The sequence below is a fragment of the Nipponia nippon genome, unplaced genomic scaffold (genome assembly GCF_047370975.1).
Source record: "Nipponia nippon isolate SJK-2023a ecotype South Korea unplaced genomic scaffold, ASM4737097v1 scaffold_1, whole genome shotgun sequence".
In the NCBI taxonomy this organism is placed as follows: domain Eukaryota; kingdom Metazoa; phylum Chordata; class Aves; order Pelecaniformes; family Threskiornithidae; genus Nipponia; species Nipponia nippon.
The window spans coordinates 66,112,725-66,256,425 of record NW_028262290.1 but is presented as its reverse complement, the minus strand read 5'-3'; the positions used below and the strand labels follow the sequence as shown (position 1 = coordinate 66,256,425).

Below are 143,701 nucleotides of genomic sequence, written 5' to 3'. Positions count from 1 at the left end.
TGTGAAGTAAATGGTAATGAATGAGAACCTCTAATAAGCATAATTCCAAGGATGGATCTTTGGTGCTCTGGGAGTTTGGTATTGTGCCCCAAAGGCTCTTGTAAATCCAGCTGCAGTTCTTGCTCATCATTTAGAAGATTAGGGGCTGATAAGCGACAGTCAAGCCTTATTAGAACAGGCTAAGGCAACAGGAAACATTAATTGGGTAATTTAATGCACAAGGAGACAATAAATGCCTGCATTGTGGTTCAGATGCTGTTTCCTCTATTGATTCGTTCATGTCTTATTTTGCGAAATTCTCACGAATTCTTGGTGGAGAAACTGTAAGACAAAGTCTAAGTTTAAAAACACCAGAATACTTTTATTTCCTACGGCTCCCCTTCACCTCTTGTGTTACTAAGGGACCCATCAGTAGCCCTGCCCTTGGAAGCCAAAGAATGAAGACTACTCCCTTGCTCAAGGACTCTTCCAAGGTATAGCAGCTATCCGCAGTGAAATGGTGTCTCACCATCTAACTTGTGTTATGGTTTCATCCCAGCGCGTGCACACAGCAGGAGTGCCGTGACGCGGGGAGCAAGTCCAGTCTCTCTCACTTAACAAAGGCCTCTTTCACCCTTCTGAAGGAGATGTAGAAATAGTTGCCGGACAGATCTTCCTCTGAAAGTAAGGAAGATGAGAGGAAGCTCCTGACATGGGTGTTTCTTCTCTGCTTAATGCCAGAATTAATCTACTCGTGAGTGGATTCACTCAGTCCCCTCAGTGGTGGGTATTTGTGTCTAGAACACCAAAATCTCTCAGTTACATACCAGCTCCTCGTTTGGATCTCATTCTAAGATTTCCTTCCCTGAGGTATCTTTCCCAGAGCTGAACAGGAGGGAAAAGAGGTTTTCTTACAGTGGAAGAAATTAAACATGAGAAGGGGAGAGCCTTTCCTTTACCTAGCTGACCTAGGCACTCTTTCCCTCTCATTTTCTAGCACTGTAACTTGGAAGATGGGGGGTCATAATTCGTGGACACTTTATTTTAATAATTTACATTTGAAGCAATTTAAATATTAAAATGAAGTTTGGAGGCATGCAAGCATCATTAATTTCAAAAAAACGTTGTACATTATGCTCTGTTTAGCATCATCCAATCTCACTTTTTGTACCTTTATTCCACTTTCAAGCACAGCTTTTGAATCATTCTTTTCAAAGATTCCCAGGCACAGCCTCTCCCTTCCACCCAGCAGCTTGGGGCCGTTCCTGCTGCGAGCAAGACTCCCCGTGTCTGTGGCACTGGCTGGAAGGGTCACTCCTCATTGCCTGCTGCAGCAAAACTCACTGTGGGCAGAGCAACCCTACGCTTCAAGCTTCTTCAGGACTGTCACATTTGAAGTCGGTGTCCTCTTCACACCTCCCCATATTTAAGGAAGGAGGTAGCCTCTCTGACTCCATTTAGCATATGATGTGGTGCTGCAGGGTGCCTATTAACAGATCCCTAAACCCATGGAAGCCTTGGTAGAACAGGCAGGGTCCACCAACAGCCCAGCACAACATCCTCTCCACCACCACGTTAACCAGTGCTCTAGCTGCGCTCTTTGCATCTCCCCAAGGACCGACCAAATCACAACAATCTGAGAGTGTCCGCTAGACCAAAAATAGGAAACACGCACATCTTCTTGTTGATACAGTGCTTGCTTGTAGTTGCTCTGAATGCTATGCAAGACAGCCAGTGGTGGACTTATTTTGCTGGACACAGTGCAAGGATAAGTCAAGGCAGATCTCCACATCTCAGAATATCTGACAGTCTACCTGGAGCAAGACCAGCACACTCCTTTCAAACCAGCAACTAGGTACCCAGTAGCTGGGTTAAGCAGGTTAACCCGTTTCCTCTTCTGGAGAGAAGGAGACCCCAATGCTCTTTCTCTGGGCTTTCATTCCCCTGCAGTTCTGAGTGTCGGAACCATACTGAAAACCAACAAAATTGCGCAGGCTGCCCACAATGGCCCATTTCCTTAGGGCCTCACATATTAAAGAGGCACAATTAATAATTCCATTCAAATACACAGTAATACAAAAAATTGCAAGTACATTCCCTTATAAAAATATTCATCATTAATGATTACAGTAATTAAGTTCAAATAGTTCCCCATCCTTCTCTGTATCACTCTGGGGGAAAAGTGAGCACTGAAATATAATCTGGTTTAGTGCTCATCTAATACAAGCAATATTTTATCTAAGCTATCTTGGTTTTACTCATTGTTTAGTTTGTTGGGGTTTTTTTAAAGAATGCCTGAATGTGGAAATAAATAAATAAATAGATTTCCCTTAATGTCATAAAATTTCAGAGAAAATATTGTCCCTAAGGAAAAAAAGTGTATCGTACAAAACCAGTTCTTAAAATTCAGATGTTGCTTTTTTGCTGTCTTTTGCAATTGGAATTTCCACACAGCCAAGATTTTTACTGGCTAGTTTTAAGCTACCTCTGCAATTTATGTTTATACATAAACAGCTCTGATTTTAATTGCTATCAACTTCTTATACTTGATAGATGGTCTTAAACATTTTTTGCCTCCAGAGACTATTTACTTTGCCAAGTATTGACACACTTTCAAGATTTATACTTCTCTAAGGAACAAAGTTTACAATAAAATATAATGTATTCCGTGGCTGTGAATGGTAATGTTACTAAACAGTCCAAAGATATTTCACAACTGATAGTTATTTCCCTTTCACACCCAGCACGGCACTGTTTTACTCCTACTATAGCCTTAGGTTTTTAAAGAAAACTAAAATGGCTGATTTGCCTAATATAATGTTTCAGAGATCCAATATTACTTAATTTAGGTTTCCTTCCACTAGAGCCATTATTGGACTAATGATTACACTTTCATTTTTCCCAATAATTATTTCAAGAAGGTACCTCTTGTGGAAGGGATTCATTCACTTATGGGTTGGAATAACCCCTTACAGATAACCCCTTACAGACCTTGACTATCGCACTGCAGTCAGATACAGGACTTGTCACAAAAGTGTAAAATACAATATGTCAAATGTACGCGTAGTTGCTAATTACTAGACAGACGTAACTCAGTAGATGATTGAAGTCACATCTAGATCTAAATATCTGGATTGGATCCAGTTTGCTGTAGCAATCATGGGTCACATTGCCTCGAGAAACCCCAGAGGACAAGGAACGGTTCTTAGAAAAAAATACATCAAGTTGTACCATGTCCATGCAACTGCTGTTGCATTACTGCAGAAGTAGCATCATCAGGCTCTACCAGTAGCTCTTTTAAAATCAGCTGAAAAGATCTCCAGCACTGAAACAATCCATAGGTGCTACTTTAGTGACAAAGTGCAGCTCTTAGCCTTCTAAGGATATGCTTTCAAGGGAGTTTTTATTTACTTTTTTTTTTTTTTTCCAGCCATTTCAACTCTGTAATACAGCTTTCTATATTAATCTATTTTGTAAATAGGCCATATAATGTCACACAGCTCCAAGGAAAAGGAAAGACAGCTCTGGGTTGCTCTCTTTTTATCTTATTGTTACCACTTCTCAAAGATGAGCAGGCAGCCCAGCAATAAAAGGAAACACGCTCCATGTGTACCGTGACCCATCTTCCTCCCCGACTGGGGAATGGAAAGGATGGGATCCAAGAGGGTCTGTAATGTCCCTGGGCGAGGTGATGATGTAGCCTGTACAAGAGTAATTTGTTGTGAAGTTCTGAATTTAAACATCCCAGTGCCTGCTCGTGGTGAGACTACAATTCCAGGTTACTTGGCTTTTGCCCTGGAGATGGAGGAGACATTCCCTACAATTTCTATAAGAGATGCTAAAAATTCTAGGAACAAATTATTTTGTCAAGGTAATAATTTCTATAATTACTTATTGGAAGTCCTTGCCCTGGCCATCCTCCCTCTCCCACCCATTTTATAAGGATTTTCTAGAGCAAATAATAGTTTAAACTGCAGACAGAATAAAAACTGAAGAAAGCAGAACAACAGAAGTATAAAGAGACAGAAATGAGCAGTTGCTTAAATCTGTTAATAACCAGATATAGAAACAACAAATGAGAATGATCAGAAAATTGAAGAGACCAAAAAGGAAAATATTCTTGCAGATTTCATCCTTGTAGGAGAAAACAATAGAAATGGAGGCCTAATTCAGGTTATGGTTGAAAAAGCGGGTAAATGCTTACTTAAGCACTTATAAGTTTACTTAAGCATTTATACACAAATGCTTATGAAGCTCTTCATTTTCTGCCCTCATGAAGTTAGTTTTTACTTGGGCCTGGTATTTTGTATTGCAAAGATTTTTTGCAATATCACTAGTGAAATTCCAACAAAATTTTTATTAGGATGTAAATTAACTCTAGAAATCTATTTCAAGATATAAACCTAATAATTCTTCTGTAGTGCATTTTATTTATTCCTTTTGATGCAAAGATATAAATCTGACAGTAATTTTGTACCAGTCCAACGAAGGACTTATAAAAGACAGTGGATGAGATAATTTCTGATTATTCATGTTTATTTTATCTTTAGCATAAATAGATTATGAAAATAGTCTGTTCCATGGCTGGTGCTTTTCTGGTGAATTTTAAATTACATATGGAATATTCTTAAGAAGAAAGATACTGAAAATATAAATGTATTGTTATTTTGACTCCTGTTGGCTCCTGTGCTTAAAAATGGTATACACACAAAGAGGTTAACGGCATTATGATTTTCAGATAATCTTTTTTTAAACTGCTGACTCGGAAACTGTGAGATTAATAGCACTGAGAACATCGAAAGGTAACAGGATTACAATTTAATATTAACTAAGTGTTTCTTGGGGGTCTGCTGTAGCAGTGCCTCACCTCTGGCATACACTAGAGTAATTAGTCTGTAGTGGCATACAGCGGTGATGCATGGTAACTGCAGCTTTTTCCTCCTACAGTTCGGGCTTTCCATTCACTGGTAACTAGTTTTTATTTGTAACACCTGTCATAAACAGGCACAGAGCAAGCTTGCAATGCCCTTGCCTTAAGGTGATGCTGATCAGGGAGAAACCAGTTCTCAAAGGGTCCCATACTGATCCAAATCCACAAGGAAAGATTTGCTTGCTTTTCTCCCAGATAGCACAATTGCAAAAATCATCTGCTCTCACATCTGCTACACTCCAGGACTGGTGATACTGCACAGTGTCTTTAGGAGAGCCTGTTGTACCCGGGGTGGCCAGAGGCGGTGGGTGTTGTGCTGGCTGCAGGACCGGAGGACAAAGGGAGTGGCAGCTCCTGCTGTACTATCATCTACATCTCAAAATTTTTTCCTCCTCATTTTGCTAATTAAATGTATCCATGTGAAAGGAGTTGGCCTCCTCCATCCCATGTTGCCATTCCACCTGGGATGACAAGGTAATTCGGTTCTGCCGTCACGTATGATTGCCTGACCAAGCCACACCTGAAAGAGCAGGCACAGCTCATCAGGGCAGCAACCTGAGGGTTGTGGATACTTTCCTCCTGTTGTGGGAGTTTGCAACAGAAGCATTAAGATAGCATGATTGAAGTGCAAGTGGAAAAGGGCCTGAGGACACAGCAGAGCAAAATCTACAGGACCAGCTTTTATTTGTAAACAAGGGCACAGTCAACAGCAGGCAAGCTCATAAACATCGAAGAAGGTGTTGTTTACATCAAGATCAAAAGGCCTGTGCTTCAATAAGGCCAAAGTACAGCTAGGTCAGCAGAGGACCTAGATGGGAGGACAGCAAAAAGGCACTTTGTGCCTGGCATTGCTCCTCCTGCTCTTCCAATAGGGAGTTAACTATGCTTAATATTTACAGATTATCTCATACTAAACATTGGTCCTTAGAAGGTTAAACAGACCCATCCAACAAACCACTTCATGACAACCAGTCCCTGCCAGCCCCAGGAGTGCAGTGAGGACTCTGCAGCCAGAGCCCCTCGTCCTGCAGGTCACACAGAGGGACTTCTACCAGCATAGAATCATAGCATCATTAAGGTTGGAAAGCACCTCTGAGATCATCGAGTCCAACCGTTAGGTTACTAACTGCCAGGTCCACCTCTAAACCATGTCCCTAAGCACCACATCCACATGTTTTTTGAATACCTCCAGGGACTGTGATTGTGGACATGTGCATGTTGCCACTTGTATGCAGGCTTGAGTGAGTGAAAGCTAAGACAGCGTTGTATATTTGGTGAGCAAAATGAAAGCATTTAAGTTAGAAAAGTAAGCTAGCAAAAAAAAAAATCCCCCAAACCTTATACATCTTCATAATAATTTGAGGGGGAATATTTTAATAATCTCAGTTTGCAGGATGTCCTCACAAAACACAAAGCTTGAGAACTTGATGTACTTCAAGGACTGCTTCCCACAGAATGTTAGTGGGATTTAAATGCTGTTATTTGTGCATTTTACACTCTACCTTTCAGGTGGTGTGGAGTTTTGAACCAACAACTTCTGCATTTCACCTAGACAATTCAGATCCACAGAGGATCTCATGTACTGCATCAGCTTAAGAGTAGTGTTATGCTCAGTATTGATCCCCTCCATACCTTCATTCAGTTCAACTGTTCAGATTTCTAGTTATTTTTACACAGTAATTTTGACTCCTTTGCTTACTAGGGCATGTCTTTATACCAGTGGGAAACCAGTTAATGATATAAAAGGGATAATGACTCAAAGAGTGAAAACCAATAACAAACCCGTCAATGTAATACCTAGAAGACAGAAAAAAAGAACTGGGATCTAGTCGCAATTTCTCTCAATTTCAAGACCTCTACAGCTCGATGAACCCCATTAGGTCAGCAGATGTGAGCATACTTTATGCTCACGGTAGCCCTGCGGCAGTACCCTGAGGCAGAAAATGTTATCCGGGAGCAACTGAGGGCACAAGGAACCTAACGAAGCTGTCCATGGCCATCCAGCAGAGGAGGGAACCTGGGACTTCCTAGATAACACTGGTATGGACCTTTGTTTTTCCCCCTGATAGGGAGTCACAGAGGTTCAAAATACACCTTTTAAGTCCCTCACATGACGAGAGCCACTGACTATCCCCACTTCTTGACCCTCTGCTTCCCCAGTGGTGTATTCCAGGGTCCATATGTGATCCCTGCCAAAATCAGCTCTTAGCTGTGCTGCAGTTCCCTTCCACTCATACGTGGGCTTCCCTTGTTCAGAGGCCTCTGTCAGAAACTCGGCCCCACAGTGCCAGAGGCACGCAGGGGAAATGGAGGACAAATTGCCCAATATCAGTGAAACATACAGTAAAAATACGTGACCACCTGCAAACAAACACCAGTAGAATAAGGAGCAGAAGAGGTGAAAGGGAAGGTAGGATGCACATTTACAAGGGTAAAAGCAATGGCAGCGAACCTGTGGATTGAAGGGAAAAAAACCTAAGTAAGGAGCAGCCATAAGCATCTCTAGCTGAGAGGGTAAGGACAACACCTTAGCACACAGTTCTCCTTGTAACCACTTCTTAAAAACAGTGGGTCATAGAAATGCTGGCCAGAAGGGATCTCTGGAGGTCATCTCCCGCTCAAAGCGGGACTGTTGCCTGCACTAGATCATGTCAACTTTGTCCAGCTGAGCCTTGAAAACCTCAAAGGATGGAGGTATCTTGAAATGTTTTCATGCATGTCATTGCTGCTGATTTCAACAGAATTTGGAAATTTAAACATACAAAAATCTGTGTGTAAAACCATAAAACTACACAGTTCCTCCACTAGTGGTAAAAAAAGTCACTGCTTTTTGAACCTGTGATAATTAAATCTATGTAAGCTGTGTTATAGGAGTATCAGCGTATCTTGTACAGGCTAGCTTACTCCTTCTTCCCTCACTTCCCTTCATCCCTCCTCGATGTATCTACATCGAGAAGCTTCTGTAGGTGCACCTGTGCAACTGTCTTAGCCCTGTCTGTAGGCAGCAGCAGACTAGTGACAGGATCGCATCCATTGCAGGACTATAACAGTGTATCTGCGGTGCATAAAGAAGTGTTTAAATGGATCCCTTCTTTTTTGCAAAAGCAGGCAAGCAGTCGTTCACTACATATGGTGACGAGCTTAGCCCACCCAGGGGTTGTTTTAGACCCTTGCTACTGATCCTTTCCTGCAGTGAACTAGCTAGCAAAAGTATTAAACATTAATACACTTCAGTTGTGCCTATTGACTGTGCATTTTAAATAGACTCTGCTGTACTCTCCCAGTGGAAAGATTTATTTTACTTTAAGAATATATAGGGTTGTGCTTTCAGTACTTTTTCTTTGTTTAACAAGAAGCTCTCTTACTGAAAACCCAGTAGACCACAAAACCAGTCAGGGGCTTTTATCCAGGATGTCTGACCCATCGCCTGACAATAATTAGTTCAGGTTAATTACAGCAAATCTGTAGATTTGCAGCCTGAAATCATCTCATCCCCTAAGCTGAACCCTCCAGAGGTTTCTTTTATGAGCTCTGCATCCTAAGGGTGGACTTAAAGTAATGAATTTGTCTCTAATAAGATTCATAGGTTTGTTCCCTAAGCAATGGTGTCAATTACAGAATCTAACACTGATGGCTTATTTTGCTGAAAATAGAGAAATCGAGAGTTTTTAATGAAGCATGCAGGATTTTTAACATTTTTGTTTAACTCTTTGCATTGTCAAAAGGTATAAAAATACAATTATGCGAAACATCATACCACTTTCTATCTATTTCTGTGTGTGCCAATAGCTAGTTTCCTTCTGCTCTATAATGGAAAAGGTTAATGTAATGACTCTGAGATTTCATTTGGAAATGTTCCAGAAGAGTGTCTGAGTATTTGCCGCACTTAATGGCAGGAAGTAATAAGTGAGGTTATGTATTGGTGAAAAATGTTTCACGTACTGAGAAGATTAATACTGGAGAGAGGCACAGGGGACACAAGCCTGAGGTTTCCTCCTCAATTCTGACACAATATAATATGTCCGTACTTGATACGTGCCCTTCTGTAGTTAGTTCTTAATCATTAACAAAGCAGACAGTAAGTCTCTGGGGGACACGGTATTGGGAGAAGAGAAGGAACCAGCCGTAGGATTCTCCTTTCTCCTACAAATGAGTGGCAGGCACCTCCAACTGGGAACACTGGGCCAGATGGTACTGGTACCAGCAAGGTATCTACATAGCAAGATGATGCCGTAACACCCTTCAAGGGTTTGACTCTGCCCCAAGTATTTCAATGTCTATACTTAATTTTTGTCCATAGTTATTGTACGTAGGGTTTCTGGAAGATGAACCACCATGTCAAAGCTTTATTTCAGCATTTTATTTCAGATTAGTTGTATTACTTATGAAAGATTTAGCACTACTGCATAGGAAAGATGTAGTCCCTTCCTTTATTTCAAACCTCTCAAATTTACTTTTAATTCAGATCCCATTCCTGTTGTCTGAGTCAGTCCAAGTCACAAAACTAAGGTTTCAAGCTCATGAGAAATAGCTCCAGTCATTTATTTTACTCATTTTAATAATTAAATTATTATTTTGCTTTTAATTGCATTGAAGGAAGAGACAACGTTCCAGGACTCTTAACTCCACTGGAAAGAGATGGATGAGGTTGGACCTGGAAGAGGGTAAATGTGGCAGTAGCCATCACCAGAAGGGTGGATATGGCTATATCCACCAATGTTAGAAGCTCCTAACATTTAAAACACAATTTACCTGAGCAAGGTAAACCACTAACCCTCCACAAGAGCATGTTCTGCTCCCTGGCCAGGGGTGGCCCAGGCAGGTCAACACAAGCCACATTTTCAGAAAGACTTTTAGATCAGCTGTGGTCTCTCTGCACCTTCAGCTGAGGGGAGAAGGAAGCTGCCATGCTCCTTTGGTTCTTGGGTACTCAGCTGAGCACAGAAATCATCATCCCAAAAGGGGAGTTTGGGTCAACATGGGTACAGACTGTTGGGTTGAACTTAGAGGCAGGCATCAGACAGGACAAGCTGCCACGTTCACTGGTGGCCTAGCTCACACTGGGAGCGGGGACTGAGGGCTGTGTATCTCCTTGCCTACCCCAAGTCAATGAGTTCACTGAATTCTCACTTTTCACTGACTGTCATGTGTAACCTCCCAGTGACCTCTGCTCTGAAGTCTGCTTATCTAATGAAGTCTATTTTGATGCACATTTGAAGCAATAAAGGCATCCATTAGGAAGAATGATATTTAGAAAAAGGAAAAAAAATGCACCAGAGATGCAAGATTAAAAAGAAAACTCCCTTCTCTAGATTAAGCACTGATCAGATGTTCGCAGTGACACACGTTTTTAGCTGGAAAACACTGAAGTACTGTATTGGATTTACATGGCAAGGTTCTGGTAGCAGGAGGGCTGCAAGTTGGCTTCTGTGAGAAGACACCAGGAGCTGCCCCCATGTTGGACAGAGCCAGTTCCAGCTGGCTCCAAGACGGACCCAACGCTGGCCAAACTGAGCCCATCAGCCCATCACCACCACACTGGTGGTGCCTCTGTAATAACATATTTAAGAAAGGGTAAAAAATGCTGGGCAGCGGCTGTGCGAGAGGAGTGAGAATATGTGAGAGGAGCAGCCCTGCAGACCGCAAGGTCAGGGAATAAGGAGGGGGAAGACGTGATCCAGGTGCTGGAGCAGAGATTCCTCTGCAGCCCCTGGTGAAGACCATGGTGAGGCAGGCTGTGCCCTGCAGCCCGTGGAGGTTGGAGGACAACAGGGAGGACCCCATGTTGCAGCAGGTGGATGTGCCCTGAAGGAAGCTGCAGCTGGTGGAGAGTCCGTGCTGGAGCAGGCTCCTGGCAGCAGCTGCAGCCCATGGAGAGGAGCCCACGCAGGAGCACGTTTTCTGGCAGGAGCTGTGGCCCCATGGGGGACCCACACTGGAGCAGTCTGCAGGACTGTGATCCGTGGGAAGGACCCACGCTGGAGCTGTTCATGAAAAACTGCAGCCCGTGGGAAGGACCCACGTTGGAGCAGCGGAACAGCATGAGGAGGAAGGAGCGGCAGAGACAGAGTGTTACGGACTGATGGCAGCCCCCATTCCCCATCCCCTGAACTGCTTGGGGAGGGGAGGTATAGGAGTTGGGAGTGAAGCTGAGCCTGGGAAGAAGGGTGGGGGTGGGGAGATGGTGGGTTTAGTTTTGTTTTTACTTCTCGCTATCCTTCTCTGTTATTAATTGTCAATAAATTAAATTAATTCCCTCAAGTAAAGTCTGTTTTGCCTGAGACAGTAGTTGGTGAGTGATCTCCCTGTCCTTACCTTGACCCATGAGCTTTTCATCCTATTTTCTCCTGTCTTGCTGATGAGGGAGGGTGAGAGAGTGGCTTGATGGGCACCTGGCAGCCAGCCAAGGTCCGCCCACCACAAGTACCAAGACCTAAACCTTTAATGGAAAAATTACTTGATTTCATGTTTTCCCAGCAGGGTCCAGGGTTGTATTTCTGGAGAAGGAAACCCATACCTAAGAAAGCAAATGGATTGATAACTCGTCTCAGATGGCAAATGCTTCAGTATCAGCTGCTGTTTTCTCTGTTTTAGGGCAGGGATCTGAACCTACAAATTGGATGTTGTACATGGGTGTCCACTCTGCTTGAGAGAAGAGAGGGTCCACATCAGCCTACCTGTAAGTCCAGCTGCCCTCTTACTCGTTCATGCAAACAGGAACTGTTTCAAGACAAGCAACTGAAGACTGTACCTACGGCCTTGTCTTAAACACAACTTGGACCTGAGACTTATATTACTGGGGGGAGGCAAGGGTAGGAGGATCACATTAGAAAAGGCTCAATTTTCTTCTGATGTTGAATCAAATAAAAATTCTGCTCTCTCTCACATCTCTCATAAAACTAAAATATTGTTTTTCAGGTGGCCCTAGGGGCTGACAAGTGGTATTAATTACTTAGAAAACTATTTTGGCCACCTCTTTGAAAACATTTCCATTACAACGTTATCACGTGGAGGCTTAGTTAGGGGAGGCCATACTGCGCTGAGTTCTGTTAACCCTGTTAACTCAGCGCAACATATTTTGCCACATAACAACCTCTCCCCGTAGAAAGACCACAGCAAAGCTCAGGTGTACAGAATATCCATCTTTTAATCCTGTATTGCAGTCAGAACTCTCCTCACTCAGAACCTGTAACCTGTTAATTGCCTTACCCTCATTTATATGATGAGTGGTTCATTTCCTTTATTGTGATTGAATCCCCTCCCTATATTACAAGAAAACTGGAGCTGCAGAGAGTGCTTGATTGGATTTCATTGCTGTAGGCCATTTCTTAAACAGGTTACAGGTTGACAAACATAGAAGGGGGATCAATATCCATCCTTTGCCTCATTGACAAGCTAATCTTTTCAGTAAACATTTCATCAGTACCTGCCATTTGTATACATACCTGCCTCATGAGGATGGAGAAAGCTCTGCTTTATAAGGTTTAGGTAACTAATAAATGAAAAGACAAGAATATAAATGGGGCAAATCATCAAGATAGCATTTTTAGGAAAATAGCCTTTCATTGCCTGCAGAATATAACCAAGCACGTTTCCAACCATTCTTAATTTTAATTAGGTTGCATTACACTCAGACCTGGTGTCAGCTTCTGTTTCTGTAACTCGGCTTGTACTGCTCTCTCGGAAAGGTCTGCCCCTCAGCCCGAAATCTCCAGCCATGTTACAAATGCTTTTGAAGATCACACTTGCCAGAATTAGAGATATTAAATGAGCTCAGCAAATGTAACAGGGGAACTAAACTGCCCCTTTGCAATGCACGGGGCCTGCCCGCTTTTTGCCTGCTCTTTCACTCCAGTCTAGATGAGAAGGGCCACCGCGCTCAAGAAAGTGACATCCTCCTCTCTTATCAGAGGTAACAGGACTATTTTGAGTGGGGGTTTAACGAAGCCAAGGCTCCACTAATCACTTAAAACTGATGACTCATGCTCCAAAAGAAAGCAAGAGAGTTATGTTAAGCCTGTTTGGAGACATCTTTTTTTGTTTGCTTTTGTGTCACATGTTGAAGTCTCCTTCCCCCACAGCGACGTGGGCTAGAAACTGGCATTGTCTCTTACATAAATGAGGGCCAAGATGATTGCTATATTTAGGCTTCTCTTACAGTCCTGCCTTTTAGAATTGCATGGCTGAATGACAAATGCTGCAAAAACCGGCAATGCCGAATTTCAGTCTAACCTGAGGCAGCGCATGAAGACTTTCACTGCAGAGTCCGGGGTGAAGAAAAATGGACAGCAAACATGAAAATTTGAGTTCACAAGAAAAGAAAACAATTTTGCTGTTGATACTTTAGTAATAAGTTTATTACTGTCTATCTTCCTATCTTCAATATCAAACAAAAGTAGATACTAGTGATGCAAACAAGCTGTAAAGCATGACAGATAATCAGTTTCTTTTACAAGCCCTTCCTCTACTTCTAGGATCCAAAGCTCCTACTAGCCGTACTAGAGGACTGCGCTACTTCCTCTCGCACTCCTGAAATATAGCCAGCAGAAGGACGCACACGTGAAAACAGCTCCTTTCCACATGGACAAGTCTCCCTTCATTGCTCCAGCCTCAGCCTTTTCACTAAGGCTAATAGCAGCGGGCCGGCTGGTGCAAACTGGCCACTGGTGCAGATCCTGCTTTATCTAAGCTGCTTCTGATCACAGTTACAGGACTTGGCATTCCTCTAGCTTTAGGCAACATCAAGGCTTCTAGACCATCTTCATACAGAGCTGCCAGCTGGCCGCTGGGATGGGAGATACCGGTCCTATGCAGTCATATCAACACACCTAGGATGCTGTACCAACGCTGCTTACGGTGTATGTCCGTTTCTTTTAACACTCTTAATTTGCCATCTTGCCAAGTCCTACAAACCAGAAAAGTCCCCTGCAATAATTTTGGAGGCAAACTGTTTCTTCAGTTTCTCACTAACTTTCCTGTTTCCTGTCATCTGTGACGTAAAGAAGCTCTATTAAACCATACAGTAATATTTACCAGTCAGATAAATTTTGTAGACAGTAGAAAATGTTAGAGGTGAAGATTACCCCAGATGTAACTTCAATGACACCACTGAAGTAACGTTAGAAATATTTTGGTCCTGCATCTTGTTGGTGAAAATTGAGGTGATACAACTATTCAGTGCTTGAGGAATGAGAACAGAGAAAACGTGGGGTAGTGTAAACGTCAGGAGAACACATACACATTTCCTTTTCTTCCCAAGGGAGTCTTGCAATAAGTCTTTTAAAATAAACATTAACTCACTGCAACACACCTCAGATGTCTGTTCTATCATCTCTATAGTTTTAGGAAGAGCAAGTGGAAAGGAAGAGCTCAGTTAATGTTCAGCAGTCTAGGAGAGGATTTAATGTAACATATTTCCAGCATATTGGATACCCTCTTTCCTCATATCAAGCTGGTTCATGTAGGTCTGAGAACTTTTGTTTTCCAGCCTTTTCAATTAGCAAAAGCAGTGTTAGGAGGCGTCTTTTATCTGATGTGCAGACTAGAGTGTTCTCATAACCACAGGTTAATTGCTAGTAAATGTTGCTCAAGCAGTCTTGGGTATGTTGATTAACGGCCTCAGTGAGCAGCTGAAAAAAAGCTAGGCTGTTGGAAAGATCATTAGCAATTTTAACTCTTCAGCTGTTGTGATGGGCTTAGAGAAACAATTGCCAACATTTATAATACATTTCACTGAGTACAGTGGCATACTGAAACGCAAGTTACAGTGAGGTGGAAACAATCACTGAGTTTTTCTTGCATTCAATTTTATAGAAGTTTACAAGGCAGAGAGAGGCAAGAAATTTTTTCTTTCTTCTTAGTTTCTAAAGCTTTTGGATACATCCTTGATAAATGCATGGGAGATTTTATACATAAACACAGCTACTCAGTTCTGCTCATTAATCCTGTTCTTTGAAAGTGGTGAGGGACAGAGATGCTGTGTGAAAGATAGCATGCCAGCAAACAGACCTTGTTTTACCTCATAGAGGCACGGCAACATTAAGCTGTGCCTTGCGACAGCACGAAGCTTGCAGTCCAGGGGCTGAAGAAAGGAATGATGAGCTTTCAAGCTGTCTCTGATCTTTCAAAGCTCTGAATACCATAGCCTCCCTCAGAGCATCCAGGAGACCACGGTGCTTGTGGGAATTCATGACAACACCTCTTCTTACCCGGGCTGACTGCAGACCCTGCCAGTGCTACAGTGCGTAGTGCAGTTTCAGGGAGGGGATCTCTCAGCAGTCACAAGAGGGGATTTCAAAGCTGTTATGGACCACTGCAGGCCATTTACACCACATGAAACCAGGGCAAGAATCTCACTGTCAGCCTTCGGATAGCCACCCAGCTCCACAAACACGGTCATAAATTGCCTTTTTCTAGCCTAGTCTTCAGAAAAGAAGGAAAGCATCACCATCAGCCTGACTTTTGCTAGTGAGGCTTCTACAGGCTAGAGCACGGCCCCACAAACATCTGAAGCACTGCACCCAGGAGTGCAGAAGAATAAGCAGCTGGGCTCACTAAGAGAGAAGCCGATAGAAACGCACCTGCACACTCTGCAGTGAACACTGCTTCATTCAGGTATAAGGCAGACTCCAGAAAGTATGATCGTGTTCCCTGAAACGATGTACCTTTCAGCTGTCTGTGCCGTAGGCAGGGCGTATTGGTACACAGGTCTGCCAAAATCAACTCTGCATTGCTGAATGCTCTTTCTGGCCCTAAGCTGGAGTCCTCAACTCAGTTCAGGTACAGCTTGGCAATGTCCTCAGTCTGCTCAGACTGCACAGAATGATCCTTTGCAGGTTTGCTGATGTGTTTTTCAATCCTCCCATATTCTTTGGGCCACCATCCACCTTCAACCCTAGGAATTTCTCAATAACTTCTGTCTACCAAACCATCTCTTTACTGAGAGTAGCGTAAGGGTGGTACACACTCATGAATAGTCATCGCTGCCTCCTAGACCATCGCTTGGTAGGCCCTGGTCTAGAATATAAGCACTATATAAAGCCTTTATGAAGCATCCATAGTGCTCAGAGCCCTCCCTTCCTGCCCTCTCTTCCGTGCTAGCCCAGATGAACTTGTGCCACTTACTTACCTTCAGACCTATATGACCTATACTAGCATTCAAATCCCAGGAGGGGAAAATAAAACAATCCTGAACTGCAAGAGAAAAAGGATGGCAAGAAGCTGAAGGCTGTATCTGGCTGGTAATGAGACAAGTTCAGTTGTAGCCGGCTCCTGGAAAGCTCATCAAGAACAATCCCTCACATGGTTTCAGAAAATATGCAACAGGAAATTACAGCCTGAAGGCTGTGTGTTCGCTAGCAGTTCCCCACCAAGAAAGGGAGAGAGAGGATAAACCCAAATAATTGAATAAGGCTCTTTGAGCTTTGTATGCAAGCTCTGCACTTGCCAAGGGAAGCGGGCAAGCAGCCAAAGGGGACACAATATATCACTAATTATCGAATATAGGAGAGAAGTAGCCTGCTTGTTGGAGAAACAATTCATGTAAAGCTTTCTCTATACTTTTTAGTGTAGATGCTGTAACATTGGCAGCATTCAGCAAAAGCGCATTTTCCACAATGTAACTCTGAATGGAGTGAGGCATTTGGTGATGTACCTGTGATGGAAGGATAGGGCGAAAAATCCCCTCCTGTACTTCTTAAACTGGCATAGCTTTTGTATTGACACTTCTAAGAGGAGACGGCCTGTGCAGAAAGAATGCAAGGCACTGTAAGCTATTTGTTTCTTGGAAGAAACATACAGGATAGATAGCTGCGTGCAGTGATTTGCCACGATTATGAGGCACATGAACCCCTTCTCGGCAATACCCCACTGATAGCCAGCTCACTATTGTAGGGGATTTCTTCTTTATTCTGCAGAAAGACTAACTAAATGTGGGGGAATGAAGAAAAGCAGAGGCAGAAGGAGAGGGGCAGCCATCTACATCCCCTACCTGGCCAGGCAGGACATTGCTTCCTCTCAGATGGGAGCCAGCGCTACAGATCCGGAGCGCACCCAGCCGAGCCGCTCCGAAGCAGCCTTCCAGCCCCGATTCCCCCGGGAGCTGTGGCCACAGGTCTCCTCCGCGCTCTTCTTCCACCCCCAACGCGTCCCTGCACACCTTACGGCTACCCAGCACCTTCCCTCCGTGCCCAAGGCCAGCGAGGATATCTAACCGTTGAGTCAGTACTACAAAAAAACACTGAGAACCGTACCAGCTGGGACACTTTAATAAATGCAAGCTTTTCACATCATAAATTTCCTTGTTATTACTTTGTTTTCTGGAGTCAATGTTTACCGTGAGCTTTGGATGCAGGTACGGACAGAGCAGCAGCCCCGAAGCTGCAGTGTTTGAGGGGGCTCTGGGCTCACCAAAAAAAGGGCAGGACAGAATATAAATCCGCTCACTGTTCCCATCACTTTACCTGACTTTACATTTGCATGGGCTCAGCTAAATCCCTTCCAAATTACATTTTCAGTCGAAGTCATGCAGCAAAAATAACCCAACCCAGTCCATCTTTATTCCACTCGACGCTGTGATTATTTTTAATATATTTAACAATCGAGCCGTGGGATTAAGAACCTTAAAAATTACGCTTAGAGCAAAAGCTAAGGTGGCATAGAGAAGCTGGGGGGGTGGCGGTGTCCCTCACGGAGGCCGCGGGGCCGAGGCGTGTGGTGCCGGCCCCGCCGCCTCAGCGGGCGGGAAGCGCGGAGCGACGCTGCCACCTGCCGCCGCCGCCGGCTCTGCGCGGCAAAACCGCCGGGCCCCAAGCGGGCAGCCTGCCCATGGCTTGTAGGCAAGCCAGGGGCGGGGAGGGGGGTGAAAATCGTAAGCGGTTTTGGCAGGGAATCGTCAAAAAAGACAAATCAAGTCTCCTGACGAAACGTCGGGGGTGAAGCAGAAGTGGAGGAGAGGCCCTGACAGAAATCTGTCAGGGATCCCCCGTGCCTGGCAGCAGAGCGATCCCCGCTGCCCCGTCTCTGCCTGCATCTTTCCACACTCCCAGGTGATGGTGTAGCAACGCACTATTCTTCTTCTTTTCCAACACACACTGCACTAACCATATTTTACGGCTGTGCCAGCCTTAATGGAGAGACGGGGTATTTAATGCCTCGGCCACAAAATGATCAGAGGGCTGGAACAGCTCTCCTGTGAGGAGAGGCTGAAAGAGCTGGGGTTGTTCAGCCTGGAGAAGAGAAGGCCGCGGGGAGACCTGATTGCAGCCTTTTAGTACTTTAAGGGGGCCTACAAGCAAGATGGAGATAGTCTTTTTAGCAAGGCCTGCTGCAACAGAACAAGGGGTAATGGTTTTAAACTAAAGGAGGGTAGATTTAGACTAAAGATAAGAAAAAAATTTTCATGGTGAGGGTGGTGAAACACTGGAACGGGTTGCCCAGAGAGGTGGTAGATGCCCCATCCTTGGAAACATTCAAGGCCAGGTGGGATAGGGGTCTGAGCAACCTGATCTAGTGGAAGATGTCCCTGCCCATCGCAGGGGGGTTGGACTAGATGACCTTTAAAGGTCCCTTCCATCCCAAATTGTTCTGTGATTCTATGATGTATTGCTGTAAGCCTGCGACATCCTGCCCCTGGGCTTTACAGGCCTTCCTGGGCCTTGCAGCAGGACTAGAGACTGGCTTTCCCAAGTGCTCCAGCTCTCCCTGCAGCTAACCTGCTAACGTGACACCAGAGGGTGAGGAAGAAAGGGGAGACTGCAGCCCTACAGAGACAGCTGAGGGCAAAAAGGCCTTCATGATTGTGTCCAAAAAATGGACAGCCAGGTAGACTTCCTTCCCGACACATCAGTGAGCACCCCAGAGCTGATGGGTAGGGGAGAAGTTGGGCTGAAAGTTCACAGCCCCTCGGGATATGAACCCTAGTCTGGATTTTGCCCAGGCAGCTGCAGATTAGCAGGCTCTGCATCCTGGCCGTGCTTTAACATACTCTTGCTCTCCACAGACCTCTTTACAGCTTTTCCTAGGCTGCTGTTAAATAAGGTCTCAGATTCTAGTCTGCATGCTGTCCATGCAATACATGTCTGCTTTTTCTGTGTTATTTATTTACAGTTCACCTGGTATAACCAAAAACCAACTGCATTTCATTGCATTGATGACAAGATTCTTGCAAGCCTATGTCTTGCCAGCATCCTCCTAGACAGGAGAGCCAGAAGAATTCATTTTTGAGCAAAAGAAGAGAACTTAAGACTTCTTATTGGAGGATGTGGAGGACCCTGAGAGCACTGCTCAAGAAAGTAAACCAGCTCAGAAGAGGAACCTCGTCAGGTAGCTTTACAGTGGCCGCTAGGTCGTACAAGGGTAAAATCACCTAGAAGACCCTACTCTCTGTGAAGGAGCAGAGGAACTATGAAGTGTATGGGGAGCAGCACAGCAGAGAGGGGGTCGATTGGCCCCCAGACCGCTGTTTGGGGCATGTGGGCCTTCCCAGGAGGGTGGCAGGGGCACCCACCATCAGAGCATGCCTCCAGAGAGGGGGAAGAGAGAGGCTAAACCCAGGCACTGCTGGAGACTCTAAGTTCCTCCTTGACTTTCAGCATTTAATACATTTCACAAAAGTCTTCCTTAGCAGCTTAAAGAAGCAGATTATTTTCTGGCTTGTGACTTGCTTCAGGCTGATCGTATAGGAAAGCCCAGACCTAGTGCAACTCCTGTTCTGTGTTCCTGTCACAAGAAGTGGATTCTTTACCCACAGTCTGGTGTGCAGAGCTTTGGGGAGCAGAAATTAGCTTGTGATGTCCCCCAGAGAGGCAGAGAGAGAGCTGAAAGGCACTAAAAGTCGGTCCAGCTGTTTCCTTCTGCCATGATTTGGGAAAGGCGATATAAGGATGCAACAGCTCACTGTGGAGCTGGACATGCAGACAGATTTTTTGGTCTTTAGGTTGTGTGAAGGAGACAGAAATAATGATGTCATTTTCAAATTTCACTTTCCTACCATGCAATAACCAGAGCAGCCTAACCCCTGACTTTTTCCTGCATTCTCCCTAGAAATGCAGTTTCCTGGGATTTCTAGTGCCAGGTTCAACATGGGAGGGAGGTAGCTTTGGCTCACTGGCTTTCTTTGTGCCATCTCAAGCCCCTTTTCCACTCTGCTTGGGGTCAAACAGCCTCCAGTTGCCATCTTACACACAGCCCTTCCCTCACAAAGCCTCTGGGGGAGAGAAGACATGGCACTGGCATGTACCGTGACCACAAGGCCAGTGGCATTGGTGTTTGTAATCAACAGACCGGCATGGTCTTTGGCTTTGTTCACATTACCATGTTCTGGGCTTTCTAATACAGATCAAAACAACTATCACACCCTGGGGCAAATGAAATGCCAGTGAGCACTTTGCCTTCTTAAAAGCTTTATTTTCTTAAGCTTAAGATGTCCAATACCTCGGCTGAAGTCATACCTGGCTTTTTTGCAGTCAGCTGCTTGGATATCGTAGGAAGGTAAGAGAGCAGATGCTGAAAAGACAGCTCAAATTATCATTAAAACCAGTCACAAGGAAAAGTGCCTTTAAATATGGAATAAGACAGAGAAAAAAAAAAGGCTATCAAACTCAGAGATACCCACAAAAGCTAAAAACCTTCTTAGGGCACGCGTGACACTCTGCAAAAGCCTGCAGGTCAGCAGTCCGCCAATCTAACGTGACTTCTCTGCAGTCCACCCAACCAAGTCAACCACTTTGTTGGAGGCAAATCCACCTGAAAAATTAAAGCTGGAGACAGTAGAGTGGCTGAGCTCCGCAAAAGCAAAGCATTTCCAAGTACAATTTGCAAGACTTCTGCCAAGTGCTCACATATTTGTTGCCCATCGGCTTATTATTATTGTTCATGTGATGTGGCTTTCTGTCTGATCTGTGGTCTTCTAACAGTACTTCCACCACTTCTCAATGTCATCCTCCATTTTTTGGAGGAGGAATTGCCTGGGTTTTGTCCTATTGGGAAGATAAAGGAGGGGAGTTGGCAAATTAAAATGCGTTCATGCAGGCTTCCCTTTTTAGCACTTTTTAAAGACCAGTCCCAGTTCTTCTCTAAGTGTTTTGTTATCATTGAACCCAGAAGACTGGAAATGAAACCTCAGACCAGCTAGAATTCCTCCTCCTGCTGCTGCAAAAGAGACCTTGGAAACCATCTGTAGGCCTCTAAAGATAGGTATTTTTCTCTGGTATCAGAGCTGTCAGATCAGCTTTTTCTTTATTCCCAGGGCAAACGTGACTTCTATGTGTACAACCCTGGCTGAGGAAGCTCTTAGACGCCTTGTTCTGCTCTAACATGACACGAGTTAACCTTTCTTTGCCACCTCCCAATCTCCACAACTCTCCAAGATGTGGTGGGGAGTGGAGCAATACACCTACACTGAGTCTTTTAATACCGATGGCTGGTAAGTCAGGTTTCAGCGTACATTTCCCAAAAATCATACGGCTTCTGGGTGAGTCACATCAGCAATGTTACACTTCCCTTTGCATTTGGACTCCTACGTACGCCACGGTTTACTGTGCAGCCAGAGTTCATTTGCAGAAGGCATCAACATCACCATCTTGGGTCACGAAGAACTAAATTGGCAAGGGGTTTTTAATTGTTACAATCATACTTACCCACATGGATGCTCTGTGGAGTGCATGAAGTGTGCATTGGGTCTATCTGAGTGGCTTTGTGCTTCTTCCATGTCTGATTACTTCTCATGCCCCCTCAAAATCCTCTGTCTGAAGAGCTCTGGAAGTTCCCTTGCCACCATAATTTCAAATAAAAAGAACAACGTTTTATTTTTTTCTGTCCTCTCTTTACCTACCTTTTCAGTTCTCTCTGACATTAAAATAAAACATAGCCGGCGGCAGAGAAAAATTCTGACTTAACTCCCTCAACTAGAACATATACAGTTTTACACCACCCATTCAAGGAATTATAGGGCCAATAGCAGCAATGTCATGAGGACAAACCAGAGTATTTTAACGCCATTAATTTATTTAACATCAGCTTCTACCTTTATGTCAGTTGCAGCAAGCCTATTTTTTTTATAAAGTCCTGTTCTCAGGGATGATAATGCGCCGCACGTAAAAGATTAGCCTATTCGGAGGTGCAACATTTGTCAGCTGAGGGTTGAAGAGGGGAAGGCCCCAAGACTGCAGTTACTGAAACAGACGTCTGAGTGGGAGCGGAGTGGATATTCTTTACAGAGAACACATCAACCGAGAGAGGGAGCAGCAGAAATGAAATGTGATACAAAGCAGGAGTTCAGCAGAGGGAGAGGTACGCCTCGTCAGCTTTGGATTCAAGTGTTAGCTCAACCTTTGTATAAAGGGTATGATTTATCACTTCTTAGAAGGTCTCTTTATTCTTTCCTGGACTAGCATACTGGCTGCTTTTTTTGCTCCATGTTGCAAAAGTAATAATGTCCTATGTTAATGTCCTGGAAATAAAATTTGAAGATTATGCAACAAAGACTCGCGTAACAGCAAAGGCTTGAGTAATTCATATTCAAAAATATTTAATTTTCAGATGTTCATTATATGTGTTAAATTCTTGGTTACAGCAAAAAGATTGTAACGTACAGCATCACAGTGACATATAATCAAGCCGTAACAGTGCAGTTTATTACAACTGTGTAAACAAAAATAGGTATTTCTGTAATGGCACTCTTCATGAACCAAATTCTGGCACACAGAATCTCAGCAGAAGTCAAAAGAAACATTTACAAAGAAAAGAAAACCCCAAATTGAAGCACAGTACATGAACCTGGCCAAAATGGACCAATCCACATTTCACAAGAGAAAAAAGTGTCCTCAAAACTTTTGCTTGCTCGCTTTTAAGGAAATTCAATCTGAATTTTTTCAAGGCATCAATCCAGTACATGAAATATTTTTACTGTTGTTGAATGATATGAACAAAGAGTAAACATCTCTTAATGATGACCATGGGAATACCTCTTACTGTGACATTATTAAAGGAGACAAGAGATGATTTGGGAATGTTATTGTCTGTGTAGCATGACACCTGCAGAAGATATTCCCTAGGAAATAAGTTACTGAGAAATAACATCCAACGTGCTCCATGAAAGAAACTTTCTTTGTGCGTAAGTATCTAAGAGAAAAGGCAGTATCTTGCTTTCCCGTAACAGAAGTAAACGATTTGATTATAAGACAATGTACATACTGTAAACTGTAAAATGGGGGTTCAACTTGAAATACACTCGTCTCAAATAGGTTTTAAATATTAGCACCTAAAAGGTAACGCTAAGATTTAAAAATTTTTAGTAGCTTTCAGGTCCTGCATTACTTATAGCTTGCTTGACAGATACAATTTCGCTAGCAACATTTTAGTGTTCCGTGAGAGCCTCTTAATAAAAAGATATAGGTCTGAATGCCACTACATTTTACACATCTACCTTTCATACGGGAAGTTTTGCATATGTTCCATCTGCAGAGAGCAGGCCCCGCAGTAGCAGGAGGTATAGATAGAGCAAAGAAGTTACAGTTATTAAAACATACTGGAAAACTGGGAGTATGTGATATAATTACAAGCTGGTAACTTCAGTTTACAGAAAGCTATAAATTTACTTGTTTAAAAAGAGACATCCAACATGTGCTTACTCACATGCTGACACAGAGTTCATGCAAACTATTAAAAAAGAAAAACAACTTATAAATTTTACCCTTCAGAAATGCTGCAAATACTTCATCCTCAAATAAACTGAAGCCTCCTCAGAAACAACAGGGACCTAATGTGCAGATCGACTCAAGCAACACGTAATTGCTTCCTCTGTAACAAGAAGTGAACTGCAGTATCAAACAGGAAATTTCATTGCATCGTACTTCATTTCAAACACTGTTAAGTCCAAATCCAGGTTCACTTGTCATTAAGCAATAAGACTGCCTTTAAAAAAAAAAAAAAGTTATTTTCTTGGAGGAAGGACATTTTCTTCATAATAGCCTGGATTTACTACATTTCCAGCTGGATCATATCTAGCCACCACAAATGTTGAGCCATCACTAGCAGATGCTTTTCCGACACCCATCTTTTTTGTGTTCTTCCAAACCATTGCTGTGAAGTGACCTGAAGGAAAAGAGAGAAACATATGTATTCGTTTTAGGTGCTATACCTGTAACATCCCCTTTAACACGGGCGGACAGGGGGAGAAAGAACAGTACAAAACTGCTTCTTTCTTTAACAGGAGAACAAGCTAAGGACATGAAAAGAAAACTACATCTAGCGTTTTGTCTTGAAAAAGCCTGATCTGGTTCTACACTACTATTCCCATTTCCATGTCCTATATCCAAATAAGAATACCTAGTAAGAGAATCGCGAAAGAAGTAGTTTGATGAATATCTGATATAAAACTCGACAAAGAAATCATGGTCTTCACTCCCTGCAGTGTGAACAGCAGTTCTGACAGCGACAATTATTCATTTGCTTTGACCATCTCATACTCCCCCATGTGTCTGCATGTGCAGCTATTCAAAATAACATTGGTTTTGTGGCTTCTTCTGCCTAGTTGTAATAGTCGCCCCTGCATTGTGCTGCTCCATCAGTTGGACCCTCGATGCATAGACAGACCCCATGGAAGAAGAACATGATTTTCTCCATCTGAAACAAACTTGGGTTATCTCTTGCTTGAGCATTATTCAAGGAGCAATGTTCTTATGTTCATTCAACACCAGATATTGTCAATATGCAGCCAATGGCCTGTGGCTGATCTCCAAATTCTATCTGAAGTTATCTCTGTGGCTGGGGTGATATTACTTGGTAGAAGACACATGTCAATGTAAACAACAGCACAGTACATTTAGTAAGACACCTATATGATTCCAATTTAGTATTTTCTACAAATTAATTTCCGTTAAAAACGTGTTGCCTTTTAAAAACTTTGGAGTCTGAGGAAAAATACAATATTAAAAGAACCCACTAATTGTGCTTACTTCCTCATTTCCCAGTTTCCTTTTACCCTTTTGTGAGTTTCTAACATAAAACTTTGAGGAAATTCTAGTATTTTTTCCCTCTAATTTTTTTTCTAAGAAATAAAGGTAGTTTTTTGAAAAATACCAAAACAAGTTGGCTAGCCAATTTCTTAAAATAAAAGCTGTGTTGTGGAAGAAACAGTCCCCAGTCTGAACTTACCTGTCCCAGAAGAAAACCCGGGGTTTTGAAAGCTGTAATTTTTTATTTCACTGTACCATCTGTCAGCCACATCCTTTCCTGAAAGACAAAAGAAATCACGGCATAAACACAGAAGTGTAGCTCACTTACAGCCTGGCCAGCAAGATCTTCTCTTCATAGCTGGCCAGAACTTCTAGAAACATGGAGAAACAGTCTTTTTACTGAAAAGAGTTTTTGAAATGTAGGTCACATGTAACTTACCAAATATTTATTGTTTTGCAATAGCTGTTGCTACTCAATTACTAATTAGTCCGATGCTTTTTGTTAAGCATCTCACGCCATCAGTGCCATCAATGACTCGCGTTCTGCTCGACACAGACAGAGTCCGTCAGTTCCTCCGCTGGAGCCCCAGGGACCGTGTGGTCGGCACAGCCTGGCTCAAAGCCCGGGCAGGCAACCCACGAACCAGCTGTAGCACCAGGTAGAGTTCATCCCCTTCTGGGAAGATCTCTGCAGCAAGGTGCTCGTCTGGTAGGACAGAGCTGATGAAGAGCGCTATACTATCACCGACAGATCAGGAAATGGGACCGCCCACCAATTCTTGCCTGCAGTTAAAACTTTAAAACGCAGAAGTCAGAAGAAACTTTGGACAAGAGAGGTCTGTGTGGCACAGCATTTGGATTGAGTTGGGACAGAAATCCCTTGGGTCCGCAAAGAAACCATCTGGAAATTTAACACATTGAGTTTACATTTTTTTCTGCCCACAACCTTCTGTAACTTTCAGCCTAGAAGGTAGTGAAGACACATCTCCCCCACCTTGGATCAGTGCTCCTGTCATTAGGCTTCTACATGCAGCTTTCCGCAGTTCCTCCCTCTTGGAATGTGTTTGAAAAGACTCAAGGGAGCCGTGCCAGATTTTCTGAGCAAAGGGCACAGGGACCTTTTCTACAGGGAGGCCTCCCACCTGTAGATGCAGGTGTATGAAGATATCCCCTTACAGCTCCAAGCAAACCAAAGAAAAATGACACTTCTGACATCCTCTAGTCTTCCATGTTCTCGTCAGCATTTAATACTTCAAATTTCTGAATGCATTTATTTTTAGTGGTTCTTACTTAGCTCTTGAGCCATGGTGGATGTCCACTTTGAGGCATTCTAACTTGGGGTACTAGAGTCAGACACCTCAAATATATGTGCCAAGGAGCTGCCGCAAGGTGGAAGTCCTTGTGTCCAGCGCATTCATCACAGGCTTTCACTGACCACAGCTGTATAAGGACTATGACTATGGCCAGAGATGTAGCACTGCATGCCTGTGGGTCTCTCACGTTGATGTTTGCCAAAGAAATAATCCCTCCGTCTTTTCTGTTGAACAGTTAAGGAATCTGATAGAAAGGAGGAGATTCTGATAATCTGCAATGGATCCGGTGGAACAGGCAGCACAGAGGGCAGGAGCTCAGACCAGAACTTGCGGATGCTATGTACTCAGAAGTCAAATGTTACTTCTTTTCCATTACTGGTTGTTAGGAAATTCTTGTGTCAAACGTTGCGGGGGAAAAGGGGGCAGGTTTTTCCCTGAGCTACATCAATAATGAAATTTCTGCTTAGCATTCCAGGAAGTATAACGCAAGGCCAGTTGATTTTATAATCTGTGAAGCCTACGGTCATGAAGAATGCTGGTCCCTGGTGGACTGTTGGCTGCAGAACAGCAGTGACTCATGTTTTGCTATTTTGCAGCAAAAAGTCTTAAACTCGCCCTGTTCTAGAAGTCAGACACTGAGCTGTTAACTCCTTCAAACTTCCATTGCTTTATGAGTGCAGCCTGCTAAAAGGGTGGTGTCGTTAGCCTGGCAAGCTGGCTGTCAGAGCTGTCACTGAAAAGAAAATATTGAATGAACTGCCATCTCCTGAGAGGTCTGTGAACTGAAAGTACTATGAACTTATCTGTGCCACACTGCATGTTAGGAAGGGTGCTCTCTTAGGAGAGTCAATTTACATTTTCTACATAAAAAGGTAGCAAAACCTCTCTTACTTCCCAAAGTAAATGTGTCAGAAATAACAGTAGGTTGCTGCTTTCCCTGCTCTCCCTGCACCAAACAACAAACCCTGTAGACCTGCTTTATGGCTGAAGTCTGTAATGCAAATAAAATATCTGTTCATTTGTTACTCACACTAAAGCTAAAATGAAGACTGAAAAGCATGCAAAGAGCAGTCTTTATGCAATTCAAGAGAAAAAGAAAAAGCACATAGTAAAAAAAAAAAACCCAAATCAAAACATCATCCTGTCCCCCCCAGACTTCAAAGCTATGAAGGATTTAGGTGTGTTTGTGGCAAGCTGGGTGGAACAGAAGTACAGAATGTGACTGCAGACATGTCAGATCTTATGAAGCACATGTATGTCGTGTGTACAAGTGCTTAAGTGACTAAATTTTTACAGATGTAGGACTGCATTCCCACCGCTGCCAGCACTTCAATGTATCAGTGTGACATAGCATAAAGAGCAGTTCAAGAGAATGTCATCCCCACTCTGCCTACTGTAGCTTTAAGAAGCGTACCCAGGCTCCACGTGACATGAACTTAAAATCTCCATAATGGAAATGTTGCAAGACACGTGGAAGTTTTGACAAACACAGTATCTCTTCATAGTTGTTTGGTTTTTTTTTAATTAAAAAATACCATCATATGACAATTTCGTAACAGTTTAATTCAAGGGAGATGGCAATGGCATCAGGTAAGAATACCTCAATCCTGTAGAGGGAACACAACAGGCATAGTTGGGTAGCACAATCTATGATGTGTTAATTCCCAGCCCTCGGGGAAGAAAGCTTGCAACTTATTGCAGCCAGGCAGTGAAAGCCTAGAAGCTGATAGCTATGCTCCATTTATTCATGTGCAGGATCAGGTTATCATTATATGACATTGCTGTCATCCTCCCTGAATGAAAAGAGTCATTGCATCATAGGCTACGAGAAATTAAAGACTGACTTGTTCCCAGCAAAAAAGAAGGTGATCAAAGGACTAGGCAACTTTTGACAGACTCGGTCTTGAAATCATGTTGAAGAAGTGTCCTGGAAGTGAAAGGGATGAATTGTATCTGTCATAAGCTGCAGGACGTGAGGGGGCTCCTATGTGGAAGCTATTACCGCGCGAGAAGACGGGCAGCTACCTAGTGATTAAACACACTCTCTTTCCCTTGAAATACTTTTCTTCTGCTTCTTTGCCCCGTGGGGAGCAGTAAACAATGCAGTGGTGGGACACAAGCCAAACCAGTGTTGAAAGTGACAGCTGATACACGGGTGACTAAGGGAAAACTCTGTTTTGAGCCCAGTGAACCCCGGGCTTCCCAGGGCCTGCAGAAGTTGACCCCAGAGAGAACAGCAGAGGGGTCAGCAGAGCACGGAGCCCACCTGCTTTAGCAGCAACTTGCACGCTCAGACCTGCTGGTTCAGAAAACTCTCCACATTATTTTCATTTCAAATTATTACGGAATAAGTGGTGCAGTTATATTTAGTGTCCGTTTCCCTTGCATTTGAATGTTTCAGTGAAAACAGTTCCCATTTCCCCAAAAGCACACACCCCCCCAAAACAGGGGTTGGTTATTGTTCAAAGTGCATTTCAACCAGAAGGAAAGAAAAGAAGTCTTACTCCCACCCCTCATTTCCAATTATAGCAGAAATGATTGAAGTTTACTTCTATCGAAAAGCATGCAGACCTGTCCTACACTCAGCGCTGCAGCTTCTCTTCTGTTGCTCCCCTTGCAGAACCGATTAGTAGATTGCTATTTTTTTAAAATGTCCTTCCTGTTTGCATTGCTGTAAACCACATTCACAGTTTCAACACTTTCTCTATGGAAACATAGTTTGACTCCACCCTTCTCCTAGCGACGGCTGCCTGATGACCCGCTCTGTTAGACTTACTAGATGTTCATTTCGGAACGGGCTGAATCTTGCTCTAATGAGTTTCATCAGTACCACGGCTCTCCGGACATATCTACATTGCACAAAAACGTGGCAAAACAATCTTTGAATTAGTACCCAAATATAGTTCTGCCCAAGACTAGGTCCACAATCAGCATAGTGATTTTATTTTATTTACCTAAGCCATGAACTAGTAACGCGGCCACACTGACTGTGCCTCAAGCCGCCTTGTATGGTCAGAGGATTGACCATATGAGGGCAGTCCATACGTAGGACTAACAGTCCTGGTGTAAAGTTCTTCTGCTGATACCACTCTCAGAAGGGTAGAGAGATAAAACGGGGCCACTGCGTGTAAACAGGTGTCAGCATCTCATCAGTTGTCCTGGCATCTCATTAAATTTCATTTCTAACTGTTCTCCCGGGTGAGGAGCTCTATTCTGTGTGGATGGCGGGGGGGGAGGGGGGGCGGTTCTGAGTGCCAACAACTGATACAAGACCAAGGGTTGCAGGGACCTGGGTGTCTGTGGTGGCAGCAACTGGAGCAGTCGTGCAGGTGCAAGTGTGAGCACCAGCAAAGCGCAAGCTGGACTAGCTGGCGAGCAGGTGAAGTGGTCTGGAAGGAGTCGCCACAGAAGTGTATGGCCACCGCAGGGACAAGGGGGATCCTGGCTGGCGGCCAGGGAGCTGCGTGTGTGCGAGAGGCACTGTACCAGCAACTGGAGTGGAAATGCAGCCTCGGGGGTTTGTACGTCCAGGTGCCAGCAGCTGGGGAGACTGGGATACAGGGGCAGCCCCTGGGCAGACTGAGTGTCTGAGCCCAGCTGCTGCAGGGATCCACACTGGAATTTGACTTCTGTTACTGAAATATCTATACTAGATATATTATTTTATGTTATAAAAATGTATGTTTTATATATATGAATACATTACTGTAAAAATATGTTTTATATGTATATATTATTTTATTTATATATATTGCAATAACAGACTTCATCATGATCAGCCAGAAAGGGGAACAGGATGAGGCCGCTGGTGCTGTTTATGCGAATGCTAACTGCACCTGGCTGTGATGATCTGTGTGGCCACCTGCATACACACGCATGTGCGTGCTGTATATGTGAGTTTGTGTGTGCAAGCCTGGGGATACACTCTCAGCCTCACTACTGGGGGCACAGAACTGTGGCAGCCCTACTACCGTATTCAGCTCCCCATTAATATTTAATTTCTCTGGGCCCAGCCTTACTGTTTCTCCTCATACTAAAGAATCCTTAAATCTTCAAGTAATCCTACTGAGTGAGTTTCTAAAAACATTCTAATAAATCACACAGGACATATTTATGTGCGAGGATGGGCAGCACCATGGCAATCTACTTAAAAACTAGGTACCCCAAACTTCAGAATTTTCCTCGAACGTTTTTCTAGCTTTTGTTGTCACAACCTTCCTTCCACCAGTCTGAGGGGAAAGAAGGTAGAGGTAGATTTAAATTTGCCTCAGAAATAAAACATCTACCTAGACTGAAGTCATACTCATGGTTTTAGGAAGTAATCCTCTACTTCCAGCATTCCTCATGCAAGTCCTTATTTCATTTCACTTTATTTCATTTAACAGTACTGTATAAGCCTGGTGTTAGACAGCACGGGATGCACGAAGGCAGGGTCTCAGTCAGAGCATGCTCCTCCAGGGCCGGGGCAGAGGGTGTCTGTGCCGCTCTGCCCACGAGTCCCGACCTGTAGGCAGGTTCCTCCCATAACAGACTTGGGTGATAACACACAGTGAATTTCTCTTATGAACTCTCTAGAGTTATGAACTCTCTAGAGTTCCTGAGCTGCAGTGTTTTCACAGGCAACAGAGCACGTTCTTCACGACCACACCAGCCGTCCCAACCAGAATTTAGCCATCCAGTGCTTGCCTTCTGCCTTCCGCCTCCCGCCACGTGAGAAATGAGCCGAGGCATCTTGAGAAGCCTGACATACTACAGCTGCCAAGGCAGGCTGCGGTCTCGCGCATTAATGGCAGATGACGGCTCACTTATTTGAACACAGACAAAGAGAAGTCTGCCACAGAGCAGTTCCTGCAGGACTGGAGGGAGGAAACAGCTGACAACTATTTCTTGGATTACAGGGATAAACATATTTCCAGCGACAGCTTTAGGCTATGTAACTCTAAAATCCTGAATACAATTCAAGGTATTCTCATACCAGGAGAGGGGTCAAACTAGAAGGCTCTTATAGTTGAAAGCTTCAGTCTTCTCTGAAACAAAAAATACATCTTCTGGCATTATTACAGAACTCAGTAAGAGCCAAAATAAACAATAGCATCACTTTTTTAGAGAGAATACAGAGTATGCTGGAGGTTATTGAGTTTTGCTTTATCTGGGAAAGAAACCGGAAGAGACTGCCTGCCTTTGTTAAGCCCTTGAATGGATGCCTTAATACAAATTTCAGCCTCATTGAGCAGGGTACAAATTAGCTATCCAAAGGGAACTATATGAGAAAGAGAGGAAGAATGAACCAGCTCCACAGACATGAAGACTAAGCCCAGACAAGAGAATAACTTTCTTTGAAGAACGAGTTTTCTCATTCTGGTGCTTTGAATGAGAAGTGTTTTACAGAACAAAAGAGGACGTAGCTTAATTTTCTCAGCAAGACATTCAATCCTATGGAGAAAAAAAAAGCAACAAAATTGCTCGAATCTGGCAAGTTATGTATGGAAACAGTGCATTGAAGACAACAAATGGGATCCAGAAAAAGACAGGCATTCGTGTTTTGTTTCCAGCTCTCTAAATGGGAATTCTGTGACTTTAACCTTGGGGGAAGGAGCACAGGCCATTAACACAAACAAGAAGGAAGAAGTAAGCTCAGTCAGTGAGTCATAGCCACGAAGCAGACTTTGCTGTACATCTGTGTTTTCCCATGCTGCTCTGAACCCTTGCCTCAGACTCTTGCAATGGACAGAATGCCAAATATGAGCAAATCAAATTGTATTTTTCCACCCCGGGTTTCTTTTTCAACATTTAAAAGTACCCATTAGGAACTAGAGCTGGCCCTTGCAGAGGAACCGAGCAGTGTCCCTGGGTCTAAAACTCACTAAAATTTCCAGGTCCTTCAAACAGGGCCTCCAGCTTGCAGAAATGAGCTTCTGTCTCCCCGAGACTGTGCTGGAAATTCCAGGGGTAGATGGGAATAAAGAAAGCAAATGGTCACTTTTAATACATCCCACCTGCTGTCTCGGCAGGCTAAGGCATGAGCCCTGCCCGCTGGAGAAGGCAGGAGGGAAGAGCCTGCTGAACATCGCTCCGACTGAGGGCTCTGTGCTGGGTTTGGCTGGGATAGAGTTAATTGTCTTCACAGTAGCTAGTATGGGGCTGTGGTTTGGATTTGTGCTGGAAACAGTGTTGATGATAACACAGGGATGTTTGCATTACTGCTGAGCAGTGCTTACACAAGGTCAAGGCCTTTTCTGCTCCTCACCCCACCCCACCAGCGAGGAGGCTGGGGGTGCACAAGAAGCTGGGAGGGGACACGGCTGGGACAGCTGACCCCAGCTGACCAAAGGGACATCCCACACCGTATGATGTCATGCTCAGCATAGAAAGCTGGGGGAAGAAGAAGGAATAGGGGGGCGTTCGGAGTGATGGCGTTTGTAACTGTTACATGTGGTGGAGCCCTGCTTTCCTGGAGATGGCTGAACACCTGCCTGCCCATGGGAAGCAGTGAATTAATTCCTTGTTTTACTTTGCTTGTGTGCGTGGCTTTTCCTTTACCTATGAAACTGTCTTTATCCCAACCCATGAGTTTTCTCACTTTTACCCTTCCAATTCTCTCCCCCATCCCACCAGGGGGGAGCGAGCGAGTGGCTGCGTGGTGCTTAGTTGCTGGCTGGGATTAAACCACAACAGGCTCACTGCAGGCTGCCAGCATGGCCAAAATTCGGCTCCTCAGGCATCTAAACCGAAGGCTGCCAGTTACGTGTTACACTTATGATCAGAAAATATATGGAGTATTTTTGTCTTCAAAGTGAAGGCATGGAAAAGGGCTCAAAGCCTGTTTGCTGACAGAGCAGAAGAGATTAGATGTCTGACACATTAGCCTCTGTCCCTTTGGTGTCCGCCTCCCCCACTTTTGCCCCCACAAACAGGAACTGCTGTGCAGCATGCAATGGCCATTTTTACGCATTCCTCACCACAGGTGGCCTGTGGTCAGCCCTCTCTTTGGCTGGGACAAACTGAGGATAAAGGTGAGGTACAGGGCATTGACGGCGTCCTTCTCTCCACAAGTAGCACTCAAGACAGCTCCACAGCTGGGACATATGGAGCAGGCTAGCTGCCAAGTCCTACCTCCACAGGGACATAGCACACCACCACAGTCCCTTACCCTTTCTGTGTCTACACGTGCTCCTTGCTCTCAGTACACGTAGGTGACTGCAAACCACCATCCTGTCCCCATGGAGCCTGAGCTGGGCTGGGCTGTGGTGGACACATTTCTGAAGCAGAGAAAATGCCAGTACTCTTGCAACCAGACGCTCTGAGCCCAGAGTATGTGAGACAAGCCATTTATCCAGTGTCTGTGAGACGAGAGAAGAAAGCTTACCTGGTTGATCATAGGATGCCCATGCTAGGTTTTCTCCGCATTTTCCATTAGCAGACTCGGAGCTATGTTTGAGGACCCTCGTGGTAGCCAGTTCTTCTGCGTACCTAGCAAAGGAATCCACACGTTGAGTCACGGACCATGGCCACAGCGAGCAGAGAGGAGGAGGAGCAGGAGGAAGAGGAGGAGATGCAAGCAAGGAATTTTGCTGGAAGATGACGGTTTAAGCCAAGTTACTCAGCTGCAAAGCCCTGAAGCCAGGGATGCTTTAAACTTACATAGATCTAGGAGTCAGGCAAAGAGAAGGCCTAGAGGCCACTTCCCCTGTCTTTCATGAGCATCTGTGTCACTGCTGAGAAGGGCCTAGAAGAAATCAAAGGGCAGATGTCCCCCCACCATGTTTTGCCCAGCACCTGGGAATCCACCGGGCACCCTTAGATGCAGCTGCTGTGGGAAAGGGAAGTACCTGCAGCAATTGCTACCGGTGTCACCTTCTGACATTTCTAGGCCCCTCACGGGAGTAACTTAAATGTTCTCGGTGAGATGGAATAAACACCGAAGTGGGGACTCAGTCAAAGCAAGTGTAAAAAACGCTACATTTACAAATGAAAAAAAAAAAAAGCCAAATGCAAAACAAGAGCAATGTGCCAGGCAACAGTACAGAGGAGAAGGGGACCACACGGAGAACCTGAGGCAACAGCTGTGTATACCAACACAGGGATAAGCAGCACTGTTTCTATAGAACTCGACATGTGTGAGAGCGTGGGATGTATTTTATTGTCTTACGACAATAGGGTTAAGAAGAACATCATGTGTAAAACAATTACTCTCTTTATTCAACATTGGAGAGGCTTCAGTACAGAGACAGTGAAATTGGAAAGATGATTTGTTATTTCTCACGGCACAAGAAATAGGAGGCAACACACAAAATCATCAGGTCATGGATTTAAAAGTCAAGTAAGACAAAGCACTTTTTCCACACTGTGCAGCAGAAGTCATCACCACAGGACACTGCAGATACCACAGCACATGTGGGTTTGAAAAAGAGCTAGACAAATTTGCAGTGTGTGGGGAAAATCTCCAGGAGCTATTAAACAATGGCAACAAAAAATGAGGATACAACCTACTGCTTAGGAAAAACATAATTTCCAGGAGAAATCTGTAATTTCTGGGAGAAGATAATGGAGGAAGGATCATCACATTTGTTTTTTCCTGCTACTCCTTCCCTAACCATGAATTACTGGCATCTGCCAGACAGGAAATTTGTCCAGCTGAACATTTTGGCCCAAGCTAGTACTTCAGTCATTAGGTTCTCATTTCTTTCTGTCCTACTCCTCTCAAAAAAAAAAAAAAAAAAAAAAAAAAAAGGGCATTTAATTACCTCCATTAATTTAGAAATCACAAAAACTTATCAGTTGTCAGTCTGCTAGATCCTGAACTAGAAGATCTGTAGATTCTCTTTCATGCCCAACATGACTACAGTCCCGTAATTTTTCTCTTCAAGGATTCCCACATCCCAAGCAAGAGACAAGACTGGAACAAAGTACACGTTGCACACAGACAAAGTTGCCAAGGGTTTGAGACAAAGGGTGATTAATTCACTCTAGCTCAGGCAGTTGAAAGCATGAGATTTGCATCTGAGATCATCACCCTATGCTTCATTACAGTCAGAGATAAACAGACACCTGCTGAGGGTGAATCATCTCATGCTAAAGCAGGGATCCAACAGTGAGTTCACCTAACCTGTCGCAATTATTGGAACTGAAAATAGTAGGAAACAGACCATTTTCAACACAGATAGAGAAGCATGGAAAAGTACCCAGAGACAGACCAGGTATATAGCAACAAAGATGATAGACATACCTAAAGAAAAGGTGAAGTCCTTCTTTGAATTTAAGATTATGCAAATCCTGTCTTGACAAATAAGAAATTTCTTATATTTCACGTCTTCTATTCAAATCAAACCATTTCTGGTTCTTGCTATCAACCAGTTTCACCAGTCTCTGAACATGTGTCTTTTAATTCTTACAAGTTAAGTTACAGACCGCAACCAAAGGTTTCCTATTGTTATTCATCGCAGCGGGGAAAGTCAGCTGAGACCAGAGAGGACTGTGAGGAATTCCAGAAGGACCTAAAAATACCCAGCAAGGGTAACAGCACACTTAGAGATAAATGTGGAGCAATGCATATTTGACAGAATAATCTGAACTATTCATAGAAGTTGACTTGTTCAGACCAACTGTAGCACTTTGGAGACCCAACAAATGTTATTGGAAAGTCAATGAAATTTCTTTCTTGTTGTGAGGCATCATGTAAAGCAGAAACAAAGCAACCCTTTGAAGAACAGAAGGAAAACCCCAGAAGATTACAAAGGTATGTGGATGAGTCACTGGCATTCCATCTCTTAGAAATACTGTTTCCAGTTATCATGGTGTCTCAAGGAAAAAAAAAAAAATAAAGACAGAATCAGATTTTGCTTGTTGCCAGAGGGCACGTCCACACGCCACGTACATGGTGCATTGTACAGCACAACATCTGGCGGAGGTCTCTGGTCCAGGAGTGCGGGAGCTGATGCATCTGTGTGACAGCGTGGCACCATGCTGGGGCAGTAAATCAGGTTCTGGAAAGGCTACAGCCTCGCTGGCTCCCAGCCAGCCGGCATGGAGAAGTCTGCATGGTTATGGTAGAAAGCCTAACGGGAGATGAGATCTCATGTCTGCAGGGGTCAAACTGGCCACTATTTAGCCGTTATGGAAAGACATTTATTTTCTGAATAGTTTAATCAGCATCTACTCCTTCAGGTATCTCCTTTGTACTGTGAGGATCAGCCTGAAAAAACTGAAGATTTTCAAATCTACTTTGAAAAAGGTTGCTGTAAAGGAAAAGGAAATAATCTGGTTGTCGTGTCTACAGCAAAGAGGACAAGCAGTATTGGACTCAAATTTCTGTAAGGAAGACTTAAATCAGACAGCAGGAAGATGGATCCACTGTACGTTAGACTGACAAGAAGCTGTGCAGTCTTCAGCACTGGAGAAGAGGTAAGATGTGTCCCTCCTGACAGACCAGAGAACAACATATACTGATTTTGCTTTTGGAGCAGGGAGATAGAAAACTTGATCTGAAATTACTTCCTTCTGATTCCATTGATCTTAGACCAGTCATCACTTCCTACCATAAAAAAGTTCTTTTCTCACTATTTCAGCAGCAGTGGATATTCTCCTGCAGATGACAATCCATCATCTGACAGAGGTGGTGGCGAAGCATGTTTTAGGTAACAACCCTCTGCAGAGGAGACGTACCAGTGTAGACAGAGGCAGCCCACATCTGGAAAAGGGGGCAAGAAAGATTTATACAGTTGTGACGACAGAAGTCTCCATGTGACCAGCTGGTGCTATGTGATAGAGAAAGAAGGGACGAAAAGGGTTGGGTAGGGAGACAGAAAGAGCAGAGTCCCTTACTTTCCACCCAGTAAGTCTTCACTTAATATCAGCACATCAAAAGGCAAATATTTTTGCAGTATGCACAGTCAAACCTAACGGATAAAAGTGTCACAAATCTCACCAGAGAAAAGAAAGGACTGAACTCACTGTTGGGCTCCTCTGTTTAACTTCTTGCAGAGTTTTAATGGGGGGACTCCGTGTTTCTTCCTGTAGTCATTGTGTGCTTTCAAGACTTCTTCAGCAAATTGTTTGGAAGCTGAAATCACATCAAAAAAATTGGAAAGGTCTGTCAAATACAGACATTAGTGAAGACAGAAAAAGCATACCCTGTAGCTAAGACGCTGGTGCAGGCTGGACTGAAGAACAGAAGAATACCACGCTCGATACCTGGGAGCAGAATGAAATGGACTGTTAATGCCTTCCATCCAGGAACTAAGAGACACTCCCATTGGGACGGTACAGGCTCACTAAAGGTTGAAGAAAAATGCAAACCTTTTTCCTTTCCTCAGTAGCAAGGTGATTTAAGGTTAGTTTGACTGACTTTCATTTTAAGATTTCAGTGCACTGCATCACCATTGCAAAGAAGTCTCAGAGTAAGCAACAAATAGGTCCCTTGAGGAGATGTACTAAAAATGCAAATTATTGTCACTTCATGCAAGAATTTTCTGTATTAGTTAAGACACCACCTAAAGAAAATGGAGATACTAAAATGTGTAGAACTATGCATATACTTTGAAACACGCACCATTCTTTTTATTCATTGTATAGTACAAATTAATAGAAATCTCAATATGCACCTTTATTTGGCTCAAGACAAATAATTATTTACAAACAGCAAGTGGCAAGGAAAGAAAGGACTGCTGGCGATGATTTTTTTCCCCTGTGCTCGAGTGCATTCGGTAAATATCTGAATTTCAAAGCTACTGCAAAGCTTTAAAAAAGCTCCTGCTTGTACCCTGATAAACTTGGGACTTTCAGCAGCACAAGGCAGAGGACAAGCAACAAGTCACAGTGCAATTCACCTTGATGGCAATTTCATGTTACCTCCTTTTATGACTTTGCTGATTTTTTTCCCAAGAATCACAGAAAAAAACCCAACTCTTCCCCAGCGCTGGCCACCCTGTGGAATTTGCTGCTTTAAGAGAAATTTGGAACCTGAAACAGGGTATTGGGGCAGTTAGAGAGATATGGATGGCATCTTCCGAACAGAAAGACGGTTTTCACTTTCTCTATATTGCTGAAGCAGGCCAAGACATCTTTGAGTATTTACTCTACTTTTACCGTGACACAGGTTTCTACATTTATTACTGATTCATCAGCTTTATTTCTGAATATCCTAATTAGCACGACTACCATCATCTTCCTTGTAAGACACTTTTGAAGACCAAATAGACCTCATGACTAGAAAGTGTTTTCTGTTATTAAGCTTAGCTTTCTCAACTTCCTCTCACTACTCGATCCTAACAACTATAATCAATCTTTCTCTCCTTTATCAGCGTGTATCTATCCTTTATCTGCTGTTTGTAATGATGCATTTTCCCACAGCAGAGCTGTCGGTTTGCATATACTGCTCTCGTAACTTTTTCCTAAAGTGATTACCCAACCCACGCTCATGCTTTAAGCTGTTCTGAGAGTTGTCTCCAGTTTCCCCAACAGCTTTAGGATAATATGGCAGCCTAAGATAATCTCAATAGCCAATGCACATAGAAAGCCATTACTGTTTCACGCAGTACCTTAAACCTTTTGAACACAGTCTGAAGTTGGGTTGACCTTTTCCAGACCAAAGTGTCATTGTGGACGTATATCTAATATATTCTCCATCAACATGCTTTCAGGCTCCATTTTTTTGGTATAAAATTGTTGGCACAAGACAGCAACAGGAGCCCTGTTGAGAGTGAGATGAGATCTGCCCACCACCTTCCTTCACTTAGGTTTTCCTTCAATTTTGTGTCACAAGTCGCATATCATCAAACAAAACAGGCACCTCCACTTTGGTGTTTAAGCACCCACACACCCTTTTGCTGACGAACCTGTCCCATCGCTCTTATTACCATTGCTTACAGCTCACTGCTTCTATCAGGCCAGAGTCCTAAACCTCTCATCTGCTGCATCATGCGGGGTCATGGCCTATTTCCAAGGAATCTATCATAGATGACTGAGGAAAGCAAGTCTTCAGCCAGTTCACTTAACTTCACTGATGCAGGGGTCCATGCTTCCAGCAGGGAAATTTTAAGACAGCCTGCAATCAAAGAAGTTGAAATACATGGCTTTGGAAGTTGCATCACATACTCCAGGCTGCATTTTTCTGCACAAGACCATCTTAAAGTTTGTGGCTGTTATCACCTAGACTTAATATCTCAGATGCTCAGCATTAAATAGTAGATAAACAATCTCACCTGCAAGTGTGAAAGTTTCTATTCAAATTATTTGCTCTCAATGACAACAAGAAATTGAAATTCTAAAAAAAAAAAAAGAAGTCAACTGAAATACAGGCTTTGTCCATTGTCAGTCCATCCATTAACAGAAGCATTGCATAATCCAGCTCTGTCCTAACATTTTGACTTACAAAGACCAACAAGACATGGACAAAACTGAGTTTCTTCTAGCCACGGCAGGCACCGCTATGCTGTCCCTAGAGAAACTCCATCCTCCCCTTCCCTCAAAGGTGGCTGCTATAGAAACGCTTATCTACCATGACTCAAGCTCATGTGCTAACCGCCTCCCTCTGCACGGCTTCTCCTGTGCATGCTGATGTGTGGAGAGGGACGCCTAACTGCCAAATGTATTTCAGATTTGTTTTGGAAGACATGTTAAGTTTTTCCATTTTACCAATGTTCCATACACGGAGAAGCCAGACTTTAAAAGTGAGAGTTAACGGGAGTTTTCAGGCTCCCACCCAAATGGGAACAGCTTCCCAAACAGCTTTGGAGACGTACTTTTTTCCCTTCATGTAGGTTGCTTAAGCTGCTAGAAAAAAATATTTCCTACTGCCAGGAAGTTAGGTTTGGTCATGAATCATTCAACAGCTTAATAAGTAAAACAACTAAAGGTATTAGATACAGTTGCTTGCTTCTCATTATTCAAATATTTACCTCTATTTTGGATTCTTCTGGAACATTGGCTAAGATAATGACAGCACGTGACAACAAATTTCCAGGCTATGATGTGGTACAGAGCACACCTTACAGTTACGTTTTTGGACTTTTAGTTTCATTGGTCAACTTTGTGTGACCACAGAAAAGTAAGCAGAGGCATCTAGGCTGCCTTTTCCCATCAGATTTGTTTTTCTGAGTATTCTGTTTCTCCATTCTCTTGCTCTCTCTGAACAGTGCCAATCTATTCAGTCTTTCTCAAGTGAAGAGCTCTTCATGCCCAAATCCTTCCTACCTCTTCTTTGAACCCTGTCTTCTCCTGCTCTGTTCTTCCCTTAGTTTGGACATCAAAACAAGTTTTCTGAACGTGTCTTCCACAATACTACCTGCTCTGCATCATCTTTGCAGCTTTGCAGCTGTCAGCTGGACCTGCTCCGCTGGTCTTGCAGAGCTGCAAGATCATACGCGGAAAGAGTTACAGTAAAATATTCCACAAAAAACAAACATGAAACCTCTCCACCCAATACCTACACAACAGAAATGCTGCGGGCAGCCCTTATGTCACCACTCAGGACGCACAAAATTATACCAGGCATACACTTGACTAGCAAAAAAGGCATACTTTTCCTATGACTAACCATCCACCCCAGTGATTCGAGAAAGAGCGTAGTATCAATTTCTAGAAGTATCATTGTCTTCTCAGTGTTCTCTGTCCTATTGTTTATGGATTAATCTTCACTGACAATTTTGTACTTTCCATACATACTAATTTTTTCTGTTTAGCCTTCAGAAAATTAACATATAATGCCGTCAACAAGAAATGGACCTGATGTAGAATCCTACACAGAAGCGTACCATTATGTTTGTCTCAATCCCTCTTTGAACCATGACATAGGCCTCAACTCCTCACCCAATGCGTGCATTACAGGTAAGTGGAGATAATGACCTCAGCTTTCAATTCTGCCCCAAAATAAAGAATTAGACATGTGCTCATATAATGGCTAGAGCAACATATCTGAAGAAAGCTACAAAATACACTTCAAAGGACCCACCCTTTTGGAAAGAGGTAAATGCAAAAGCCTGATACCAACAACCTTGGCAATGTGACTCATGACCCAGGATACTGCCTATTACTTCCACACTCTTTCCTGCCCAGAACACAGGGAGGAACATTAGTTACCCCGGCAGAAAGAAGCCAGGCACCAGAATACATGGAGAGGACACAAATGCAAAGCGGACAGAAAACACATAGAAAGGTAACCGGGTAACCGTTTGAACACTGAGTATAGCTCTGCTTTAATACTGAAAGCCCTTCAGTCTCCCTTGACTCTGCAGAATTGCTCTACCCTACTCTCATGGAAGCAATAGGGAGTGGAATCGGAATGCAGCAAATACAACTTTTAATATGCCCAACAGCTTTGTGAAAAAAATTCATTAGAGGCTTCACGGAACTGCAAAGTAATTACATCAAGAAGTCCTTTATTACTGTTCCAGATAACTGAAGATGCCTTTATTTCAGCAAACTTCTCAAAGTATATTAACAATTTGGAAACAAACAAAATTCTTGAGTAAAAGACATCCCAGTGTCTAATGAACACATTTTCATCTAGATCTTTCTAAAAGACCTGACATATTTATTATTAATACTCTTTATTAATAATCTTTGTCCTCACTTGAAATGTAATTCCCTGGAAACTAGCCCCAGCTGAATCTTTCACACTCTGAGAATAACGTTCCTTCAATGGCAAAGTGACAGATATTTAACTGATATGAGAAACGTTAAGCGGACAGTTATGCCTCTACTGCATTTTGACTCAGCACTTGGGTTTGAAGTCCCAAACACTCCAGGGTGGTCTTATACTGGCTGGCCTCTGCAGTGCCACAAGGAGGGAATATTCCGTGTGTCTTTCTCCGTGTATTTGACTGCACCTTCTTGCTCCCCACTTGGGACGGTAACGTCTTCAAAGACTGGCCCTTAATGCTATTGCTAAATACGTCATTTGGGAGCACGGATCTGATGCTCCGATTCGTGAATCACTTCCAGCCATAAAAACTGACTTCCTTCAGTGCTAAACTCCCCTGTACTTTAACAAAGCTGGCTGCTTGCTTGGAAGCATACAGAAGAAATGAAATCGCGTATACATCCCGGAGGGAAGGAAAGATAAAATGATTGATACTATATTCAGAAAGCTTTATATCCTGGGTGGGGTTTCTTTGCCTTCTTTTACACCTTTGAACCAAGAATTCAATAAAGGGGCAACATCTCCATCCCATACGCTTGGCATTTATGGGAGATATCATAATTGTTGGTACACTATTTCGCTTCCAACCTGAATTATCCTATGACCCTACTAAAAGTTAGAAGGGAAAGTATTGCTTATGGGAACGAAAGGAATTGGGGGTTATAATTAGACATGAGTTTGAATGGCAATAGTTTCCTGGAACGTTGTTGTGTTTATCAGGCTGCTCAAAATAGCTTTCCCTTCAGCTCAGGAGATCCCTCTTCAGGAAGGAGATTCTCTGATGTCTTTCAGCATTCAGTTTTGCCTGAACTTTTCTTACACACCTGCTTATCGCTGGGGTGAGATGCAGGACAACAGTAAGATGTCTGAGTTAGTTGAATCTGATGGACAAAGTCCCCACTCATTTTATTACCTGGGTTTCCTCTACAGCAAACTGGCGACTTAATAACCTTGCATTACCTGTGCCATATGATGTAACACAGTATTTTCCCCCATACCCAATTTGAGGCATATTGCCTGAGAAGATGAAGCCGTCGGTGTAATAATGTTTCAATGACATTAGTCGTGTCACTATTTGATTGCAAATCCTATTCTTGCTATAATAGACAGTGTTGATTACTTCCTCACTTAAGGCCTTTTATAAACTGTTAGGCAATTGACTGCCCTGATTAAAAAGGAACACCTGGTAAACTGGAAACTGCACAGCTCTGAGAGGCAGCAGAGCCTTCTGTGATACAAGCATTTAAAAAAAAAAAGGCGACACTAATCTTGAGCACTGATAGAACCAGGTTCTCACTTTCATCGAGGTCAGGGCGGGGGGAGAAGTCCTCTGCTTGCAGCCCCTCTCCCCTCCAAATAATCAGACCAATGAGCCTGTCAACAAGCAGTCACTACCCTGGAGTGGTCGTCTTGCATAAGGTTGGAACCGACTGCTCGTTACATCTAGAGAAGCCAGTGCTGGCTTTGCATGAGAGACAATCAAAAGTATTCTTTTTATTACTATTCTTCCATGGAGGACAACTAAATATTGTAATCATGCCACACACCCACACAGACAACCCTGGCAGACAGTTAATGAGTAAGCTGCTAACTCTTTTAAAAAGGCTAAGGATACCCTCTCATTAGTAAGGCCTTGTATTCTTAAATCTAATTGCCACACAATTCCTAGGGGACATACACTTCACAATACAAAGCCCCACGCAACCCCCATGCGTTAGAACTGACCACACGATGCAGGAGGAGAAAGTGAAGCAATCCTCTCCATTTCTTCTCTTCCTCCCTCCCCAACACCATATCTGCTTAGAGTTTCTAATTACAGTTATTTATGAAGAAAATAAGGTGCAATTGTATTCACTAATGAGTAACACCAGAAATCAGAACATTAGTCTGTGATTCCACCTTGTAACTATTTGCATGACAGCAGCATGATACTATACTCTTCACCAAGTAACAACTCTTCTAAGCTCTCTGTAAGTCATTTGCTTGTCTAACTTGAGTAATTTTTGCTGGTCACTTATTCATATTTTGGATGCTGCATATTCTTATGCTCTGTGGATGTGGTGCTTCTAAGGGCAGCAACAGAGAGAACCCTGTTGGTACCCGGTGCCAAGCTCATTTTACATAGCACAGTTAGCTGTCTGGTGCCAGCCCGAGTCTTTGCAAAGTGAAAAATTTTGCAAAGAAGAAGAACTGAAGAAAGGTAGAACTATCTCACGTCTCCTGGGATATGCTCTGCCATTTTACACCTCTACTATTTATGGTCTCCCATTGCTTGGGGCAGCCATACCTGAACTAGCTTTCATCTCATTAGCTCCAATACCCTCCCACCTTGCTTTTCTGCCAAGGACATCCAAGCTAGCTGGGGCAATGCTCAAATTATGATGATTTATGCACCTCCCGGAGGCATGGAAATATGGACATGCACATTTCTTCTGATCACTGATGTGTAAACTCACCTATCCAGTAGCCCAGACCAGGCAGGCAGACATAGGAAGCTTTCTTTACCCACGTTTACTATCAATTACATCATCTCATTCTCATCCCCCTGCTCAACAGGCTAAACCCCAGTTCCCATAACTCAAAATCTTGAAAAACATGGTCTTTATTTCATAGAATCGTAGAATCATAGAATGGTATGGGTTGGAAGGGACCTTTAAAGCTCATCCAGTCCAGCCCCCCTGCAATGGGCAGGGACATCTTCAGCCGGATCAGGTTGCTCAGAGCCCCGTCCAACCTGACCTTGAATGTTTCCAGGGACGGGGCATCTACCACCTCTCTGGGCAACCTGTTCCGGTGTTTCACCACCCTCATCATAAAAAGTTTCTTCCATATATCTAGTCTGAATATAATATATTTAAAGGATCAAATAGGCATATTGCCCCCACACCGCCCCCTGGAAGGTAAAATTCCACCTAAACTCCAAAATCTTTAAACCCCTTGATTTCGGTGTTCTTTCTGCAGCTCCTGTTGCTTACGCACTGGCCCAGTGCTTGGGAGCCAAAGAAAAAAAGAGACTGCAGTACGTGCAAGGAACGTACCTGCATGCCTGCACCCAGGGACCGCCGTTCCAAAGGGAAGCCCTTTGCATCTCTCCAGAAGGCCAGTGCCACACCTACAACGTTGTGTGATGGACATCCCCTCCCGTGACCTGCCATGGGGGCATTTGCGTTTACAACAGGGCATGGAGACTTCAGCGACATGTGCAGCCCCATTTCAGCTGTGTGACACACAGGTGTATACCCAAGGACAGCCCTCCCAATCTAAGTTAGAAGATGACTCCCAAACCCCACCGCTACAAAGGTGGCATGGCAAAGCTTCAGAAGGACAATTAGCATTTCATGCAGCTCTACAGTGATCACGCTTAAAGCTGAGACCAGGCAAAGCCCACGTGATTTCTGTCCAAAGCTGAGATTTGGTCTGGTTCCTCAGTTCGTTCAGCATTAAATGATATTAAATAACGTTTGTGGTGGCCTTAAACAGGTCCATATTGCCTTCCTCCACAACACCCCAGACTACTGCCGTCTCCTCGTCCCTGCTGGCACGGAGGGGTTGGCCCCCGCCTGGCCCCACCTCACCCTCCTCTGCAGGGCCACCCAGCCCCGCTCTGGCAGAGCTGCTCTTCAGGCCTTCAAAGACTGGGCAGAACTTGCTTACAACTGCCTGAAAAAACATAACATAGATATGCTCCAACTAATCTTTTGGAGAACAGCACGGCCTCTGCCAAAATACCGATCTGAAATAGCTTTCTGGTCTGTTGAGATATGTAATAAACAACAAAGCAGTTACAATCAAGAGACTCATTTTCTCATATTTTTTTTGTTGTTGCATGTAGAGCAGCAACTAAGGCAAATTCAAATCTAGACAAGATAGATGCTATTGACTGCACTGAGAGAAAACTAAGGGTTTGGATGTTTTCACTTAATTCTGGTAATAAAAGCTTTCTTCCTGCTTAATTTTTTTTTTTTTTCCTGAGAAAGATTTCTTGGAGGATTCAGAAAGGAGAGCTGCTGGTTTTTTGATGTGCAACTCTGTGGCATGGGAAACCTCAGCAGGTATCTCAGTTACTACGGACCACTACGTTCCATCTCGTTCTTTGTGAGCCCTTCATACTTGTTTTGGTATTTATCTGCCTTGAGCAGGAGGAGCTAAGGCTACTAATCTAACAGTCAACAGGAGGAACCGCTCTTGCACGGGATGGCTGCTGCATTCTCCTCCTCTCCCCTACCGCAACCCCGATGGTTCAGCAGACAGGTAAGCATTGGGCCCAGGATGCTGTTTGCTAAAGCCTGATGCCTTCCCGGCAGATTTTTCTCTATTTGCCATTTATTGAACTTGAACCAAGTAATCGGTGTCTTCTACACCCAAAAACTGGCGAAGCGTGGGGTTTTTAATTAAATTGACTTGATTGCTGAAAGGACCTTTTCCCACCACGCCTCCAGTTCAGTTCTGATGTAAAGAGAAACAGCCAGTAACTTGTATTAACGGTGAGTTCTGCAAATGCCCCGCCGTTACCAAACACAAATGCTCGGTTGCTAGCAGTTTAGTCGAATTCATTTCCTCTCTCCCCACCGGTCCTGTAAAACCAGCCAGCATGAAACGCGCTGTCATTTTGGCAGCTGGCGAGCATCACATTTCTCAGAAAGCAAACAGCTCACTCCTCTAGCGTACTCGTACTTGTGTTACAACCTGCTATGGCCGTCGCTTACCGAGATGCTAGAGTACAAGTCTGCCCTTCAGATCAGCTGAAGCTGTAGCTCGCTCCGCAGAAAACACGACAGTCCTTTTCACTGTGCTGCAAAGGTGCGTCTTAAAGAGTTAAAACCGGCACATGCTTCTAAAGAAGATTAAAAACAGCACAGAAAACTGCACTGAGTTTAGTTCGTGTCTCTTTTCTTTGTGTCAAAACCCTTTCTCGGCCCTTATTTTTGTACTGACTCAACAAGCGGCGCAGTGGGTAACTCCCAGCCCTCCCTCTGGAGTCCCACCCACATTTGCAGAAGCGGAAAAAAAAAGAAAATAAATAAAAGAAAAAGAAAACCAAACACTGTAAAAACGTAGCCAATATTTACTGAGCCCGTCCTTGTCTTCGGCTGATCGCATCTGCACCCACTAGCCAGAAGAAACAGGGCGATTCCCCTGCCCTCACCTCTGCCTGTTTTTTAGGGAGCGAGCGGGGCGAGCTCCCTTCCCCCACCAGGCAGGGCGGGAGGGGAAGCAGAAGAAATGAGACTTTTAGCAGCCTTTTTCTGCCACCATCCCAGCCTTTTCGGAGACTCCCACCGCGCAGGAGAAATCCCCGCGCTCCAGAGCAGAGGAGTGGAGCTGGCAGCCAGCCGCTTCGCCCGGCATCGCCGGCAGCTGCTCCCATGGGCATCCCCTCTGGGGCGAGGGCTGCCTGCAGGACCCTGGCCTCCCACCACGCACAGCTGCCGGGGGGTCACAGCCCCGCCGACGCGGCGGTCTCAGCGGCCAGCTCACCGTCACCTCGTTGCCCGCAGAAAATACTTACCCCAGGCTTTTCTGTTCGGGCTCTGCGGGCAGGGGAGCCTGCGCCACCCGCTAATCCAAATGCTGTCCGAAAAGAGAAGACCAGGGGGAGGGCAGAGGGGGTCCTCGTGTTTGGCTTAAGTATTTGCAGGTGTTATGGCCGTGGGAGGCATTTTTTCTAAACCTGCTGAGGGAGTTTCAGTATGAATTTGGTTTTAGCAGCCTGCAGCTTCCAAGGAAGAAAGCTGAGTCAGAGGTACCGAAGGCTTCCAACACTCAGCTCTGTTCAGTGAAGCAAAACCAATGCTAAGTCTTTGTCTCTGATACTTGCAACGAACATCGCTTCAAATATAATCCAACAGTCCGTAACAACACGTTATTAGGGAGCTTTTATCAAAGAACTGATATTTTCAACAGCAGGATTTCTTTGCCTGGGGATACTTAGGCCTCGAGACAGATTTACCGAAGATAAAAGGTTAAAGAAAGTAAAGACATTTATTCTAAAATAGCATCCCCACTTTACATAAATTAGAGCACCCTTAAATTTATACCTGCAGGTAATCTCCACCTTAATCTTTCTGACCCAGGAGAGGAGCAAGCACTCTGTCTGGAGGTCAGACAGATCCCAGCCTGTTACATTTCCATACATCCTCGTATAGAGAAACCTGCCCGCCTTGTGTCCTCAAGAGCACTACAGCAGGAATAGGAGGTATTTTACACAAAACACAGAGGAAGCGGTACTCTTTCTTTAAAAAAATAGCTGCTTTCACCCATTCAAAGGCAAACCACACTGAATGATCTCAGACAGGAATTTAAAGACTTCAATGCACTGGAAAGGGCAGATGGGATTTAGTCAATAAACCAATTGTCAGGACAGGATCTCAGTTTTATGATTCGTCTAAAAATACCACACGCAGCTCGAAGACAGTAACCTGGACCCAGTTTACCATTGATTTGAAAAGCATGACACAAGTGACAAAACATTTTTAGCAGGTACTTAGATCTCAAGCTCTATTGTATAACTTCTTAGGGATGCAAACAATACCCAAGCCTTGGCAAAAGCAGTTTCTGCTCTGTCGTTGCTCCTAAGCTTGGAACGACCAACTCGTGCAGTAATAAATGCGCAGGAAATAACAAAGACAGTAATTGCCTGATGACTGTGTTAGCAATTTGCATATTTTAAAACAAGAGGAGATTTTTATCATTTTGGGACTGGGAGGCGGGCACTGGAATATCTCTACTGCTTTTGCCCAATTAACTTTGCTAACATAACGTACAGCTGCTAGACTTTTCTGGTATTTGTACTTTTTAGGCTATTAGCAAGAAAGTGCCGAACTTGATACTTCTGAGCGACTCCAGGTATTTAAATTGTTGTAAGGTTATTTAGTAAATCCCAATCCGCTTGAAAACCCATGCAGCTTCCAGGACATGGGGCCAAACCCACCCACTGGCAGCTGCATGGTGCTTCGCCTGGGCTGGGTGTCACACCAGTAAGCCCTTTACAGTCACATTTGCAGACAGCTCTGATCTCATCTAGGATGCTGACCTTTTAAAAAAGAAAAAGGAAAAAAACACACTCATGCTGAGGCCCATAAAAGTGTTACCCGCACAAAGCTTTCCCTCAAGTTTCTCTGGAAGAGGCCCACCTCTGATTTGAGTGAATCAAGTACTAGGTTTTGCTGAGCGTGTCCCACACGTGCTCTTTACACACAGGACAGACAGACAATATGCCACCGGGCTCTGATTTCTCACAGAAATAACGTCCTAACCACAAGAACAAAAATAAACCATCCACTTTCGCAGCCGTTTCCAGAAGATTAGCACAGATTTTCACTCATGACTCTTAACAGGACAAAGATGGAGAAAGCCCCGGGCATGAGCTCTCTCTTCTTAAGGTCTCGGGCTCCTTGGCAGCTTTGGAGGAGTCTCCCCCAGCTGAGACTGTCAGAGCTGGGCACGCAGACAGCCGGCGGTGGCGGGGAATGGACCAACAAAGCAGCCAGCAGCGGGGAGAGGCTTCACAAGTATCTGCACAGCTGGGGAAAGACTTAGGAGCTGAGCAAGGCTATTCTTGGTTCAACGGTAAACAAACCTTAAATCTAAATCCTCCCAAGGGAAAGCTACCCCCCTCAAAGCATCCAGCTGCCTATCTGCAACGCAGGTTAAGTTTTGTCAGACAGCCAGACACAAGATAATTTTAAAGCTATAGGGTTTATAATTATTTCATACAGCAAAGCAAAGCTATTAGCAGTTACAGAATGTAGACTGTATAATACAACTACCTCTACATTGTTCAGGTTGGGGACGGGGGGCCGTTTTTCTTGCTTTTTTTAATCTAGCCCTGTGTCAGAGAGAAAGCCCCTCCCAGGCGGTACCACGCACAAGTGAAAGCAGCCTTCTCTCAAGAAAGCCACTAACGCTTTAGCGATGCTTCCCCAGAAGAAAAACCAGGCACGGACATCGCAAGAATACACAGCCAACTGCATGAAGGCATTTGCTCACCTGATTTTCCCATGATCAAGTGGTGGGTTTGTTTTTTTTTTTTATATTTCACCTGCTGCCTCCTCTCTTCGCCGAGTTTCCCTGCTGAGTGCCGCGGACGACGCGTTTGCAATTGCAGCGCAACTTCTTCAGTCGCCTGCGACCGCTGCCCGAGAACACTCAGCAGCATGAACCCGTTACCGCCCCTTCTTCAGCACTGGAGTAAGCCTGCCCATGCCTTATAAGGCATAGGGACACCGCTTTTTTTTTCTCTTAAAAAGATCCTGTTTAGGGTCAGGAGCTATTTATCCTCCACAGTAACCAAGCAGCTCCAAAACACCATATGGTTTCACATACCAATTTAGCTTAGTAATCGCGGCTCTCTTCTGATAAGAGGGGGCTGTGAAAAGAAATTCTGCTGACAAATAATTCTGCGGCCACAGTGGGCATAATCCGTGAGGTTAATTCATACAGCTAAATACTTGTTAAAGTTTTACCCAGTTACTGTACGTAAAGTTGAAGCAGGCAAGTGATAAGACAGGTCAAAATACAACTACATTTTATGTTTAAAATAAATCACTTTTTCTGCACTGTTAGGACATAATCTGTAGAAGGTATTAGTAAAACGCTGCATAAGATTTTGCAGGTTAAACAGGAATTGTGCTGATGGTGTATTTCTGTAAAAAGACTTGGATGTGCGTATGCCTCATTTTATCTGTGCAAGCACGCCGTGCCACTGTTATCTTCACACTACATCGAAATACCTCAGGCTAATCTGGCAAATATTAACTACTTCAACTATGGTGAACAGGATACTTTGATTTAACTTCAGAAGCGCTGCATCTCTCCAAACAATAATTCAGTTACGTGTTTCCGACTTTCATCTTTTCATCATCACAGAAAATCATCTAAGGTTATCGCTTCCCAAGTTTTTACAACGCCTTTGAAAGTTTCAAGGTTCTGCTTGGTTTTGTGCCAAGTCTGCTGGCTCAGCAGGTTTTAATTATCCTTTATCTACCTCTGGAGGCTGAGCCCCACGACGAGAAAAGGAAAGCAAACTCAGAAATAAAAATATGTAGGGTGGGTTGTTTTTTTTTTTCCCTTTTTAAACAAGTAGCAGCAGCAGGTGGGGAAAGACAACATCCCTTCGCCAACACACTGCTCCTCCTGAGCTTGCTTCCCTGGCAAGGCTGAAACGCAGGCCGAGGGGGCGTCACTATCTATCTCATAGCTGATGGGATCACGAAGAAGAGGTCTGGGGGCAACCGATCACCACCCAGAAGAGGAAACCGCAGGGCGTGAGATCACACTCATCTTCACAGCTGCCTGACGCTTCCCTTGGCGGGCAGCAGAGCAGGAGGTACAGGTCAGGGAGGGTGCAGAAGGAAACCGCTTCCCACTCCCTCTGCCACGAGTGGCAGCGCCTGGCTGAGGAGCAGGAGAGATGGCTGGAGAGCTGGAGCTGGTACTAGCAGAGCCCTTTATCTGGAGGCAAAAGCTGCTGTTTTATTTGCTTGCAGGAACGAACAAACCGTGGGCCGGTCTGTGAACCCTAGCCTCTCAAAATGCTTTGCTAAACTTGAAATACTGGGTTGTGCTACTCCTAGGACATACATCAGTGCTCAGCAATACCCTGTGCCACCCTATGGCCGTGACAAGGAGTAGAAGGGAATTTAAATTTGCATAGTTGGGAGTCTCTGGTATTTGAAATGTTCATTTATATCCTTATAGTTGATGATTGTTACATTTTATACTGTTTATGTTTTAGATCTTTAAAATATTCAGCTGCATTATAAAGCAACATCCCCTTGGGACCTGGACTGCTAGAAAGAAAACAGCATCAAGATCTTCAAAAGTGACCAGAGACACCTGCATGCCATTTTCACAACAGCCTGTGCAATCATAACTTGGAAAAGAGGGTTTCTCTGACCTGGCAAAAATCCCGTGTTACCAACAGGGAAAAAATGGTGCTTCTTCTGATCGGCAAACAAAGAAATCAAAATCACTGCTCAGGCATGAAACATGAAAAGTATCAGTACAAAGTAAATGCAATGAGTCATCAGAGACTGGAAAGCAATGTAAGCTGAGATACACAAAAACAAAGAGGAAGGGGGGGAGCTGGGCTTTTTAGCATTTTAACATTACTTGCTGAAATTTCTACGCTAACGACTATTGCTGATCCTATCAGCTGGAAATTTGGAGGAAGTATGTCCACTAATAATTAAGAATGTAATCAAGACTGAAAATAATGAAAGTGATTAAATAAAAGCCACTGCTAGGGAAATTTGCAAACTGTAAATCATTCATATCCTTTTACCAGTTTCAGGTAGTATCAAACATACTGGAATTTGAGTGGAAACAAATGGGATTTCCCATTTTCTTTATGATGTATCAGAGCACCTCCAATGCATGCTTGTTTAATTACTGCACGGTTCCTTTACACAGAGAAAATACTAGGATGACATTGGCATTACCCAATAGTGGGCACTGGAAACTGTCTTACAGAAACAGAAAGGCCCTGAGACAATCAGATCCGAGTCCAGCGTTCTGCCTCCTATACCAACACCTACTATATGTTTCTGGAAAAGATGCAAAAAAAGTACAGTGTGGATTGACTCATTTTTAATTGTTCCATCTTTCCGCCAAAAGGAAAAGAGAACAAAAACAGCTGGCTAGAAAAAGTAACACTTAACTAGTAAAGACTGGTGTAATAAATATCCTTTCTGGAAAGAGGTTATAGAGCACATAAGAAGGAAAAGTGCAATTTGAAAGGAAGTGCTTGAATCATTACAATCAGGGAGTTAGAGATAATTCATCTGCAGTAGAGCTATTTCACCTGCATCCTGAAAATCTGTGGCTAAAATTTTGGTGTCAAACTGAGTACGTGGCATTCAGATGACAAAACAGATTCCTCCTTCTACCCTGTCTTCCCTTTTCTCCCAAGAAAGCAAATCCATTTCACCCGTCCGCATCAACCGCTTCTCTTCACCTTGAGGTGACTGACCCTCATGCTCGCAGTCTCCTAACCTCCTCTGGTGCCACCATGCGTAAACCCACATCCTTCCCCTGCTTTGCTTTCCTGTCTCTTCTGGCAGCTTCCCGCACCCCTTCCCTCCAGGGGTTTCTCTTTGCTGTCCCCCCTGTGAGACCTGCTGTCCCCGCCGAGATCAGCCCTGGGTAGCCGCAGGCACTTCTGCAGCGCCCCGCAGACTGCCTCGGGGCCCGCGGACCCGGCAAGGCCAGCGTGGGGGAACTGGCACTGTGACTTTCCAGGCCCAGCTGCGACTGTGCTGCTGCCCGTTGTCTCACACAGCTTAGTCTTCACAGCCACGTGCTGACAGCCTCCTCTATTCCTCCAGTAGCTTCCACCAGCCAGCCATAGATGGCTAAATCGGTAGAAACTCGGGACTGAACATGTGTCTTTTTAACGGAACAAGAAACCCCAGGCAGACCCCAGGTTACCCGCTGTCTTCCCAGAGGTCTGCCTCCACGCAGCTGAGCACCCATCTCCAGCAGGCAGGAGAACCCACCTGAGCGAGGGTCTGCACCAGCGATGTGTCTGTTGCGAGGGCCCCAGCAGCACTGTGGGTTTCAGCCTGCAGATTTCTGTTCCAGCAGCGGTGCAAGTGATGAAGTCACAGCTGGCCAGCCGCTGCCTGGGCAGATCCCCAGCTGCTTGCAGGCAGGTTCAGACACATCTAAGAAGGCCTGAGATGAACCTTTTCACATATGCACGCTCTGATGGGTCCAGTTAATGCAAATGCCTGTCATCATTAATGTTTTAAATAATGAATTGGTATGAATCAGGTACAATTAGGTGCCCGCACAGATGTATGACGACACTGCCGTACGTAAGCCCTGCCAAGGAGGTGCGTGTGCCTCCCAGCCTTCTTTGAAACACAACACGAAGCAGTTTCTCCACAAGTCAAACCATGCATACAAAACATTTGTGAGCAATACTAAATGTAACAAATCTGTTCTCCCCAGAGGCTCTTAACAAGTGACCCTAAGGACCAACAGCATTTCTATGAATATAAATACATCACATATGAATAACATCATATATGATGACAAGAACCATGAGTGAACAATAAAATTATGCACCAGACTATCAATCTACTAGAAAACTGCATATTGAGGTGAAAGGAAAACGGGGCAAAAATGATGGCAGACTATTTGAGAATATTCCTCCTGTTCCAGTTTTGCCAAGCTTTGCTTGTGCGACCCAACCTGGTATTGCCATTTCACCTGTAAAGTAATCCAGGCTGTGTAGCAGGTCACAAAAATCCAACTGTAACACAGCTGGAGATGGCAATTTTTCTTGCAAGAGGAGATACTCATCTCTGCTTTCTAGTTTGACCATAACTCTCAAGATGCTGAAGAAAATGAAAAGAACTGAGCTGAAAAGAGCAAGAGTACAAAAGCAAGGCTGTTCCTCTTTTCTCAGCACTGTGCTGTTATCAGCTGGCCACATCCACAAAGCCCTCACACAGAAAACAGGAGACTGTCACTGCAGAGTAGTCATTGACTTTAACTTCTTCCTACACATTGCAAGATAAAAGTAGCGCGTGATTAATCACCAACAACAGTCTTAAGGGCTGGACCGAAAGCAAAGGTTTGGGAGACAAAATGTGGGAATGCTGTTGTCCAAAGGAGAGTGTGGCACAGGCACTGCCTTCCTCTCGAGAGGCCCAGCACCCTCCCCAGCTGACATTCTTCAGGCTCAGTCCTTGACCATCTAAATGTCTGCGAGCACAAGAACACAAATCTCACCAGAGCAGGGCAGTGAAATGCCCACTTCAGCTTCGGGATGTTCCTCAACACGGGCCAGACTACTGGGGTTCTGGCTTCAGAAAAGGACCAGAGGGAAACCCTCGGCATGGTTGCTCTCAACCAGCTCCAAGCAGGAGCCTCCATAAGATGTGTCACTTCCCACCTCTGCAGATGCTCAGAGTGCTTCTTCCCCTGCACCCTGCCATGGAGAAAGACGTGGAGCCCCTACGGCTCCGTAAGAAGCAGGGGCCACTTCACCCTCAAGGTACAGAGGAGTTAAGGTCAAGCAGGGGAGGAAGGGGTACCCTGGAAGGAATTCTGGCACAAAAAAGGATTTGAGGGCATTCAAAAGGAAGAGAGTTTCTGTCAGTGCTACAAAGTGTTACCTCTCTCCTCTAAGGCTGGGGTGAGCCGAACAGTACCTGGCACATGGTGTTGGGACACTTTATGGGCTCTCTGCTTCAGCACAGTACCTCAGGCTGAGGTTAAATATCATTTTTCTAGGACCGCTGCTCTGTAGCTATGATAAGAAAAGTCCACTGACAGCCCAGGTGAGCACAAATACCCAAAGGAGTCAGGCAACCAGGCCAGCTGCTGCCCTCCAGTAGTGGTATATCCATACATACACACACTGACTCCGCAGCATCTGTGGTTTTGCCACCTTGTGCACAGCCCCGCCATCTCCTACTTTTTATATCAGACCCACATACGCAGTAACCTTTGTTTTAGCAAAACCTCATCCTACTAACTGGAAGCACCTCCTGCTTAACAGCCATATATTTAGCCATTACATTAAAATATCCTTGTATATGAACCACTTTATGAGTCAGAAAATAAATTTGAGCAGTTACTCATGAATGAGATCACCCGATTATGATAGGTCCTGAAAACATCAGTTGAAATGTTCAGAAGAAGACAAGAAAGCACATCCGATATTGGGAATAACTAGAGAAGAAACAAAGAAGGCAGCAGATTGTGGTACTGTTTAAACCTCTGATTTGCTGGTGCCTTGAATTACATGGGTAGTCCTGGTTTCCCGATCTCAAAAAGGATAGAGCAGAAGTGGAAAAAGATCAGAGAAGGGCAACAAGGGCATGGAAGCTTCATACGCAAAACAAGAGGGCGTTGAGGAACCTGATGTAGGGGAAAGTATCCTTGCCCGTGGCAGGGGGGTTGGAACTAGATGATCTTTAAGGTCCCTTCCAACCCAAGCCATTCTATGATTCTTCAATTCTTCAGCCAAGGAAAGAGATCATGGAAAGGGAAATTACAGACATTACTACAAGATGACGAGCAACACAGATGGCTAATGACTGTTGATTGTGTCCTCCAATGCAAAAATTAGAGAATTTTAAAATAAGCTTGTGGGAACAAGGTTAAAAAAAAATGGATGTGGGATGCAACAGAGAAGGTGCTTTGGCAAGGAGTTTTTATTTTTGTGCACATTGCTTCTTGTCCTACCAGCAGGCACTGCTGAGGAGTGTCTGTCTCCCTCTCCTTCGCTCCCTCCCTTCAGGTATTTATCCATGCTGATGAGATCCCGCTCGAGCTTTCTCTCCTCCAGGCTGAACAGTCCCAGCTCTCCCAGTGTCTCCTCATAGGAAATGTGCCAGTCCCTTAATCGTCTTTGTGGCCCTGCACTGGACTCACTCCAGTACCTCTGTATCCTTCTTGTACTGGCAAGCCTGGTAAAGACAGCCCAGTAAAGACGGAGGCACAGAAGGCATCGAGTACCTTGGGCTTTTCTGTGTCTTGCGTCACCAGGCCCCTGCTGCACTCAGCAGTGGGCCACGTTTTCCTGGTCTGCCTTGTGCTGTTGACTTGTAGAAGCCTTTCCTGTTGCCTTTCACATCCCTCACCAGATTCAAGTCCAGGTCAGTCCTTGGCTTTCCTAACCCTGCAAGATCAAACAGCAGCTCTGTTGTCCCGCTGGGTCACCTGCCCCTGCTTCCATCTCCTGTACACTTCCTTATTACGTTGGAGTTCAGTTGGGAGGTCTATGTCTGTTCCTCCATGTCACTCCTCCATCATGTCCTCTCCAGCAGCTTTCCTACCTGATCTGTACATCAGGCTCTTCTCTTCACAATTCCCCTGCATGAATTTCATTTCCATATTAGTGATCCATCCAAGTCCTCAAATCTAAATTGCAGCACCATCACATCTGCATTCATCACACAGCTTTGGTTCAGTCTTTGTACTCCCGAAGAGTGCTGTTGACCACCCTGGGGTTATGCCTGTCTTAGCAAGTAGTTCAGCACAGCAGAGGAAGATTTGTAAGGAGAAACCTGATGTTCAAGCTAAAGGTTTCATTTGAGTTTCATCTTGACCTAAGGCTAGCTCAAGGTCAGCAGCATGGAATGAATACCCAACAGCAGCTCTAGCATGCCAGATAAACTCCTGGAGCAAGTCTCTGGCTATACTCGATCCAAAAAGAATCCATTTCATACCCAGAGACAGTTCCATGGTGCTAACTAATGAGTGCCAGAATACTAACTGAAAAGGGGAAATGGAATATTATCTAGCCCTGCTTTTGCTGATCTCTTTCTATTGCTGATTCTGTGTCCCTCTCATAATTTCAACCAACTCACTTGGCAGAGTCTTGACTTACCTCATGGTACAAGCAATGAGTTTGCAACAGCACTGCTCATCTACCTTGTTAGCTAACAAACACCATCATAGTTGATTTTCCTTAGGCAAGATTTCTCTGGCATTACTGCCTTGTGTTTTCCTTCCTTTGACTACAGAAACATAATTAAATCCAGGAAAAGTCAAGCTAATAAATCCAGAAAGAAAACACAATTTTGGTTCAATTATATTGTTTAGCATTTTTCCCCTCAATAAATATTTTTTCCCTTAACAGTCTTCCAATACACTGGATTTTAGATGCAACAGGCACGCTTCCAAAAAAATTCCCAGCAACCACTGGCACCAAGAATGAGGGCACTGCTTATCCCTAGCAGTTGAACCACTGCATTGGAGTTGATAAAACATTGCTGGAAGTAATGCGCAGGACACACGGCACACAGACATCTCTGCAATGACAACGAGAAGGCTATTCCCAATGCCCAATTTTTTTGTTCTTCTATCCCTCTATGCTTCCAATCAAATTGCAAAACCGTGCCTGCAGTGGAAAGGGCTAATCAAATAAGCATGAGGAAAACAGATGCTAATTCCATAGTAGGCATCTCCCGGGCTGCACATCTCCCTGGTGACGCCGCCAGGGAAAGGGAGTCCCGCCAGCACGGGGCTTTGCTTGCCTTCTCAGGGGGGCGGCTGGGAGTGGAGGGGAGTCACCCCCCACCCCTGTGCCGGGACATCAGTGCTGGGGCTGGACTGTTTGGCTTGGCAGGACTGATTTTTAGCCAGAGCAGTCTAACGCTCTGGGTAACTCTACCTGCAAGTCCTACTGCTTTCGTGAAAGGCAACCTGGTCCAGCCTCCTTTCACAGTTCTTCTAGTACAGTTAAAGCCCCTCCTAAAACTGTGTACTTGGGAGTGGTGCATCCTGACACAAAAAAATTGAAAAGGCTCCTAAACTGTGAACAAATAACAAAATTGCATGTGTATGTCAGGTCTGTTGTGGATCTTCATTCATACCTCCCAGTCTGGGGATCTTGCCCTCATCTGTTCGTGCTGCTCAAAGCTCTGTCACCACAAGTTTACGCCTTAGCATTTGCCCTGGCTTGTCTCCTGGCTATGCTATTTTCTGCCTCTTCCATTCCCGCATGAGGCTCTTACCATTCCTTTTTTTTTTTTTTTTTTTTTTTTTTTTTGGTATGAATCAATCTGAACCAGCTTTTATGCCAGTTTGCAGTTCTCTGCAAACCTTCTAGATTGACTGATGTTCAGAGGAACATTTCAGATGCTCCTGTCACACTCAGTGCCAGCTCTCACTTTAAAGCCCTGGGATTGCAGGAATTTCAGCTATTGCTTTCTCTTTTTTTAAAGGTTGCTTTGTAGACCACTTGCTTGTGAAGAAAATCCTGACAGTGTCACCTGTAAGAAACAGATGGCGATTAATGTATTTTTAAATAATGTAGGCATCAAGCTATTCTCAAGAAACCTACGGTTTCTGAACAGTGGGAGATGATAAATAAAATTGGAAACTTATCTTTCTTTTCTTTCTTCATTGATACTCAGCAAGTGCTTCCCCCCCCTACCCCCCCCAAATTCTGTCCCTTTGTCTTTTCACTCAGAACCCTCTAACGGAATCCTCGCCAACATTCAGTTCATTTTCCTAGCTCTGTCAGCTCATTTATATACCTATATTTTCAATATACTTTTTTTAAAACTATTCAAGATCCTGTATAGATAGCACATTTGACTGAAAACATCACATTTTATGACTGTTTATGTAATTTTAATGTCTTTTTACTATTACTTAAACTAATAGCCCATCAAATAATGTACAGCCAATATTAAAGTTGACAATAATTAAATGATGTTTTGGGTCTTACATGTGGATTTTAGACAGGATACTTCGGGTTTCCTGTCTTATCCTTTTGTCTGATGTAATTCCAAAGGCGTTATTTCAATTTTTCGTTTTCAAACTATGTATCTACAGGTGACTGCACTCTGCCTCACCAGCGCTGTTCAGTACTGGCCATGAGCAGTACCTTCTGCTTCCCTGTTTTCTTCTTTGCTTGTTACTTAGCACTTCTAAGGCATCGATCATCATGCATAATTTGAATACTTGTATTGTTTTGCAAAATCATAAAAATGACCAGCATTAAAAGTCTGTGAGTAGATAGCATCAAGCAAGAAGGTAAAGAACATTCCCTAAACCTCCGAGATCAGCTGGAGCGGGAGGCCGTACTCCCACCTTTAGGCTGTGCTACCACCCATCGGCTTGAAGCAGAATAAACAAAAGCAGCGGAGCGGACAGGGCCTCTGCTCTGCTGTTGCAGCCCAGCCTGCCCCATAACCGAGCTCCGACACGGCTGGGAATCCCTGCGGTTGAAGACTCCTCATTCCTGATGGATTCAGCCGCAGTGGCTGGAGAGATGACCAAGCCCCACTACGGTCCTCTGTGACCATGGCTACATCTGACAGGGATTTCGGCTTTTCGAGGCAGGGCTTCTGTCGGGGCATAGGGGATTTTCTCGGTAGCTGCTCCAAGACTAGAATTTTCTTCTGTAAAAACTGAGGGAGCTTAAAAGTGTCATCACTTAAAGATACCTTTTTTTTTTTTTTTTTTTGGTAAGGGAACCTTAAAATATTTACCATTTTCAAATGCAAAGCTCTCTTCTTAGATGTAGATGCAAGCTATCTTGCTCTTCTTTCTCATTCTGGAAGGTGTTGCACTCACTCAGGATCACTCTCTACAACTCAAGATCTTGGTATTTGGAAACAGTTCCTGTGCAGGACAGAATCCAAATTAAGCTTGCTACCGATTTCTTAGTATTGCAGGTAAAACTACTTAACCTTGAAGGTTGTTGTCAGCAGAAGTAATGAACTGCTAGGGGTTTTGATAATGTCAATGTAATCCAGTGCACCTTTAAATCTTTAAACAATTTATTCTTTTATTTGGTCAGATAAATCATCGCATCTGTTTCTTTTCATGTCAGTAATGTGCATCTTTCTATAATTTCTTTAGGCTTCATAGCACCTGCAGTGGCATTGCTCGAGTGGAACAAAATGCCTAGGCCCAAAAATAATTAAACACAAATATCCATCTTTATGTGCCTACTTCAGGCATATGTAACTAAATACTTAGGTAAGACAGATCACATTGATTTTTGTCCAGGAGCTATGAAAAATGTGGACCTCTAACATTCAGTCCATCCTGCATATCTTGTGAATGGAGCTTTTGTTGTATATACACATACACCTCACGGTAAACAGGTATCTTTTAGTATGCCGCAGCATTAGTTTCAATTAGACGCTTGCCTAAAACGTACCTAAGAATATAAAAACTTCTAGCATTCTCTCTGCTAGGTGAAATTCAAAGTTTTTGCTTCATGTCATCGAAGAAAAGTAAGCTTTGTGTGTAGACTCTTCCCTTGACATTAACCATTAGCTCATTTCATACACTGGATAACCAGCCTTGAGCAGCTCAGCTCATTAAGCACGTCTCGCGTTACATCAGTTCGACCTGAAGAGCTCTTCGTGTTAAAAACAGGTAATGTAGTGCTATTGTTACTGGCTTCCTATCTTGGAACCCAAGCAAGAGGAGAAAGGTAAACATTGCGCAGAGAAAGATCCACGTGCAGCTTTCTGGGCACGTGAGGATCGCTATCAGTGGGTTTTGATATTTAGATTTTATTTGCAGCTGGCAAAAATAGGAAATATTGAGCCTAATTCATAATATAGTTATTACTGGTTTCACATTAAGACAAGGTAACAACAGCAGACAGAATAAAGGAATATTTTGTGAGTCTGTCTTTACTGAGTGTGAACACTTGGGATCTTTTTTATGCTATTCCTGCTTGGTGAGACTGACCACAAACAAGGAGACAGCCAAGGCAGTACCAGTTCAACAGCAGAGCGCACGCGTGGATCTTGTCAGTATTGTGAGAACACCTGACTTTTGTAACTTTGCTAGACTATAGTTCACAGATGAACTGTGACCTTGTTATTCTCCATCCTGTATTAAAAAAAGCCACGATTTATTTATTGTCTGTACTTCTACTGCATTGCCTTAATACATCTTCCATATACCGTCCATTATTTTCAGTAATAAAAATATTTTGGAACATTTCCAACATAAAACTGTACTAGTTCTAGGAAATGCATGATTTTTGTTTGTGGTGTGCTTTGAAGAGATAACTTACATTTTCCGTACAACTGTTTAACATAAATGCCCACTTCAGAGTATTTGAATTTTTTCTTATTAATATGAACAATATTGTGTGACAAATGCTCAGCTGTATAAGCCTTCTCAGATCTTTATTTTAATATTTTTAATTATATCATGCTTAAAAATAACTGCATTTTAGCTCCATTCAGCAGAGGGCGAAGTTGTTATTTGAGCAGTTGATTCATTGAATTAGAAAGCTCTTCTAAAGTTACTTTAAAATTTTTTGTAACGTCAGTGTTAGTGTGTTTAAGAGTATTTGGCTGTAGCTTTATGTTGCTACACTAAGTTATAGGTATGTCATTTCATTAGATTTCACTGAGGAGCGATAAGCCTTCAAGGATTATTATGGACAAACTAGAAAGGTACCACACCTTTTTGAAATGCAACTGTTGCTGCAGTGCAACATCCAAATAGCAAAATATTTATGAAAGCAAGGAGTACGGGAGGCAGGGGCAGGAGACCTTCTTCAAAGTCAAATGTCTGTTCCTTTCTTCATACTCACATGTAATTATTCTTCTAGACTCTTTATGTTAAAATTCAGGTAAATCTTACATTACAACTGCTTTTGGAGCCTATTAATTTTGACTTCCCAATCTTTAATTTTTACTAAATGTTGCTTCAGGTGCTATTTAGAACCTGGTCCCTGCTGCTGTTGGGAGACAAGACCATATGGTTTTCAAAGCTTTATCTATTAATATATAATCCTTGCTCTACAACTGCAGACCTTTTTCTGTGCTTGCAACACAAAAATCAGCAGACATGTTGTTGTTTCCCTAATGCATTCCTTATTCCTCTGAAATTTCAATTTTGGATAGTTGTAGTGAGTTATATTGGCAGTAAAACAGCAGTGGTAAAATCGTTGTTCAGAGGAATACAACAATTTATGATTATATGAGGCTGTATGCAAAAAGGTTGTCAGAAACAATGGTGCAGTTCGATACCGTCAGGTGAAACGCAAGACCACAACAGGGGTTAGACAGCTATTAGTTTATTGATAATATACTCACACTGCAATCAGCACGGGGAGCCCCAGTAACCGCACGGAGGGTTGTGAGGGAAAAGCAGACAGTCTGGTCAGGCGCCCGATCAAGGCTCAGTCCAGGGACATCCCTGCCTCAACTTAGATACTTTTCCTTTTTGACAGCAGGTCATACATATATACATATATATGTCTCTCTCTCTCTCTCCTCTCTCATGCCCACCTGGTTACACATCAAACAATACAATGCTGCGATAATGAGATGCTCAGGTCACTGTGACCTGATGATCATCAGTGGGGGCAGGATGTTTGCTTTGTGAACTTGAAGTAGATCACGTCCATTGACCTTGACTCCTCGCCGATCTTCCAATTTCTCCCCTTGCAACTTGTACATCCCAACGTCGTCCATTTCTCTGTACAAACTGCAGGGACTAGGTTCCAAAACTTGGAGTAGGTGATTTTATGCATAGTTTTTCCTTCACCTCAATCAGTACATTAGCAAAAAAAAAAAAACCACCATCCTTGTGGTATAGCTATTTACACTTGCAGCAGCACAGACATTTATGTGTTAAAAGATTTATATATAAAAGTATATTTCCATATTTAAAAAAAAAAATCTAATGCAGAAGTATTCTTAAGTTTCTTCCCCACTAGAATCTGAAAATTTATACTGTGTTTTAGGAAGACTTTTGAAATAATGTACACAAATTACCTGAAAATACTGCCTGAAGGAAGACAATGAGAATCAGTATGGCAATATGCCATCAGTAATGCTCAGAAACGCAGCTATTCTGAGGTTAGCATTTCTTTTGTTCACTTGGCTGTCTCTGTTCTGGCGGATTCATATCAATCCCAAATCAAAAATCATCAATAAGGTGCTTCATTAAGACATGGAAAATAGTCTTCAGTCTTGAAGAGGACTGGAGGTTCATAGAGGGTCTGTTGTTGTCGTGAGGAAGACGATTTCTGCAAATTAGATAAGTTTATTTTTCACCTCCTTAAAAAAGCAAGTTTTAAAACAAAGCCTACACAGCTAAAATGCAAAACAGGAAAACTTTTAAACGTCTATCTCCTTAGTCAGGTGAATTTTAATCATAGCTCAGATGGGTCTGGCATATTCTTAATGTTAGTGAAGAAAAGCAGCCTTTGACTTTTGCCATTCTGTCACCTGAACAGATGCAGTCCTGGAAAGCGTATGACATGCCAGCTTTGCAGGAGCCAAACGGGTCATCTTCTCCAGCTGATGGTATAGTCCTTGTAACCTTCATCCTGCCAGAGCCATATACCTTTACCTTTCCTGCTCCAGCCTTCGAGTTCTCCTCAGCCGCTTCCTTTGAGTTAACCCTAGCCTGTGTTCTCAGTTACTTAGTTAAAAAAGTCTTCAGATGGAAACACACCTAGCAAATGTTTCTTTCGAGAAGGTTGCTGCTCCTGCTGAGCTTCTTCATCAAGTGTATGTTAGAATATATGCACTATAACATACCATTAACAATAATATGGTAGTGGACTGGAAAAGAGCTGTTAGGCTGTTTTTCAGGAAGAGTGTATGTGTTTCTTTTAAATATTAACTGTACAGTGTTTTGCTATACCAAACGGCTCATTTAAGAAGACAACAGCGAGGACCACTACTGACTATTGTGTCAGCCTTCCTGCACGTAAATGATGCTGCACCGCCACACGGAGCAAGTGTGTGTTTTCAATATTTGTGGTCTTAAATAGAAGGCTTGAAATCAAGACTTCATTCATTAAAAATTCTTTTAGATTCATGAAAAGATTTTGATGAACTATTTTGCAGAGGTCTCAGTCAGTTTGTCTGCAGAATTCTTCAGGTACTTTTTTGCCTGTCTGGGATGAGGAAATTAAGAGTCTTCACCAATAATAAAGTTAAAAGCATACCAAATATCATTAGTATACTTTGAGTTTGGAATGCTTTTACAGTACCAAAATGAGGATATAATGAAGCATACCTACAAAACAGCTAAGCGGAATTTTTCCAGTATTCAGTTGAGCTGGTATACTTGTACTCCATATGAAATAAGTACATATTCTCCTGCTATATACAAAATTGCTGATTTATGACATTTAAATTATATTTGTCTTTAACTTTACGATACCAATAATTTCTCTGAAATACGTTTCTTTTTCCATTCAAGTTGTAATGAAATAAAAAATACAAACAAAGTTCAGATCTATAAATAGCGGATATTATCAATGTTCTCTGTATCAGAAATTTTGCCAAATGTAAAAACAATCCTTGAACTCAAAGTTCTGTTTTTAAAAATTGTTTCCTATCCTGTACTGCCCTATGAGAAAACACCTTGCAAGCAAGGGAAACTAAGGTCATTCTGCAACTCACGACACCGACTGAAGAGGCACTGTATTTGCGTACGTGCAAGATAATTTCAATCCAGTGAGGAAATTCATAGGCAGGCATAGTACCCACAGTTCCCTAAGTACACCTTTATGAATAGTTATTGTTGCAGCTGCTTAGCAGACGTTTTTACCTTTTGAGAGAGTCTACATCCTTAATGATATTAGAAGTCTTACAGTACTGTACTTTACACTGCCTGGTATTCACAAGGGAAGAACTTGGGGCAAAATCTGAAAGTGAGATTACAAATACACAGCTTAAGAAATACAAAAGAGATCCTTTGTGTAAAGAAGCAGATACATTTAAATGGGAAGAGAGTGAGAGAACTTGACTAAATTAAGATTGTAGCAGGAAAATATGAACTACAACTAGAGTGAAAATCATGGCACTGGTATAGCCTTCTTTTCTGAAGGACTGATATATTGAGTGAGCTGATTGAATGTTAGGCATGAGGAGAAATCTCTCTCGGTAGGCATTTGCATTCAGACATGCTTGTGTTTACTACTGGAAACAGCTATTTAACTATGCAATACTCAGTACCGCTACGGAACAGTGACCTGCCTTTTAGTTCATCAATTAATACTAGTGAGCTCTGAGGGGTGATTGCTATCCATACCCAAACCAAGAAAGCGCTGGACATGCCAGGTTCAGCCTATTGACACTTTCAAAGACTTTTCCACCTTCTTAATTGTGGAAAAACTGCTAAGCTGACAAAGTGTTCCCGTGCAACACTAAAAAAGCACTTTGTCCGGACTTTCAAACTTTTCAGTTAAAGATTATAATTCTCTGGTTGACAACTGGTTTTAGCAACAAAATGGAAAACACTGTTGAATATGCTCCAAGACAACTGCTGCAGTTGTTTGTTTCTGCAATTGGCCCATAAATAGCAGCTTTGTTTTTTGTTTGTTTGTTTTGTTTTTTTTAAGAAAAAATGACATCACTTTAAACTTCAACACCAAAGAAAATGACAGAATGAGAAGTTCACTAACTTAAAGACTGCACAGAAAACAGCAGTGAAGAACAGGTTTCCTGAACTGAGTCTTACCAAGACAATACATATTCTTTTTACAACCATTTTTCTCTGCTGCCACATGTGCTTGCACTATGTAGGAACACAAATGCTTCCACAGTCACAGCCATCTTCCTCTCCTGCTCTGCAAACCTCCTTTATTTCAGTATTCTCACCAGTATTATGATACAGAAACCTGAGCTAGTACAGGATGAATACAGGAAAAGATAAAGAAAAGAATCTGGGAGCTGACAAGACACAAGGAGGAGTACTTATAAATGGTGTATCGGCAGGTGATGCCAAGAAGCATCAGGTGGTTCAGAAGATTAATTTTTTTTTTTTTAACCCAGAAGGTTATTTTAAAACTAGGGCATAGTGCCAGTATTTAAGGCTAGGTATGGCATCTCTTTGAAACACACTAGAGAGAGCACTTTAAGTCTTCTGTAGAGAAACAGTCCACACACAGTAATGAGGAAAGGCAAAGAAAATTGCACCCTTAGAAAGTTTAACAAGGTGCTTACATGATTACTGAGCTGCACGGACTGAGTACAAACAGAACCTCTATTTTAAAAATATTGTGCAGTGCAGCTTTCATTTCCTTTTTTGGTAACATTTCTGCAGTGATATTCTTAATGCAGCACGATTCTTTAACAGCGTTGTCTGTACAGGCTCTTCCTACTTGCTTTGCATACCATCAGAGATCAGGGGTGCTTTAATATAATGGCTTGTTCATTATGTGCTTGTTTGTGCTCTTCACATTCCCTTCTTTGTGTATTCAGCCTTATTTTGGAAAGTTACACAAATCCTTGTAAGAATTTGTGACTTTTAAGTTTGGTTGGGTTTTTTTTTGTTTGTTTTTGTTTTTTAATAAGCCTGAGAACTTTGCAAAATCCTAATACAGTATATGAAAGTTTTACAGTTAAATTCAGATATACGTGCAACAAACTTACTATTATTTTAACCACCCACTCTGGTAAGCAGAGCAACTAAGCTGGTCACATGGTAACAAAAGCTTACTTACATTAAGGAAGGATGGTATGCTGATTGTGTGCAAGATTTTCTTGAATGTGCTTGGAAAAGCTCCGAGGTCTGTTTCTGCCTTTACAACCCGTTCCTCCAGTCCAGCTACGCTATTTCCAATCATCTTCACAAAAGCCTAGTGTGAAAAAACGAAAAGAAATCCAACTTTTTCACTAACAAATCAGAACAGGATTATGTACTGCTTGACAGTGGTCAAAGTTCCATTACTTAAATGAGAAGGAGTCAAAAACTCCAAGCTCTACTTCCCTTCCACCTACAAGTCCATTTTATTGCTAAAAATTACTTGAGATACTTAAAAGGCTGCAAAAACAGGTTAAATCTAATAAAACAATCGGTCCTCCTTTTCCTATTTGCCTTTCAAATAACTAATTTATACGTCTATCTACCCTTCTACTAAAAGTGGGACCAAGGATCTGGATCGCCATTTTGAAGCTTTACCAGGGATGAACAGACCTCTTATTCAACTAGTCTCCAAATAGCTCCCAAGACAATAACTTTGAAAGATATTATAAAAAACAAAACAAAAACAAAACAAAAAAGAAGAAAAAGAGGTACTATTACTTTCCGAAAAAAGAAAGATGGCTGCCTCGCTTCAAGCAGTAACTACAAAAAATAAAACAATTTTTTTAAAAAAGGGATTTTGTTTTAGAATGCCCGTAGTCTCCAGAAATTCTTAATAAATTGTGTTCTCTTCATTAACCCTGAAGTATTGAACCCAGATTGGACACGGAGAGCAAAATGGTTCTGAACGCACTCCACGTGCATGCACATGCACAAGACACACAATTACAGCATATCATTGATTCCTCCCCTGTTGAGAAACAGAATACATCTAGAAGATATCAAATACATACCTCTAGTTTGTCAATCTTCCTGTATATCTGTCTCATTTCTGTAGCTTTTGTGTAAATTTGAGGTATACTTTCATTAACAACTTGAGAGGAATCACTTCGAATCTAAAATGATTCAAAGAAATAATACAAAAGTCAATGAATACAACAGAATGTCAAGTAGTAGGTTCTATTCCCAAAACTAGAACTGTGCTCCAATTAACAGATGAAAACTCATAGTTTAAAAATGCTAGATCAGTGTTAGTACAAAAATACTAGATTAAAACTAATAAGATAGCATCTTAGTACAGTTTAGCAAGTGCTTTTGAACAACATTTATTTTGCATAGGCAAATATTCACCTTTGTAATTATATTAAAAAAGGCTGCCTCAGCCTTATCAGAATGAAGAGATGGAACATTTCCCAAGAGACATTAAAAAAAATCAAATATATAAACCCCAAATTTTTACTTAAATTTTACTACCTGTATGTTTCTTCAACTTTGCTAAGAAAAAATAGGCCACAGAATCTTTTTTTTTTAAATTGCTTAAAAAAAACCAACCAACCAAAAACCAAAACCAAAACAAACCCCAGTAAAGTTCATCTTAGAATAGCGCAGGTGAAACACACGTGCTACGCTTTACAAGACAGCCTGTATACCCACGTCAGCTTATAGAAACTTTCCACTCAGTTTCCCTGTCTCCTCCCATGTGAAAGTGAAAACAAAGCTGCCTTTTTGATGAAAGGGTAAGAAAAGGTTCCCTAAAGACAAATCTGGCTTTGGAGGCTTGGCAACTCTGGTTAGATACTTTGATTACAAAATCCAGAGAGGATGTCTTTATGTATTTTAAAGGAGAAGCAGAACATCGCATTGTCCTTTTAAGCATGTATCACTATGCCATTCGAAACTGGATTCCATGTATGTACATGGACAAATATACAAACAGGATTATGTAAATATGCAGTTATATAGCTATATGGGCATATTTTGCTCCGACATGAAAGTTCAGTAGTTCTCATCCATGAGTTACCTAATTATCAAGCGTGCTCTCATACTGGAACCTGTCTGCCTAGACCAAAGGCTGCTTCACATCTCATGTTTTTAAATGAGGTAGAATACATAAAAAACTTTATTCTGACTTCAAAAACATAACTATGTGCGAGTTATACATACCATGTCCAGCATTCCCACAAATTCATCCACTCTGGTCAGCAAATCCTCTAGGCTCTTGTCTAAGCTTTCTATCTGCAAAATAGAAATCCTTTAAAAGGTAGTCGAAAACACACACACACACCCCCCACCCCCCGCAGATTCTCCCAAACCAAACCTCGGAGTACAGACATCAGCCAGAGTAAAACCCGCGTAACAGAAACCCCGCAGCTCCGGCTACGTTAAGCGCGGGCGGGCGGGCACGCGGGTGTACCTTGTCCCGCACAAAACGACGCCGCGGCCCTGCAAGCGGCGCGGTGCCTTGGGCCTCCCCGCTCTCTCACGCCGCCTCGGAAAGCCGCCCTCCAGCCACAGCCCCTTTCCCCGGGGAAAGGGCCCGCCGCTGCTCCCGCTCCCGCCCCCCGGGGACGCGGGCAGGCCCGGCCGCAGGGGCAGGGCAGGGCGGTGGCAGGCCCCGGCCCCTCACCTGCTCGCTGAAGAGGCTGCGGTCGGCGAGCAGGTACGCGGAATAGGCGGCGGCGGTGGCGCTGAGGGACGCCTCCGAGGGGTCCTCCTCCTCCTCCGGCTCCCCGAGCCCGGAAGCGCTGCTGTGGCTCTGGGAGACGTTCCCGCTGTCCGCGCCGGGGTAGGCGCCGGGCGGGTCGGCCGCAGCCCCCTCCGCCGCGGCCGCCATGCTGCTGCCCGCCTCCCCCCCCCGCCCCTCCGCCGCTCACGTGAGCGGGGCGGGGCCGGCGCAGGCGCGCTGGCGATGGGGGGGGCGGACCCCGCCCCTGCGGCCTCCCCTCAGCCCCGGGCGGGAAGGCGGCGCCGGCGGCAAGGGGCGGTTGGGGGGGGGTTTGTCCTCTGCGGGGGAGCAGCCTGCCTCTGCCCCCGCACCCGCGCTTAGAGCCCCCTTCAGCAGCTTCATCCCGTACCCCAAGGGGCCCCTGGGTGCGCGAAGCCCGAACCGCTCCGCCGCCTTTCCACACAGGGGCTTCTGCCGGTGACAGCCTGAACGGGGAAAGGCAACTCGTGTGAGACAGCTTCGGTTATCAACATGAACAGAAGCTGTTTTTTCTCTCTTCTAGGTGATGCAAATGGGCACAAAAATGCTTGCAAGCCTTGAAAGTCACGTCGCGCGGTGGCAGATGGATAGCTTGCTATTCTCGGCTCGCCCTTGAACTCTTTGGCACAATACGTTCACGCTAGCGTGCGAGATGCAACTTAGGTTTCCTACGTCCCGGGCTGAGTTTGGATGTTTTGTACTACGAGGCTTTATTTGGACAGCCAGGGAGCGGTCTCTGGGCAGAGGTCTGTCACGAAGGTCACCCCGGCCTGTCACTAAGGCGGAGGGATCGTGGGCTTCTCCTGAGTAGCCCGAACTCCCCCCGCTCCTCAGAGCCACGAGGTTTAAGCAAGCCGCAGCAAACCACTTGGTTCCCATGGGAATCGGTGTAACGGTACCCTTTAGTAAAAGCAGTACTGGGAAAAAACATTACGGAAAGAAACTTGGCATCAGTAACAACCACCAGAAGCATCAAAGTTGTACTGGTGGAGTGAAAAGCGTTACTAAAATGGTTACGCATCTGAAGAGTCATCAAAACCAGGTATCTTGTTTCCCCAGGGAAGGGAGATACTTCTACAGAAAGATGTGCTTGAGCCTAGGGGAAAGGATATAGCATAGAAGCAAGACAGTGCACATTTTATTGCGGACAGGTCACACTTTCATCAATTAAATAAGGTAAAATCAGTAACTTCAGCCAGACAAATCCACTATTCATAAAAGTAGTCTTATTTAAGGTGTAACAAAATTTTCCTGATAAGATGGTCTGATTGACTGAAGCACATCCAGCCATTAATTTTTTTTTACTGCACCAATAATCAGATTTTTTTAAAAAAATGAAAACCTTTGGTAAAGTACAAACACAGTTTTAAGACGAACAGGATCAATGTTCCATTCTTACTGTGCTGGGAAAAACAAGTACAGCTCTATAACTGCTGTGATACCTAGAAGAGGTTTAATTAGAGTAAGTGAAAGAATTTTAAAATAAACTTTTAAAGAAAATCTAAAAGGAATAAACTAAGTTCAATGTCCCAAACATATTTAACAATGAACAGAAGACTGGTTGTTCCACAGGTATTCTAAATTAGCGACAATGAATTAGTCCGCACATCCTTTGTCCAGACATTACAGATTCCAAAATGGAATGTAATTTGTTCAAACCAAGACTTCTGAATTTTCATATCCATACAATATTTAAGAAATGTCTATTCCACCATATAAAAAAGCTTTAATATACTACAAAGTTAAAAACAAAAAGAAAATGACACAAGCTAAAAGTAGAAAAATACATTGTAAAACATTTATATTTTGTTCCTTACACTGATCAAGATATAACAAAATACTTTAGATTAGACCACTTTCATAAATTCATGGCATTTTCAGAAGCAGACAGTTATCGACTCAACGGTCACTGGTTACCCACTAGCCAGCATCCAGTAAAGATGTCTGACCATCGCAAACATCCAGTATATTTTAAGTTTCTAGAAATCCTGTGTAGACGTTAAGCTTTACGATTACTAGAAGAGTCCAAAAATACCAGAACTATTCTAAGTTAGGCTTGACAGTCAGTTAGCATCCCTCCTCTGTATAGCAATCAGCCAATCTTTTGTAAGGGAAGACCTTGCGAGTTTAGGTTGCCCCAAACGTACAGCAAGGACCTGTGTCAGCTCTGAGGTGAAGGGGACCGTCCTAGCACACTCTTCCACTTTTGTTGCCTTCTTGCTTGCATCCCTAAAATTCACATGATATTGAAAAAACAGAGATGATGGGGGAAAAAAAATTAAAAGAGAGGTATTATCTAATAAATATCAAAAAAGAATACATTACACATAATGGTGCTGAACCTAGTTTTAAGACCTTATTGGCGTGGTTTTTTTTTTTTTTCCCTGTGCAGCACGCATCCGTGCTGCAGGCAGGCCTGCCTCTGAGCAGCAGGTGGTGCTGGTCTCACAGCAATAACACCAACATCCTCCAACACTGCCTCGTTAGGCTTTTAAAAAAATACATATAGATCATTTCATTTGGAAAATGTATTTGCAGCATCTCCCTAAAGTTGTTACCACCAGAGTAGGAAACCGCTACCTTTATAGAGCTTGTCTGGATTAGACATAAGGTTGCAAATATGGTGTAAACAAGTTAGTGGCAGGTCTGTATGTAACGGTAGAAGATCGGATGGCTATTAAGAAGCACTCTTTAAACTGGTATTAGAAGAAAACCAGATTCCACTTCAAATAGAGATGTCTGTTACTATTAAAATCTAATTCATATACATGCATGTATAAATACATCCACCCATGCATTCAAACGCAAGTATGTAGCACTGCCGTTGGTAGCCTGTAAGACTGCCTAGATTTATACCAACTGAACCAAATTTGTTTTCTCACTTTAGGGCTTGGACATAAACCAGGTTTTACACTCTGGCTTTCTCCTGACTAATTTTGCGCTGCATGACAGTTTTATGTCTAGCTCCAGATGCCACGTTTCCTAGAAAGCAACAGTTTTCTGCACCCGTGAGGTCTACGAGAATATCAGCTCTCTGTTTTGTGCATAACATGTTGCAAGAGTCAATTGTCCCAATTGGCACTTAAGACTGAAAGGAGAGTTGCGGGAATTGCTACTAAAGTGTAATGACTGTTCCATCCTCCTCGATACCTCCTCTGGGGATAACCAGACTGTGTCGGGGATCAGTTTTTAAGGAACTGAGTAATTTGTGGATGTTGCCGTTGCTTTCTCGGCCAGAGTTGTTGTTGAGCACCAGGTCCCTTTGAAGTCTGTGGCTCAGGCTGCTGCCATTGATTCGAGAGAGGCTACTGGAAGTAAGGCTGTGCAGTTTAGGAATGTGCTGTGGCTCCAGACCGCCCTCGATGACAATGTCAGCCTCTTCGTCACTCTCCATTTCATCAGGGTGGAAGTTCTGCAGCACGTGGGATGTAGGCAAGCTATGGTGACTAGCAGTGCTGTCTGTAGACTGGCCAGAGCTACCCGACATCCTACTGCTTCGAATAATATTGTTCCTCTGGTTTGCCGGCTTGACCGTGATAATAAGATTATGGCTGTTGGCAATCATCATGTCTGTGACTTGGTCGAGAGTTTTTCCTGCTACTTCAATGCCGTTAACTTCCAGGACTTCATCATTCACAGCCAGCAAGCCTGTGCTCTCCGCTAAGCCTCCAGGAACCATACGAGAGATGAAGATACCGGGTACTTTTTCTAGTCCATGAGGAGTAACCCTTACGCTGGTGCCGTCGCGAATGTAAAATCCCAAGGGTTTCTCACACCCATGCCGATACAGCCTCACTCTCCTGTGCGTTTCAGGAAGAATGTCCACATCGATTATGGAAGACACTGGTCTAAAATCATGAGGCATGCTAATGTTAATGTGGGGACGCCGGCGGAGGTTGTCATTGCGGAGTGTCACCAGAGCCTTCTTCTTCCTCGATAGCGTGTTGGTCCCAAAATTACTGTAGTCCACTTCATCTGAAAGAGAAACAGTACCAATGTATCAATTAAACAGAGAATAATTCAACCTACAGGGCATTTTCCTCTTAAATCTGGTTCAATGAAGACACACTCCTAATAATTTGGAAAAAAATCCAATTAATTCTTCCGCTTACTCTAACCATTGTTTCATTTTATGTCCAGCAGCACATCATTCAGAATAAATGAGTTGTTTTCAATGACTACGCATATTTCTTCCATATTTTAAGGGAAAAAGACTTCTTATTTTCAACTCCTGTTGTCAGCTGTGCAGAATGCAATTACTTGCAGCTGCAGGCCTGGTACACCATCTTAGACGTGAGACCGTATTTTCAGAGTTGGACTGTAATTGTATACACACATCTCAAGTGGGCAAGGAGCATATACACATTCTTAGCCTAAAAGTCTGAATCGGGGAGTATTTTAATATCCAATACACAGCCTTAACTGATAGCAGACCTTAAAACATGAAGGCAGGGTGTGAGAGAGTAGTTGGATATGTGCTTTTAGCCTAGCCTTTTTTAGTAAGGAATTTATGTTAATATGCATCTCTTGGTACAGCATTTTGCTCTTTGGAATATTTTACTTCACTTCAGCTGAATTTGACAGCAATAAGAAGTGCTAAAAGCACCAGGTACCAAAAAAGTTCTGTGTAAGCAAGCGGCCTGGTAGGAAGAGAAGCAGGGAGAAAGAAACTGCTCTGCTGCCGAGTCCATATGTAAGGGATCACAGAACAAGACACGGACTCGTACACACACTCCTGCCCTTGAGAGGAAGATCCATAGGAAAGCAGCCTTTGTAGGGTCTACTGCTTAAGGACTTGTTTAAATATTTCTGTCTCTGTAGTGGTATCTCAAGGGCATGTGCAGAATGATCAGCTTTAAATCAGCCAAGTAATATGACAAGTTATTCCATATAAGAAGCTCATGTTGTGCTTTGCATAAAAAATACTTAGTCATGAATTTAATGTACAAAATGCGTCACTGCATTTCACATTAAAAATACTCTGCGTATTTTAAACGTCAAGCATGCACTAGCTGGAGAATTATTTCACTGGGAGTTTATGCATGCTAACACTTTTCAGATAAACTAACAGACTTTCGGTTTATTCTGCTGTTGAAGACGAGCAGTAAAACACAAAAGTACAACTATAGAACTGCCACTAAGAAAATTTTATTTCTGACAAATTGACTGTGCATAGTAACATTGGAGAAAGTAAGACAATACCTCTACCTGCTAAAGGTTGGGAAAAAAAAAAAAAAAGTATTAGTAAAAACAAGCTTATAATTACATTTTTTTTTCTTGTAAGGTCTCATTTTCAAATCAGCTTTCAAGGCATATTATTGTCAGACTTCAATTAAGTGACATGAAGTTACACAACTCAAAGGACACGAAAAAAAGTACAAAGCAGCAACCTGATCTAACTGAGCCTGCTTGGAGCAGGGTGTTGGATTAGCTGGCCTCCAGAGGTCCCTTCCAGCCTAAATTATTCTGTGATCCTACATAGTCCTTTGGGCTGGAAAAAAAATCATTTGAAGACTTTAGAAAGACTATTTCTGCATTCCCCTGTAACTTATTTACACTGGCTATACTAACACTTGACATCACAAGGCATCTAGAAGGTCATCCTGAAGGAAGAGCTTCTGTGAAATAAAGATACTCCTTGGACAAGTTTATTGTGTTTAACTTCACACCTCGCCTCTTGTCTCTCCTCCCAGGCTGTTCAGAGCCATACCGACTGCACAGGCCCTACTTTGTAATTTAGACTGGTGAGGCACAGGACTGGAAGTCCTTAAAATCACCCGAAGACGAGAAGCTCCCAACTGGTTCCTGGGAGCGTATTCACAGCCAAGACCAGTGACTGCGTGGAGACGGCACCTTCTCAAGTCCACCTGGCAAGCAGAGTCAGTGCAGTGTCTACTCTTTTGAATGCACAAGCCACCTGCGGCAGCCAAAGCCAGGTATTGTTCCTTTTCTTTCATCAACAGGATCACCATCATCTACATGGACCTAGACTAAGTTTTGATGGATGATTTTGAAAGTCGGCAACAAGTGTTATTTCCTTGTAAAGTATAGGTCTACAAGAGATGTCTTTCATCACCACAGTCTCAAACACTGTGCCCTGCTCACCCTTACAACTCACTGATAAATTTCTGTGACAGCCCTAGGAAAACAACTTGGGGATTCAGATTTAGAATCGAAATTCTTCCTCACTTGAAACAGAGCGCTGTAGAATAGTAGCACTGTACCTTAAAGCCCAAGACAACCTTTATCCCAAAATTTCAGTTTAAGATGGCACTTAATATTACATGTGGGTTTATGTGTTTAAGACTGTCTCTTGCAGTACTGGCAAACCAAACTCAAAACAAAAGCTGCATCCCTTAAAGACTCAGAAAATTAGGTTGGCAAGTGTAGTTTATTGTACTGCCCGTAAAATGAAACACATGCCCTAGTTATACATCTATTCCCCGAAAGCACCCAGGTAACTGCTCTCTCCCTCTCTATGTTAGCGTATTAATACTGAACCACTTTAAGGCAGACTTGCAAAAGCTTTACCAAATAATTCACCTAGGAAGATTTGTTGACAATACTGTTTTCTTCCCCTTAAATTAACAACCACCCTGAGAGTTAATTCTCTCAACATGCAAGCTGGTGATGATCAGGTAGTAATGTCACAGGAGAATTACGACGGTCCTCCTGACACACACAGGTCACTTTTGAAGCAGCTTCCTTTGGCTGAAGCACCAATGTGCAATGGCACAAAAGAAGTGGTTGTTTTGTGCCTGTGACCTCCTCACCTGCGCTCAGCCCACTACTCTGTCTCCCCAGATGATTGCCAGCATTCCTAACCTCTGAGCAGCTTCAAAACCACCACCTCCTTTAACAACAAAAAGCCCAGCTTACCACAAAAATGCTATCTTATTCCTCTAAACATGAACCAGGCAGAAGCAGGGATTACATTACAAGGGATACAGGCTACTTTCAGTGTTGGACCACTAACCGCTCTTGGATTTAGTACTTCAGGGCTGGAGCACATGCAAAAATTAAGTCCGTGTCCTGTTGATGACTGGATTTTTTGTTTTTTAAAACAGTTGTCAGGCGTTAGTTTCCAACTCTGACCCTAAACAGGATTACATATGAGAAGGATGAAGTCCCGATTTTAACAGGTAAAACTGTTAAAACCTATTATAGGTTAGAGAAATGAGAGCTAATTTGGAGAGCTTCTACAAAAAAATACCAATTAACTCTATTTTCTAGAAAAAGTTAAAGTACGGAATACATGCCCCTTGACAATACAGGGATTATTACATTATTTGTATTCAAGATGACCTGCTCGATAGCAGTTATGCTTGCTTGGGACTTCACCTTAAAATAAAAAATTAAAAAAAACAAAGCGAGAACAAAACAGACACACCACACACACACACCCCCCAGCTATTCAGAGCCACTACTCTTGCTATAAATATAGCAATATTTATAGGAATATAGGAATAAAGCAAAGTATCTCCACTGAAGTTTAACATCAGCTGTTGCTGTAGCAGCAGAAAGTCATCAATTCCTAGCACAACGAAAAAAAGTTTCCTTCCTCACAAGGGACCTGGGAGAAGTCAGCCAACATCACTCCCTTTTATCAACTACGGGGTGGTCAAACAGTGGTGTATTGCCTATTTCCAGCAGTGTACTGTTCAGCTGGCACATGTCAGACTGAAATGAAAACTGTATCGTTGCATAATTTACAATGACACACTTTTAATGAAGGTCAGTAACTTGTTCTTAGGTTTTGAGTTTCTCACCATATAGGATTGCAAGCCGGAATGCCACTTTAGCTAATGGAACAGACCGTGCTTGGTGCCAGGTCTTGTGAAGACCAGTATATACCATATGGAACCAGACGGAGCTCGTTTTTCACGTTTCGTTTGTTGCAATATCAAATTCTCCCTTTGCAGGGCAAAGGGTCTATAGAAATCTGCATGCATGCTGGCAGGAGAAGTGCCATCAAGTGGCACATCTGAACACTGCTTAAAGCCTCATATTTTATAGGGTGTCATGTTTTCCTGTGTCTTGAATGAGGCCAGACTGAAATGTTACATGCAGGTGACAGAGGGAGAATTAGTCTTTTAGGTGCTGAATGTGACCCCCATTTCTTAGAATGGGGCAGATTACATGGAGCATTTTCATGTACAAGATGTAGTGCTTTCAGACGAAGATGCGCTATGAGCTGGACGGATAATCCTGGATAACCACTAAACTTCGGAAGACTTGGACCTGAATTTTATGTGTGCCCATAATTTGCATCTTACTGCAAATACTCTTCCTGTAAAAAGAGGTGAACAAGAACATTTACCACAGTTGGAGAAGGAATCCTCAGCTTTCCAGTTCTGTCCTATATGAAACCACAACCCAAAGCTACACAAAAAAATACCTCCAACTTGTCTGTAGGCGCTGAGTATTATTGCAACTCTTCTCCCCAAAAGATTCAGTTTTCGGTACATTTTTGAGAAACATTTTGTTATCAGGCAATGAGTTACATAAACCCTTAAGTATTTTGGCTGCATCCTTTCTGTTAATATGTGCTTATTTTCCTTTTTTTTTTTTTTTTTAAAATAGAGTTGTCACTACCCACTTACCCATGAGGTAAGTGCTAGAGAAGATGTATGCTACAGATCTCTTCACACAGAGATGTACCTGTGCTCACTTTCTTGACAGCAGTGGTGGTGGTGTGGTGTTTTTTTGTTTGGTTGGTCGGTTGTTTTTTGTTGTTTTTTTTTTTTTAAACTGGTGGAACTACCTTCACTTGTCCAGCAACAGTAAAACCCATTAAAGGAAGCTTTCACTTCCAAGCATGGATATTTTACTATCAGAATATTACTATTTTTTTAAACATATGTAGAAAGTTATAGATGGTAACATCTTTGAGGTACTCTTCTAACAACGCTGTAGTCAGCTTGTGACTTTACAGAATACATATACCTTCCTGGTGGGCATCATGAAGCCTATAGTTAAGTCATACAGTACATAACAGCAGAGCATATTTAAAGGGCTATTTATAAGGGAAAGAAAACTGCTTAGAGCATCTGGTTATAGCCAAGAGAGTATTGTATTTCTTTAATTTACATGAAACAAGAAATTATAGACCTTCTGAAAAAACCACCAGGAGCACCACTCCCACTGCTTGGACAGCTGCTTTTCATAGGAACTGCCTGCCAGATGAAATACCAAAGCTTAGCCAGATAAGATTGTATAAACAAGCTAAATTCCACAGAGAAGCAGACTGCCAGGCTCCTATAGGAACAGTTCATTTCAGACTCTACGTTTTCAGCTTACATGCACTCATGGCTTATTATTTCCTCTGGGAACTGTGGAACATTAGTTGACAGCTCTGGAAAGTACTTCAAAGACAAAATTACTTCCACTAGGGAGAGCTGCACTTCAGGCAGCTTGGGAAGGAGGCCAATGAGTCATTAATAGTGAAGGGTAACCCCTCCATCCAACAGATCTCTATTACTGAGCATTCAAATTAGCAGCAGTCACACAACCGTTTCAAGGGAACGTGTCATGTTTAACCCTTCTACCTTTCTGTGTCCCAGCTACACTGTCCCTGTTTGACATAAGTTGCATTCAGTGTCTATTTTCTCAGAAAGATCAAAACCAAAATGCAATCAGACAACAAATAAGCTGGCAGTCTCTCATTTGTGACCTGTAAGGCTGACCACATGCAAAGGGATTTAAGAGGAAACAGATATGAATTGAACTATGGCTAGGGGGGAGGTCCCGTGCCAATATCACTCATCAAGGAGTATTTAATGGAGGGAAAAATAAGGTTATCTGAATGCTAGCATTGCATCCTGTGTGTTACAGGAATATTAAAAAAATCCAGCTATCGCTGATGCCAGCAACCTCTGTGTGAACCAACCTGAAAAACACACAGTAGGTGAAGTAGCTGTAGCTGCTATTCCATCGAAGTCAAGTAATGTATCCCACACATGCACAGACGTGCACACACACTCGCTCCTCTCCCCTCATATCACCAAATCACAAGGACCTGGACAATCTCATCCACCTTTAGAAGACTACCTAAATGTTACAGTTAATCTGTGACATTCAACAGGCCTTTTGAAGCACAAACAAGATCAAAAGGGACAAGTTCAAATTAACAAGAGAACATGTTACCCTTAATATCCTTAATCTCAGTCCTTTAGTTTCTAAAACAAATGTTTCCAAACACTTGTTTGTAGACTGTAAACTCAGTGACATATTTTTGAGAAGAAATTTCACCAAATAACTGCACTAGAAAGAAAATTTGAGAACAACATCCTACTCTAGTCTAGCCCCTACTAAACCTAGTCAACTGCAGTTTTGCAAAAGGCAACCTTCCTTCTATAGCAATTCCGTATCAAAAAGATAAACTTGCCTTCCTGCTTAGGAAGCATTCATTAGCAGGTTCGGATTAAAATCTCAGGAACACAAATGCGTCTGTCTACTCCCAACATGTTTACAAACTCAAAATATCCTGCCCTCTTTCAAGAAAGCGAATGTTATTTGGTTCCTTGGTCTAGCGTGTTACAGCAAGCAAAACTATAATTGCATTAGGGCTCAGGCTCTCTTTATGGTGTCAGACATGCTTAAGAAACATTTTTAGGCCGCTTGCCTTGAGGATGGAGACAACTCCTTGGGAGTTCAGCCTGCGCTGCTGGTGTGGTCTCCTGCACTTCCCACTGCCTGTCTTGAGAGGCCACTGTTCCCTTGCTGAACCTCTGGCCTTCTCGACAGAAGGCCTTTTATTTTTGACTTGCTGCACTGCTCCGAAGGAACAGAAGCTGTTGCTGGACCTGCAAGTTTGCCTGATGAAGCAAGTAAGGCATTTGGAGAAGGGTGCTACCAAATGTAAGGAAGTGCTCAGGCCTGTACCTCCCAAAGCTATCCTCAACCTCAGAAACATCCAAACCCAGCTCCTCAAACTAGCCCAAAAGCCAGCTATGGAACTCCAAATTTTAGACGCAAATTTGTGGATGGTGTTTACTAAGGCCGTATTTACTAGGATTATCAGGGTCTTCCTCCTCTAAGTTTCAGATGTGACTTCTTTTCTACTATAAAACATGACAGAAACAGCCCTTCTCCCCTTGTTTCCCTCCACAAACTGCATTAAGCCAAGGTTATGTTATTGGAGCATTAGAAAATTGTGGGTTTTGACCTTTGGCTTTGTTGTTCATAGAATCACAGAATAGCAGGTTGGAAGGGACCTCAAGGATCATCTGGTCCAACCTTTCTAGCACAATCTAGACAAGATGGCCCAGCACCATGTCCAGCTGAGTCTTAAACGCATTCAACGTAGCGGAGTCGACCACTTCCCTGGGGAGATTATTCCAATTATTTCTCATGGTGAAAAATTTACCTCTCGTGTCCAATCGGAACCTCCCTGGGAGTAACTTGTACCCGTTACCCCTTGTCCTCACCATGTGACTCCTTGTAAAAAGGGAGTCTCCATCATCTTTGTAGCTCCCCTTTAAGTACTGGTACATGGTGATGAGATCCTCTCTAAGCCTCCTTTTCTCAAGGCTGAACAAACCCAGCTCTCTCAGCCTACCCTCACACGGCAGGCTTCCCGGACCCTTGGTCATCTTGGTGGCCCTTCTCTGGATGCCCTCCAGCCTGTCCACGTCTTTTTTGTATAACAGGGACCAGAACTGTACACAGTTGTTATTCTGTTTTTTGGGGGGTTTTTTTGTTTGTTTGGTTGGTTTTTTTAAAGTATTAGTTAACGTTTCCCTTTTCCTGCAGGGGACTAGTGGGAAGTTAGGGGAAGTCATGTTTCTCTTGCACATCTCAGCCACCGGTCATTCTTGTGTTCATCCCAAGGTCACAGGTGCTGGTATGGAGGTTTTATGGGCAAGTTGGTTTCCCAGGCTGGTCAGTGCTGAGCGGACACCCGGCAGCAGTAAAGGGCAGGTGATGCATGCAGAGAGTGATAGCATCCCCTGTAAGCAGCTCTCCTGCTGGCCAGAGTCTGACAAATCAAGCCTATCACCATGCGCCCAACAACTCCCAGCAGCCATCAAAAATTGTATTCACTCAGCTGATGGTACCAAAATGGGAGGGCTATCAACCCTATTCAAAGATGCTCGGGAAGAAACTCCCCCCGCCCCAAATCCCAACAACCACCACTCTCCAACCTATAATGACCTGCCATCTCTTCAGCAAGTCATCATTATAAACTTTACAGTTTAAAGTTATTAAAAAGCAACCCTTTAATTATTTTATTTCACCTACTCCATTTTTGACCTGCATAAAGCACACTTTTCTATTCACTCAGAAAATCAAGCAATTGAGGGGAGCACCATTTGCTCCCCATACAGGCACAAAGGGAGTCTCTTCTTTCCGAAAGAAAATGGGTACATGTTACGCAAAGCAAAACAAAATGAAGCAAAATGACAGACCAAACTATGACGACTCTTACTACACACTGCAGATACAGCAAAAAAAAAATAAAAAACATCTTATTAATGACACAAAAAAGCAGCGTATTTTATCAAGTATTCTGTGAGTACTGCATGTAACTGTTTCCCAGCTGGTAGCAGAAAAATAGTTACTTTTTGCACAAGTCTAAAGTTTGGAAGATAAGAAAGGTAAACAGAGTTGACAGATTGAACCAAAGAGCAAATTCGTGAAAATACCATACTGTTTTTCACAGCTGAAATATTTGGAAAAAACACTGCAAATAACGAAAAACAAAAAGTTCACCTCAGGATCATATTCATTCAGAATACAAATTTTATACTTCTGACAAGAAACAAAAATTTCTGTCTCACAGTAGTCTCAGACGAAGCTGCAAATGAAGCTTGGAAAGACAGCACAAAATAAAGGTAGTGTATTTGTACTAGACTATTGACACAGCCATAGGTCAAGGGAGAAAGTGCTGAAGAACTGCAGTACTGAACTTGATCAGAACCATCATCCTAAAGACCCTGCGATTAAAACAGAGTCTCTTCCTCCTTTCAGAAGTAACTTTGTCAGCACTGAAGGCCATTTCAGGGCTCTGCTCAATGGCCAGCAGAGGTGAGCCACGCTGGGAAGGCAGGACCTGTATTACCCAGCTAACACAGCCTGTAGTTTGCCCAAGGGAAACTGAATCTAACCTGCTATTTCACACTCCCTCCTGCTGCTTTCTGCCTCGTACCCTCCTCTTCTCTGCTGGGTGCTCTCCTCCCCTCCAGTCCAGCGATCCTCCCTCCCCAGCTAAAAGCAAAACTGACAGTAATCAAGAATTGTCTATTACCCTGTGTTCAGGTAACTGCTAATCGCATTTCTGTAGCATGCAAGTGTTTCTTCTATTTGGAAGGAAAAAGACTTCTCGGAGCTGGGAGCACCAGCTTTGGATGAGGTATACTTGCAGACTTCCTGGGTGACTGTGGCTGAGCTACTAAATTCAGCGGGCTTTATCCCCCGCACCGCCTTATGATTCTTTCCTACTTTCAAGATAAACGGAGTGTTGCCAGGTCATGCACATTAGAAGACTTGAGATATCACACAACCATAGCAGTGGGGACATTTGATTGTTGCAAACATTATATCTGTGAGATACAAGAGTACTACCAAGAAAGAATTACTTCAGAACAAAAAACAGTCTCTCATGCATTCTTTTGCTGAGTAACATCTTATTCATCCCAAGCTAGTTCAGACAGGCAAGCTCGGAAGCGCCTTTTCACTTACACTTCTAAATTCCCAGTAAAAATAACTAAAAAAAAAAAAAAAAAAAGAAATTGCCAAACTGTGGAGAAGTTAACATTTAATAAAGATTTACATCTCAAAAAAAAAAAAAAAAAAAAAAAAGGTGGTCTCCTCCACACTCTTTACCCTGGATTGTTCTAGAAAGTCGCTACCACAGCTTCTCAGAGAAAGATGTGTTCTTATGCAGTTAAAATTCTTCTAGGATACGTTTTCTCTCTTCAAAAAAAAAGGACGCAATCACGCTTTTATAGCTTCACTGTTGTGGTGTGATAATACCACATACATCCTGCAATGGGGGGGAGGGAGAGAAAAACATTCACAGTGCTTTACAAAGCACTTCTCTGGTTCCTGCCTCCAAGCCAGCAGATTGTAAACAAAGTCCAGATTCTGCCTCTTATCACAGAATTAAAAAGGTTTCAAAACAAGTGTGGCATAAGAAATTAATTACAACACATGTCTTTCAAGTCATGACCTCTGGGAGTCTCCCAAACTTTGCTGGCTGGAGTCAGATCAGTCACAAGATAAACACCCGTCCCGGGCCGGCCCTGCGCAGGGCTCCCACAGCTGCACCCTGACACCAGCCCCACGCAGCCGCGGCCCCGGATGCCCCGGGCCTTACGGCGCTGGTGGCCTCTCGCCTCCACCTGCGGCCGCCCGGATGCACCGTGATGTCCTCCTGGCTGGAGGGACGGGAGAGCTGTGGGAATCCCACCCAGTTTATCTCCCGTGTCCTGGTGGGACAGGAACAGGCAGCACTGCCCCAGCGCAGACATGTTTTCCAGTCCCCTGCTCCCCAGGCTGGAGCAGGCCAGGGCGGGCAGGAGCAAGCCCACAAGTGGGAGAAGGAGCGGCACCGAGCCTGGCAGAAGGGAGCCAGAGCCAGTCATCCTCCGCACCGAGGGAGTATGGCCAGTGCAACCCCATGCTTCAAATGTGGGAACGACGGGATGGAAAAGGAGCAGCAAGAAGTGAAGCAAAAAAGATGGCCCCTCAGGTTGCGGGGGACAAGGGAGGAGCAACCTCAAAGAGCTGCTAGTACAAAGCAGAAGAGTTGCAAACACATTTTATATAAACCTATTTAATGGTCTGTTTTCTAATGTGGAGGAGAAGCGAGGTCAAGAGCCCAATCTAACTATTACAATTCAACTTGCATCTGTAATGCCCGACTTCCCCAGCTTGCCCCTCTGGCATCCTTCCCTCTTTGGAGGACACGGCTGCTCACCTCACAAATGGAAATCATTGCTTCTTCTAGATATAAACAAAGCAAGCCAGGCAGCCCTCTTTCCTGATGACAGATTGCAAAGCAGTAAAAGCTGCCTGCAGAGTGCAAAATGAGATTTTTCCTGATTAAACACAAGGGCACGAGCAAATACTACTTTTCTTGAGAGCTCAATCGCTCCTACGGAGGCCCAGCCCTGTGCCAGGCAGCGCAGAGAGGGGCTGGGAAGCACTCCCCACTTGGGGAACAAAACACTGACCCCATCCCTAGCACATGGGTGCGCCCAGCTGAACCCTGCTACTGGGGGACCCCCAGCCCTGCCCACAGGCTCAGGAAGGGCTGAAAAAAGTCAGTCTGAGGAGGGCTGCCTGTCTGGGATTTGCCCCATGCACATCCTCCCTACAGAACCAAGCACGTGCTGATCATCTCAGTGGAGGGAGAAGCTCCAGAATACACCTTTTTTTTGCAGCATGACAGTTGATACTTAAAAGTTAAAACTGTATCGCCTAAGTTCTCAACGTGAAGTTTATCGTCATCCCTGTGGTCTTCACCCCCCCTTGTATGACATATTACCACGTGGTACCCATAATCTCTGATGCGATGGTGGCACTCACCTAGGCTACAGCAGCACGTTATCATCTCGTTTCCTTAGCAGCCATAACAGCATGAAGCAAGAGGGTCAGAGCGATATCCCCACCCCTCTGCCTCAAAACAGAAATAAAGCCTTGCCTCATATACAACTACCATGGCTTCTCCAGCTGAGAACAAAATAAATTTGTTACTTTTAAGGTTAGACTAGCAATAGCTTTTCCTGGTCATCACCAGAAAGCAAGCAGCACTTAACTCTCACCTCTCCTCTGTCAGTAAAAACTGCATGTCTGTCTTAAAAGCAGCTTAAAGGATAATGGCAACTCTGGCAGAAGGGTCAGCTGCACAGATTTTATTGGCTAAGGTGATTTCCCTAACATTATTTTTATAATGCTATATTCCTTTCTCCATCACTGGCTAGCGCTCCATGCCCAGCTGTGTAGACAAACTAATTGAAGGCTGCAGCCTGGGCAAACTTTTGCACCTGAGGGGACTCTCCAAGAGCTGCAGACATTAGCAGGACCTGTGTACGTGAGGGCTCCAGCCCTTAGATGGCCACTAACTGGACTGTGAAGCTTCTCTTTTCCTAAATACCAAGCACTGACCTGCAAGACTGAAAAAAACAAACTAGCAAAAAAAAAAAAAAACAAACCCAAAAAACAAACAAACCCAAAATACACCACCAATGTTTACATCACTTAAAAAACCTGGCTTCTTTCTTCAAACAATTTTTGAGACACCCCATCATTATTTAAGTGTGGTAAACTAGTGGCTGGTGTACTTTTTCTTTAAAAAAGTGTTTCTTCCTATGAGCACATGATACAAACAAGGGAGTGGCAGACAGGAAGTGATTATTCAGAAATTAATGAATTAGATCAGGTTCCATGATATCACAACAAAACATGACACATAGCAAGTGAAGCTGACATTTACATTAGAAACCTCTTTCTTTATTTACTAAACCTAATTCAGGGCTCATGTAAGCATTTTGTCTCCTTAATGAACATCCGTGTGGGCAGCTGCGAGCATCGATGTGCCTCCTGGGGAGCACAAGTTACAAGCGTTTCACCAGCAAAGTCACACCAAAGACTGCAGTACAGACCTCCAGCTTCTACCCAGACAAGTTTTTTGGAATGAAAGCATAGCGCTGAAGCAAGTTTCTGATGGTACTGCTGCTCACGGTTTGACTGGCATGGATGCTCCAGAGGTGCTAAACACAGACACTGCTCAAGTTCAGCCCTCCCCTCCGCTAATAGCAATCTCCTGCCACTACGAATGGAGAGGAGGTTCCCAGTGCCACGCTTGGGTACATCTGGTATTCCCGCCACTGGGAATTCCGTTCATGATCTCAGTTTTTCTGTTACACAGGAGATAACACTGAGTCATCACCACATTTGCTTGTTAAGTGACATTGCTGGGGGTAGGGGCAGACACATACCTGAAAGAACATACAGTATTCACAGCCTGATCCCTGCTCTGAGTGAAGTGCATGGACTATCTTGGGACATGGCTTTTCCTGTGCCTGGAAAAATTAAGTTGTGGCCAGACCACAGCTGTACAACTCCTTCATGTGCACTAAATGATTTACTACCATTGTAAGTTCCAGAAAAGTCACCTTAAAGAAAAGCATCCCACACAAGAGGGCTAATTACATAAAGCACTTTTCCTCTGTGGATCCCAAAGTGCTAAAAATAAAAATTTACTGTTCACAAGAGACTAAGCTCCCATTAGAACGGTTAAGCTAAAAACCTGGAGAATACATCAGAGGTTACGCAAAGCTCAGCGGCTTCAAAGGAAGGAGGAGGGATTTGCACCGGTCAAAGGCAGGAAAGAACAGATGCAGTATGTTAGGACTTACTTTCACTACACTGCATAGCTCGTTTCCCAGAATGCTTTCAACAGAAGCATCCTCCCGATACAAAAGTCAAGCACTAGCTAAGCAGACTCGGACAAGCTTCGATACAAGCTGCGTCCCAGCCCAGAGACTGAACTGCTACCAGGAACCTCGGCTCACCGCTTACTTCTCGCCTCTAGTTGCGAGACCTTCCTCCACCTTCAGTCCCTCCTGGGGTGCTACTGTGAGCAGCCAGCCCATGTCTTCACCCCCCCATATGATACAAGAATGAATAAGACCCTTCTGCTTTCTTTAGACAAAAGCCCAGTGTTCCTTTTCCACGCCTTTCCTCACCTCCTTCTCTTAAATTGCTAGACAGCACCGGGAATTCCCAAGACTTTTAATAATAAGATCAGGCAGTATTACTAAATCCATACTAAACTCCCACAACAGGAGCCAAATGGTGACCAAGACAAGAATTTTTATTTGATGATGCATCCTATCCTCAGAAAAAAACAGTTCCAGGGACATGAAAAGCGAAGACAGTTATATAAAACAAAAACACTGGCACACAGGTTGATGTGATCAATGTGTCTTCTTGCTAAGATGCTCTTGGGGGCGGGTACTAATGGTCAGCACTAAGGTGTGCGTATTTTAACATGCACTTATTAACACACTAGCTAAAAACCCAGCTTATTCAAAGTCTACCAACTCCACAAACTTTTGCGGCTGCAGCTTAGGGATCAACATTAAGAACCAACAACTCGCTCTCGGGGAGCGGGGGGAGAAGTGTGTGTTGTGCTTATGTTAAGCCTGACGGACAGGTTTCAAGGCAGCCAAGAACGGAAGCGCAGAACCTTTGTGTTCGGTACGGCACTCGGAGGCACAGCATCAACGCAGGGCACCTCCTCCAGAAACTGAAAAGATCCGAGTGCTTCCTCCCATGCTGAGGGACAGATAGAGCATCGAGGAGACAGGTTAAACAGGTTTCAAAGTTAACAACACCTGCCCTTGGCTTAGCAGCTAACACCACATTAATCCAGGGAGTTGCAGTGAGGAAAAAAAATAAGATAAAATGAAATAGAAGGGTAGGAAAATTTTTCCCCGGCTTCTTTTCTCGTTACACATCCAGATCATATTTATCTGTTCAGCTCCAGTTTTTCCTTCTGGGTGGATGCAATTTAACATCCAGATCACCGCGCTAAAACTCCACACAAGAGAGCTCATCTTGGCTTTGTCTGTATCCGTTCATTTTGCACAAGGCAGGCCTTTGGCCACGGCAAATCAAGTGGTAGGTTAGTTGAAAGGAATCACCTTGAACCCTTAGTCTCCACACCTTTTAATACACAGATACAGTACTGAAAGTTTAAGAAAGAAAATGGGGAAAAAGAAAAAGGCTGTGGCTATGAATCACCTGCTTGTCTGGGCAAGAAAGAAATCTGGAAAATCCTGATCCTAAGAGTACCTGAAGTATACCGAAAGCATGGTGAGGCATTCAAGACCAGCTAGGCTTTATGGATATCAAAAAGCCAGTCAATGGAAGGGAGAATCTCATTTTTAACAGACATGTCTCCTGGGAAAGCACCACCATCCTGTTTGGTTTTCTGTATCTCATGTCAGATCAGTCAAAAGGCCAACATGAAGTTAACATGCCAGATTTCACATCAGCTGCTTGCCCAAACAACTGGGGAAACTGTTTTAGCTGAGCTCTGCTCTTTCGCTTGCTTCAGATTGTTGCGTTAATTAAAAAGTCTTGCTCTTGTGTTACACAGCCCACAGGATGCCAGGAGGAGATTCCTCGCTTTATAATCACGTTAGTCAATAGCTCCCAGCGCTCTCACCGCTGCCGCGCACGGAGCCAGCATTGCGCTGTCGGTTTGACAGGCTGTGGGAGGATGCTGCGTAGGAGACTCGTCACGTTATGCAGAGTCAGCCCAAGCTCCTTCACAATGGGAGCTTTCTGCAGAAGCGCAACATAAAAACCTCCCTAAAAAACTACAGGACCATCTAAGCACATTTCCCAAACAGAGAGCTAGCCCCACAGAAATTCACTTGATAAACAAAAGGCAGTTTCTGGCTGGCGAGTTACTGGATATGGATGTGTCATCTTTGGGTTCACCCAACCCCTAACCTAACAAGCAAGTAAAAAATATTACTATTGTCACCTCCAAGCTTAGACTTAAGAATTTCCATCTTGGAAGCACTACAAGAAGTGAGTCACTCTATATACCTTGGCAGTCATTTGCAAGCCAACAGGGAATATCCAGAAGGAAATAATGTCACCAATCGGTGAGGCAGCAGCTATGTTTACCAGCTTAAATAAGCTTGTGTCTCAGTACCTCTAGTTAAGTATGGCCAACAGCGAATCTCCAATTCACAAGTCATAAAACCTTCAATTCAGAAGTCATTTACAACTTAATATGCCTGAAAATTAAAGATCTTTACAAGTTATCCCAATTACTTAAGAAAAATACTAGATATTAGGATCACGTAAAGTGCTGAGTTCTTTTGAATGCCTGTATTGCCCTTGCCTGATCTCTGCAAGGTCTTTAGCAGAGTGGGAGGTTTGGACACGGGGGATGCGTTCGGCGGGAGGCCAGACCAGCTGCCGCCCTGCGCTCTCTGGGCAGCGGGAGGAACGTGGGGCAGAGCCGTCACAGACGGGAGCCAGGCGTGGTGGCACAGGGCACCCACGGGGACAGTAACCAGAGCCGCTCAGCATGGACAGGAACAGGGTGGGAAGCTGCCAGCCTGCCAGAGCGACTTTGACAGCCTGAGGAAGATTTAGCTTTCTGAAGCTAAAGCTGATTATTGTCAAGAAATTGCAAGGTGTGAACAAGCTAGTTAGAAAGAAAAACAAACAAACAAACAAAACCCCATCCAAGCCTATTCTGTACTGGTCAAACTACATTTTGAGGGAGATACCGAAAAATGAGACACTGAATAATTAAGAGGACTACTTATGTGTCAAATGAGATGCTTAATACTGTACAAGATGACAACTATTCACTAGCTAAATCTAAGAATAAAATGAGGAATTAAGGGCTCTCAACACATCCATTTACTACATGACCTCTAGCAATTTACATTATTTGTTACCTCTCTGATGAGCAGTGCTAAAGGCACACAGCATTGCAATTAAGGAAGCCTTCTTTACTTCACTGCAAATAAACTCTGAATGTGGCTTACTCACATTTTGAGCTAAAAGTTTACTTTTAAGAAGGGCTAGTGGAGGTGCATCAGCTGCACCTTTGAAACAGACAGTAAGGGAACCAGCACAGGGCCAGGCTTACAGCATGGTAGAGTTAAGATAAACGTCAGACCAAAGGCTGGCTAAGAAGCCGTGAGAATACCACCAGTCAGTCACTTGAAAGAAAGTATATTAATTGAGCAAGGTCCTTAAGCTGGTTTTCCTCTGTCTACTTCTAACGGCTCCATTATCCTCAGAGGATTTATTCCTTCCAGAGCATGCCAACTGCCTTCATTACCAGAAATGCTTTATAAACAGTAAAAGCTGGGCATTTGTATAAGCAAGGATCACATGCAACAACTGCGTGTTTTCAAACAAGTGACTTGCAAAAATTGAGGACACAAATCCCTTCTACTATATTGACTCAGAAAGCAGCAGACATACCTCGTCACCTTCTTCCCATCCTAAGAAGTCTATCATCAGATAGTTTTAACACTACACAAATATCCTTTCTAGTCTTTTTATTTGTGCACATTATTGCAAGTCTTTAGGATGCTTTCATTAAGGCCTCAAATGGAAAAAAAGTAACCGTGAGTATATACTCTTCCCTTTTCTCTTCTGGAATTTATAGATGCCTTAAGTAGGCAATAAAACAAGGTAGAACAGTTTGACTAAGATGCTCCAATCCTCAGGTTTTATCTCCTTCACAGTCTACAGTCTGTGCCCTACCAGCTGCCAGTGGTTAATAGGCAGAAGCAAAGGTGGCGTATGTTTTTAACACTGCAACCCCAAAACCACAAAATAAAAGCCTTGCAAGACCCTCATTTTCTTTTAATAAAATAGTAGGTCTCCGCTGCCCACCTGGTAAGGCACTTTAAACATCCTTATTTTCTAAGCAGAGAGAAACTGTGTCTTGGCAAACACAGGGCATCATTACAAGACCTGGGTTCATTTGTTCTCATGAGGAAACAGCTTTCTGAAAGTTGCTTTAAAATTCCCATTTTTGAGGTATCAGTGCATGGGGCAGCACACAGAAAATGTCCCTAACTGGCATTTGCAGTTATTGCAGACGGTACTAGTTGCTCATGCAGATATTACAGCTGTCAGCACACACATATCACCAATCACAATTATTTGCAGACTCTTCAAAAAAAGCCTGCCTTTGTACAATAGCGTTCTCACTACATGCATTTCAAGAAATCACTTGCAGTAAAATGAAGATAAATTAATTTAAGTGACCATCTTGCTAAAGCATTTACAAGAGAAGTAACTTGTAAAGTTTGAGAACTTGGTGTAGGCAAAACGTTTGCACAGCAAGTGCTCTTTAGATGACTAAGCTGCCGCTGAAATGGGCTGAATCTGTGAACCACAGTTCCCTCTCACAGGGGGCTTTGCCAGCTCTGCTGCCTACTGCCAGTTTTCACCAGCTCAGCAGCAGCCACCACCACCTGACAAGCCACTTCCAAATTCAACATCTGTATTGAGCCTCGCAGTCTGGGGGCAAGGTAAGGCAGCCAAGCATGGCAAGAAAGTTCAGACTTCTTGCACTCTGGGGCACAACAAGGCAACGAGGCAGAACAAAGGAGGAGAAGTTCTTTTGTTTCTATGAATTTACACAAGATTGATACTAACGATTTCTCTCAATTGCTGTAGTAGGGAAGGCCACGTTGAAAAAAAAAAAAAAAAAGACAGACTGTATCAAGCTTCTTCCCTCCTCCAACATTTTTATTTTCCCCTCTTCACATCTCTAATGAAGCATGAGAGCTGTTGTGCTGTCCTATCTGCTGTCACTCTCTGTGCCAGCAACACAGCCAAGAGATTCTAGCTCTAAAATTTATAGACTGTGTTATAACCTGTCAGCACCTCTGATGTAAAAAATAGGCCGGATTGCACCCTTCAAATAATTTCCATCAGAGGAAGTCATGCTGTCAGTGGGGTGGAGAAAATGGAGGAATTCCTGTTTACTGTTAGACTTGAAAACTTACTTGGGAGGGGACTTCCAATTAAAAGCTAACACCTGAAATACCACATCAATTTGTGTGTCATTAACACAAATGTTTATCTAGAAGACCAGCCTAAAGTTTGTTGATGAAGAATCATTGCAGAAGGTGAGCAGCAACTAATGTGAGAGGGATGGGACATGCAGGAAAGCATTGCTCATTGCTTTTTTAGGGTAGGAAGGGATGCCAGAGGAGAGACATGGTCCTGTCCTCTCAGAGGACACACGTGCAGAAAAGTGTATGCTATGTCACGCTACTGCACTCCCAAATGTCACTGTCAGGGCTCAAACTGCTATACAGATTCTGATACTGAGCTGCCAGGAATGCAGAGACTTCAGCTTACAAAAGTTAGGAGCTGTCATTTTATTTTAGGACAGGCTCAATTTTGTGATGTTCTACATTTTAGACATGCTATATTACTCGTACAGGTCTGCTGTCCTTCCAGTTAAATCGTGAGCTGTTAGCCAGATATTGGCTCACTAAGAGGTACCTTGGACTTGCAACTCAAAGCTGACCATATGCAAATGTAGGCAAAGAGTCACTACGGTTTCCAAGTGCGAGAGTCAAATAACGTTGGCAAAGCTGGGACTGCCACTGGAAGAACATACCTAACACCCAGTAGCACGCACAAGTGGCTTCCACATGCCCCAACCAGGGCTGAGCACAGCTCTGTCCTACCGTCAGCCAATTAATCGCTGCAGAAGGGGAAGTAGGCACACTGTGGGTCTTCTCATGAGCACTCCCACCTCCAAATAAAAGCCAGATTCCTACCCAGTGTTGGGAGAGATGAACATACCTGCTCAGACTGCCACCACACCTCTCACGAGCAAGGGGAGCAAGACCCTCAGAACAGTAATTGGCTCATTACAGAGCTGTAACACACACACAGAGCAGATTTGAATTCTGGTTATTCACGGATGGCCGATTCGTACTGATAGCGCAGCTTTGCCAAACCCACCCAACAGGCTCAGTCTGAACCCTCCAACACTGCCAGCTTCCCATGGATGTACCTGATCTTTGCTCACTAAACTCCACCCTCCGCTCTTTCATCCTGACAAGTGACTAGGTTGTCCAGGATGCTCCAGGCTGATAAGCAAACCCCTTTTGATTACTGCTGATTGTATTAATACAAGCAGCAACTGGCTTCACACAACACAGAAAGGCTGAGGGAAAAAAAAAACAAAAAACAACACACCAATAAAAAACAGGGCCATTGATGGGTGAACCACCTGGAGATGCAAATAATTTGCCAGCTATTGGCCTGATTCACTCTGCTCATGCAGCAACCCTTTCTGCTTACTCTCTCCTGACAGAGATCTTCAGGGCAGGGACTGCATCCACGTTTTCGGTACATTGAGTCTTCAAATTCTAAGCACAACATAGACATCATTCAAGCTTGTGGAAGAGAGAATGCTTGCAAAGAAAGCACTGGTTTGTAAACAATCCTCAAAATTTCCCTGTAAAAAGAATGTAATATTTTTCATATACCTATATGTATGAAATATATATGTGTGTATGAACATGAAAATATATGAACATGCATTTCACAATTTTCAGTCACACCTTTTCATTTGCTTTTGCCCACTGCCATCTGGAAGACAGCTACACTATATTAAACAGTCCATAGTTTCCAAATGTAGGCAGAACAGGCCTAAAGACAATCTGGATTTAACTCAAAAAGCAACATTGCCTCAACTGAACTTTATTGGTGATTCTGCTTGTGAAGAGGCAACTTAAGAGAAAGGAAGGCCCCCCTCAGCTTTACGTTCCGAGTTTGGCCACTGAGAGACTTTCAGTGTGAAAGCTTTGCTCTGTTCCCACCACCAAGGGCAGAAAAGCAGTATGGAAAACACACTTGAGAGGCAGTAGGAAAGAAGTATCGATATTGTTAAGTTCTGAAGAAGGGCTAAAAACAGACACGTGACTTACAAGGACCACATCCAGCCTGTTGGTAGTTTTGCTGGAAGGACAGGTTCTATCCATGAGCAATTCTAGCATGCATCTCCATGCCTCATGCTGCACGTTCGGGTCTCAGACTGAAAGCTTCACACACCTGCTATACCCAAGCTTGAATTTGGACAGTCTTCTTGTCCGTTCTTCCATCTAGCTTTTGTGGCCAATTCAATCAGTCCCTGACTCTATCTTCTCAGGCTGCAGGAGGCCGTGCTATGGCATGACCCTAGCCTGATCGCAGGATTGGTACAGCAAGCCACACTGTTTTGGTTTCGGGGTTAAACCATGACACAAACCCACTTCTGTATCTTTCTCCAGTTAGGATAGTGGTTTTTGTGGCCAGCTAAAAGCGCTTCCTCCTTGACAGCCTCTGGGAACTGGGAGGAAGTCACTGCTAGTTCCTGCGGGTCACTGACTACAGCTTTTCGCCTCTCCCTGTGGGAATCTAGAGGTTTGGGATTCATCAGGTTAATGAAATAGCAGTAATGCTGCCAGCAGTTCCACAGACCAATATTAACAAAATTATTTTCGCCTTAACCTTTTCTCGACTGTGAGATATCAAATGCATTAGCTGGTTCTTCTTTTCAGTTCTCCTAGCTAAACAAGGAGAAGTTTCCAGGCCAAGTCAATTCAGCCAGCCCTCTCTCAAAATTACTACCATACAGTCCTCACTTCATTGTCCTCCGGCTCCCTTCCTAAGAAGTTCCTGGGATGACAAAAAAAAAAAAAAAAAAAAAAATCACATAAATATTCTGGGAGTAGAGGATTATTTCATGCAGTTTATATGCAAGTTTATAGCAGAAGGCTACCAACTCAGGACCAACAAGTTATAGCACAGGTTGAAAACATTGGTCCTTAGAGGTAAATATTTCCTATGTTGTCTCAGCTCAAAAGCCCGAGCCTAGCCTGCTCCACGTCTGATTTTGCAGACTTTGCTTTGGAAAAGATTCTTTTCAAGTCAAGAGAGGCCTGTTAAATAAAGTCAAATATGTATGATAGTTCTATATCAACTCTTTCTGTATGCCTTTACAGTAATCAGCAATCTTATGGATGTTATCACCTGACTATACAGACACCACCTCTAAAGGAGCTACTGAGGAAAGGAGTCAGGAAATAAAGTCATGACTTTTGCTTTGGAGATAAGAGACTTAAGGAGGAACACTTGAAGGCTCATTACCAAAAATCCCAATGACAGTGAGCTAGTAATTGGCTGTCCATCTGTCCTGGCTTCAGAATACATCTTTGAAACTTCTCTACCAATCCTCGAGGAGCCCCAGATCAAAAGGGCAGTGAAGAACCTCTGCTTCATCAAGCTCCTCCTGGGAAAAGAAACGTACGTGTACGCACACACGCTGGGGCACAGATAATGAAAAGCTCTGCAGAGTACTCCCTGAAGCTAGGCCATGTGGCTAACATCAGAGGGACGGTAAACTCTGTGTGAATATATCTGCATAGAAAAAGGCCTTTAAAGTAAGATTGCTGACTGCATGACATGCACTGCTCCTACCGTTACCGGCCAGCAACTTGCTCCAAAAGGATGACTGCTGTCTGTACGGCTGCTCGCGGACTTCTAGTGTGAAAGGGAAGCCGGCCTGTGGATTTACCGCTCACGGATGTAACTCCCAAGTACCCAAACACAGGGCTATAACCCAGATTCTGCTCTAAATGCGGGAGGCCCTCCCAGTCCGATCTGCAGAGAACTGATAGCAAGCAAGTTACTTCAGTATGAGCAGAGGGAGCTGGAGAGGGGACAGGGCCACAGCTCACTTCGACAATCTGGTCAAATTTTGAAGTGACATCTTCTAAGGGAAGGAATGGTTTGCATCTGACATCGAGTGAGATCTGGAGTAAAAGCAGATAAAAGACAGGGTTGTTTGTCCTAGGAGGTTCTGACATGAGCTTAAAGCAATGCTTATGTTCTGGCCAGCGTCACTGGCGGAGGCCAGCAGAGCCATGGTGATGTGCCAGCAGATGAAAGCAGTGTTCAGTGCTACTGTGGAGGGAGCAGAAAGCATTTGAGCATCTGCTGACCCCACTAAAACAGGGGCTACTTAATTAAAAGTCTTCCAGAAAAACAGAAACAAGAACAGCTTGTTCTTCAGACTGTCAAGCTTATAGATATCCACTCAAAGAATCTGGATTTCACAGCAGAGGTGTACAAGGCAGTAGTCCAGTATACACACAGAGCGCCAAACGCTGTCATGGACACTCAGTCACAGAGATATTTAAAGCAGTACAAAGGGGAAAAAGAGAAAGAATCAAAATGAGCAAGAAAAGGGCAGGGGGGAAGGGGGGAAGGTATTAGTGCTGAGCTGATGACTACATTACAATGAGCACTGACTACCAAAAAGAAGCACTAAGAGAGTATTTAGAAGAGTCAATGTCTGTATAGTCCTAGAACGTTGGCCACAGGGGAAGAAGGAAAGAAAACAAGAGGGTTGGGCTTCAGATCATGAGGTAGAAGGAGCACTGTGGCCAGCACTGAAGAAAGCCTGAAATTCATTATTTGGGAGAGAAAGGAACTGAAACTATTGCTAAAGACTGAGAGGACCTCTGTAAATAGACCTAAATAAGTTTCCTCAGTCATCTCACTTCAGCCTGAGATATGCTTTCCTGAATGCAGATTCCAGGAAGCAGATGAAGGAGTTCACAATTCACACCATCTAGACACAAATTGCTAATTTATTTGTATCCTCCTCTCCTTCCACTGAAGACAGTATTCAGGCAGAAAACCCCATTAACCTGACACCAAAACCTTTTCTTTTCTCCCCTAGAAAAAGCAGGCTTTAGCTTTTATCTTCAAATGATACATTAAGAACTCTAGTTTGTAAGGCATCCATCTGCTGTGACTAGATTTACAGGGCCACGTCATCAGCTGTCATATATCAACATCACTCCACTGAAGTCAGGGGAGCTGCAGCTGGATCTGCTTCACACACTTCACGGTTTAAACATCAGAGTCTGATGTGCTGTCAGGTTGCAGAAAAAAATATTATCTATCTTTCAGAGATTTATCTATTTTCTATCAAGACAGCGAATCCTGGCATTTGGTTTTGGTCAAGTCTTCAAGGTCTGGGCCTAGTCTTTCGTGATCCTCTTCCTGCTTTGTCTCTCAGCGTGCATCAAGGGAGTTGCAGGCCTTTCACTAAGCCAGGTTTGGAACACGGCACTTGGATTCATCATGAAATTCTACTTGCTAGGGCCAGCTTGGGCCCATTAACTCACATTACGTGGTGGAACTCCACAACGCCACGAAGCTCACTGGACATCCCAATCCCTTCTGCCTCTCAGGGTCATCAGCTTCCTAAACAGTAAAGACAATTACTTCCACGCAGCAGTTACTTCAGGCTTCCCCACTCCATGAAGACGGGTGGCTTGAGGTAACAAGGATGGCCCAAAATACTTCCTGCTCGAGACACCTTTCTTCTCACCTTTCAGCAAAGTACCTCAGGGCACCACAATGCTGCTGCTTCTGGCCTATCTGGAAGCCTTCAAAGATGGCACCCACCTCAACTGTTCAGAATTTGGCACCAACCGTCCCTTGCAACCTTACACTGTTTTATCCTTTTTACCCTTTGCAGAAGCAAGTGCTGAGATGTCCTCTCTGAACAATCCCCAGCATCAGCTAGGCAGCAGTCCCCAAAATGAAGATTTACTCCTGGCAACATGCAGAGAGGTGGATCACATGGCCCAAAGTCTGCATAGGTGTTCAAGGAACAGCGCTTTGTAAGCTCTTTAGCCTACAGGGATAGATCTATCACATCATGTCTGGGTGACTTCTCTACGAAGACTAAGCATAACTTACAAGTGGGCAGGAGGTACGCCATCCCACTTCAGTGCTGCTGAAAGACAGAAGCATTGCTTAAAACCAGGAGAAGACATGGCATCTCCAACTCAGCAACACATTATGCAAAATAAACTTTGATCCTACCCTAAAAGCCATTTCATGCCTATTCCCCATGCTTTTCCTCTCAGCCACGTAAGTCACTGAGTTGCACTGCTCCACTTCTACAGCAGAGCACGAAGACAGCACTGAAGGCAGAGGAGGCAGGAGGCCGGGCCAGCAGCTGCGCTGCACCCGGTAGAGAATTCTTGCCCCCTGCAAAGATGAGACCACAGAGAAAAATCTCTAAGTCTGCACAGTAACATTAAGTGTTGGGAGGAGGGTAAGGGTGGTGGGGGTGGTGGTAAAAGATGATCTCACACAGCTATCAAGAAAAACAGGAGGGAGGGAGAGGAAAGAAAGCACACCTGACAGACATGTTAAGAGATGTCTGAACAAGAACAGGGCTGGCCCAAAACCGCACTGCAGCCTCTTGGGAGCAGTGGAAGTAGAAGCGGTTCTGCAACTAAAGGCTTATCAATCACTCGTGTGTGTGTGTGCTTTACTGAACTCCTCAAGAAAGTGAATTTAAAAGACAGGAATGGAAGGATGACTCTAACAGGCTCTCAACAGACAGGAAGAGGAGAGCAGATACAGGCAGAGGGGACAGCACAGGAAGAGGTGCGGACACTATGTTTGGGAAAAGCCAAGATGTACAAAATGCCCACATGCCATACCGCTGCCTGGAATGATTCTTATCTCCCTTTCCTTTGGATAACCAGCGCCACATTGCTGACTCCCTTCATATTCCCACTTACTTCAGGCTCTCCCAAAACATCCTTTCTTCTTCAGGAGTGGTGACTGCTAAGCTGCGACCTATGAAACAGGCAGCTGCTGAAGGAAGAATGCAGTGAGTCTTCAGTTGACTTACAAGTCATGCAACTCAGTCAAAAGAGAATAATTCACAGAGCCATTCTGTGGAACAGGAGACCAAGAATTAGATGCTGAACTATCACCATTAGTGTACTATGCACGTTTGGATCCGCTTTGTCCACAACCCTAGCAATCCAGAAGAGGTGGTCAACTTACTTCCTAGGGAAAAAAGCAAGCCAGCTAACACTAGGTTACAGACTTAACGCTGAAAAAAACCGACACCGCCTTGCGAAAACATATTCCAGCCTAAGCTTGTTTAGGTAATTAAGACAAAAGATCTTCCACCCTACCTTTGCTACAAGGTATTCCAGTACAACTGTACCCAACACTTAGCCTCAAAACATGCCCATTCAAGTTTGGATACTGGATTCAACCCACTTGAAAATTCTTCTGCATAATTTGAAAAACTGCGCATCTGCTTCATTAACAGCTGGTCGATTAGCATTAATCGGTCATTTCACTCCTCTCCCACTGTCCTTGTAGCCGGGGGCTGAAAGCATTCACTACAAACGTCACTCAATTTATAAAGCTTTGTCACACGATAAATATGGTCATGACTTAAGATTCCCAACAAGCCTTTCCTGAGTCAGCACCACCAGACCGACCCACCTCCTGCAGCGGGTGTCTGCCCAAGCCCAGCCACGTTACTCTGTGAGTACACACTCCAACTCCTATTTCTGGCAAAACTGTTCTACCCGCACCAGAGCAGGATTTCCCATGCGTTGTAACTCCAACACTATGGCACAGAAGAGCATGTCTGTAAAGATATAGCTATAGCTGTATGTCAGCATTCCGTGCTGCAGGAACTGAAAAAAGTAGACAAGATGCTGAACTGATTTAGTTCTTGTTATAGTTCATTTCTGTTTGCATATATAATTCTCTAACAACCCTCCACACAAGCACAGCACACCTGGTAGCAGCACAAGCCTCTCTCACACAGCTCCTCCTCAACTCAGAAGCAGCAGCACTAGAAGGGCAGAGTAAGGTTGTGTAAACTTTCAGGTTTGGAAGGAATTTTACTGAGTACATGTGTCCAATCCCCCACTACCACACCCAATATCATAGGGTGGTCTCCTGAAGCCAGTTAGATGCCTTTTTCTACTTTGCATCCTGGGAGGCTCACTGAAAGCATTGATGCTCCATTGATTAGAGACCATTTGAGCTGCAGCACAGGTATATTTCTGGCCAGTTCATAAACATTTATTCCCATGCCAAAACAAGCCTTCAGCTTCTTCACCTCCTTCCCCTTCCATCAGTGCTTCATATTTTCCTAACAGGTTGGATATTAGGAAAAACTTCTTCACCGAAAGGGTAGTGAGGCACTGGAACAGGCTGCCCAGGGAAGTGGTTGAGTCTCCATCCCTGGAGGTATTTAAAAGACGGGCAGACATGGTGCTTGAGGACATGGTTTAGTGGTGGACTTGACAGTGATAGGTTAACAGTTGGACTTGATGATCCTAAGGATCTTTTCCAACGTTAACGATTCTGTGATTCTATATATACATATCTGTACAACTCCTCTTTACATGATTCTCTCACCAGGAGCAGTCACCTTTGGACTGGTACAGCCAGGTCTTTGCCATCTAATGGGCTCCCAATTTCTATCCTTGAGTATCTGGATTATTTCAAGGCATCTGCCTGCAAGGTCCTAGACTGCAAGGAGATGTATTTCAGAGCTGCTGTTCCATGATTCCACCTACGAGGAAGTCAGGTGTTTACAGGAACAGAATAAGAATGGGCATGTTTGTTTTGACAAGTTGGGGCTTGAAAATGTGAGTAGAGGGCAAATAAAAAAAAAAAAAGTACAGTTCTCAGATTTTTACCAGAAACTTATTGAGAAAACGTTCATGTTTTCTGGCTCTATTTAGAACTTCACCTTTCACTTTCACAGGAGTTAACAGAAGATAATGAAGTCCTTTGTTTACTGCATTTGCTTATGTTGCCCTTTTCTTGGGTGGGGGGGTGAGGAGAGAGAAAAATCCAGGCTTTGCCATCTGTTTCTCTCCCCTCGCCTCCCCTGATATTCCTTGGCACACCAGACCTGACCGTGGAAGACTCCAACAAATTGCTTGAGCATTTTCAAGTATGTCAAATCAGCATTACCACCCCTCACCCAGTCTGCCCGCCCACACCCCAGGTAAAGCTATTCATTGTATAAGCACCACCTGCTGAAAGAGCAGAGCTCACACAACTGACACGTTCTCAGAAGGTAGTGAGACACCTCCAGCCACTCACTTTCCTGTGGATCCTCAGCAAGGACGGTCTGCTGAAGCTCCAGGCATGAGAGAAAAAACAAACCAACCAACCAACAAGTCACAGGTTCACATTAGCAGAACCCAATGTTTCTTCTGCGGCCAGATAAGTGTGGAGAAGATATTTCACGACATCGGCCACTGGCCTCCTCCGTACTCCAGCAATTGCAGCCTTTCTAGTCAGCCCAAAGCCCCTTACTTCACAGGAGCGAGGGGATAAGAAGTCACCTCTCCCATAGTCGTGGTCCCATGTGACCGCTGCGACAGTCAGCTTGCACCTTGCCAGCACAGACATATTTGTGAAGAAATTAAAGCAGCTTGAGAAAGCCACTGCATGGCCACCTACGCATCTGTGGAAGTCATAGCTTGGCTCAGTGTGCTGAGGAGACCTACATAATGCTGGCAAGCAGAAACAGTGGCCAAAACCAGCAAACCGAAGTGGCATTAGCATAAGAGGGAAACCCGTGGTTAACACCTGCTGCTCTAAGCCAGACGTACAAGCGAGCAAGGTTGCAGTGAACAGCTTTGCAAAGGCACATACAGGATTTAACCAAGTCCTAGAGCAAGGACAGGATACCATTCATTTTGGGTGTTTCAAGCACGACAACCTGTTCGTTTCTACTCCACCATCAGACAGCAAAGGCATTTTCAGTGAAGCCAGAAATAAAAAAAAAAAAACAAACCATGAATTCTCCCCTCCTCATACGTAGCAGTACAGGGGAAAGTTGCTTTCCTAGTTCAGCAGAGGCAGCTGCCAAAGGAAGGCAGAGGTCTGTCCAGGGCGGAAAGAGTGGTATTGCCAAAATCAGCAACACAAACATCAGAACAGCTTCAGCATCTCCTCCCCTGCCTGCTGGCGAAGCAGCTCCCCTTCTGCCAAGGCACAGGGGAAGGCGAGTCGTCGTAGAAGTAATTGAAACAGAGATGAACACTGGGGATAGATTTCCTCGAAGAGTCTCATTAGCAGAGCAACTACAGCCTGATCTCCTCCCTCTTTACTATAAAAACATAAAAACATACTCTTTATTAAACTCCACTTGCAAGTGATTTCAGAGAGACTGGGAGAAGGGCACACTTAATAATAGAACATGACTGGAAGGGCTAGACCTGATTTAAAAAGTCAATAAAGCGTGTGTTTTCATTTAAGAAACAAAACTTAGTCGTGGTTTTAATAAAAATCCAACCCTTATTTGTTTTGGAGGAGGAGAAGGGATATCAGTGTGCTGCTCCCCTTGCCTCCCCAGTTTTGAATCCATCCCACTGCTCCTGGCAACAACAGACAAAATTCAGCTCATCCCTAGGAGAGGTTTGCTCCTAAAGAGAGTGGGAAACCCAGGCACGTGCTGGGTGGAGAGAGGAAAACCACTTGGAGATTCTTGCATTGCTTCAAAGATTAATCTAACATTTTACTTTTAGACCAGAAGCAGCAGAGCAAGATAGGGATTTTGTTTTTAAAGGGCAATTAGAGCCTTCCTCCTCCAGTTGTTCTTTCTTTAGAAGAAATGTTTCTATTGTCTTGACATTTTGGAAAGGAAAAGCCCCACTGTGATTGTTTTACAGCAGTTATGAAATGCAGCAGCCACACAATATGCAGCCCTAGGTTTGTGTGTTTTGGTTTTCTTTTAGGTGCCCAGCCTGGGCTGTGCAGGCATGAAATCATTTGCCCGACAGCTCAGCTACTGGTCACTTATCTAAGGAGAAAATCACTGATGACTGCAAACCAAGATAAACACCCCAACGCGCACAATGGAAGAGCTTTGAAAAACAATATGCTCTTTTGAAGAGAGGCCACACATTAACGACCCATTGCTTTTCCACCTTAGTCACTGCCTCTACCATAGTCATATCTTGGTATCAGCTTGTTCGAGTTCATTTTACTCCTATGGAGGATACAAAAATATTTGGCTTACAGAGCATACACAGACTAAGAAGTTACCCTGGAAAGCATGCTGCCAGATTTATAGTCTAAAGCACCAGGACAAGCGACCATTACCTGCTCAACTGAACTGGCATCTGAAGAGCCATCTTAAAAGTCCTTTAAGCTCTTATCTTGAGAAAACTTGCCAGTACTGAATGAATTGCAGTCATGCTGCCTGCTAGCTAAGGTCAAGAGTTCTGCTACACATTGCTGTACGATTTTATCAGGCATGAGAAATGCAGAACTCCTCACAAGTGCCAGCAGCCACCCCACACCACTTGCAGTGAAAACTGGCGTATACCAAGTGAGCAAACAAGGAAGACGAATTTTCTAACTGTAAGCAGTTCCCTGGCGACATCTCAGATTCCTGAAAATCTTGCTGTCCATGAGGTGCTTGATTTTTCTGCAGCAAGACTGCAACTTCATTTCAGAGTTTGAACAAAGAAATTTTGGGCAAACCCAGTCAAGACACCAGGACAGAAGCCCACCGCATATTTAAAGGCAGGGTCCTTATTTATGCCATACAGCAGTCATTAAAAACAAAACCAAGAATCCCCAGGATTTTAGCCTCAGTTTAGGGGAAAAAAAAAAAAAAAAAAAAAAAGAAAAGTACTTGATTCTAGATTTCCCACAGTGATTAACACAGTTAAAAAAAGTTCCCCGGTAAGACGCAGAAGCTGTACTTATCCAATCGATTTCACGCCATGACACTGACAGCAAGATGCTTTCCTGCCAACAGCTGGCTCTTACTAATCCTTCCATTCAAGCTGCTGAAACACGATTTTGCACCCAAGGCCACATGCAAAAGTATCTGGCTCAGGAGCAGAAAAAGAGATGCTGCTAAGCAGGATGAGCTCCACACCTTTCCTTTCTAGCCCCCTAAATGAACACAAACAACGCTTGATGCCAGGTCCCACAGACCCCGAGATGGAGGCGACAGCCAGGAAATGCTTCTTTAAAAGTGGGGGTAGAAGTATGAACTAGGTACAGCCCAGTGCAGGTGGCCACAAGGTTGTAAGGCAAAGCAACCTTAATTTCAGATTGAATTAATCCTAAACCCAGAGATTCATAGTACGTTGTTGAGGTCTATTCTGCTTACTAAGTAGAAGAGTCTAAGCAGTCAAGAGTCTGCTGTGAATTCCTTACGCCTTACGACCGCCAACTTAGATATGAAGATCAAGGAGGTGAACGGCAGCTTCCAACATAAGTGAACTCCAGCAGAGAGCATTTTAAGAAGTTAACAGAAACTGGGCTGGACAACAAAAAGTCTAAACCCAAGCAGGTCCAAGGCACTCCAGCCCTTTCCTGCTATAACATGCCATGTTTAAATGGAATCAAGTTTTTATGCCTCAATCCAGCGAGGATTTCCTTTTCTAGGACAGAGTAGCATACTATTTCCTTCCCTCAAATAAAGGCAGCAAAACTAGGTCTTCTGAACTTAACTTGATCCAGTAATGCTGGCATTGAATGCTGGTCAAACAAGGCAGAAATTAAAAAAAAAAAAAAAGTAACATAATAATTCCCTCAGAGACTACCTAAGACTCAGGAAATGGATGGCAGAGGTTTTATTATAACTAGAGGGGGAGCATTTTTCTTTAATAATCTCCACAACTGAAGTTACTCAGGTGTGTCTCCAGCAGACCTAGTCTCAGACACATTGCATAGTCAAAAGATGAAGTCATCATCAGTGCAAAAACCAGTCTAGCCACTAAAAACGGAGGCTTTTCTCTCACTCAGCTACTTCACAGCGAACATCTGACATACCTGAACAGAGCAGAGCATGGCCAACCACCACTGCAAGCAGCAGGCTCCCCAAGAGGAGCCAAGATAAAGAGCATAAGCTACAAACTCAGTAACAGAGAGTCCTGCGAAAGACCGAGCCGCTGAGCTGCGCGACTGCATCACGTCACCAACACCCCCCGGGGTTTAAGGAACGCTGACACACGTCCGCCTCCGAGCTTCAAAACAAGACGACTAGCGAGCCTTTAATGCATGGCTCTCTCCTGTGTCAGGAGTACATCCCAGCCACACAGACACAGAGCAATTAATGACTGGTTAATGGTCAGAATTGCTTCCCGAGCTAGCCAAAGCCAAACATACAGCATGATGAACTTACGTGAGGCGTGTGTCATTTAGCACACAGCATCCTTAATTCAGATTAGGTTTTATTTATTGACTATTCGCATCAGTCAATAATACTCCCTCCTCTCCCATCTTAGGCAATTTCAAATGGGGGGGGGGGGGGGTGATGGAAGAGGAAGCAATATGCTCTTCTTTCTTCCGTTCTCCTAAAAAAATGACTTGCAGCTTTGGGGTTTCACTTTTAACAGTAAGCAAGTAGTTATATGGATGGCGTTGGGAATTGCAGCGGTGAGATCATAATCCAAGGACAACAGCATTCCACAAGTTTACCTGCATTTTCCAACCTGCCAGTTGTTTGTTACATGAGGCAAATGGTAGACTTGGACTTCAGAGGGTCAGAATAACACACCTCTTTACATCAAGCATGTTTGAAAAAAAAAAAAAAAAGTCATCCAAACACATGGAGGGCAAAGGGTGAGGAGATCCATCTCCAAGAACACAGCAGACTGCACCATGGGATCTCTAGCATATATCTAAAGTATGTTGTTTTGGAACAGAAACTACCAGTGGGATTTCGGAGATGACAGAGAAGCTGACTTGTTATTTGCTCCACCCGCTCACACACAGGTAAGAAATTTGGTCAGCCACAAACTGGCTGCAGGCAAATCGTAGCACACACAGGACATACAGCACCAATTCCTCCTGCACCTTGCTGACATAAAATAGGCGCTGCCCATGAGGAAAGCTAGTACTTGACTTCTACTGGGTCCAGTCTTTCTCATGCTACCCTTTCGTACCATGTTGTAGAGAAAAGCACGCCTCTTCTTCCCCCACTTTAGGTTTGATTTTCTCTTATTCACCTTCCTAACCATTTCAATCTGGGCAAAATACTCTAAGACTGCCACAAAAGCATATGCTTATGGTGAAAGGTATACATGCATTTCTAAATAGCTCTGTGGGAGCACATAGCAACTGAGGAAAACTACCACGTACCACTTGTACAGGAATTTGATGTGCAGGGGCTGGGACAGCACCTCAAGAGACCATTTAGTGCTACTCTCTACAGTAAGACCACAGTCAATTATCTCCCAGGAGGGGAGAGCCAGCAAGGCGATGAGAAAAGGGCTCCTGGCAACTTTCGATGACAGTGTGAAAGGCAGTTATAAAAAATAACAATAAAAACCCCCAAATACACTGGAAGGGAGCACAAAAGTCTGTGACACGTCCTCTGTCATGTGGGGGTCTGCAGCCACAGAAGGATGAGATTCACCATTTCCAGCCTTCTGTCTGGGCAGTCTGTCCTGCTATACCACCACACGAAAGCTAGCTCTGCATGACCAAGTAGTTTGGCCCACTTGAAGCAATCCAAGACAACGATATAGAATGTCCCGACATCAAGACTAAAGGTTTACAAGGCTTTTAACTTCAGACCAGGTTTCCTGCCACCGACCAAACACCCCGCACATGAGATAAGCCAGGTGGGCTTTGGGAATGCAGCCTCCGGTTTTGTTTTAGGTAGAAGGCAGTTTGCACACCCTGACTCTGCTCTGCAATGCCAGCCAGCACACGGGGCAGGGAGAGGGGGAATCAGGAGGTTTACTTCACAAGTTCCCTTCTGATCCAGCAGACACAGCTATCTTCCACTGCCTTTACCCCACACCAGCGTCAGATCTATTTTCATCTCCCTCAACGAATCTGTTTAATTTGGAGAAAAACAGAAGGAAAAGTTTCCTAAGCCTCTTCACTTTCTCACTGCTCTGGACCTTTCTTTCCTGAGATGAGAGGTTAATGGCCAAAAAAGGACACAGCACGTTAAATAGAGGCTCCTCCTGGGCCAAACTGCTTCTCAGATGCCAGTGTGCTGGTTTTATTGACAAATACATCCCACTACGTTTGTCATTGCAGCATGTTTTTCTGAGGTGTTCTCCAGTTTGCCATTGACCACGCTGGATGAAACTATTGACTTTAAGAGCAGCTTTTACGGCTACTTTTGAAGTGGCCTCCCCTACTTGCAGCATTGCTTAGGAAGCGGCTCAAGCCTGGGAGTGGTGAGGGAGGAGGAAGATGCTGCACAGAGGCGTCCATCACACCAGCTAGGTGCTGGGCTGCTGCTGGAGCAGGGAGGGAATCGGTGGCTGGGAAGCAGCAGCCAGGGCAAGGACACTGGCGCAGAGGGTCCAGCAAGGCCACTTACTGGTGGAGCGGGAAAGGCGGCAGCTGCCCAGCCGATCTCCTAACTCAGAGCTCCCCAGCTGAGGAACCTCCCCCCCAAAATGGGCCTTATCACCAGCTTCCACCAGGCTTTCGGGACATTGCTGTGCAGGGCCATGGGACAAGAAAAGTTGAATGCTTTGCTAGACTGCAGGGTCTGAAAGCACAATTTGGCCCTTTATTATAAACTCTCTTTTTAAAAGAGATCGTAACATGTGGGAAGCTTTGGCAGAGAATGTAAATTCCTCCCCTCCTTTTATACGCATCTAAGAGCTTCAAGCAATAGTCAAAACACTCCCAAGACTTTTGGTTGCTGTCTCAGCTTAATACAGGACCATATACTTTTTCCCCTCCCACATGCATGTCCTCCCCACTTTTCCAAAGATCCACCTTTGCCAGCATGAAGACAGGCACGGGTTACGCTTCTGGCAGCAGGGGGAACAGGCTGCACAAACTACACAGCGGATCTACGGCAAATCCTTACTGCACGAAAGCGTGCTTGGGAAAGGGGAGAGGACAGCACAAGGGGAACAGTGTACTTTTCTCCAGATTGAAGATACTGAGTGGGAGTGTTTTTGTTCATTTCAAGGGCAAAAAACAATAAATTCTTATTAGCATGCATACTATAATTCAAAGTCTTATGAGCCTTAGTGCAACAGCGATATGAAAGACGTTGCCAAGCAAAGAACTGCTGTGCTGCAGAAAAATGGGTATAAGTGGAAAAACTTCAGCAAATAAGTTCTCCTCCTCTTCAGAAGGAGTTTTACCTCAACAAATTGTTTATCATTTCTTCCCTCCATCACCCCAGTCACCAATGCTCTCAAGGCTAATGGCAATTGCCTGCAACATTCTCCCCAGCTGGTTCAGGACGCAATGCCCAGGGTAACTCAGCGCGTGCAAAGGGGGATTGAAATCAAGTTAGGAAAACAGTGTGAGTAACAAAGCCAGACCCCCGTGCTTTCGGGAGGGTTTGCTTCTCTGCCCTCAAACAGCAGCCTCCTTCAGTCCCACTCCTCACATAGAGGCGCTCAGTTTTCAGTGAGGCCACCTTTCTTTTTAGTCCCCATGGTTGTGAGTCATCATGGAAGGATTGAGGTTAGCCTCTGGAAACCACCAATTTTCTTCCTTCCTGTAATGCTTCGCGATAGAGGCCATATGAAGTTTTGAAGAAAAACCTGACCCCAGAGGGCATGCATTTGTTGGCTGTCACCTAGCAACACTTTCTGGTGCACAGATACCTGTATTAACACTGCTAAATAACTGTTCACACCACATACGCTAGAAAAATCTAGGTGTAGTAGAGCAAATATCTGTTTATAGTATAGTTAATATCTGCTGCTAGCCATGCATTGTAATTCTCTTCCTCCATTTCCTCCCCCAAAAAAGAGGGCACAACACAGGGAAAAAAAATAAATACACATAGGTCTGTTCATTTACCCCTGGAGCGCCAAGGCCAAGGGCACTGCTCTCCCGTCCACGGCGGACGGCCGCTCTCCCAGCCCGCTCCAGACACCGGGCACAGGAATCCAAGCTTGGCACCACACTAACCCAGCTATGTGGCTTCTGGAGGAAAACCAGTTCACGTCCAGCCAAGAGAGCACAGAAGCAGCCAAAATGCAACTGCCTGTACCACCGTCTGTGCAACTAGGCCCTTAGATACTCATTCTGCTTGTGTTTTCAGGTCGGAAGTTTTTTTCCTTGGTAACCATGAAAACTAGACAACTTGCAGAAGCGCCTCAGAAGTCAACCACAGGCTCTAGGAGCAAGAGCTTTGCAAATAAAAACACCCAGCATTGCCAGAGCTAAACAGAGCAGCTGAAGTTTACCTAACTAGGAGTATGTTAACTATAACATACTTTCTCAGGAATCACTGTTTCGTTCTTTGAAGCTATGAGCAACAGCATGCACCACAGTGCTTTCTCCCCAGCCTGGATGGAGAATATATCCTCTGCTACTTTAATTTTCTATTCCTTGCGTTTTTCCTTGGAAGTCTCCACCCCCAACACTGCATTCCCATCTATCCGCCCCCAAGCACTTGGACTAAATTAAGCCAAAAATCAAAGCCAGCTGATTATTTATTAAACAAACAGGATACATTTTGTCTTTGGTAGAATCGAGCACTCCTGGTGGCTGCAGACTTTAAACTTCACTTTGGGGGGGGTGGGGGGGAAGGAAGGAAGCGGTGTTTCACTTTAGGAGAGCACACTGAGAAGTCGTTATTTTACTTAAAAGCCATCTGCCTATAAAGTGAAACTGTACACGAACGTAAGACTTAACAAGCTATAAACAAGCATCAATAGCAACACTCATATTTCAGTAATAGCCAGCTTTGATCACGTTTCTTTAGACTACCCTCCCCTTCAAACCTTTTTCAACTCTCTCAACTCCTGTCAAGCCCATCTCCCACATCTGCCGATTAAAGGAAGAGGCAGAAATTGAAATTAATGGGGGTGCAGGGAGGGAGCTAGTGCGCTTTGTTTCTGTGCCAAAAGCCTTACCAGGATGCAGAGGTCCCTAACAAACAGGGGCCAGCAACACGTGCAAATGAAAAAAAGCCACACAGTTATGTACACGGAAAGGCATTCCTAAATTTTTCCAGAGAAATTCTGAACACTTTGTTTCCTGTGAGAAAATGAGCATTTGACTAGAGATCTCCTAATCAGGAAACAGACACATCAGGTATTTCTAGAATGCTAATGAACGTACAGAACAGAGCAGGGATTATCTGCCGCCTGCCTCAGCTGACACCAGGGACTCCCAGCATCTGAACTCCCTCCTGCTTCTATTCAAGTCACAGTTTGCAGAAAGATCTTTTGCATGAAAACAAAACAATACACAAAGTCAGTTCCCAAATGGATACAGAGAGCTACATGCGGAGCTACAGGAAGACAGAGCTTAGAAGCCACTTGCATTGGGGATTGTTTTCTTCTTCTGGTTGGGGAAAAAAGAGAAAACATATCCAAGACAAGAATGTGCAATAAAATCAGATTAAGGAATGTTAGTCACTCCTGGCTTCCCCTCAAAACAGAAGTCAAAAGACTTTCCGCCATTCATTCACAAGATGTCTAAACAGTGAGTCTTGCTGAAAGAAGAAAAAAAAAAATAAAAAGGGAAAAGTGAAAGGAGGCAAAGAAGGTTGCCCTTCTCAACCTACTAATAAACTCCCAAAAGTACTTTTCCTTCGTCCATGTGCTAAAAGCCAAAGCAATCCCTGCAGCATCAGCAGGCGCTGTGGTCAGGGCTGGGTCCCAGCCAGCCAAGAGTGCAAATACAGTATTAAATGCATTCATACTTTCCCACTGAGACAAAGCCTGAAAAGCCTAACCACTGCTCCATCCTCTGTGCTGCTTCTTCCCAGTCAAGCCTCCTGATATTGCTCCTAAACAAAAATGTCCCTGACTGCTTCCATCCATGTTTACACAAGGAGGAGGCTGAGGTTCATGGGCTGGAACAGCTGAGAAGAGCAGGCACATTGCTGCAAACGTGTCCACTCTTCTTCGGATTTGGCTTAGGTACTCAGTGGCTTTGCTGTTGGCGATTCAGCATCCATTTACACAAACACCAGTGCGGTTCTCAGAGAAAGGAGGATTGTAATTGAAACCACCAAAAATAACCATTGGCATACGACACTTGTTATTTAGCACAGACCCCCTTCAGCAGTTTTCATGGTCATGATTCAGCAGACACGGTGGCAACACTCCAAAATAAGGTCTCTTTCTCCTTTTTCTGCAAAAGGACCGTGGAGCTGCACAGAGAAGCCTAGGAGAGGATCTCATGCCCCAAGCTTAACCAATTTACCACCACACTGCATCCCAACCACAAGAAAAAATACAGACTAATGCAGTTGCAGACAGAGAATTGTGCTAAGCCTTCACAAAGCCTCTCCCAGGGAATCCTTTCCCCACAAGCAAAATGGACCTGGGCTGCTATTCCCAGCAGCTGATGCGTCAAATAACTTCATTATGAAATGCTTGCTTAAGACCAGAGTTGTTACTTAAGGAGCAGGTATCTCACCTGCCTCACAAAGATAATACAGGTACATAAGACAACACACCCAGAACGTAGCTCCTCCCTTTACCTACAGAAGTGATGTGCTCTGAAGCAGCTTTTCTTTGACTGCTTTAGATGTGTCACACTAGCACAGGAGTTGTTTACCCAGCTTCTGCTGAGATAACAAAGCTAGCCATATAACACCTCCCAGCAGTTGCAGAAGCTAGTGAATGTACAAAAAAAGCCATTGGTTTTGGGTTTGTTTGGGTTTTTTTTTAATGAATTAAGATAATTTAAAATGAAAATTCTTCATCTCAAAGTTACTGAATGGCTATATGAGGTGATGTTTCTCTCCAAATTTTGCCACACAGAGAACAGCAGGGAGTAACATATGCCCTAGACTCCTCGTAAATATATCTCAATAAAAAAAGCTTGTAAGCCACACAGTTTCAAAATAGTCGAAATAAAACTCCCTTCCTTCCTATAAATCTGTGCTTAAACTTCAGGCACAAGGTACCATATTTAGCATTTCCAGAGGGATGCACACAGAGATGACCACGAGGAAGATGGCTGCAGTTGTAGACTTCCCTTTAAACATCTTCTTTTGCTTTGCAAACAGACAAGCACACCACGCCTGAAAAGAAGTTGTTTACCAGCGCCCAATTTACACATCCATTGGGCAAGTGAGCTCCCACAGACACGAGGGTTTTTGTCTTGCACGGGTCACGTCAGATGCTCTGAGCGGTCAGACACAACCGCCTTCATATACGAGGACTCAGAATCTCCTAAACCAATGTAGAAGAACAGCTCTGCTCCTTGGAGTCTTTATAGGGTTTGAACTGAACCTGGCACCTCAGCTTTGAATCTCATCATCCTCCAAAGCTCCTGGGCTGCTGCCTGTTCAGGTTGTTACTGGTCATTGCCCCCTTGGGAGGGCGAGGGGTCAGGGTGCAAATAATAAGCAGCAGAGCCTAGCTGCTGCATCATGCTGGTGCATGGAGAGACAGAGAGAGAGAAAATGACAGACAGGAAACAAAAAAAAAAAAAAAAAAAAGGGTGAAACTGTGCATTTGACAATTTTTTTTTAAATGAAAGTAAACTGCCCAGAAATGTATACATGTATTCTGAGCAGACTACTCATTGTAACTATTTTAAAGCCATTAGCTGGCAACTGTTTCGCAGCTGATGTAGATTCCCAGTTGAAGGTGCGCTAGACAACACACCCAAACTCTTTAGTTCTTCTTTTCCTCATTTTATCATTAAAAATAACTAGAGTGGCATGGGATCTACGTGTCTTAAAAACACTTCATGATTTTTTTCAATCAAGAAAAGCTTATCAGGCCAGTGCAAAAGCTGTTCACCCAGCTCTTAGTGGGATGATAAAGAGTTAGGCATATAACTTGCCCATCACAAAAGAAAAAGAATTTTAAAAATGAAAGCTTACCCACCTTTAGCTGTTGGGAAAGCAGAACTCTGCAAGTTGCAAAAGCTCCCATGCTTGATTATGGAAATGATTACATTATTCAGGAGTGGCTAGTGGCAGTGACTGTGCCACCACACCGGCAGACGCACCACTTGTGTGAACTAGTAGCCTGGTGATCATCAGCCTCCCACTCTCCGTTCCCGAAAGAAACACCATTCTGAACAGCGAAAAGAAAAGCTCCCCATAGAAGCACTACAATGCAAGCAAATTCAGGGGGTGTATTTCAGTAGCTCTATTCTGCCACATCTTACACCAGAACTTACTTTACTGACATCCAAGCTGCCAAGAATTGATGTTGAGAGTTAGATAAACATATTAAGTATAGATAAATATTACATGCAACCACTCTTTTTTCCACGTGCCAATATTCTCAGTGCCACTAACACAGATAAAAAGCCTAAACCGTATTCTGTACTTTACAACCCGAATTCAACATCCAGCCTCCTTGTGATGTGCTCCCTGGCAGCGTGTCTCCAAAAGCCGTTCTAGCCAGACAGCAAGATATCAGCTCCTTAGGCCTCTCCAATTGCTGTCCAGAACAGCTACTTTTTCTGCACATGCATTTGCAAGCCAGCTGGTCGCAAATGCTAAGTGCTATAAAGAAATAGTTAAACTGGTTTAAAATTATTTATGTTTTAACTACATTAAAAAAAAAAAAAAGTCTTGAGGCAAAAGGTCTAGGAAGCGAGGTTTTGCAGACAGAGTATGTGAATTCAGAACCCAAGTCCTTCCTGGGTTCCTTTTTAAAACCAGTGAGATTTTGCCAGGTTTTTTTTAGTTCTTTCCCCATCTTTCCCATAGATGTTTATAACTTCCCATGCGTTCTCTCTTCCTCTGCTTTTTTGAATTGTACTAAAACTTTCTGTTTGTGGGGAGGTAGGTTCTGGAAGACACCTCAGCAATATGAAGACTGCAATCTCAGAACTGTCAGACCCCCTCCTGCAAGCTAACGAAGCAGCCAAGTACACAGTTGCAAGTTACGTGCAACGTGAGCCCAGGGAGACCCAAGACTGCATCTGCACAGGGACAAGACTTCCCCTTCGATCCTGAACTCTGCCCTCGTGCTCTGCACCAAAGCGTGCCGCTTCTGGTATTTGTGCATTGGATCAGCTCGCAAAGCCCATCCACGTGCACTGTAGCCAAGCACCACATTCAAGAGGAGAGGCATTCATTCACCGCATTGAGTAACAAGCATACCAGATTTATTTTAGGCTGTGTGAAAGCTAATAACATAAGCAAATCTTACATTTTCCTTGAAACAGTACAAACACTAAGAGTCAGGAACTGTGTCTCAGCAAGACAGCAGGAACCAAATCTGAGTAACAGACTCCACAACTGCACGTCACGGAGCGTGAACATGCTCCACTCTGTCAGCTACGCCAGTCCACGTGAGCTGACACAGCCCCATCACGCAAGAGGGGTGGGAGGCCATGCCAGAGCCTTTGTGCACCTCACAGACACAGGACTGTAGCAAGCTGCTTTTATGAACCTTCGGACCTCAGCACAACCCCAGAAATACCTCTAGCAGCATTCCCTCCACCGTGATCCCTCCTCAGCAAGGATGCAACTTCTCCTTGTTATTTCTATGTGCAAGCAGCTATCCAGCAATATATGTTGCCAACACTGACATGCCTCGTAGTGCCAGGAGGTCTTTAAGGCAGGGAGACCTGGTTTGCTGGAATTGCTCAGTTACAAGAGAGCCACCACGGAAGGGTACCGTTCAGCAAGTGCTAGCGAGCAGCCTAGCTAACCAGGTTTACACTAGGAGGGAAACAGTTTCCTCTCATGGTTGCTGCTGATGCACATACAGAATTATCTTCTTCACGCTTCTCTCTTTCAGCTCTCCTGGGACATCCACATGGAACTGAAGTGGTCTGAGACAGAGGCAATAACATTTCTGAAGACAGACAGAGCTAGTGACTCTGATTTTTCAAGGTGAGCACAACACACCCATAAACCACAACAACAAGACTCAAGAGCGTGCTACCCACACACTGTATGACACCCATCAGGGTAGAAAGGCACCTGCACCACACTCTGCAGCTCCATTACTTCCTCATGATGCAACATGGCTCTGGGAACTCGGGATGCAACTGGTGAGAGGAAGGGTGTGGGATGTAGCCACCACTTACCAGCTGAACTGGGACCAACTGAGGTACAGCACAGAAAAAAACCACTCAGGGAAACACTGCTGTCTAGCCTTACTCCAGGCATCCAGAGACAGGACAAGTTAGTTGCTGGAATGCTCTCCACACGGTCTGGGGTTCAACACTGGTGAAGCCCACTGTAAGCCAGGGCTTTGTGCATACCTCCAACGAAACCCTTCCTCTTGCTCGCCACCACTATGCGCTTCCCAGAGCTGATGCAGATGACACGTACCCTTGCTGAGGGTCATCTGAGCAGAGGAAGCCAAGTTTGTTGCGGCAAGCTGTTTCCTGTGATCTGCAACCCATGAGCTGGCTCCTGTGGCCAGCTGCTTCTGGGAATGTTTCAGGGAGGGGAGATGGGTTTTGAGGTACTGCCAAGCCACTTTGCCCACAGCAGCACTTGTTAAATCACAACGGATATCCAGTCTGCAGCTTCTCGCAGCGCTCCCCCTCTCCTCTCCATCCCCTCTGGATAACATGGCATGCCTGAGTTAAGCTTAAATACCTGCCCCTACTCCAGCGCGCCCTGCAGTGCTTGTACAACAGAGATCGGCATACAGCAACGAACAACATCTAACATAGAGCCTGTATTACAACCCACATGTACCATACTTCTTCGTTACACCCTACGTCCCCTGTAAGGTGACTGGGAAACTGCGCACATGGCAGGGGGAGGTGTGCTATGGTATGGTAGCCAAACAGATCAAGGAAAGAGAAATTAAATCCCACTTAAAGCGAAATACAGCACAGGCCAGTGCTCTTCTAGGGGGGAAGTTGGGACCCTCAGGGCAGCCTGCAGACAGCTGTTCAATTCCTCTCTTTCAGTGCAAGAAACGTTAATGCACCAAACTCTACACTGTGACAAGAGCTGCCAGGTAATGCTGTCACACAGCCTTTGAAGTCAGCCAAAAAACCAGGGAAGGGGAAATTCTGCAGTACTCTCACCAGCACCTTTGCACCCGCAAGCAAAAGGCAAGAGACCCGAACAGAAGACTGAAGTTAAAGTTTCCTGTTTTTCATAGTCATGGCCCAGTGCAGGCACAGATACCCTGAAGAGGTCAGAAAGGCACCAGACACACAATTACTGAAACAAACTAAAACAAAAAAGAATCTGATGTGCCTCTGGGCTTGGCCTATTTGCACAAGGAGAGATGTTAGCCCGATCTAGTGAAAAGCATGGCCAGAATTAGCATTTTCAGTCACTCTTGCAAATGTAAAGCTCACTAGCAAATCAGCAGCAGCACTGTCTGTGCCACAATTATTGTCTGTCCAGGGGAAACCCTTGGCATACCACCTTTCAGGTACAACAAGCTGATAAATGGAGACATCATGTGGTTACCCACATGGAAAAGTAACTCCCTCATGAAGCAATCTAACGGATGAAGAAGCAACTTTTCAACCATAGCCCTGTAGGATCCAAGTTCAGTTTAACACTGGAAACAAGAACCTCACATTTTGTGAGAGGTACAGCTAAAACCCACCATGAAGAGGTCATCTGTAGCTTTAAAGACAATTCAGGCTTGAGGAGAGATCCTGTATCAGGGCTTAATGCATAGATGTTAAGTTGGCTCCCTGTACGCTACCCTCTCCTCTCTCTAATACTCAGGCAGAAGTTTTAAAAGCAACAAGTACATTGCACATGTGTCCAGTGCACTTTTAAGTGACTGAGTAATGGAGGCACAGCAGACATTGTCGCTCCTCCTGCTATTGATAATCTTTCTCTCAGCTAAGAATTGCTCTGGAACACAATCTTTAAAACGTCTTGCTGCATACTGTACTTCAAATGTGCTATACTTTTACTTTTTCCCCTCTACAAAGGATAAGTCATGTTAGAATTACGCAGCTTCAAGGAATGCAAGCTTAAGGAACTCCATTTTTTCTTGTTGCTAGCCACAAAGACACTACCTCTGGACTTACTTATGTGCTCTATTATAAAGCATGCATTCATTCAGATTCTTGCAGTTTGAGGGGAATTCTTTCTGAAACTTCATGGTTTTCTGGTTAACACAATGTGTTTTTTCCTCCCCTTTACTCATGCCTGCTGCATTTAAAACTAGACCTTAGTAAGTACACAAAAGCAAAAATGTAAAGATTACATGATTTTGTAAACAAAATCACTGTATCTGCTGGATACATACTACTAAAACTACCAACTTGCTTGGCAGAATGAAAACGAAGCAGCAATAAAGCAGGCTAATAAAGCGAACAAACTGGTTGCCATCAGTGTCCAGCCTGAGGTCATAACTGACAGGCCTCCTCTTATCACACCTCAGTGGCATTCACGGATGAGGAAAACAGGGTCAGGCCTTTTCAAATCCTCAGCGGGTACCTCAGCTTTAAAGGAAACAGTCGTGTTCACCTGCAGCAGCTGAAGAGGTAGAAGCGCTGTCTCGGAGCCCACCACTGCCAGCGGTTGGGTAGCCTCACAGTGCCCTCGCCGTGCCAAGACAGTGACTTCCACCAGCTCCGCTGGATTCCAGCTGTCCAACTTCCACAGACACCAGGCAGTACATAATTTCTTATTCACAGGCAAATTCAAATTAAATAAAACATTCTCCTGCAAAATTTCACGTTTATTTTTGAAAAAATTCTGAACTCCTCTGTTATTTCTAATGTGAAGGGATAATCAGAGAAGAAAACAAATTGGTCTAAGACTCATGGTTAACAGGCAGTTTTTCCTCACTAATTGCTATTTCCATACCTGCTCTGTCACTGCCTCTCCACCCCACTGGTGCCAATGCTCTCCAAGCCGCCTTCTAGCACTTGGAGTAAAACAGGCACCAGCACCTGCGCGCTTTCACCCAACGCACGCTATCCTGCCCAGTGCGCGACAGCCTTGCCGAGCAATTAAAAACCTAGGCAAGGAGTAGAAAGCTGAGAGCTGAAAGGAAGAAAAACCAATAAATGGGACAAAGAAGCAGAATAGAAACAATACAAGAAAATTAAGGCGGGGGGGGGGGGAGATGAGTGGTGTAGAAGTTGTTCATATGAAGTTTTTAGAGGTTACTTAATGTCAGCATATGGCAGGGGACTGAAGAGCAAGAACAACAGTGAAGTTTTCTAGGTTAATAGTTTCCTTAATATTCCCACAGGATTCTTTGCTACTCTAAACATAGCGCAGAGGAAAAAATAAGATTCAAGTAGATCATCATCAGGGGCAGGTTCAAGAAAGAGTTCTTTCAACCTCCCCCAGCCCACTTTCTCTCTTGGAGTTGAAAAATATCCAGAGTTCTTATGCAGTATTAGTGCTGACACTCGCGTTAAAATTTCGAGCATGCAATCCCAACAACGCAGGCAGCCTGAAGACAAAAGAGGAGCTTTCAGTCACTTAAAAAAATGGTTTGAGTCGAGTTGTATTTTGAGTTAATTTTTCAATGCCTGCTACAAACACCTAGCAGAAACATCCTTCACTGCATGCTTGCTTACAGTGCAAGAGTCTACCGATTAAGCTGTCAGAAGCCCTTTAGTGTACTTAAGAAGTTTAGAGTACTTCAGAAATTTAGCAGAAAGCCTATTCCTGACGGCCTGAATCTTGAGTTAATGTTTGTATTTGCGTTGTGCTGTCTACCCTCCCTCGCTACATGCAAGCGACTTTGAGCCTGTGAGGTCTCTTCAGGTAAAATCCGGTGTCAAAGATGAGACTGTCAAGTGCACTTCGCTATTATCTGCGCATCCTACTTGTTTCCATCGCTCACAGGAGGGAAATGACAGCTAGGCACAACAGGAAAAAACCTGAGCCATGAGCAGGAAACAGAATCTCTTGTTTTGACTACTAAGGTAAGGAAAGACAAATAGTGGAAAATTCCCTCATAGGGACCTTAACAGAGCTGGATCATCTGACAAGTCTTCCTCACCATGGTTTTTATATGGCTAAGCCACCTGTTAGAGCAGCTTCACTATATTAAATAAAAAGGGTCAGACCAAAGAAGAAAACAAGAAATAGTTTTACTTGAGACTATCTTTAAGTAGACATAATTGGGGGGTTCTTCTATTTTTGCCTTTTTAAGTATGGTCAGAGCCACAATCTGCAACTATAAGACAACAAACAGGAGTTTGGAGGGACAGAAAAGAGTGGTTATTTGCTTGTTCTTATGTGGGTTACCAGCTAAAGCAAAGCATGGAGTTGAGTAGAGGTTTCTATTAAAGGCTGCACAAATTCCCACTGTAAATAAGTCTCTTTAGTCTAAATTCAGCAGAATGTGTGGTGCAGGTACCAGCTTGATGTAATTTTTAAGAAGCATCAACTGTTAAAGTCTATTTTTATTATCAATATATTTGATTATGTGTTTTTATTATTAAGTTATTAAACTTTAAAACTGAAACCAAATCCCATGTAGCTTTAACACAGAAGTGCAACAAACATTTGCTGCCAATAACAGAACAGCAGCAGCGGTGGCATTTTTGCCAGGCTTCTGTTCCATGCTTACTGCACACTACAACTACTAATATTTACGCAGCACATATTTCTGCAACAGTTCCCACTACCAGTTATCGACTGACTCTACAAAGCCTATCTGTAGGCTATGCTATTTCCACACGCTTTCCCCTCCTTTCACTGAAAATTCTTGCTTACCAGGTGTTCTGGCTGCAATTAAAGTAACCAGTGATGAAAATCAAATATCCTCATACTGTAACAAGGGAGTTTTCAAGGAGAAGGAGAGAAGCAGCCTCATGCTGGCTCTGCTCAGCCACCAGGTATCACTAACCGTGCCAGCAACAAAATCCAAGGTTGTTTTGTGTTTATGTCTGACAAGCCAGATAAAACATAATGTTTTTAAAGATGCTTAATAAAGTAGTTGGAAGATAATGATTACCCAGTCTCATCATTTGCACATGAAAGGTGGAGCAGAGAAGATACAGTAATTCGTTGCCAGACTTCACTGGAACAAACAGCTGCATTTTACTTATCTTCAGATATCAAAGGACTTGAGTAGGACAAAGATTACTCAGCTTGACAAGCATTCAAAGACCCCTCCAGCTCAAAAACAGAGATGTTTCTGAGGAAAATCATGAAAGGATTTAATTTAAGCCTAGCAGCAATTCCTATTATGCTAGCATGAAATCTACCACCATCCCCTAATCTTGTCAAAGCTAAGACGAGATGCTTTTGCCTTCTTTCCAAATACAGTGGCATTGCGCATTTCCAAAGGCTACAAGCAGAGAAGTCCTTCCTCCTAGGAAGCAGAAGCTTCATGGCAGTGTTAAGTCGCTTTAAACCTGCTGTGGGCCTGCCCATCCCATGCTAGCTCCTCATTCAAACAACTAGTTTTCTGCCGAAGAGCTGGCTCAGAGAGCTCAGCCCCTGGGTCACACCAGCGCCAGGGCAGAGGAGACAGGGTAGCAGCTCTGGGACAGCCTGACCAACAGCAGAGCCGCATCTTCCAGCGCGCCGATGAGCTACGCCAAGTGTCAGAAGAGTTTCTTCTCCCCCCTCCCACACAGGAGCAGATAAACTGAAGACCTCAAGTCACCTTCTCTGCACCCTTAAATTTATCTTACTCCCTTAGACTCATAAGACCATTGTGAAAATCTACACAGCTCAACCAAGAGCAAGACCAGAAGCAGTTCAGTATTTTCCCTCAACATGTGCTGCTACCTGCTTTATTATTTAATATATCAGATACCTTTAACAAGAGCAGTAAAATCACATTGTTCTTGTTCGGAAAGACAACATTTTGAGAAGGTGAAGTCAATGCCTGTCCTGTAAAATAAACAGGAAGGTTACCAAAGAACCAAAAAGAAGATGTGAAAGACTTCAACTCAAACTTTTCCAACGGTACCCGCTCTAGAAGACGGTTAAAGTTTTTAGGTAGCTGGGAATAGGTTTCATTTTAGTTGCTGCCTCAAAGCCAGTTTTTGTGTTTAACACATGTGGTTAGACAGCCAACCACCATTCCTGGGGATTATCTGCTTAGAGTATGAAAGACAATAAAACAACCCACCATTGGTTTTTCAGTCAGACCTGGGCATGATTCCCATTAGCACATTTTTATTTTAAAACTCAGTGTGATTGCTATGACTTTTATAATACAAGAAAGCTAAGCACAGATGTTGGTACTTCGAGCAGAACAGAGCTTTGCCAGGTAAATAACAAATTGCAGAGTTATGAACTGCTTCTGAACATTCAGAAATATGTTGCGTGGCACAGCAGTTTAAATACATTAGTCACTGCATGCAGTTGAAGAAAAACAGCATCTTCCAATCTTTAATTTAATGTAAATTAAAACAAGCCAAATCCAAAACCCAAACAGGTAAATGCACATTTTTCCCCTGTTGATTTTGGATCAAGCTTTAAGTGAGAACTGATGGTAGACAGCAGCTCTAACCACTCAAGGAGAAAAGCAACGACTGGTGTTCACTATTGGTTTAACTGTTCACAGTAATGGACCGTTAAAATATAACTACAAAAGAAAAGATACTTATAGCAAGTTTCTGAAGATGGTACTTAATTGGTTTTTTACACATTATCAGTTTTCCAGATGGCAAAATGCAAGACAGTACAGGTAGCAGAAGACATCAGCCTCCTCCGGCTTCAGGCCACCTCAATTAACAGCTGCAGTTCATTTGTGGCATTTGCTACATTATTATGTTAGGGCCTGTTGCAGTTAGCTGTAGAGAGTGTCTTAGGGTTATCTGCTGTTAGAACGCTCTTCAGCTTCTTCAGGTTTTGTGTCTTTTACGTTCCTGCAAGAAGTGTGATATGTGACAAAGATACGCTGAAATACAGATCCAGCATCTGACAATCCAGCATTTCACCTGTCTCCTGCTTGTAGACACTTACCATGAAACCATGTAAACCTTTAGAAAGGTTTAAAATTAGTTTTATTGATGGAAAGATTGTGAATTTGATCTAGAATCCGCTTTAGGATTGACAAAGTGCCCCCACATTCGTTAATTTACTGTTATTTTTATGGAAGTTGCTTAAGAGCAATAGTAATACACCTGATGATTCACAGGAACAGCAGCTGTACTCACACAACAGCCGCATGCACAATCACAGTCCCTACTGACACTCTATATGCCTTGTCAAGACTGCCTGAATATTTAAGTTTGTTATTTCTCCAAACCCCAACTCCTTCAAGTTCTCCTTAAGAAATGTTCTGCTGAGGGATGTTTTCATCAACACTACGGATTTATAGGAACAAAACCACTTGCTGAAACTCAGGCAAAGCAAGTAGAGGTCCAAAACCTCAAACCACCATCAGGACACACCTCCAGTTGTGATGGGGACAAAACAAAAAGGCTTCCCAGAAGAAGAGTTCATTTGACCTCAGTCAGGGATCAAGATGAGGCCTGACAGGCTGCTCAACACCTCTCTCATCTCCTTTGCTACTTGAGCTACAGCAGATTTTCTGTTACTGCCCATTACTCTATAAACCCTAAAGAGTGGTAGGAAGTGAAGGTCTGGTCATCAGCAGCCTCTATCACCTCTCCCAGAATCAGAATCATTAGTCTGGATTTACAGTGGTGTGCTCAGCCAGAATTAAGAGCCAAATATCACTCCGTTCGCTATGCTTGCTGTACTTCAGCATCTTGGTCCTGGATCTACTTATTTTCCTCGGGAAAAAGTGCTGCACGGATTACTTACACGGTGATCGGCATGTTCATTTTGCAACACTTCCCTGAGTTCCTGAAATTCCTAGATTAAACACACCATAGCAGGTAGCCCAAGCAAAAGAGGCGAAATCTTGAAATCTCTGTTACCTGATAGACCGCCATTTACATCTTTATGCCCCACTTGCAAAGTTCAAGGAGTCGTTTCAGGCAGGTTTACAATGAAGAAGTCATTATAATTCTGCTATTTGTTCCATTCTATTTAAGAGCCTCCAACACAGTTTGAACACATACTCTGCCTCTGGGAGACAGGCGTTAAAGCGAGATTTGATAACAACATCATTCCATTTAATCGTACAAGGAAAAATGTAATGTATTCACAGCATGTAATGCTAACTCAGTTTTTCTGTTCTTTGTTTCTGCTTGAACTCATAGCTTACACTTAAATATTTTTGCAGTATTCAAAAGACTGCCTCAAGCGCTGTAGTTTAAATCAGACACGGAACAAATGAAGTCTTGAAGAAATGATGACCAACGGCATCATCGGATAAGCTCTTCCTTCACGCAGGCCTTGGCTAGGGTACAAGAGTTCAGTTATTATGGAGCAAGTCAAACACATCCATAATTCCTTGCATTGTTCTAAGGTCTTTGGGGCATCCGTCCCTTCCGCAGCAGCAAGCACCTTCCGTAGAGAGTTCTGGATATGTCTGATACCAGTTACAGCCAAGTGAATAAATTCTTGGCCTTCAAAGCATCAGCTGATATAAATCACTACTGCACTAATGAAGCCAAAAGAGCCACATCAGTTTACGACACAGGACATGACCCATAGTTGCAGCCTGGGGAAGCAAGTAAAAGGAAAACTGCCTTTTCTTTTTATAGCCTGGTTCTCTAATTAGGATTTTTGTCTGCACTGTAATTTGGTATTGGAGAAAACTAAAAGAAGAAAAGAGCACCACATACTTTCAGCAGATGGATCACTATGAGCTATAAAAACTTGTCATAGCTAAGTTTACTCAAACATAAGCTGCAAACGTCCAGAGCCTTCAAGATCTCAAAAAGTACGAACAGTAATTGTTGCAAGCACACTGGGAATGGCAATTCCGGTCCTTAGTAAATAGGCTGGCTACCAGGCACTGACATCCCCTGCTGGGGGAAGGAACGGCTACTGTGATCCTGAAAAATTTGGGGCTCAGGAGACTTGAACACAAAGGAGGAAATAGAATAAAACAGCCATCCCATACCTGGACACCAACCTGGCATGTAAGACTCCACGCAGTGTGCACGTGGTTTGCCTCTGGGGACAAGCAGAGGAAGCGCTTTTGAATTGAAAAAGTGCAAGACTAAGCTCAGACAAAAAACAACTAGGCAAACAAAAAATCAAACTAGCAAATTGTTGCTTGATTATTGTGCAAGGAGTAAGTTACCTATTTTGCCACTCTGGGAACAAATAGTTAAGCTGTTTTAACATGATTGTATAATTCACTTGACAAAGATAAAGGATAACCCAGCTGGTTAACTGGGAAAACAGATAAGATGATTAATCATGCAGTTGATAAACAGTTTGCTCTGCTAGAAAGAGACCTGAACTTCAACTATTCAGTCCTTCCATGCCTGCATGCCTCAGCCTAGTTCTCTCAAACCCTCCCTACTCTACACACTGTGAGAACAAGCTTTGGCAGCCACCTCCCAGGACTTCTCCCACTGAAGGGCAGCGATCCCTGACCCAGCAGGCTAGAGAGCCCATGCTCCACAGCCTCCTTCAAAGTCACAAGAGAGGACTGGCCTCATATTTTACTGGCATCCCTGTCAGCTTAATTTCCTGCCTCTGAAGTCAGAGTTTAGGGTGTGAGCTGAAGCACTGCAGACACATCACATTCCTCTGGATGGCACAACGATTTCTTGGTGGTAGTCACCTTGTTCTCTAGTGCAGACCTCCAGCAGAAGGATCAGGATTGCTCTGTCACCCCAGTCTGAAGACAGGGAAAACAGCGGGGGTATGATGGAGCAAAGGAAGAAGGGACAAACAAGATTTCAGTAATTCCTATTATGGAAGGGAACAAGTTGTAAAAGCTTCCTCTCAGGAAAGAAAATGGACATGATTGATACTTGTGGATGCTCCCAAACAATCTCAAATGTTAACCCCCAGGAGTCCCTTATTAAAGGTGCCATTAATCAAAGGGACGGGCCAGAATTTACTGTTCCCTTCAGCTTTATAGAGGGAGAGCAGGAGAATGTTGGGAAAGCTTTCAGGCTTTGCCACACGTGAGGAGGCATAGGCCTGTCTTCCCTCTTGTATGAGCTTTCTTACTCGTCACCATGATTCTTTCTCTGAGCAACAGGTAAAAGAAAGACTTTTTTAAAAACGAAATACTGCACTTTTCCATTAAGGTTACAAGTTTTAAACCTCCACAACTAGCATACTTCTCCTACTGAAGGAGAGGAGGGAGCACTTTTCCACATGTAGTCAACAGTTTTCTCTTATTTGCCTACTTCTGCGATCAGCATTTCGGTGGCAACCCCCCCTCCCAACGCAGAGTTAGGGATACTCTGGCTTCAGCAGTCTGCCCAAGCAGGGCAAGAACAGCTGCATTTTGAACAGGATTGATCCAGAGACATGAATTAACTCGAACTGATGCAGGCATGACAAAGTCATGCAAGTGATTTCTCATGACCTGACCCACCATGAGCATTCACAAGCCCTAACAGGCATTGCAGGAAGGAGACTTAATAGGACTTGTCATCCACCTTTGCATTTTCTGCACAGGAAAGGAGAGCGAGCAACCCAAGTCCTCTCCCACAGACATTTCCACTCATCTGACAGACACACAAACAAAACAAACTGCTCTAGATCCTCTTCTCCATTGCCTCCTTGAGCACTTATTCCCATCTAAAAGAAGGCGGCAGAAAACATGCTTTGAATGGGGAGGGCCACAGAGCCCTGGCTATATCTGACGACACCGAATTGAACCACACACTACAGCAGCTCATACCAACGAGCAGGCTGAAGCCTCCTGCTAAATCCTTATCAGTACAAATGCCCACACAGCAGAGAGGCCAAAAAAGCTACATGACTGCTTGAAGTCTCAGATCAAGTCTCATTTCTGACTCTGCCACTGACAAGATTTTAATTCCAAAAGCCCTGTGGAATAAATCACCACGACTGAAAAAATGTGGAGGTAGTGTTAACACAGTGTTAGGTTCCCCTGGGATTTAAGGAGCTCTGTGGGGAAGACACCTTGTTATAAAAAGCAATCCTCATCTGAAGCGACTGCCAAACATGGTCTTTAAGGATAAGGTTTCAGATACCGGCAATAAGAGCTTGACAAGAACAACACACAGCCACTTAAACCTGATGTCATCTTAACATTTGGGCAATTCTGCCCAACGTTCGCTTGATGATTCAAAATGGGAAGATTCAACACCCTTTAGTGTAAGGACAGAGGGGAGAATCATCATTTGTCTGTCTGCCAGGTCAACATAGTCAAACAAGATCTCATCTGTGACAGATTTTTTTTTTTTTAATAACTACATATCTATGAGCATTCACACACTATACAGGCGTGAATCATTTGCGTATGACACTGACTATGAAGATGGACAGACAAGATTTCTGAATGTGAGTAGTAGTACAACACTAGGATCCCCTCCCTCAAACAAGTGGAGCGGTGCAGTTGGCATGATCAAGTGATGACCCAGTACCAGCAGCACAAGGTACGCTCTCCTCAGAAAAGAAGGGGCTCATGGGGATTCTCAGCATGTTATCCTTCAGACGCCTTACAGGCAGCAATGCAGTCCCTCTACCTGCCCTGAAGTCACACCATTCCTGCAAGTTGTAATGAAGTACCTGAGAGGACGAGTGAGAGGGCTCCTAGGTCCCTCTTACATCATTTCAGCCTTTAAACGGGGGCCACAAATCAACTCTTCACCTTGCCCCAGCACACTTCGAGGCACCAAAATGAAATTGCATCTTACCTTGTCTTTGTATAAAAACCCTGAGCAGTGGATGAGCACTTGAAACAGCCTTGAAGAAGTTGTCATCATTATTAATAGGGAGAAGGTCTCCATGCACATCAGCATATCCAATCATCACTTCCAGGTTGGCTATGTGATGAATGTGAAGAATTAGTTTGTAGAAGTCTTCAAACTTTCCTGGCTTGTAGCGATCCAGGGAGAACCTTCTGAACTCTGCCCCAAACTGCAAGAGAAAACAAACAGAACGTCTGCTGTCAAATGTCACCACAGCCAATGCTCTAGCTTGGCATTTGAATATGGTATACATCACCTCTCTCTTTCTATGATGAATATAGTCACACATCGGTGCTTTCAAGTCTACAAATGACCTTTTAGGTCCTCACACTAGAATATAACCATGGCTACCAAGACACCACCCTGCTTGACAACAGATATGCTGAAGCGTGCCACCTTAAAAGAAAGTGTCTTTTTTTAAATATTAAGTTTTCATTAATCCTCTAGAGGATAATTGCATTTGTAGGATTTAACTTTGAAGCTCCATCATTCATTATCATCATCTCAGGCATCCACAGAACCATTCTTCTCCCAAGCAGAAGTGTTCACTCTACTGCTTTCAAAAGAAGTCACTCAGCTATTCAAACAACCTTATAAAAATTCTTTGCACGTATCCCATCAATACCACTGGGATCCCAACCACAAGACCTTTAAAGAAGTGTGGTATGCAAGCGCACAGCTTGTTATTAGGAAATACACTCACTCTACATGCCCCTTGAATTTCCTGATATCCATATAGGAGGAGGAAAGTTCCTATTCTAAGTTAGTTTCATGGGTTTAATTTTTCTGACACTCCACTGGTTTTTATTTTTGAAGCTTTACAGACCAGTAAGTGGCTGTAAAAAAAAAAAAAAAAAAAAAGGGTATGATTTGGCACAAGACAATTGAAAATGTTATAAATCCATGAAGTTATTTTAAGTAAGTCAGAAAGTGATTGAGGAAAAGATTTGGACCTTATTTCTGATATTAGAAACCAAATATGCTATTAAGAGTAAGAGGAAAAATATTAGATTCTCTAATGAAGGAAATGATGAGTGTGAAAAAACAGGCATCTAGTTAAACTAAATAGCTTAAATCATCTTTCTGGTACATTTAATTTCATAATTCAGATTGTATAGCACTAGCAAACTACTGTTCAGCAACCGAACCTCTAAATCATGCTAACTCAATCCTGAAAGCATAGACCATGTCCACAAATCCAAGAACAAGGAAGGCTGTGACTAGGATCTCATGGAAGTTCTCATCTGCAAAGTCAGTCAATACCAGGACAAGAAACCAAAGACAAAAAAACTAACAAGCAAACAAAGAAGGGGGGGGGGGGGGGGGGGAAAGAATTTTCTGTAGATAAATTCTTTCTCAAAATGGAGAATGACTTGCTTAGAGGTTCTCAGATGTTAAATCAACTTATACATGCAAGCCATTCTTGCTGAGACTAACAAAAGTATGAATCATCACCATAATCATCTTCAAGAAAAAAAAAAAACAACAAAAAAACCCAACCCTACCAGCTTTGGGTGCAAGCATGTTCTCAAATTACTTCTGCAGTTATGAAAATCCCACTCTTCAGCATCAAAGCCTAGTTGTGATCATCTAAAAGCTAGTTTAGTCAAATTATGCTGCTTGTTTGTAATATTAACTGCTAGTTCCAGTTTGGATTTCAATTCAGAGTGCCCATCCAAATGCACAAAAGCCGAACAAACCACAGCTGGTTCCAATGGAGGAAAAACAGTCCTCCTTTGTCCTCCACCCCCTGCTCCTCTCCAGAAAAATCCAAGTGGCAACTTACTTCTGTTGACACATTTCAAACTGAAAAAAAGCTTAAGTCTTTTTATTTGTAAAGTATCTTAAAGTTTTCTTTTTCCTAGATTCAAACAAGAAGCAACCATCTTCAAGTGACAAGTTTAACATCTACATAGCAAACTACAGGGGCAGGAACAGGATCTTCGTAGGCTTTCTTTAGGGCTGCATCTCCTGCACACCTGACCAGGGACAAAGGATTCCGTTAGCCAAAAAAAGCACCAGGCCAGAGTATTCGGACGCCAATCCCAGTAACCACTTCTTTACCGGACAGACAACTTGTTCAGGACCGTTAGCATGCACGGTACTTACAAGGAAGCGGATGCTGCGCAGTCGCACCCCAGGCAGTACAACACCCGTCCTACACAACCACCCGGCCACCTGCCCCGCACCGGCTGCCGGGGGAGCCCACCGGTCCTGCTCTGCCTGACACACGGCACCGAGGCATAGCCCAGCTCCCGTGCTGGGGCATCGCAGGCAGCAGGAAAGCGACATGGGAAAGGAGAGAGGAAAGAAGCAAGGATGGTTATTTACACCTTGGTGTGACCCAAAGTTCAGCTTGAGCTGCCACATGAGAGGAGGACAGCTGGTGAAAGGGCCAGGCCTCCCTCCCAGCCTAACCCCCGAGGGCACACTAGACACGCTTGTATCAGCGGAGCCTGACATGTGGGTAGCAGTCCACCCACAGGGATGCAATTGCAGACTTGGGGTGCTGAGGTCCAATGCAAACGCTGTATAGTCAAATGAACTCGTTCACACGTTCAGCCTCAGGAAAGCCCAAGAGACAATTTCCTTCACCTAGGCACTGGACGGACGACGACGATAAACGAATGCAAGCCATTTCACTTGTGCTTTGTGCTTTTTGCATGACACAGCCCTTTAAGGCAAGGGAGCTGGAAGGTGATTCTGCAGAGAGGAGGAGGAGGGAAGAGTCTCTTCAAAAGAGATTTAAGCAGATAATGTGGATGATGTTTTGTTGTTTAAAGGTTAGTATTACTGTAGTAGTAGTTTAGCTGATTAATTCACCCCGTGCATACACACAGGCAGCAACCATTGTCAACGGGTCTTTTCAGAAGAGGAGAAAAAAAAATGCTTCAGCAGTGACCGTTCATTCATCATCCCTAATGAGGCTGATAGAGAGTATCGCAGTAATAATAGGTTTTGCAGTACCGCACAGCTTGGAGACTGGGTGCTCCGCATTGTATTCAGCCAGAATTTCAAGATAACATCCACCACGTATCTTCCAGAAACTACAAATTCTGAGGGCTTTGCAGAGATAGCCAAGATGACTATCTGCTTTCCTAAGCTAGAAACAAAGTTCATCTTCAGTATATCCCTCCACGGAGAGAGACACAAGGACTGGTGTCTGCCAGCAGAGTCTCTGCCAGAACAATACTGTATTACACTGTTTGATAAACTAACAGTTTTAACAAGCAGATTAGTTTTCCATAGTGAAGTAAATGATTCTGACCTATTTATCTAATCCAAATACTGCATCTATTCTTGCAGAAGTCAGAGGACAGGAGGGTCCAAGGGAACTTAAAAGAACTTAATCTGACACAGCTAATTATGACTGAAAAAACCTAGAAAGAACTGTACATTGTGTTTCACAAAGAATAAGCTCTGTCCCAAGATCCTTCGAAGTCTCAGCCAGCCACTAGCTGTCTGCAGCTAGATGATGAAAAGCACCCAACAAAATGCTATACATCAAGCAGGAACTCTGAGCAAAAACAGATGCCACGAAAAATTAGGAAAAATAAAAAGAAAAACCAAAGTGTTCTGATAAAAGTTGTATTAAAGAAGAAGAAAGTCACAGCTAGCTGACCAAAACTTACACAGGCTGACCAAGAGCAAATCAACTGCTTTTTTTTTTTTTTCTTTTCCTGGCTAGGGGAGACCAGAGGTCAGAGAAGAGGAAGGAACAGGATTTTGAGGTTTGTTTACTTGGAGGGCTGCTATTTTGTGAAATGAAATGGAAGAGTTATTTGCAAGCAAAAGAGACCAACTTTTTTTTTATTTAAATTTTAAGTTTCAAAAAGTTTACAGGGTCAAAAATGAAGCCCTATGTTTATGAGGTGCCATCCCTCTAGTTTATTGCTGGCTTTGAGTTCAGGCTATTGTAATAAGAAAACATCAAAGAGCAACATTTAGCAATAAACATGAATTATGTTAGCCACCTACTTCTCCCATGAAGTAAATATCAGGAACAGAAAGAAAAACAAACACTTTCATCCTTGCATAGACTGTAATTTCTGCTTAGCTACGAGATTTTCAAAATGGGGAAGACCTGATCAGGGCTGCTTTATCAGTGAGAAGGAGCAGAGGCCAAGACAGAGGAGGAGGGAAGACTGAATGTAAGCGGTTTTGTGCTGGCTGACTTCATCTGGGACTTCAGAGCTCTGCTGTCACATTCACGTCTGTGTTTCTGTCCCCTCTTTCTCCCCCAGCCATGTCTTCCCCAGCTCACCCAGCACTCTCTTGCTCTGCTCCCAGTTTCACAGCGGTTGTCGCTAGTGGCAAGAGGCCACCAACCAAGCAGATGTTCTCTGCGACAAGTTCTCTCTTCTCCCCTTCGACTGCCTGCCCCAAAGCAGCTCTGCTGCATCCCAATGATCAGGCTGGTGGGAAGTGTGGGATTTTGTGTTCTGCTCAGTCCCCTGCTCACCTCTTGCTATTTCTTCCAAGAGATAGTCACAAGAACAAGACATCCTCTCTTCTATTTGCCCTTCATAGGAACACCATCACAGACATGATTTCACTACCTTCTCCCTCGAACTTTGCTCCTGATTGGCATTGTGTCATACTCCCATCCTTCTCTTGTATTATATGGGACCTTTCACTCCCCCATAAAAATACAGCCATGCTCAGTATCTTCAATTCTTAGAATAGTTTATCCCCCGAAAGAAACCCAGTTGTTCCCCTTCTTTTTCATGCTTCTTGGACACAATGCTTCAAGTCTCTGCGTTTCATCTGAAGAACAGCCTTTGCGACCCCTCCAGCAGTCTGTAAGGCTCAGTCCATGACGACACTTTTCTCTCGTCTGCATCTACTCAGAAGACAAATTCAGCTTCTTTCTCTGTCCCCATCACTCTCAGATCAACTTCTGTTCATGCGATGCTCCTCCCATGCAAGTTCTTATTGATCTCTTTACAGATGCTCAGCTGCCCTCTCAAGGGCAACTTTACGCTTTCCCTTTTCCCTGCTTCACCTACCTTATTTCATGACTACTGGGCACAAGACCATTGCACTGCCTTCCCCAGCACCTGTAACTCCAGTACCACCCTTCATCCAGGCAGCTGCATATATCTATATGTTAATTACCCAGTTCTTTTCTGCCCAATATCTTAAATCCATGGACACCATTCAGCTACTCATCTGCACAGCTGGACTTTGCCTTGAGTGCTGCCCTGTACTTTTCCCTACCTTTCCTAAACACTATTTTGCCTCACTACCACCCAGCTATTTCTTAGCACAAAAGCTGTTTTCCCAGCTTGTTCTTCTGAACTCATCATCCTTTCTTTGCCACCCCTGCTCCAGTAGCTCCTCTCCTATCAGGTCACCTGCGTAGCTGCTTTCTCCCTACCATCTCTCTCAGCCAGTACTACCTCCAAGGAGCACACGGTACCAGCCTTCCTCACTGCCTCAACTCTTGATTTTTAAACACACAGTGCTGTTCTCCTTCAAGGAGCAGTCGTTCGCAGCAAAGCCTTTAAAATAAATCTTTGCCTTAAGTGGCTGGTCTACCTTTCCAAAAGCAAATCTCTTCCTTTTTTCTTCCAGTCCCCTACACCTCTGGGAACAAACTATAAAGTCTTCTTGCAAAGGATGTAGACCAAGCTCATCCTGTATTTTCAAAGGAACACCGAGCACCACACACACCACGTCACCACACATCTTTAGCACGAATACTGCACGGGATACATACACCCATGGCACGTCACCATCAGCACAAGGGGGAAAGAACATTTGGCACCTTGCCGCCCAGAGAGACAAAGGACCACTGAATCAGGAGGTCTGGTCAACACTGCCAACAGCAAACAAACCTGTGAGCTGAGCTTCCTGCAAAAAGGCATCCCTGCACTAGTACAGGTCCCTAGCAAGAGCAAACCATTTTCTGAACATTTACTAAGAGAGAGATCGGCATGATTACAAGACACCTGTAACCAGTAAGGGCTCTGGCTGGTTGCAAACTTAAGACTCTCTTAGTTTCCGCCAGAGGTTTCCCCATGAGCTCAGGGCCAACAACAGCTGCAGAGAAGTAATTTGATGCATGCACACACACACACACACACCTAGCCAGACCAGACCTGACCGGGGACTGGGAACAGCTGTGCAGGGCAGAAGCAGGAGGGATGGCCCCAGGCCAGTGGCCCTGGGGCTGGTGCACCACACCCTGCCCCAGACATTTCTGCCTCAATTAGCTTCAGGAATTTCCAATGGGAACGGGACTACCTCTGTACTGGGAGATTTTGCCCTCCCTTAAAGGGAGGGAATGTCTCCAAAGGTACATTTCATCTTTAACTTCTGGCCTGCGTTGTAAAGGTAATTAGGAGCAAGCAAGCAATCCTTGGAAGAGCACTTCTTGGTTACTAAAAGCCCAAATTAAGTGCACACCAAGTCTCTTACAAAGGGAATGATAAGGGACTACTGAGGAAAGCACCATTAATTGCATCCCTGAAGAACTCCTTGGAGGTGGCTAGTCCTGCGGCCTGCCAGACGGAGCCTCCACAGGTATTTTAACCTCACGCTGGAGACATTCCGTTCTGACTTGGCTGTAAACAACTTTTCAACTTTAAAGAGCACCTCGGCAAATTAAAGGACCATTGTTCTGTGTTCTTTAGGACTGTTTCAGTGTGGCAAGACTAAAATTCAGAAGACTACTCACATAAGACAGACTGGCTGGACGAAATTGTAAGCAGACCAGAAATTCCCAAGTTACTAGGCTAAAAATGATTATGAAAGCAAAGGTGAGAACCTGGAGGCAGGATCAAGGATAGGAGGGCATGGGAGGTGCTGAAACACAAGGTAGCAGCCCTAGCCTTCTGGTCAATGTATTCATAGAGATATTGATAACATCTGGTTAGCACAGCTAGCACCCAAGCCTGTAACAGATTACTCACTTTGGGAACATTGTCAGAGGAACTACCATCTTTCAGTAACTAGGTTTTGACTTTTTTTTTTTTTGTTATGCAGGACCTGAGACTATACCCCTAGTAACCAGAGCATATCCTCCTCCGTGCCATGCTCTGTGAAGCCAGGTAGCTCAAAGCACGCGTCCCAGCCTTCCCTGTATCTCCCACAGGCACCGCTGCTCACATAGTGCCAGAGCACAGGTCAGAGAAGATAGTAACGCTGCGCTGGTGCTTATCGCAGCTGTCACCTGAACAGAACTACCGCAAAATGACTTGTCTGTGCAACACCTTTTCAGGTGAAAAGTTTGGCCTCTCATCTGCGACGGGCAGCAAGCAAGCACAGGGCCAGCTGTTGTGGCTTGGCCGCTGCACGGTAACTTGTTCAGCTGTGGTCACTTTCTCTCAAGTCACCTAACCATTTAAAGACAGACGTGAGTTTACTAGGTATGACCACTTCAGAAAGTCATCCTACTATGAAAAACAAAGATTTGTAATAACAGAGGAACCAGGAGTTGAGTAGATGCTATTTAGCACGTCAGAATAAATACAATACCTACTGTCAGAAGGGCAGCAAACTGGGAGGGAAAGGAACAGAGGCAAGATTTCTTAAGAGTTTAACGTTTTATGGTCTTTCTCTTGACACATTTTGCAACAATCCAGACAGTCTCAAGTTGCTATTGCTGTGGCATACTGTCTTCATTTGAGAGGGGGAAGCGTTGCGGTTTTCTGAGTCTGTGCCACATTTGGTTTGCATATAATCAAATATGTTTTGAAGCTCAAAACCAGAAGTTAAATCAGCTGGTTACAGGCCTTTTCACTGCACTTATTTTAGTTTTACTCTAGGTATGACAAGTATGATCTTAACTTGGAAGAATCTGAAGTACTGCTTAAAAACTTAAAGTAGACTTAAAGTCTGTTTTAACATCCTGTAGGTTTAAAAAGAGTGATGCTTTTTCATCCATTTTGAAGTGTGCTACACATGGAAAACATTTCTTAAAACTTCATAAGGCCCATAAGGCTTCAGGGTTAGAGTGAAATCAAAGTACAAAAGGCTGGAAAACACAATTTGTAGACCTCTCTCACTTAGTTAACACCAGGCAGAGAAGAACCAGACCTTTAAAATCTCTTTACAAGGGACTGCTAAAAGCAAGTTTGCTCTTACTGCTATTGCTACAGTTACAACACTGCTCGACGATATACTTTATACCTTTCAAATACACAATGTGTGTACGTGTACTGTAATAGCTAAACAGTCATGTGACATGCAATATTGCTAAAGTGTCTGAGCAATATCGGCAATTGGGGGGCGGGGGGGGGGGAAGGATGTGAAAGGTTTAAAACTACTGTCTTAATTTAACAAGCACAGGTACACTCCTCCTCAGAAGCGGAGACGACACATGAGCAGGACAAACCACCCACAAGCTGTTTGGATATTACATCAATCTAGCAGTTGGGCAGGCTTGCTGAAGCACTGACTTCTACACTTGACCAAGACCAAAACACATCATTTTATCTGCTAGCGACTTCATAAGAGCGCAGAGCATAGCTGATCCCAAACATGTTCTCTGTCTTCAAGGTCCAGAACAGTATCACATCTATACTCTGCATCCATCAAAATATGACTGAAAATTTATTAAAAATCCATTTGCGGCATCCATCTGAACACCAACATTTACTGGAACAAAGTCAAAACAGGATGGGAGAAGGGGAAAAAATATGGTTATAGTTAACTGGATATATTTATCTTAATGGGTTTGTTTATAGTAGTAGGGTGTTAGTCAAATTATTGTTAATTTGTAAATCAGTTTGTAACACAAGAAAACATGACACTGTTCATAAGGCAGAAATGTCACAGTCAGCACTTGAGTCAGGTAGCTGCATTTTTATAATCCTCAGCCATGATCAAAAGTTCCTTTTGTTCAGCAACAAAAAGGTTTTTGGTTTTTTTTTTTTTCCAAAGGACTATTTTTCAGGGAACCACAAGTGCATTTACCCACTTTTGAAAACATGAAAATGAATTCTCACTCGTACATACAGCTTGCAGGAAATAATATAGTAGTAGCAGAGAAATACTTTTCTGCTGCTTTTAAGCCAAAACCATAAAACCGTCAGTTTCAAAGTACAAAAAAAAACACACTTTCACAAACAATTCAAAGGGCTACCATTTAAAGGCCTGAGGCAATCTTATACCTCTACTATTCCAGAATATCCAAATGTCTGGAAAAGAAATACACACTTGGGCAGATAGCTGCCCTCCTATTTGAAAAGCTGTATATACAATCCAAGAAAAAAAAAAAAAAAATCTCTTTTCACTCAGAGCAGGATGAGAGAAGATTGGCTACAGGGAGCTATAATTAAAGAGAAGTCTCACCATTAATGTAGGAATTCCTCTTTTAAAAATATTTGTTCTTCTGTAGACTTACACTCATGGGTAAAGAGGCCTGCAACCCCTCTGTAAAGCTACGGAGAGAAAATGAAAAATAGGTTTGGAGTCTCGTGGCCACAGGCAGGACTCTTAACAAAACAAACAAAAAAAGCCCCACACATCGCATGCGCTGGAGCTCTTGGTAAAAGGAAGAAGAGAGAGAGAAAGGGTCATCTGGAAACCTTTTTCAGAGATTAGAGGGAATTTCTCCAGAGGGGACAGATACTTCACTTGTCACCCGATGGGGGAAAGGAGCCAGTGAGTACTAGACACGTGAGAATACACAGTTGGTTTAAGCCAGCAAGATAATGTGTTTTCAGATCCTGTCTAAAAGGGCTGAAACATTAATCCTGAGCTACACAGACAACACCTAGATAAGAACTGAGCTTCTAATGTATTCTGTCATGAAAAACAGGAGAAGAGGGATAAAGTGTAATTACAATTCAATTACTATTTTCCTACAACATGTGCCAATTTCTAAGCAGGTTTCTCTTTATCCTTCTGCTTTCCTATCTAGCAATAAACTTTTAAGTGTTTTGATTATAAGGCCAGCTCTCAAGGGAGGAGACAGAGGAAGCCCGAAGGAGGAGGACTTCTTAAAGCAGAAGACTACAGCAATTCCCATCACCGCCACGTCTGAAAACAGAGGTGCACACAGATGGCTGATGCTGTTCTCCCCTTCAGTATTTGCTGAAACACAGTGATTCGAGAGGCTTCTGCAGCACCTTACAGTCGCCCAGAGAAAAACCAACCTGAGGTATACCAAAAGGTGTTACACAGCACCATAAAGCTCATCCTTCTGCAGACGTGCAGCCAAAGAACAACATAGCACTGCGAATGTTCCCACCAGGTAGTCACAAGGCATTAAAATACCCACGGACACGAGCGCTGGGAGCTGAAGCATGCTTCTGGGCCACGATCCCAGCAGGGAGTGATGGGTCAGGCTAGGTCCAGGGAAGGTACAGGCTGGTTTACACCAGCTGAAATCCTGTCATCCACAAAGCTCACACAGCTGCTGGACAAGGAAAGAGGAATACCGCCTGCAGTTTTTGGCCCTTCAGCACAAGAAGGATGTTGAAAAACTGGAGTTGAGTTCAGCCACCAAGATGCTCCCTCACTCCTTCTCCCCTCTCCCCCTCTCCCCCTCCCCCCCCTTTTTTTTTTAAATAATTCTCTGATACACTTCAGGAATCTTAAAACTTAAGGATACTTGGGGATTGCCAGAGAAGTGTCTTAACCAGTATGGTACTAAGGATCTGACAAACTCTTCCCTTTCAATAATCAAGGCCACAAACCAACTTTCAAGAACTTTCTTTGGGAGAAAAGGAAGGAAACACAGAAAATCCAGGAAAATCTTGGCCAGTTTTCACAGGAGCCATTTCTGAATCGTGACTAATGCAACACACCAGCTGGATGGTGGTTTATCCTGAAGGAAGGAACCACCTGGTTATCATAACAGAGGCAGGGATATCAAAAACCCAACGTTTGCAGGTTATCGCCTATCCAACTCCCCACAGCTATTTTTTCCAGAGCTCCTTCACATCCAACTCAATCTTCAGAGAAGGAGAAAAGCTATTTCACGACGTTGTGTAAAAGTGGCGCGCTCTCACACCCGGCTCGTCTGCTAGAAGAGATTCCACCTGCCCACGGCCTACCACTTCCCCAACCTTTGAAAAGCCACCCGAGAATCCCTTGATCGCCAGCCAGCAGCATGCCCCGGCGCAGAGGCTGAGCTGCACCCAGCTCTGCTCACCTGGCAGCCTGCGCACTCAGGCGATAGCTGCAAAATCATGAGTTCTCAGACTCAACTTTCGAGTTCTCAGGCAAGTCCAGACAGGCCTCGCACTTACAAAACACAGGCAACTAAATGTTTAAAAGGCTGACTACACGCGGCTACCAAAAGCAGCACTATTGAATCTTTTTGTTTCCCCAGCCTTAAGATAGTCCATCTGATCAAAAAAAAAAAAAAAAAATCAATCCATATTTCTAGATGATTGCAGCAGGACAACGCAGTGATCCACAGGGACAAGACAGCATCATAACCGACCCTACAAGATTACCACCTTTTAACAGGAGGTATAAGGTCTTTATACAGTACCTTGCCAGGTACCATTGGCCACAGCTTTTCACTGGATCTACTTCTAACCATTGAAGAGTAACTCCAGGAGAGGGAACCTACGAGCTTTACAGACAAAAGAAAACCATCTTGCAATGTCAGTACCAACCTCTGTTTGCCAACAATCCTGCAACAGCCTGCTACATAAACAGTTTAGATGTTATTGCGCACAAGTCATGCTAACAATATAATCCCACCAGCACCAGGAAATTCAACACCTCCACTGACCCACGCTGCATATTCATGGATCATCACTGGGTGTAGGCCCTCAGCAGGATATTTTGAATTTAGCCTCTATTTTAAGTTTCCTTCTAATGCAGTACAGTTCTCTAAAGTAACTTCTGTGCTATCAGCAGTGACAACCCTCAGCTACACAAAACCTCCACAAGTTTGTTTTCCTCCTCTCCAGAAATCTGCAGTCATTCGTACACTTAGAACCTCCCTAGATCACTCTGTGTCTATACAACTAGGTAGGATTCACTTACAGGATTCTTGCAGCTGTAAAGGAAGCTATGAGGTGTTCGTTATAAGGTTGCTTTTTAATTGTTAATAGAACAAACTCAAGCTATGGCAATATTAAAGTAGAAGACAGAGGATGAACTTAAAAAAAATTTCTATCTGTGGTCAAGGTTTTAGTTTGAAGCTCATACAGTGCATGGGGTATAACTCGGTAACTAGAAAACAGGATCTGGAGCATTTGGGGGCCACAATGAATGTTGTGGGTGGGTTACACCTCAGAAGCCGTACAAACTGAACAAAAACTTTCCAGCAATGGAAGCAGGACGGAACTTTTCAGGCCAGCTGAGCCCTTTCAAGTGGCAACAGGAGGTTAGGAAATAAGGGCCCCAACCTGCATTTAAGGTGCCACATTTAGAAATTATTTGAGAGTTCCTTGGACATAAAGCAGTTCTCCCACTGAAGTTATCTGAACGTCCTCAGGTCTATGTGTTGCTCAAGGCTGTTTGATCTGGATGTAAATATTAACAGCAGCAAGGGATCAAAACGGAGAGCACCGAGCACAAAGTCCCAAAGACATCTCCTCCAATATCATCTCAGCAGGGGATCAGGGCTGTGCACGATTCCAGGACATGCTAATGTTACTCCATACTCTCTTCACCTTATGCATTGCCTACGCCTTTTCTCTTACATGTATATAAAACACGGGCTTCCACGGGGATTTCTCAGTTTTGCTTAAATGCTACTGATTTTTGCACGCAGAGGTGGCAGGCAAGATTTTGGCGTGCTGGTTCAACCAAGAGCGATCCGAGCCTCTTGAAGAGAGCTCAGCGAGACCAACCATAGCCACAGCCAACTGATACCATCGTTTTAAGAGGCCAAGCCCCGGCAGACAGCTGTTTCTGCACATGACAGCCCTGCAGATCACAGCTCCTTCCCCAACGATACAAGCGTGCAAAAGCTGCCTGGCTTACGGCGGTGCCGGCAGCCCCAGGTAACACCTGGTGAAACAGCCACGGGTGGGTGAAGCTCCCCGCAGGCCTCGCTCTGGCTTCTCCGACTCGGGTCTACAGCCGGATTTCGGCGCTGCCAGCACCGGCCGGGAGGACCCGGCCCTTCTCCCCCCTCCCAGTCCTCCCCTCCTCCGCGCCAAACCGCGCCGGGGTACCCGACCCCGGGGGGTCAGGAGCACCCCGGCTGCGGGGGGCCAGCAGCATCCCGGGGCGGCACCGGCACCGCCTCCGGCCTCCCCCCCGCCCACCGGCGCCCCCGGCCCGAGCCCCAGCCCTCCCCCCGCGGCGAGGCGACCGCCGCTTTCCGAGCTGCCCCACGAAGTTAGCGCCGAAGTCCCCGCGGCGAAACAAAAGATCGAGCGGGAGCGGCGGCCGCGGGGCCCCCGGCGCCCGCCCGCCCCGGCCCCACCACCGCCCCGCGGGCAGGCGGGGAAGGGTCCCGCCGCCGCCGCCACCGCCGCCTCACACCGGGCAGGGGCGGCTCGCCGGGGGCGAGGCCGGGAGCCGCGCCGGGAGCGGGGATCCCGCCTCTCCGCCGGCTGCCGCCAGCCCGTCACCGCTCTCTGGGCTGCGCCTGGGGCACGGCTCCGGCAGCACCGGGCGGGGAGGCGGCGGGGGAAGGGGGGGTAGCGGTGAGGGATGCCGGGGGCGGGGGGGGGCTCCATTCATTTCGGGCAGAGCCGCCGGGAGCGGAGCGGGCCGGGCAGGGGCGCACCCGGCCGCCGCCGGTCGAGGCCGCGCCGCGCTCTCCTCACCTTACTCTTCACTTCCACCGCGCTGCACTCCAGATACCGCAGAGTCTGAGATTTGTTGAAACTCCGGTTCATCTTCCCGGCCCCGCTGCCTTCCCCCTCCCGCGCCGCCGCCGCCGCCGCCTCCCGCCCGCCCGCCGCGGGCCGCGCGCCCCCGGGACGCCCCCGCGAGCCGATCGCCCCGCGCGCGGCAGGCGGCACGCGGCGCCCCGCTACCGCTCGGCTCCGCTCCGGCCACTTTGTCCCGGCGCGCCAATGAGAGCGGCCGCTCCGCTGAGCTCGCGCTCCGGCTCCCGACAGCCGCGCGCCCTCCGGCTGGCGGCGGGCGGGGGCCTGGGCCGGCAGGCCACGCCCACGGACACGCCCATCCTCCCCGCTTGGCCACGCCCCCCCGCGCGCCCGGCGGCGCCCCCGCCCCTCGGCGGCGGCGGCGGGGCTGCGGGCCCAGGCGTGGGCAGCGGCGGTGCCCGTCGGGCCGCGGCCGGCCGGGTCCCCCCGGGGGCAGGGGTGCTCGGAGGTGCCCGCTGTGCGCCGCCGGGACCCGCGGGAACTTTGCAGGCGGCGCTGAGTATTCGTAAAGAGTCTCGGGGTCTGGCAGGCGCTGCCGGCGGTTAACGTGCGACCGCAGGCCGCCGGGCTGGGGCGGAGAGTTTCCACCGCTCCCGCCGTGAAGTGAATCAGTGGCCTGCCTCCCCCCGCCAGCAGCCCGTATTAATTAGGCAGGTTATTAATTTGAGGATCTCCAAGGAACTCATTTCCTTCCATCGTCTGCCAGGGACCTTTGTAATTCTAACAGACCTCTTCCCTTCAGTCAATTTCTTTTGGTCACCGGGAGTCTTTGACAGGGCTATTTTTCCCTACGCGGTCCTGCCCAAAACATCAGTCGTGATGTAAAGAAGCTGAGGGCAAGGCACGGACCTGTGCAACCAGTTTTCCTCTGCTCGACATCTCCTAGGATCGTCTGCCCGTCTAAGGAAGGAGCGCAAAGTCCCAGCAGACGTGACAGGCCACCCATCTCCGCTTCTCCAGACCCGCTGGGCAGGTGTCAGCGGCAGTGACGGGGAATACCCATGCATTTAGGGGGCAAAAAGAAAGAACTGAGGCGACTTTTCATGCGACTCCAAGTGGGAGGATCAAAGCAGATGCCCCAGCTACAAACCAGCTCCAGCTTACTGGAAAATGGATCTGAAATGAACATTTGCCACATGTTCTGGGCTTGCGCTGTATTTGGAAGGCTTGCTGTAAGTTAAACTGGAAAAATAAAGTCTAGAGAGCTGAGAAGGGAAATGTTTGTATGAACTTGATCTTTCCCTCTTTTTATCTTAGCGTGAGCAATGCAGCGGCTTCGCCTTCCTGCTGTGATGGCCAAGGCCGAGCTGTGGAGATACAGCATCCCCGGGGTGCTCAGGGGCCAAGCATCCCTTTTGGGATGCTTCCATTTAAAGATGGACCTTGAAATCCACCAGCTGGATCCATATGGTTCAGCGGTTCAACATCTGGAGCAACAAGGCCAGTTCACTGGAGTGAAGTTAATCAGTAGCTAAAGGACCGGTCTAGTCACGTAACCTCCAACGGGGGAAATACTGGTATTACTCGTATGGCTGGGAGCATTAGCAGGGGCTTCAGGTGGGATGTTATTCCAGCCCACCTGTCCTCCAGCTGACCCTCGGAAAGGGCCCCTGCTGTTTGCATTACCTCCTGGCTCAGGACAGAGCCCCGGGACTGCTCTTACACGTTTCAGGCACGTGGTGATGTGTGTGGATGAATTCAGAACCACAACCGCAGAGAAGGAAAGATCTTAATTTTTGTTCCAAGTTTTTAGTTTGTTTATTTTTTCTAAGAAAAAGTTCTCAACAGTTGGCAATCAATAAGCAATTTAATTTTAGTCTTAACTTTAAATTTGGTACTTCTTGTATTCATGATGTTCATTTGAGAAGTACAGATTAAACTCATTTGTCTTTTTTTTTTATTATTTTATGCTTCCTTCAGGGAGTGCATATGCTTCATTACCATCTCTTTTATATTAATAAAGACTCTTCAAACTAATAACGCCTACCAAGCTGTGTGTAACCAGAATGGGAATTCAATGAAAATGAACAAAAAATACATATTTTTGGATGAGACAAAAGCTGGTAAGCCATGCTCGATTCGTAAAGAATAAAGATATGTTTTTCAAAGCGTAAGACAGGGGTTGATTTACCGGCAGGGCTAAGGGGACTTCCACTCTCCCTTCCATGTCAGCAGCAGCCACTGAAGATCCTGTTCGTATTTCCACCACTGCATGAATACACAATCCTCCTCTTCTCATCTACCCTGTCTTTGAAGCTAACAGCTGTATTGAGGACACAAATTACTGTATTTGGGGAGTGGAGCTAATGTTGTTTCCATTTCTTCTGTCCTACAAGAATTTAGAAGTGGTAGATCACTGCATCTCCTTTTTTTTTTATTCACCCATAAGAAGAGCTGCTCTGCTGCTGTTCTGTGCCTGCCCAGTTTTTCAACCTTGCATTAAACACTTAGCGCAGTAAACAAGGTGAATACACTAATATGAGAAAATACGCTTTTTATACCTCCAAAGAACCTATTGCTAGCAAAGCTTCTTTTCAGACTACTTCAACAAAATTTGGTTTCTGATGCTTTTTCGCAGTTGATCTGTTTGCCTCTTTAAAAAAATTCCATCGGTAAACCTGAGAAAGGTATTTTAATTTCAGTTATTTTTGTTCAGGTTTTAATATATGTTGCCATGATTTCAAATGTAATGATGAACAGACTTTTAAAATACAAGTGTTTTACTTAAAAGAAATCCAATTTGAGTTGAATATCCATTCTTTTGTAAATTAATATAAACAACTTTTACCCACTCTGATCCAGGGAATGATCAGCTTGTAGATAGCTCATTGATTAGGCTAAAAAAAGGCACACGCATGGTTAGAGGGTTACAATATGTAAAACTGGCTGTATACTTTAATTAGTTGAAAAATATAATAATATTATATAAATATTTAGTAAATAGTATATTATTTATTAATATCATGTATTAGTATTATTTATTAATATTATGTAATAATTTATTAAAAGTGAATCTTCTCAATGAAGCTTCACTGAAATCCAGTTCACTCCATTTTTGTAAATTCACTAAGATAAACGTTTTTTTTCCATTTCCAAATTGCTTCCAGGTTTAATCCCTTCCCACCAGAGCAGAGCTGCGGCACGATTGAGACAACTTGGGAAAACTCCTTGTTCCCTTGCCTCCCCTTCCCATGCCCAGGCTGTGCTGTAATGAGCAGCGGCTTCAGCTCCGTATACCAGCAGGAACCAAAACACTGCATGTGCTCCCAGGCTGCCCCGGCCCCAGGTTGCACCAGGCGCTGCAGCCCCTACCAGCTGTTTTCCTCCTCAAACTAAGTCACAAAGATGGTTTTAATTTAATCGCTTTTGCTCAGGCACCTTTCAGTTTTTTTTTTCTTTTCTCATCACTTGCCAAGGGCACTGCATTCCTTTGACAATTTCTATAAATCTTCATCTGTTTTGGTAATCTGTAGTTAGTTTACCCCGTTTCTGACCTGCAGAGCCTTTAAATCACGGTTTCTTCCCAGGTGCCCGTCTCTCAGCCCTTCCTTGCAGCCTTGTCTCTGGGTGCATCTGGAGCACGGGGGCACGTTTGCTTTCACCCAGCCACCTAGCCCCTTCCTGCGTGCAGCCCTGCACCAAATACCCTCGTTTCTTGCCCTAAACCGGGCAGGAATGCCACAGCCCAGGGATCCTAACAGGCCATTCAGCCATATTCAGCTAGTCCTGCTGTCAA

At 44.1% G+C, this 143,701-nt stretch overlaps 4 protein-coding genes across 13 annotated transcripts; 1 reads left to right on the top strand and 3 right to left on the bottom strand.

The window, feature by feature from the left end:
- Window positions 1-22,411: 22,411 nt before the first annotated feature.
- On the bottom strand, window positions 22,412-50,068 carry GLIPR2 (GLI pathogenesis related 2). 2 transcript variants are annotated; one of them, XM_087758196.1, is made up of 6 exons: window positions 46,521-46,739; window positions 44,853-44,962; window positions 37,128-37,236; window positions 33,544-33,647; window positions 25,064-25,141; window positions 22,412-24,001 (listed from the first exon to the last, which is right to left on the bottom strand). In XM_087758196.1, exons 2-6 carry the CDS (start codon window positions 44,947-44,949, stop codon window positions 23,841-23,843), a joined length of 549 nt encoding a protein of 182 aa, XP_087614322.1. In that variant the 5' UTR covers window positions 44,950-44,962; window positions 46,521-46,739; the 3' UTR covers window positions 22,412-23,840. The 2 variants fall into 2 exon arrangements, with proteins under 2 accessions (XP_087614322.1, XP_087614315.1); XM_087758189.1 differs by lacking the exons at window positions 44,853-44,962; window positions 46,521-46,739 and adding an exon at window positions 49,804-50,068.
- Window positions 44,973-52,045, top strand: LOC148057406 (uncharacterized). 3 transcript variants are annotated; one of them, XM_087758235.1, is made up of 4 exons: window positions 44,973-45,866; window positions 45,981-46,065; window positions 49,152-49,383; window positions 51,551-52,045. In XM_087758235.1, exons 1-4 carry the CDS (start codon window positions 45,850-45,852, stop codon window positions 51,556-51,558), a joined length of 342 nt encoding a protein of 113 aa, XP_087614361.1. In that variant the 5' UTR covers window positions 44,973-45,849; the 3' UTR covers window positions 51,559-52,045. The 3 variants fall into 3 exon arrangements, 1 of the variants encoding a protein (XP_087614361.1); XR_015704889.1 differs by lacking the exon at window positions 49,152-49,383 and having other exon boundaries at window positions 44,973-46,065; XR_015704891.1 differs by lacking the exons at window positions 49,152-49,383; window positions 51,551-52,045 and adding an exon at window positions 49,641-49,794 and having other exon boundaries at window positions 44,973-46,065.
- A 6,347-nt stretch (window positions 52,046-58,392) lies between these two features.
- On the bottom strand, window positions 58,393-69,463 carry BLOC1S4 (biogenesis of lysosomal organelles complex 1 subunit 4). Of its 7 annotated transcripts, none has more exons than XR_015704867.1 (7): window positions 69,221-69,462; window positions 68,758-68,829; window positions 67,608-67,709; window positions 66,734-66,868; window positions 62,361-63,298; window positions 59,778-59,910; window positions 58,393-58,550 (listed from the first exon to the last, which is right to left on the bottom strand). XR_015704867.1 is itself a non-coding variant. In XM_087758209.1 (5 exons), exons 1-5 carry the CDS (start codon window positions 69,425-69,427, stop codon window positions 63,200-63,202), a joined length of 615 nt encoding a protein of 204 aa, XP_087614335.1. In that variant the 5' UTR covers window positions 69,428-69,462; the 3' UTR covers window positions 62,326-63,199. The 7 variants fall into 7 exon arrangements, 1 of the variants encoding a protein (XP_087614335.1); XR_015704873.1 differs by lacking the exons at window positions 58,393-58,550; window positions 59,778-59,910 and adding exons at window positions 63,501-64,177; window positions 64,837-64,933 and having other exon boundaries at window positions 62,326-63,298; window positions 69,221-69,463; XR_015704877.1 differs by lacking the exons at window positions 58,393-58,550; window positions 59,778-59,910 and adding exons at window positions 63,501-64,173; window positions 64,837-64,933 and having other exon boundaries at window positions 62,326-63,298; window positions 69,221-69,463.
- A 794-nt stretch (window positions 69,464-70,257) lies between these two features.
- Window positions 70,258-139,989, bottom strand: PARD6G (par-6 family cell polarity regulator gamma). Its single transcript, XM_087736558.1, has 3 exons — window positions 139,900-139,989; window positions 126,152-126,374; window positions 70,258-73,273 (listed from the first exon to the last, which is right to left on the bottom strand). Exons 1-3 carry the CDS (start codon window positions 139,969-139,971, stop codon window positions 72,414-72,416), a joined length of 1,155 nt encoding a protein of 384 aa, XP_087592684.1. The 5' UTR covers window positions 139,972-139,989; the 3' UTR covers window positions 70,258-72,413.
- Between the last annotated feature and the right edge of the window lie 3,712 nt (window positions 139,990-143,701).

Coding starts and splice junctions, on each gene's coding strand:
- LOC148057406 (XM_087758235.1), top strand. Junction 46,066..49,151: donor CCCGATGGTTCAGCAGACAG/GTAAGCATTGGG, acceptor GACTCTTAACAG/GACAAAGATGGAGAAAGCCC.
- GLIPR2 (XM_087758189.1), bottom strand. CDS start 49,972: ATGCTGCTGAGTGTTCTCGGGCAGCGGTCGCAGGCGACTGAAGAAGTT. Junction 37,237..49,803: donor CTTGATCATGGGAAAATCAG/GTGAGCAAATGC, acceptor ATGTGATTTCAG/CTTCCAAACAATTTGCTGAA. Junction 24,002..25,063: donor CGGGTTTTCTTCTGGGACAG/GTAAGTTCAGAC, acceptor CTTTTCCTTCAG/GTCACTTCACAGCAATGGTT.
- BLOC1S4 (XM_087758209.1), bottom strand. CDS start 69,427: ATGGCGGCCGCGGCGGAGGGGGCTGCGGCCGACCCGCCCGGCGCCTAC. Junction 67,710..68,757: donor TTGTGGGAATGCTGGACATG/GTATGTATAACT, acceptor GAATCATTTTAG/ATTCGAAGTGATTCCTCTCA. Junction 66,869..67,607: donor GGAAGATTGACAAACTAGAG/GTATGTATTTGA, acceptor TTTTCACACTAG/GCTTTTGTGAAGATGATTGG.
- PARD6G (XM_087736558.1), bottom strand. CDS start 139,971: ATGAACCGGAGTTTCAACAAATCTCAGACTCTGCGGTATCTGGAGTGC. Junction 126,375..139,899: donor CGGTGGAAGTGAAGAGTAAG/GTGAGGAGAGCG, acceptor TTTCTCTTGCAG/TTTGGGGCAGAGTTCAGAAG. Junction 73,274..126,151: donor GGTTTTTATACAAAGACAAG/GTAAGATGCAAT, acceptor TTTCTCTTTCAG/ATGAAGTGGACTACAGTAAT.